At 42.3% G+C, this 144,179-nt stretch overlaps 1 protein-coding gene across 1 annotated transcript; it reads right to left on the bottom strand.

The window, feature by feature from the left end:
- Positions 1–52,493: 52,493 nt before the first annotated feature.
- On the bottom strand, positions 52,494–131,579 carry KBTBD12 (kelch repeat and BTB domain containing 12). The gene is made up of 6 exons (XM_025377054.1): positions 131,197–131,579; positions 122,771–123,952; positions 118,427–118,697; positions 116,161–116,311; positions 85,139–85,336; positions 52,494–56,098 (listed from the first exon to the last, which is right to left on the bottom strand). The coding sequence occupies exons 2-6, from the start codon at positions 123,838–123,840 to the stop codon at positions 55,917–55,919; spliced, it is 1,872 nt and encodes a 623-aa protein (XP_025232839.1). The 5' UTR covers positions 123,841–123,952; positions 131,197–131,579; the 3' UTR covers positions 52,494–55,916.
- Positions 131,580–144,179: the final 12,600 nt, after the last annotated feature.

Raw genomic sequence — 144,179 nt, 5'->3', positions numbered from 1 at the left:
ACACCTCTTTGCTTTCTTTCATATATGGGCTTCCTCCTTGGAGGGACCCTCAGAAGTCCCAGGCATCATAGTTTCAAGTTCAACAGAAAGAGCAGTTTCATCTTTCCACAGTTCTTAGAAAAGTCCTGAGACTGAGTTTTATTGGGTAAGTGTTCACCCCTGAAACATCTCTGTGACTGTGTAAGATAGAATGAACTTGCCAGGCCTGAGACTAGCCTTACCCAAATCACATGGATTGAGAGTGTGGGAGGGGTAGCTCTATCGTGGAAAACTGATGTGCTGTTTCCATAAGAAGGAGGAATACATGCTGGTGATAGCGACAGGAGGCAGCCATATGCCCCGACAGATAGGGATGGGCACCCAGTGAAACCCCACCTCCAAGCCAAAGACAGCTGGAAGACTGAAAGCCAAGTTACAAGTTACATCCTTGGACTGGATTGAGAACTTGTCTTTCTGTTTGGCGTACTTTCCTCTGATTGATCATCATCCTTCACCTATTTTACACATACCTACCCTTTCCTAATTGGTTTTTTACACTGTCATGCCTACATTCGAGTGATGTCTTCGTTTTAACCTTTTTTTGCTTACTCACAAACCAATCAGCCTGCACTTCCCATCTTGTGCCTATAAAGACCTAAGACTCAGTTGGTAGAGATGAGATGGCCTGACTTCAGGGAAGACGACCTGCCCTTCCTGTCCTCTCTCCAGCTCCCCTCTCTGCTGAGAGCCGTTTTCACCGCTCAATTAAATTCTCCATCCTTCAGTTGTCCACCTGACCTCATTCTTCTTGGATGCTGGACAAGAGTTCCGGACTCACCAAATGCCAGTACCCAGAAAAGCTATCATAGCAGCCCTTTGCCCTCACCAGTGGAGGGCAGCTGCTCTACACAATGGGGCAAGGGGCTGAGCTGCTCACACACCCCAGTCAATGGATGGCAAAACTAAAGGAGCACTGTAATGCCCCCTCTGGGGCTTCGGGGTCACAGGCACCCTCACCTGGGCGCTGCCACGTTCCCCTTGAGATGACACGCCTGGTCAGGCTGTGGCCTCACATAGAGCTTGCTCTTGTGTTGGTGCCTGGAGCATCTGCAGGACCTACACTCGCTCACTCACATGGTCCCTCCCACCAGGGGTTGAGTGGGGTCAGCCAATTAGAGGGGGTGCCCCTTCCACAAGTCCAGCAAAGGGGCTGAGAAAAATCCTGCATCACCGGGTGAGCACACATTCCCACCATTGTGGGAACAGCAATGGATTTGGAGTCCAGCTGACTCACAATCCTTTCTGGCTTGAATATTTAATAGTGACATAACTTTACTCATTTAAAATCTCTGAATCTGGCCGGGCGCGGTGGCTCAAGCCTGTAATCCCAGCACTTTGGGAGGCCGAGACGGGCGGATCACGAGGTCAGAAGATCGAGACCATCCTGGCGAATACGGTGAAACCCTGTCTCTACTAAAAAATACAAAAAACTAGCCGGGCGCGGTGGCGGGCGCCTGTAGTCCCAACTACTCGGGAGGCTGAGGCAGGAGAATGGCGTGAACCCGGGAGTCGGAGCTTGTAGTGAGCTGAGATCCGGCCACTGCACTCCAGCCTGGGCGGCAGAGCGAGACTCCGTCTCAAAAAAAAAAAAAAAAAAAAAAAAAAAAAAAAATCTCTGAATCTTAGGCCAAGTACAGTGGCTTATGCCTGTAATCCTAGCTCTTTGGGAAACCAAAGTGGGCGAATCATGAGGTCAGGAGTTCAAGACCAGCTTGGCCAACATGGTGAAACCGTGTTTCTACTAAAAATACAAAAATTAGCCGGGTGTGGTGGCACATGCCTGTAATCCCAGCTACTCAGGAGGCTGAGGCAGGAGAATTGCTTGAACCTGGGAGGTGGAGGTTGCAGTGAGCCGAGATCACACCACTGCACTCCAGTCTGGGCGACAGAGCAAGACTGAGTCTCAAAAAAATAAAAAAATAAAATCTCTGGGTCTCAGTTTTCTAATCTGTCAAAAGGAGGTAATAATATCCTTTTGGGGATATGAAGAGTAAATTAAATAGCACATATAAAAGCACCTAGAGAAATGCCTGGTCCAGAAAGCTCAACTTTGCTAATTTCCTTTATATTGTTAACCCAAGCCTCTTTGTGGCACTCAGAGGGAAGTCCACCTTTCTTGCAAAAAAAAGTGACTACTATACTAACAATAATTATAACAGCTACCACTTGACTGCTGGGTACCATGTGTGTTGTTAGGTTGGAACTTTCTGTGGCCACGCCAGCTGCACAGCTCCAGGGGGCCAGCCACACAGACAGCAATGCACATGGCACACTAGGGAATGTGCCAGCAATCCCACTCCACATGCACTCACTGACTATTCTCACACTGGCACTGTGAAGAAGGTCCTGTAATTTTTTTTTTTTTTTTTTTTTTTTTTAGGTGGAGTCTCACTCTGTTGCCCAGGCTGGAGTGCAGTGGCATGATTTCAGCTCACTGCAACCTCTGCCACCTGGGTTCAAGCAATTCTCCCGTCTCAGCCTCCCAAGCAGCTGGGACTACAGGCGCATGCCACCACACCTGGCTAATCTTTGTATTTTTAATAGAGACGGGGTTTCGTCATGCTGGCCAGGCTGGTCTCAAACACCTAACCTCCAGTGATCCACCCATCTCTGCCTCCCAAAGTGCTGGGATTACAGGTGTGAGCCACTGTGCCTGGCCAGAAGGTCCTGTTATTAACCCCATTCTACAAAGGAACCTTATAATCTAGGTTCAGGAATTTGCCCAAGGTTTTTTAGCCATTAAGTAACATGAACAAATGGGAACCATACCCTTTGGGGATACTTCGCTGTGGCATTTTAAAAGTAACTAGTCGTAGGATACAGAATTACTGTAATCCTGCAATGGCAGAGGGCAGGGAGCTATGAGGGAGGATAGACCATTTCATTTTGAAAAACTGTCTCCAACCACACATCCCCGGCTCCCACCCACCGCCATGTAAAATGCTTACCAGAACCCCAGAGCTGAGAATTTGACCAGCTGTCTCATTTACTATTCTTACCCTCTAGGAAAGGGGCAGAAAAGTAAACAGTCTGGAGTGTATTTTAAGTCCAAATAATTTGAATCAAATATAGCAATTGTGAAATGTGTCCTATTGACAAGCTTTGGAACCACATGGTTTGTTTATTTACGAAGTAGATATGGTCTGAATGTGGTGGCAGAAGTTTCTTCTGGGGACCTGTCAAGGTACAAAGGGACTGTTTCTTGGATTTTTTTTCCTATGAAATTAAATAGTGGTAATACTATGATAAATGCTTATTATTCTGGAAGGACTTCAGGCTCATTTGCTCCAATCGCCTTGGCCTCATAGAGCATTAGTAGTCTGCTGTCTCTTACTGTAGGATGTTTTTGTGACATTGGAACATCTCTCTAAAGGCTAAGAGCCCTCATAAAGTTGTTTGCTTCCAAACTATGAATTTTAGATACTTTAAAAGAAATTTGATAAATCACAAACCCCATTTTCGATAGGCTTTCATGATAGGTTTTGCCAAAACTTGCAGTGGTTGTCTGTGGTCTTGGGCATTTAGATTTGGGGAGGCATTTATTGTCACTATGTCTGAGCCAGGTCACTAGGCTGTGTGTGGTAACTAACATTATTCTCATAAGATATTCAGTACTCCTTGCTCAGCTTAACGGCAACCTCAGCTATCAAGAGTACAGCTGAGAGGAAGTCAGAGGAGATGCTCTGTAGCTTCCCAGGGCTCATACCCTTTACTCTTGAAAAAATTATTTCAGAACCTATTTGCTTCATAGAGGCACAGTTGAATGTATGTATAGACTATTGTCTGAGAAATAATTTGAATACCATCAAATTCACCAAAAGTGCACAATTCAGTGGCTTTTAGTATAGTCACACTTTTTTTTTTTTTTTTTTTTTTTTGGAGACAGAGTCTCGCTCGTCTCCCGGGCTGGAGTGCAGTGGCACGATCTCGGCTCACTGCAAGCTCCTCCTCCCGGGTTCATGCCATTCTCCTGCCTCAGCCTCCTGAGTAGCTGGGACTACAGGCAGCTGCCACCATGCCTGGCTTATTTTTTGTATCTTTATAGAGATGGAGTTTCACCGTGCTAGCCAGGATGGTCTCGATCTCCTGACCTTGTGATCCACCCACCTTGGCCTCCCAAAGTGCTGGGATTACAGGCATGAGCCACCACGCCTGGCTATTCACTCTTTTGTACAAACATCATCACTATCTAATTTCAAAATTTTTTGATCAACCCAAGATAAACCCCATATCCATCAGCAGTCACTATCCATTCTTTCTCCTCCCATCCCAATTTTCTGGCAACCACTAATCTACATTCTCTCTATGCATTTTCATTTTCTGAACGTCCCAGACAAATGGAATCTCATAATATGTGGTTGTTTTTCACTTAGCCATTGGTCAGGCTGGTCTCGAACTCTCGACCTCAGGTGATTTGCCCACCTCGGCCTCCCAAAGTGTTGGGATTACAGGCGTGAGCCACTGCATCTGGCCTAATTCCAGAATTTCTATTTTTAAAATATCTCTTTCTTGATATTCTTTATTTAATAAGATAGTGTTCTCATACTTTCCTTTAATACATAGACATGTTTAACTTTAATGCTTTGTACATATTTAAAATTGATGATTTAAAAATCTTTTCCTAATAAATCCAGCACCTAGGTTTTCTCAGGAATAATTTCTGTTGATTCTGTTGATTTTTTTCTCCTTGCGTATGGGCTGTACTTTTTTGGTTTTTATTTATTTTTTGCATGTTTAATAACTTTTTGCTCAAAACTGGACATTAATAAAATAGTATGTCAACTTTGGAAATCAGATTTCCCCCCATCCCCAGGGTATATTTTTGTTGCTGTTTGTTATTTGTTTGTTTGTTTAGTAACTTACCTGCACAAATTCTGTAAACTCTGTATTCTTTGTTCTGTGTGGCTGCTGAAGTCTCTGTTTTAATAGCTTAATGTCAGCTAATGATTAGACAGATTTCCTGAAACACGTGAAACCAATAGGTCTCAATGTTTGCTGAGAGGCTCTGTGTATGTGTTCAACACTCAGCATGCAGTTGACAACTCTGCCTTAGCCTTCACTTCCTGCTGGTGTAGATCCTCCAGGTCAGCCTGATGTTAGAGTTTAGGGTGTGCTCAGGTTATCCCAACCATGTGCACAGCCATGGGCATAAATATGTGCTCTACCAGTACAAATGGCCTTCTAGATTCACAGGAATATTTTGGAGCTTTTCCAAGCCCCTGTGGATGCCCATTTCCCAGTTTAAAAAAAAAATCCTTTTGGGTAACCTATTAATGGTCCCAAACATTACTCACTGCCTCAGGCAGTTGTGAAATTAAACAATTCCCTCTCAATGTTTTTGAGAAATGTCCCCGGGAAAACGCTTTTTGTGCTGGGTGAGCTCTGAGTTTCAACTCAAGTCAAATAAAGACAGCCTTGCAAGTGGGATCTTCCAGAGAACTTCCAGACAAGTCAAATAATAGGACTTCTGTTGGAATAGAGCATTGAAGGAACTCTGACCCTATTCTGCTTCCTCTAGAGACTGCCAGGCTGCTGGTATTCAAGGTAACTGCAGAACTAGGAAACAGGGAGAGGGAGAGGATAAAGCAGGACAAGGCTCACAGTTTTCATCATGGCTCAAATGATTTTCCAGAATAGATGCTCCTAGACTGCTGCAAGCCTTTGGTTACTTTTCAGAGTTCTGAATATGTGATTTTGACCATTTTTGCTAGTCTTCATGTAGCTTTTTTTTTTTTTGAGACGGAGTCTTGCTCTCTCACCCAGGCTGGAGTGTAGTGGCGCATCTCGGCTCACTGCAAGCTCTGCCTCCTGGGTTCACGCCATTCTCCTGCCTCAGCCTCCAGAGTAGCTGGGACTACAGGCACCCGCCACCACGCCTGGATAATTTTTTATATTTTTAGTAGAGACGGGGTTTCACCATGTTAGCCAGGGTGGTCTTAATCTCCTGACCTCATGATCTGCCTGCCATGGCTTCCCAAAGTGTTCATGTTGCTTTTATGGAGGAGAGAATTATCAGAGGTTATTACTCTGCTAATTTCACTGATGTCACTAAAGTTACAGTTTTAACTTTTGTGGGTATCTATCTTTTCAGGCAATGTCAGTTTAGTAATAGGGACAGGACGTTAGCCGAGGAAGACATTACTAGCAGTAAGAAGTGATAGCTGCCATGGGCTAATGCGGCGAATGCAGAAATAGCCTGGGCTGTTCCGTGCAGGGGTAAATGGTGGCTGTATATGAATTGCTCTTGAGTGTACTCATATTTAACCCAGGTTATATTTGTTTGCTAGGGCTGGGGTATTTTCTTACAGTTCTGGAGGCTCAAAATCTATGATCAAGGTGTCTGTGGGGTTGGTTTCCTCTGAGGCCTGTCTTTGGCTTGCAGATGACCCTCTTGCTACCTTTTCACATGGTCTTCCCTCTGTGCACATGTGCCCCTGGTGCCTCTCTGTGGTGTCCAAATTTACCCTTCTTATAGGGACACTAGTCATATGAAATTAGGACCCACACTAATAGCCTCATTTTAACTTAATCACTCCTTTAAACCCTATCTCCAAAATGCAATCACATTCTGAGATACTAAGGGTTAAGGCTTCAACATATGAATATTATGGGGGCAAAATTCAGCCTGTAATACCAGTATATAATACTTACTCATATTGATGTCCGGGTTTCAGTTTGGTACAGCTTGAAGGGAATTGTAAGGTGTATTTTACACGTATTCCATTCTCATTATACAAAAGTATATAATGATCATGGGGTGGACTCTGGGCTTCTAGAACAGCTAGTCTCAATAGTTTTTTCCTGCAGGGATGTCTGTTATGGGTGACAGTTATATGTGCAAGCAGTCCCTTGGGCCTCTGTACCACCTTCATTCCCTTTTCAGGAAACCACTTTAAAAGGACAAATGAGAGCTCAATCAGATTTCTACAAAAGAAAACCATTACTATGAGCTTACTCACAGTGCACTTGACTATGATCTAGTCACATATATGATTTTATGTATTTTGCAACATATAGTTAAATACTATTGGTTGGCTGGGCATGGTGGCTCATGCCTGTAATCCCAACACTTTGAGAGGCTGAGGTGGACAGACCACTTCAGCCCAAGAGTTCAAGACCAGCCTGGACAACATGGCGAAACCTGTTTCTACTAAAAATACAAAAATTAGCTGGGCATGGTGGCATGCGCCTGTCATCCCAGCTACTTGGGAAGCTGAGGCACAAGAATCACTTGAACCCAGGAGGTGGAGGTTGCAGTGAGCTGAGATTGCACCATTGCACTCCAGCCTGGGCAATAGAGTGAGACTGTGTCTCATAAAAAATAAAATACTGTTGGTTTAGAAATTATACATATTAGAAAATCTTGGCTGGGTGCGGTGGCTCACACCTCTAATGCCAGCACTTTGGGAGGCCAAGGCTGGTGGATCACCTGAGGTCAGGAGTTCGAGACCAGCCTGGCGAAACCTTGGCTCTACTAAAAATACAAAAATTATCCAGGCATGGTGGTGCACGCCTGTAGTCCCAGCTAGTCGGGAGGTTTGAACCTGGGAGGCAGAGGTTGTAGTGAGCTGAGATCGTGCCACTGCACTCCAGCCTGGGCGACAGAGCAAGACTGTATCAAACAAACAAAAAAAAAAAAAAAAGAAAAAGAAAATCTTTATATTCCTATATTGAGAGATAAATGAATGACTCAATGACTTGTACCACCAGAGCTGTTTTTGATAAACCATGGTGTCAACTTGTATCTGCCTTCCAGGAGTTCAGCTCAGGTGGGCAAAACCAGACAACCAGCATGAACAGTGGAACAATCAGTGAATCAGTGCAAGGGTTAAATAAGCTAGCAATTAAAAACTGTATCACTGGTCTAAAGATAGAAGATCAAGTAGAAAATCAGTGTAAGAGGAAAGATATATGGAAACTAATGACCTTCAAGGATTGGTTGAACAGCTGAACCGCAGGATGGATGGGCATGCTGTTGGATCCTTAGGACATCTAGAACCAGAAACTTGGCCATTGCTGAGGTTCACTGCTTCTCATCGCTGCCACTTTATACACACAAACTGCATTCTCTCCCACTGTTTTGTCTTCCTTCATAAAGCAGGAAATATAGGTGCTCATAATTTGTGAGTTTTAAGTCTTACTCTAGAGTTTACAAATGCAAATGCCTCTAGGTGCCAGGAAAGTGACATAAATAAGTGAAGCAAGCTGAATGTGCCAGTTCTGAGTGGTGGGGACTCTGGCAAACTGGAAACCCCATGCCCTGTCTCCAGAGTCAGCCATGACTCACTGCCTGTCTATTGCCAGGTAGGAATGTGGGCTTAGACTTTCAGATTTTTCCAAAGAAACCTGGCATCTAGATTTTTATGTGAATATTCTGATTTCTAATGCTGGCAATGAATTGAAACTAAAAACAAACACTGTGTTGTCCAAACAAAACACATTTGTGGGTTACATTTGATCTCTTGATCATGTGTTACTTTTGGAGTTAAATAACTCGAGGTCTGAAAATTGACCACTGAGTTTGGCCACATCAAGCTTATTAATGACTTTAACAAAGCCAATTTTGGAAGATGATGGGGTGAAGCCTGAGTAGAGAGGGTTCAGTAGAGAACGGGATGAGGAAGCAGCTATGACCTATATGGACAGCTCTTTAAAGGATTTGGCATAGAGAGGAGCAGAGAATTGGGGTAAGAGCTGGAGAGCACAGGAAGTTGCTAGAGGATCTTAAAAGATAGGACAAATGACAGCATGTCTGTCAATGCTGATGGAAATAATCCACTACAGGGTGAAAACTGGTGCAATGAAAGAGGAGGATTATGCTAAGATATGAAGAATTTCATAGGCAGGAAGAAATGGGGACCGGTTTACAAATGGAGAGGTTGGTCCTTGAAGGAGCCCTTGAAGCTCGTGTGTTGGAACAGGGCAGCAGAATATATGGGGGCAGATGCCTGTAGATTTAGTGGCAGCAAGATGAGGGAATTCTCTTCAGATTGCTCTAATTTCTTGTGAAAGAAGAGGCAAGATCACCATCAACTGAGGGTGAAGATGGAACAGGAAGGGACAGGAGAGGGTGTGATTCTGTCATCTTGGAGTAGGCCCACCTCTGGGGGGCTATCTTGGGGTGCTATGCCTTACTCCTCTTTTCTGAACATCATTAAAATAATTTTGTATTTTTGCATTTAATGCTATCCCATAGGCCCTGAAAGATGCCTAAAAGGCAGCCCTACCTCAGGTACCATTGTGCTGAGGTTTGCCACCCGCATCTTCTCGAGACAGCCCCACTAAGACAATAAGAGCGTGTCCTGACCCATAAATGTGCCCAGGTTCCCAAACACCTCTGTCAGCCTGTGGTCTTGACTTTGAAGTAAAACCAGTCACCTGGTTGCTATTTCCCCAGCAACATTAACTGCTGGGGTGCAGAGTGAGGCAGGAGGAGAGTTAGACTTAGCCAGGGTTTGAGTTGTACCAGTCAGGTAGTGTAGAGGAAGGGGGACAAGTCATACTTTCCTACTTGTAGTGTTTACTTTGCAGAGTACCTGTGAAGATTTGTAAATGCACACTTGGCTTCTGGCCTGGCACATAGGTATCCAGTCATTACTTGTTGAAGGACACGAATAATATATGTGAAATATCTGGCCATTAGAAGAAGCTCGGAAGGGCTAACAGGATGTGTGAGAGACTGCTGCTGAGTCTTAATGGCCAGGCATTGTGCTGAGGCTGTGGGCAATGGAGGAGCTCCCGTCTTGGCGCAGGAGAAAAAAATGTGGACACACCGCTACCGTGTAGTGTGATGATTCTAGGAATTAAGATATAGCAGTGGTAATTTAATCTCAAAATAATAGTGTCTTAACAGAAATAAACCCATGCATAAATGGTCAGTTGACTTTGACAAAGTGCCAAGTGCACACAATGGGGAAGGACAAGGGTGCTGGCACAATTGGACATCCACATGTAGAAAAAGGAAGTTGGATCCTATCATACCACATATAAAAATCAACCCAAATGGAGTAAAGCCTTAAATGTAAGACCTGAAACTATAAAACTACTGGAAGAAACATAGTAGAAATGCTTCATGATACTGGTCTAGGCAATGCTTTTTTTAGATTTGATCCCAGAAGCACAGGCAACAAAAGCAAAAATTGACAAATGGGATTATATGAAACTAATAAGCTTCTGCACAGCAAAGGAAACAACAGAGTGAAAACATAGCCTATGGAATGGGAGAAAATATTTGCAAACCATATATCTGATAAGGGTTAATATTCAAAATGTATGAGGAACTCAATAGCAAGAATAAATGACTCTATTAAAAATGAGCAAAGAAGGTGGCTCACACACCTGTAATCTCAGCACTTTGGGAGGCAGAGGAGGGAGGATAACTTGAGTCCAGCAGCTGGAGACCAGCCTAGGTAACATAGCGAGACTCTGTCTCGACAAATAATAAAATGACTAGCCAGACGTGGTGGCATGCACCTGTAGTCCCAGCTACTCGGGAGGCTGAGGCTGGAGGGTTGCTTGGGGAGGTTGAGGCTGCAGTGAACCATGATTGTGCCACTATCCTGCAGCCTGGGTGACAGAGAGAGACCCAGTCTGGAAAAAAAAAAAAAAAAAGACACAGGACATGAATATACATTTCTCAAAAGAAGACATACAAATGGCCAACAGGTATATGAGAAAATGGTCAACATCACTAATCGTCAGGGAAGCGCAAATAAAAACCACAATAGTATATTACCTCACATCTGTTCAAATGATTATTATCAAACAGACAACAAGAGAAAAGGGAACTCTTGTACACTGTTGGTGAGAATGTAAATTAGTATGACCATTACGAAAAACAATATGGCAGGCCAGGCACAGTGGCTCACGCCTGTAATCTCAGCACTTTGGGAGGCCAAGGTGGGTGGATCACCTGAGGTCAGGAGTTCAAGACCAGCCTGACCAATGTGGTGAAACCCTGTCTCTACTAAAAAAACAAAAATTAGCCAGGCGTGGTGGTAGGTGCTGTAATCCCAGCTACTCGGGAGCCTGAAGCAGGAGAATCGCTTGAACCCGGGAGGCAGGGTTGTGGTGAGCCAAGATCATACCATTGCACTCCCACCTGGGCAACAAGAGTGAAACTCTGTCTAAAAAAAAAAAAAAAAAAAAAAAATATGACAGTTCCTCAAAAAACTAAAAATAGAACTCCCTATGACCTACCAATCCTACTGCTGGGTATAGATACAGAGGAAATGAAGTCAGTGTGTGCAAAAGATATATCTGCACTCCCATGTTTATTACAGCACTATTCACAATAGCCATGGCCGGGTGTGGTGGCTGATGTCTGTAATCCCAGCTGTTTGGGAGGCCAAGGTGGGAGGATCACTTGAGGTCAGGAGTTCAAGACCAGCCTAGTTAACATGGTGGAACCCCTTCTTGCACTAAAAATACAAAAAGTAACCAGGTGTGGTGGTGCATGCCTGTAATCCCAGCTACTCGGGAGTCTGAGGCAGGAAGATCGCTTGAACCCAGGAGGCAGAGGTTGCAGTGAGCCGAGATCATGCCACTGCACTCTAGCCTGAGTGACAGAGTGAGACTTCGTCTTAAAAATAAAAAAAGTAAGTTCACAGTTGCCAAGATACTTATATGCAGAATCTAAAAAGTCAAATTCACAGAAGCAGAGAGTAGAAGGTTGGTTGCCAGAGGCTGGGGAAGGAATGGGGAGATGTGGTCAAAGGGTACAAAGTTTCAGTTAGACAGGAAGAATAAGTTTTTGAGATAAATTGCACAGGATGGTGACTATAGTTAATAATAATGTATATTTCAAAATTGCTGAAAGCAAATTTTAATGTATACTCACCACAAAAAATAAGTGAGGTGATGAATATATTAATTAGTTTGATTTAACCATTCCACAATTGTTATCAAAACACCACATTGTACCCTATAAATGTATACAATTAAAATTTGTCAAAAACAAAACAAAATCATAGTATCTTGGACAAGAAAGAAATTTCTTTCTTGGGCATCAGTCTGGATATGAGAAATCTCGGGTTGGTATGGCAGCTCCATGATTATGAAGCAGCTCCTTCTAATGTCGCACCACCATCCCGAAGGTTGCCCTAAGGTGTCCCTGAGGCATCCCTAAAGTGTTACCTTCTTGTGGCCGAAAACAGCTCACCATCACACGTGCATTCCAACCAGCAAAGAGAAGAAAAGGAGACACCTGGCACAGTGGTTCCTCGCACTCTGGACATCACCCACGCACATCTCTTTGGCCAGAACTTAGTCCACTGGGCCATAAGGGAGGTTGAGAAATGTAATCTTTATCCTAGGCAGCCATGTGCCTGTCAAAAAATGGCAGGTTCTAGAACTAGGAGAAACTGGATATTTGGGGACAACCAGCAGTCTCTGGTAAGCTATAACAGTCGTGGGAACAAAGTGATTTGGGAAAGTGGGGAGCAGAACTGTGGAGAGGGTGGAGAGGAAGATTAGGAAGACCTTGGAGAAGAGGGGAGGGTGAGTGCTAGTCAAGCGTAGAGAGCCATGCAGTCTAAGAGAGGAGGTCCAGAAGATTGCAGCGTGTATGGTTCTGTGGTTCTCCCACAATCCCTGAATAGACTTCTGCTCCTTTGCTCCCGGTGCTCCTTCTGTCTGGAATAATTTGTTTCCACACATGGAAATCCTTCAATGCTTAGCTCACAAGCCACCTACTCCATGGAGCCCTTCCTGATCCCTGACCACTGGGATCGCTTTCCCTACTCTGAATTCCTGGCGTTGGGTTTCTTTTACAGTTTTTGTCTGATTTTTGCCATACTGGTCTCTTCATTCATCCATTCACTTATTTATTTATTTATTTAACCTTCCCTCTCTTCAACATTAGATTTACACTCCTTTTTAGATGTCTATAATAAATGATCACAAAGACACTGGGGCATCCCCAACGCAAACAGGGAAGATTCTTTTGGGTCAAGGCCCAACTCTGGTCTGACTTCCCCATGGCTCTTCCGTGAAGCTGTAGCACTTTTTCCCATGGAGAGGTCAGGTCTCGTGTGTAAGTCCATAACTGTGTATTGTCCTGCGTTACTTCCTGTGTCTCGCCTTGTTTGTGAATCTCCCTAGTCGGGTCGTAAGCACCCAGAGGGCGATAGCCACTGCTTTCTTACACTTCTTTTCTACTGCCCCAGCACCCAGGGCACTTCCAGGCAAGCAGCTTTTCTGGAAAAGGGCCTTGGTGAGGGCAGCACGGAAAGGAGGAGAAAGTCCTGACTCAGTAGGTTTAGGGTGACGCCCAGGAGCCTCATTTTATTTTGTTGGTTTTTTCCTCCCTCCAGAGTCTCTGTCTCAATCTCTCCCTTCCTGCCCCGTGTCTAGTTTTTCACTTTCTCCTTTTTTTAGTGATAATATACCCACAACATAAAAATAGACTATTGGGGCTGGGTGCGGTGGCTCACGCCTATAATTCCAGCATTTTGGGAGGCTGAGGCGGGCAGATCAATTTGAGGTCAGGAGTTCAAGACCAGCCTGGCCAATATGGTGAAACCTGATCTCTACTAAAAGTACAAAAATTAGCCAGGCGTGGTGGTGGGCGCCTGTAATCCCAGCTACTTGGGAGGCTGAGGCAGAAGAATCCCTTGAACCCAGGAAGTGGAGGCTACAGTGAACTCAGATCGTGCCACTGCACTGCAGCCTGGGTGACAGAGTGAGACTCTGCCTCAAAAAAGAAAAAAAAAAAAGGGTCTACAGTTCTGTGGCATTAAGTGCATTCACATTGTTGTGCTGCCATCACCACCATCCATCTCCAGAACTGCAGCCTCCAACTCCTGGGCTCAAGCGATCCTCCCACCTCAGCCTCCTGAGTAGCTGGAACTACTGGCATAGGCCACTGAGTCTAGCTAATTTTATTTTTTACTTTTTGTAGAGACAGCGTCTCCCTATGTTGCCCAGGCTGGTCTCAAACTCCTGGCCTCAAGCAATCTTCCTGCCTTGGCCTCTCAAAGTCCTGGAATTGCAGGTATGAGTGCCCAGCTGCTTGTTGTCTTATTATTGAGCTTTAAGAGTTCTTTATATATTCTGGTTACAGATTCTTTATCAGATATATATGTCATTATTTCTCTCAGTCTTGGACTTTTCTTCCATTTTCTAAACAGTGCCTTTTGAAGAGCGCAAGTTTTAACTTTTGATGTCCAATTTGTCCAATTTTTTTCTTATGTGAATTGTGCTTTTGGCATCATATCTAAGAAATCTTTATTTAATGCAAGGTCTCAAAGACTTTTCTTCAATGTTATATTCTAGAACTTGTGTAATTTTAGCTTTCACATTTAGGTCTATGAAAAATCTTGAGTTAGTTTTGGATTATGCTATAAAGTCAGTGATTTTATATTTAATTTAGTTTAATTTTATGCAATTCATACATTTACAAGGCTTGAAAAGTCGATGTGTCCTAAAATGAAAAGCAGCAATCCTGTGCTCTAACTTTACTTCACACCCTCGCTGCTCATATGCAGTCATTATCAACTCACTTATATTTTTTCTTCTGGTATTTACCTCCAAGTAAACTACTGCTGATTGATTTCTAACTTTAGACATTATCTACTGATTTCCTACCATTGAAGAGTAGCTTGGTTTTCTAACACCTTCCCACAGTCTCCCCAACCCTACCATGATCCCAATAGAGATAACTCACAAATCTCAGCTAATTCAGTGTTTAGTGCTTATGTTACTATGATTATGTACAGATTAGCCACAGTGAGGCAAAATAGCACATTATACTGACATTTCCTTCTTTAGAGTTTTTTTTTCTCCTATAGTTAATAATTCGCTTTTCAATTTGCTTGACTTTGTAAGCGCCAGTCACTAAGTTATTCCATGTTCTCTGACAAAACTCTACAGTACCTCCCAACGTAGTGAAAACAATCAGGCTGTCTCTAAGTGTGTCTGTTCTTGTGTGTTTGATTTTTGGATCCTCTCTTGCTTCTTTGGCTCCTGTCTGGACTGGTGCCCTCTATGCCCGCAGCCCACATGCCGTTCTGGTACTGTCTTCACCAGGGATGTTCTTTCTCCCTGTGTGTTGAATCTTGTTTCTTGGACATCATGTCTTCTTTTTTCTCGGTGGATTCCGTGTTTTGGTGGAGAACTTCCCCTATAGGACCCTAAAGCATGGTGCATGGGAGGGGAATTTTCTAAGATCTCGTTGACAGAATTGTCTTTATTCTACTTCCAACCTTGTGTGAGAGTTTGGTCGCATATAAAATCTAGGTTGGAAATCATTCTTCTTCAGAATTTTAAGGTCATCACCCATCATCATACAGTTTTGCTGGTGCTGTTGAGATGTCTGAAGCCATTCTGATCACCAGTTCTAGGCGTGTGTGTCTTCTCTTTTCCTCTGTGGAATCTTCCTCTGTGAAGCTGTGGAGGGTGGTGTGCAGGCCTGGCTACCATGGTCTGGGAGTTGCGTGGGGAAGAGTCTGGGAGTTTCTACTTTCACTCACACCCTCTCCCAAACACTGCCCTGTCTTCAGCTGGGCCTGAGTGCCCCGTACAGCGTCTCCTGGTTCATTTCTCTGGATGTAGGGTTGCCTACTAATAAAACACAGGACCCCTGGTTGAATTTGAATTTCAGATAAGCAACAAAGAAAGTTTCAGAATAAGTGTGTCCCATTGCAACATTTGGGATATACTTCTACTAAAAAAAAAAAAACTGTTGTTTATCTGAAATTCAGATTTAGTTGGGCATCCTGTTTTTTTTTTTTCCAAGACGGAGTCTTGCTCTGTTGCCCAGGCTGGAGGGCAATGGTGCAATCTTGGCTCACTGCAACCTCTACCTCCTGGTTCAAGCAATTCTTCTGCCTCAGCCTCCCAAGTAGCTGGGATTACAGGTGTGTGCCACCATGCCTGGCTAATTTTTTTTTTTTTTTTTTTTTTTTGAGTCAGAGTCTTGCTCTGTTGCCAGGCTGGAGTGCAATGGTACGATCTTGGCTCACTGCAAGCTCCACCTCCCGGGTTCATGCCATTCTCCTGCCTCAGCCTCCCGAGTAGCTGGGACTACAGGCGCCCGCTACCACGCTTGCTAATTTTTTGTATTTTTAGTAGAGACGGGGTTTCACCGTGTTAGCCAGGATGGTCTCGATCTCCTGACCTCGTGATCTGCCTGCCTCGGCCTCCCAAAGTACTGGGATTACAGGCATGAGCCACCACGCCTGGCTAATTTTTGTATTTTTAATGGAAATGGGTTTCACCATGTTGGTCAGGATGGCCTTGATCTCCTGATCTCGTGATCTGCCTGCCTCTGCCTCCCAAAGTGCTGAGATTACAGACGTGAGCGCCTGGCCCCAATGTTAGATTTAACATGCAAAGTTTTCAAAGCAGCCATTGTAAATACGGTCAAAGAACTAAAGGACACCATGCTTACAGAAGCAAAGGAAGGTATTATGATGTTGCCTCAAATAGAGAATACAAATAAAGAGGTAGAAATGATAAAAATAACCAAGTGGAAATTCTGGAGTTGAAAAGTACTGGGAAAGGGGCCATGGGAGTGTTGCTGGGCAGAGTCAGCCCTCCATGGTGATGGGAGAGGTATAGCAATGAGTGAGCTGGCCTTGCTCCCTGGGACTGTGCCCCTAGCCTGCCTTGATCTGACTTGCTTGCCAATCTTTGGGGTGCGGCTGTCTTGGGTATCCAATGGGGACAATAATTCCTTACCTGCCTGAGGGCCAGGGCTGGGGCTGGATCCCCGCACTGGGTCCAAGTCTGCATTCCAAATGGCTGTTGGGTTTTCCTGCTCACGGGGTTACTCTTCATCCTTCCTAATTTGTTTGTTTGTTTGTTTGTTTTTGAGACATGGTCTCACTATGTTGCACAGGCTGGTCTCGAACTCCTGGGCCCAAGCGATCCTCCACTTCAGGCTCCCAAAATGCTGGGATTATAGGCATGGGCCACTGTGCCTGGTTCCCTTCCTCGTTTTAAATGAACCAAAGAGCAACCCTGGCAGCATGACCTGTCTCCCCGAGAGCTCCTGATGTCATTAGAGTTCTTGGCTCTGGAGTTCTAACTCCCCTTGAGTCCCACATCCTGCAGGTGGCTGGCTCTCATCTGACCTACAGCTGCTGCCTGCAGAGCTGGACTGAGGCCAGCACCTGGCACGGGGTAGCCAGGCAAGTCGAAACACCAGACAGTGTGGCCTGGTTGGGAGTGGCTCTGAGCAGACAGCCTGGGGTGGAGGACTGCAAACTCACCAGAAGCCAGCGGGGGCTGCTGCCAGGCCACCCCCTCACTTGGACTCCTAGGTTTTTAGGACAGAGGAGGGCTTGGCCTCGAGGCACATCTGTGTGTGAGCCCCACCCCAGTGTACTTCCACTCTGGTGACCTGGGGCAGGCATCTGGTTTCCTGTCTCTAAGATGGGCGTGATCATAATAGCCTCAATCTCCTCGCAGGGCAGGGCAGGGCAGGCTGTGCCGGGCTATCCCAGGGGCGAAATGACCTCATGGATAGGGAGTATGGGGCACAGTGCTTGGAGCTGGGCTAGTCGCATTCACTGCTGTCATTATTAATGATATAGAGAAAATCCTCCAGCAGGCACTGCAAAGGGATCCGGAATGAAGTCTTTTCTATAAGATGATACAGTCATGTGTCATATCTCCGCTAAAAGAAAAACTTCAGCCGAATTCGGGCAGCCCCCAGAATCACAGCAGGCTCAGAGAGACTCCAGGGGTGCCTCGTGGTCAGAACAAATTTATACGCAAAAAAGTAAAGTGACGTACAGAAATTGCAAGTGAGGTACAGAACAGCTGGATTGGTTACAGCTCGGTGTTTGCCTTATTTGAACGCAGTTTGAACACCGAGTGGTGTATGAGTGGTTAAAGTATGGCCACTGGGATTGGCCAGGACTCAGCGATTGTTACAGGCACATACTCCTAAGTTAGATTTTCGGTCTTGTCTACCTATTAAGTTAGATTGCAGTTCATCCACAAGGACTCAAATATAGAAGTATGGAGTCCTTCTCAGGCCATATTTAGTTCGCTTTAACAATTTCCCCACGTTGGTTCATTTTCTCAATTTTGCGAGAGTGACCAAAATTTTAATTATTGATGTTACTATCACCATTATAAATGTACTTATTTGGTTTTGAAACCCACTGGGAAACAATGGAACAGTGGGTTCTGGAAGGTGGGAAAAAAGACTGAGTAGTGGGTACCGCCTTATGCTGGAATGTCCTGTTTACAGGAGAAAAACAAAACCTGGTCTGTTCTAGGATCTATGTGTTTCCTTAAAGTCTTAGTTTGATTATGTTACATTTTGCATGAGCAATGCCATTTTTGTTTGGTTTGGTCTGTTGTGGCCTACTGCATCAACTCAGTATAAAACAATGGTCTCCCATAATTTCATTTTTAAAAATTCCCCCTTTTGGGCCAGGTTCTCACTTAGCTGAGAGTATGACCAAAACTTAGGGCCTTAGCACCACTCTCAGTTATCATTTTGAGTTTCTGGTCTCAGCACATCATTCATAGGTTACAGTGTCCTCTTGGTTGCACATTTCTTTCAGCTCTTTACGTTCCAGTTGAAAAGAGACCATTTGACATTCTAGAGATGGCTGCTTGCAAACATTTAAAACCTTTGAGAGAATGTAGCACACCAGGGAGACTATTATTATGACTACTGGGAAAATAATACCAGGAGTTCGGAGTATGTGCCTTATCAGGGTCCCCACAAACCAAACTACCTAAAACCAAATAGATCAAAGAATGAGTTAAAGAGTCTACTCACTTAACTAGGCAGTCTCTTCATTAATCCCCTACAACTGAATCTCTATAATACCAGATGTTTTTTCCATAGACCATAAGTGCCAGCAGCTGCACAGATACTTTTCTGTTTAGCCAATTCTATTACCTAGCATAATTTACTTTTTTTTTTTTTGAGACAGAGTCTGGCTCTGTCGCCAGGGCTGGAGTGCAGTGGCATGATCTCAGAGGCTCACTGCAACCTCCGCCTCCCGGGTTCAAGCAATTCTCCTGCCTCAGCCTCCCCAGTAGCTGGGACTACAGGTGCATGCCGCCACACTCAGCTAATTTTTTGTATTTTTAGTAGAGATTGGGTTTTACCATGTTGGTCAGGCTGGTCTTGAACTCCTGACCTCATGATCCACCTGCCTTGGCCTTCCAAAGTGCTGGGATTACAGGCATGAGCCACCACACCAGGCCCTGTAGGGTAACTTTCACAAGAGAATTTAATTGTTGTGTAACCATAGCCTTTACAGTAGAATCTGCTATAGAACCTATTATGAGGGATACATTTCTGATCATTACCTCTTTTATTCTAAACCATGGAAAAAGGACCTAACACAAAATGGCCTTTTATCATAGAAGAGTGAAGGCCTCCTAGCAATGTTCTCTTTAACCCACGATGTGGGTTAAGAGGAGTGAATCAGTGTTCTGTTTCTGACTGATTATGAGGCAACGTATGTACCATTAAAATTTCTCATCTATGTTGGACCTTCATCTTTTACCTGTCAAAGTGTAAGGTTATCCCTGTATAAGGCTGGCTGTAAAATCCTTCACAAATAAGAGTATACCTAATAAGTGCGCACAACAGACCCCCTTTTCTTTTTTTTTTTTTTTTTTTTTTTTTTTTTTTTTTTGAGACGGAGTCTCGCTCTGTCGCCCAGGCTGGAGTGCAGTGGCCGGATCTCAGCTCACTGCAAGCTCCGCCTCCCGGGTTCACGCCATTCTCCTGCCTCAGCCTCCAGAGTAGCTGGGACTACAGGCGCCCGCCACCTCGCCCGGCTAGTTTTTTTTTTTGTATTTTTTAGTAGAGACGGGGTTTCACCGGGTTAGCCAGGATGGTCTCGATCTCCTGACCTTGTGATCCGCCCGTCTCGGCCTCCCAAAGTGCTGGGATTACAGGCTTGAGCCACCGCGCCCGGCCCAGACCCCCTTTTCATTTCTATTGTTCATAAAGGCATAAACAAGAAAAAATATTTAAAGTTAAGAGTCTCATGATACTAGAAGTCTTGATCCCTGATCTTAGGAAAAGCTGTTCACATCAAGGATGCCATCTTCTTCTGGGGAGAGACTTTCCTGGGTAGTTTTACCTTAAGGGTTCCGATGGGCATACAGTTCCAAGAGTATGGAGGGAGGCTTCTCAATTGTGAGATTATGAACCCAAAGTTCAAGGTTCCAAAGTTTTGTTGCAGTGTGGATGGCAAGGACAGTCTTTCTCTGATGTTCTCAGAAGATCCAGTCTTCAGGTTCTAGATTGTGAAGGGGTTGATTGTCCTCAGTGAACATAAAAAGCTTTCTTTGGTGAAAATACACTGTAGCATAATAACTTAGTGTTATAACATCAGCCTTCTTGCATGGGAGAGCTTTTATACAACCAGAAAACATGCATTAAAAATCACAGTGGATGGCTGGGCACAATGGCTCACGCCTGTAATCCCAGCATTTTGGGAAGCCTAGGCGGGTGGATCACCTGAGGTCAGGAGTTTGAGACCAGCCTGGCCAAGATGGTGAAACCTCGTCTCTACTAAAAATACAAAAATTAGCCAGACATGGTGGCAGGAGCATGTAATCCCAGCTACTTGGGAGGCTGAGACAGGAGAATCGCTTGAACCGGGAGGCAGAGGTTGCGGTGAGCCGAGATTGTGCCACCGCACTTCAGCCTGGGTGACAGAGTGAGACTCCACCTCAAAACAAAAAAACAACAAAACAAAAACAAAAACAAAACAAAACAAAAAAACAATGGAATGAAATCCTTTCATAAACTGTTTAAATGGTCCATCATCAGGTAACCAAATGTCCCTGAAGCTTTGATTGTTATCTCAGAAATATGAGACCAAACATTGGTTATAAACTATCTTAGCAATTTATAAGTCACCACACCAATATATTCAACTTGGGTCATTTTATCTTTTCCATGAGGAGTCATGGAATGCAGAACTTTTAATAACAAAAGCTTTAAGGACTCAGGGAGGACAAGGCAGCCGTCCTGGTTCTCCATGAGTCCATGCTTAATTAACGTTCGACTTATATCCTCTTGAATACCAGTTGTTTTTCCAAATTAGGTGCATAGCACTGATAACCAATGGGTTATCATAGGTCATTTGACTTAGACCATGGAGTTCTTTCAAATTGTCTGTCTAAACAATGTCAGTATTAGCTGATTTAGCATGAAAATCTGGCAAAGTATTTTCTTGGTATTTAATTAATTTTTGTTCTACTTGGGTTAGCAGTTTTATAACTCAGTCTTTTCATGAAAGTTCCAGGAATTCTTACCCAGTACAAATGATATGATTCTAAATTTATTAGAAACCTGTATGCAAGAGTATTTTTTAGGGTTTCATGGACGTCCTAAAAGACACCACATTCTAGGATTCTGCAAGCTTGTGAAGTTTTCAGAAACTGCATCAGTATTAACATTAAGCAATTAACTGTGGAAGAGAATTTAAATAGTTACAGTTTTTTGTTTTTTTTTTTTGTTTGTTTTTTGAGACAGAGTCTCACTCTGTTGCCCAGGCTGGAGTACAGTGGCACAATCTTGGCTCACTGCAACCTCCGTCTCCCAGGTTCAAGCAATTTTCCTGGCTCAACCTCCTGAGTAGCTGAGATTACAGGTGCGTGACACCACCACCCGCTAATTTTTGTATTTTTAGTAGAGACGGTTTCACCATATTGGCCAGGCTGGTCTTGAACTCCTGACTTTAGGTGATCTGCCTGCCTCAGTCTCCCAAAATGCTGAGATTACAGGCATGAGTCACCCTGCCCGGCCAAATGGTTATAGTTAAAAACACAATTGACAAGGAAATTTGGATATTTCTGTGGCTTAATAACTTAATATAACCATAATTATTAATGATAACATATACTAAAACATATTAGAATTTTAGAAATCCCATATAATTTTGGAACATATATTAATATCATTCACTAAAATATAAACTGAAGTAGATTAAAGATTTTTTAAAAATTTTTGACAGTGTTTCCCATGTAATGAAACATATCAAATAATCCTGTTTACCTCTCTTTTGGATGCTTCAGGGGCCTTCTATAACCTCTTAAAGCTAGAGGTCAGAAAAGACCATTTTGAAGCTGAAATTTGATTTTGGGAAGGCTATCAAATATGTTAAAGGTTTAAAACACTTGATATTATGAAATAGAATTCCAGGTTTCCATAAGTCATTCATTTAGCCACAATGATGATTCAAATATTTTTTTAAAGGCAAAACCTTTACTCATTGATAGAGGGAAGACTTAGCTTTCCAAACAATCTGTCTCTTGTCTTTCCTTTCTTTTATTCAGTAGTTTAAAGGCAAATAAAAAGCTTTCATTATCTGTTAATATTCATGAAAATCTTGTTCAAGAGAGAAAGCTAAACTTCACTCTTGCATTAGTGTACTATGAATGTTAACCCCATTTTTAAAAATAAAACCTTATAGACAAATCTTTCCAATCTTAATCAGTTTGACCATAAGATGAGATTATCATAAACCTTTTGTAACCCTTTACAAATTTTTGTTAAAGAGCAGATCAGGCAGGGCACTGTGGCTCACGCCTATAATCCCAGCACTTTGGGAGGCTGAGGTGGGCAAATCACCTGAGGTTGGGAGTTCGAGACCCGGTTGACCAACGTGGAGAAACCCCGTCGCTACTAAAAATACAAAATTAGCTGGGTGCGGTGGCACATGCCTGTAATCCCAGCTACTTGGGAGGCTAAAGCAGGACAATTGCTTGAACCCAGGAGGCAGAGGTTGTGGTGAGCCCAGATCTCGGCATTGCACTCCAGCCTCGGCAACAAGAGTAAAACTCTGTCTCAAAAAAAAAAAAAAAAAAAAAAAAAAAGCAGAGCAGATCAGTGATTTAAGGAAACCCTGTTTGTGCCTTTATTTTGATGTTCAATTTATGGAAAATACTCCTTTAAATTTAGTCAATATGTTCATCATTTTTTTAACAACATTAATTTTTACAAACCTTCCACAACTTGTTCAACCTTTAGCTTATTCTTATCTAAAACAATCCTTTAGCTCTCTAAACTACGCAAAAATTTACATTCCATGCCTTCTTAGAATCTTTTACCAAATACACATTTCATTCTCCTCACATACCTTGCATGTAAAACTATTTCTTCAGTAGTCTCAATCACATGTTATAATGGTAACTCTTAGCAACTTTTACTTTTGGTGCATAAATTCCCTTTCACAAATCCTTTCACAATGTACACAAACCATCTACAACATATATGGACCTTCTGACTTGTCTGACTTGTCCTAAATGTTCCTTTTTTTAAACAACAAGTTATTTTACTGGTTGTCCCCAGGCCTTATTTGGAATTTTTTTTTTTTTTTTTTTTTTTTTTTTTTGAGACAAAGTCTCACTCACTCTATCACCCAGGCTAGAGTGCAGTGGTCTGATCTTGGCTCACTGCAACTTCTGTCTCCCAGGTTCAAGTGATTTTTCTGCTTCAGTCTCCTGAGTAGCTGGGATTACAGGTACATGCCACCACACCCAGCTAATTTTTGTATTTTTCATAGAGACGGGGTTTTGCCGTGTTGGCCAGGCTGGTCTTGAACTCCCAGCCTCAAGTGATCCACCTGCCTTGGCTTCCCAAAGTGCTGGGATTACTGGCATGAGCCATGGGCCTGGCCCTTATTTAGAATCTAATGCTCCAAAGTAGGTAAACTGAATAATTTTCAAAAGCCTAAGAAGCAGTTTTTGACCTTAAAGCATTTAGCAAATCAAATATCTAACCTGCCTAATTTAGACCAAATGTCTTTATTTTGCCAATAATCTCTAAAGCTGTTTTTTTTCCCCCAAGATTACTAAAGTTATGTGAACTAAGACATTACAGTTTTTACTTTTCTGCCAAAATATTTAAGTGCTTATTTTTCTTAAAGCCAATTAATTAGAACTCTTTTATATAAACATCACGCACACAGCACATATATAACTACACAGACAAAGTAGTTGTAAGATTTCTCATTTGCCAATTTTTAAGTTGTGTGTGTGTGTGTGTTTTGTCTTGAGACAGAGTCTTGCTCTGTCACCCAGCCTGGAGTGCAATGGCACAATCTTGGCTCACTGCAACCTCTGCCTCCTGGATTCAAGAGATTGTCCTGCCTCAGCCTCCTAAGTAGCTGGGATTACAGGCGTGTACCACCATGCCAGGCTAATTTTTTGTATTTTTAGTAGAGACAGGGTTCCACCATGTTAGCCAGGCTGGTCTCAAACTCCTGACCTTGTGATCCACCTGCCTCAGCCTCCCAAAGTGCTGGGATTACAGGCATAACCCCCCATGCCCGGCCAATTTTTAAGTTTTTGAAGTTGGATTACTGACTTTAGAGTGGAGTCCTAGGATGGAAGAACAGGGCCAGGAAAGCCTGCAATTTCTAGGGCCTAATAAGCAGGCACAGTTGGAAGGGAAAAACAGATTCCATTTTTATACCAGATCCTGGATCCTAAAAAGAACAGAGCCTTAGATTTTGAGGGGGATCGATCCATTTCCAATTCCTGGGGTTCCATGAGGAAAACAGATTTTTTTCCAAAACAGGTCTCTGGAGCCTCCTGTTTTTCCCAAGGAGTCCCAGGCTGTTAGAGCTTTAATATCCAGCTTTAATTAAGCTGACTTTTAACTACAGTGCTCTTTTTAAAAAGTCCTTTTAAATCTTTTATTATGCAACCTTGCCTAGGCCAAATGCATAATATTTCTGTGCTCAGAGAAAGGAAAATTTAAGATCGTTCGTGGAGGGGAAGGGAATCAACAAATGGCAAAGATTACACAGACATCAAACCAGAAAGTACTCATTTCCTAAGGGAATTGAACCCTGAACCTGGGCCTCCATTGCGAAAAGGGAAAGCACGGCCACATGGTATAAGGTCAGGCTCCCAAGGACGTGACTGACCAGTCTTCTGGGCCATCTTGAACAGTGGGTTTATGGGGTCCTAGACACATGCTTTATCCTAAGGTACTCCCTTTCATGACAGAACAATACAGAAAGACACATAAAGCACACCAAAAGCTGGAAAAAATTGAATTAAAAAAAAAAAAAAAGCACACCAGGTTCACTACGGCTTAAGACCACCCTCAGAATTCTTTTTTGTATTAATCAAAACTTTAGAGAGGAGATAAACAGTGATTTTTACCATTTATTTAACCAGTTTTCACAAAGAGAGAAAGGCCAGAGTCCGACTGGTAATAAATTCTTACCCTTTTGCTGGCATGCCAGTCTCCTGAGTTCCCTTTCCCTAAGTGACTCTAGTGATCTGCTTGCCACTATAGCCCTGGGGGCCAAGCCACATCATAAAGGAAAGTCATCTTTTTTTGTTTTATGGAACCACAAGCAAAAGCCTCTCAATTTTGCAAGTTGCTGCTCAAGGGGTTGCATGGAGTAACCCAATTAACATTTTTCATTCTGGCCAGAGGAAAATATGAGTCACAAAACATAGACATTAGCCACTCTGTTTAGCACCCAATATTGAACTGGCAAAGCTTGCCCTCACTTGGACCCTGTCATCTTTAATCCATTTTTAACCAAGAGGGACTTTTACTGAGGAGAGGCCTCTAACCCAATCCCATCCTTTACTCAAGTAAAATGTACCCCATTACTTATCTGAAGTCAGCCAGTTGGTGCTGCAGTGTTATTTCCTTTGGATTGGGATTCCTGTGCCTAATATATAAACTGGAAGGAACTCAGTTTTTTAAAATTAAGAATCCCGGCTGGGCATGGTGGCTCACGCCTGTAATCCCAGCACTTTGAGAGGCTGAGGCGGGTGGATCACCTAAGGTCAGGAGTTCAAGACCAGCCTGGCCAACATGTTCTCTACTAAAAATACAAAAATTAGCCAGGCATGGTGGTGAGTGCCTGTAATCCCAGCTGCTTGGGTGACTGAGGCAGGAGAATCACTTGAACCCAGGAGGTGGAGGTTCCAGTGAGCCGAGATGGTGCCGTTGCATTGTAGCCTGGGTGACAGAGTGAGACTGTCTCAAAAAAAAAAAAAATTGTAAAAAGGTACCCCTGTAAAGGGCACTCACCAGGGATGGAGGTTGTGGGACTAGAAGTTGCTCTGGTGAGTCGGTGAGTGAGTGGTAAGTGAACGTGAAGGCCTAAGGCAGTACTGTGCACTGCTGCAGACTTCATAAATGTGTATACTTAGGCTACACAAATTTATAAAATATATTTTCTTTCTTCAATAACAAATTGTGCTTAGCTTACTGTAACATTTTTACTTCAGAAACTTTTCAAATTTTTTAACTTTCAACTATTTTTTTTTTTTTTTTTGAGGCGGAGTCTTGCTCTGTCGCCCAGGCTGGAGTATAGTGGTGCAATCTCGGCTCACTGCAACCTCCACCTCCAGGGTTCAAGCAATTCTCCTTCCTCAGCCTCCTGACTAGGTGGGATTACAGGTGTGCGCCACTACACCCGGCTAATTTTTGTATTTTTAGTAAAGATGGGGTTTCACCATGTTGTCCAGGCTGGTCTTGAACTCCTGAACCTGTGATCTGCCCGCCTCAGCCTCCCAAAGTGTTGGGATTACAGGCGTGAGCCTACGCGCCCGGCCACTTTCAACTCTTTTGTAATAACACTTAACTTAAAACACAAACACATTGTACAATCGTACACAAGTATTTTTTCCTTATATTCTTATTTTATAAACCTTTTTCTACTAATTTTTTTGTTTGTTTACTTCTTAAACATTTTTGTCAAAAACTAAGACACAAACGCACGCATTAGCTGAGACCTACTACACAGGGTCAGGATCAGTGATATCATTACCTTCCACGTCCAACTCCTGTCCCACTGGAAGGTCTTCAAGGACAGTAACGCCAATGGAGCCATCACCTCCTGTGATGACAATGCCTTCATCTGGAATCCCTTCTGAAGAACCTGCCTGAGGCTGTTTTATCGCTAACTTTTTTTAATAAGTAGAAGGAGTATGCTCTAAAATAACGATTAAAAAGTAAAATATAGTAAATACATAAACCAGTAATGTTACTGGAAAGGGGTCATGATCCAGACGCCAAGTGAGGATTCTTGGATCTCCGGCAAGAAAGAATTCGAGGCGAATCCGTAGAGTAAAGTGAAATCAAGTTTGTCGGAGAAGCGAAGAAATAAAGAATGGCCACTCCGTAGGCAGAGTAGCCCTGAGGGCTGCTAGTTGCCCATTTTTATGGTATTTCTTGATGATATGGTATACAAGGGATGGATTATTCTTGTCTCCCCCTTCAGACCATGTAGGATAACTTCCTGACGTTGCCATGGCATCTGTAAACTGTCATGGCACTGGTGGGAGTGTAGCAGCGAGGACGAACAGAGGTCACTCTCATGACCATCTTGGTTTTGGTGAGTTTTGGCCAACTTCTTTACTGCAACCGGTTTTATCAGCAAGGTTTTTATGACCTGTATCTTGTGCCGACCTCCTAATTTATCCTGTGACTTAGAATGCCTTAACCGTCTGGGAAGGCAGCGCAGTAGGTCTCAGCCTTATTTTACCCAGTCCGTACTCAAGATGGAGTTGCGCTGGTTTGAATGCCTCTGACAGTAACACGGTTGTTTATTAATAGGATCAAGTATTACATTATGTACATGATCGCATGTCCTGGGCTTTCATCCGACTGGCAGTGCAGTGGGTTTGTGTACACCAGCATCGCCACACACAGAGAGGAATGCGTGTGCGATGACGTCATAGCTGATGTGACCTCATTAGGTGAGGGGGATTTTTGGGTCCTTTTTTTTTTTTTTTTTTTGAGACCGAGTCTCACTCTGTTGCCCAGGCTGGAGTGCAGTGGCGCGATCTCGGTTCACTGCGTCCTCCGTTTCCCCGGTTTAAGCGATTCTCCAGCCTCAGTCTCCGAGTAGCTGGGACTATAGACACACGCCACCACACCCAGCTAATTTTTGCATTTTCAGTAGAGACGGGGTTTTGCCATGTTGACCAGGCTGATCTTGAACTCCTGACCTCAGGTGATTCACCCGCCTCAGCCTCCCAAAGTGCTGGGATTACAGGAGTGAGCCACCGCGTCCGATCCCATTATCATCTTATGGGACCACAGTCATAGATGCAGCTCGTTGCTGAGTAAACTGTGATGCAAGGCACACGTACGTGCTTAGTTCTGTTGCTACACAGAGTGTATAGGAAAAAACTGGTTTGTCCCTCCCATCCCCGATTCCAGCTTCAGTTAGTTCCACCAGTCCTAGGGGTGTGCACTGAACCGGCTTTTTAGGATACCCTCCCGCTCCCACTGCCGCCATAGACACATGTTTTAAACACACACACATCATTGGGGAAATGATTAAAAACAAAATCTGTCAACCCAGAAAACCTCTCCACAAAGGTAACAGGAAGTTAGTTTTGCTACAACTAGACTGCAGTGTGCATCACAGACAGTCGGCTAAGGAGATTGCAGAGAAAAAGAGCTTTCATAGCCTGGCAGATACCAGCCACTCCATACGTGCTAACTTCCCAAACGTCTCCTGTCTTTTGACAAGCAAGAAGTTTACCTCCTAGGCCGGGCGCGGTGGCTCAAGCCTGCAATCCCAGCACTTTGGGAGGCCGAGACGGGCGGATCACCAGGTCAGGAGATCGAGACCATCCTGGCTAACACGGTGAAACCCCGTCTCTACTAAAAAATACAAAAAACTAGCTGGGCGAGGTGGCGGGCGCCTGTAGTCCCAGCTACTCGGGAGGCTGAGGCAGGAGAATGGCGTAAACCCGGGAGGCGGAGCTTGCAGTGAGCTGAGATCCGGCCACTGCTCTCCAACCTGGGCGACAGAGCGAGACTCCGTCTCAAAAAAAAAAAAAAAAAAAGAAGTTTACCTCCTGGAGCGAGCACCTGGGCCTCACACTCCTGAGGCTGGGGGAGATCCGGCGCCACCTCCTGGCTGTTTCCACGGCGGAGAGAAGGAGCCCGGGGATGCAAAACGGGTCAGCGGATCCCAGACTGAGGAGGACTCAGGGAGGTTTCCCACGCCTACGATTTCATCCCCAACCAATCAGCGATCTCCACACTTCGGCCTGCTCCAAAACCCTTGAAAGCCCTCCCCCAACTCCTCAGCGAGATTGAGTGACAACCCCATCTCCAGGGTAGCCGGCCTCGGGCCATAAACTATTTCTTTACTGCGATAATAAGAATACAATAAAATAAATTTACATACACCTCGAGGAGACAGAGATAGCATTTACAATTTCAGCTTTATTAAAGGAAGTACGAAGTGGGGAGGGGTGCCTTGTTCCCTTTTTTTGCAGCAGAAAAAAATTCAAAATTTTTTCTCTATAGATTTATATTTACCCTAACAACACACACACAAGCTCATATACACACATATGTACATATACCCCATTCACACACACACACACACACAATATATGCACACGCATGAACACACACACGTGTGCATACCAGTTTGGGCCATAATCCCAAAAGACATAGTCCCAAATTCTATAATCCTGAATGCTGAAATCCTGAAACATCAAAATCCCTGGAGTATAGAATCTTGAAAATCAAAATTTCAAAAGATAAACATCCCCAAAACATAATTCTGGAAAAAATAATTTTAGAATTCTCTAAAACGCGTTTATTTACATTTTTAAAAGGGGGATTTATCTGAGCAATAAATACATGTGCCTGTTTACACTGAAAGCAGATCTTTCCCCTGATCTACTCAAACTCACACACTAGTCTCCCCTGGAAACGCCCTCACAGACACCCCAAAATAATGCTTACCAGGTTTCTCAAGTCTCCAGCAGAGCCAGGTATGTCGACTTGGCACCCAAACACATCTCCTTAAACCACACTGAATTTCCAAACAAAGATAACAAGGTAATAGTTCCACCCAACATGCAACTAACATGATGCAATCATCCTGCCTACAACTGGAAATGCACTAATCCTTTTCCTAGAATCTGACTTTCAGGATTTCAACATCTGGAGTTTTGATCTTTCAGGATTTCAACACTTGAGGTCATGGCATCTGGGATTGTGTCATGGGAGATTATGATTGTCACCGATACATACCCACAACTATACATACACACGTACACACACCTGCCACACACAATGCGCATCTGCCACACACAATGCGCACACACTCATCCATATAGCGCCCCCTCATACATTCACACATGGATGTGTGTGTTCAGGGCCTTGTCCACATCCAACCAGCAGAGCCAGGGTGTGAGCTGAGTTCTTCACATGCCTTTGGCATTGGGCATTGCACCATGGAGGCTGTCTCTCCTCAGCGGAGGGGAGGAGGATGGTAATGAGGTGCTTTATCTGTATTAATGCAGGGGACCCTCACGCAGCCCACAAGCACTAGCACAGCCTCATTTTACAGATGGGGCAACAGGTTCCAAAGGAACTCAGCTAGCTTTGCTTTACTGTCTGTAGGCAGGCACGCATTCCACTGTGTGTGTGCACCAGCGCGTATTTCACCAGTCCCACTCTCTGCTGTGCAAGATTCCGGCACTTACACCTGTAATCCCTGCACTTTGGGAGGCTAAGGTGGGCCGATCACTTGAGTTCAGGAGTTTGAGACCGGCCTGGTCAACATGATGAAACCCTGTCTCTACTAAAAAATACAAAAAATTAGCCAGTGTGATGGTACACGCCTGTAATCCCAGCTACTTAGAAGGCTGAAGCACAAGAACCACTTGAACCCAGGCGGCAGAGGCTGCAGTGAGCTGAGATCATGCCACTGCACTCCAGTGTGGGTGAGGGTGACAGAGTGAGACCCTGTCTCAAAAAAAAAAAAAAAAGATCCTGACACAGAAGGGATATCCTGAGGTCCCCAGCCTCCCTGGCCCTCTGAGCAGGCCGGGGGAAAGAGGACCAGACCTGGAGGCAGGGTGGGTTTGCATCTGGTTCTGCTCCAGCTCCAGGTGTGGTATTGCACAAGCCTTCTTTCTTGGGCCTATGGTATGTGAGGCTGGGCTCCAAGGGCTGCTGGCTCAGATGCCCCTGAACTGGACAGCCGTCAGCACCCAAACAGCGGGCCACCCAGCGTTGCCCTCAGTGGCTCAGGAGGCCAAGAAATGTTCCTGTCACAACTGAGGGAAGCCGCTGGCCTTAGGAGCATGGAGGGCCTCTGCTTCCTGAGGATAGTTTGTTCTTGGCCCTCCCTTGTCCTGGTCCCTCTCTCCTTTTAGTTATTAATTCTGGCTCAGAGTTTATATGATCATAAACCAGTGTAAACACAAGGCACAGCTGCGCCATGTGGTAATCTGTGGTTACTTTCCGTCTCCTATGTAGCATTTTCTTTTCTCTGGGGTTAATAATCATATGATGATGATTATTTTTCTTTGCACTTCACCTCTGTGTTCCGAGAGACTCTGGATCTGTGCCTGGAATTCGGTAGATGCACAGCAAAGGTGTGTGGCAAAGAGGAGCGAGTGCTGGTGTCGGAGCCGAGCTGGGGCACGCAGGTGACTGGATGCTGCTCTCTGTGCATCTCCAAATGCATCTTCTCCACAACAATCTGTGAGACACTCTCCTCATCCCTTTTTTGTTTTGCAGAGGAAGAAACTGAGGCACAGGGAGGACCAAGGTCACACAGTGAGTGCCTGGCAGAGTGGGTGGTACTGGGTGTGGTCCTGCCTTGGTCTCCCAAGTAGCTGGAACTACAGGCACGTGTCACCGTACTGGGCTAGTTTTTGTATTTTTGTAGAGACGAGGTTTCGCCCTTGCCCAGGCTGGTCGTGAACTCCTGGGCTCAAGTCATCTGCCCGTCTTGGCTTCCCAAAGCACTGGGGTTACAGGCGTGAGCCACCGCACCCAGCCTTTTTCCATTCTTTTTAGCAGGTCTACAATAGTCTGTGAAATAGGACAACGTGACTTGTTTAGCTAATCTGTTATTGATGTTCATTTAGGCTGGACAAATTCTTTCAAAGGTAGCTCAGCCCAAACTCATTAGCAATTAGAGAAATGCAAATCAAAATAACAAGGAGGTGTCATTTTACAGCCATCCTATTGACAAACATTAGAAAGGTGGGTAATGCAGAAAGTGGAAGGGTGTGGAGCCAGTGGGACCCATATGTCCTGAGGGCGAGTGTGGCCAGTGCAGCCGTCCTACAGAGGGAGCTGGCAAGCCATGGCCAATTAAGTCTGAGCCAGCCGCCACTGCCCTGGAGACGTACCCAGGAGAGAAACAAATTCACATCCTAGTCTTCCAGGAGGCATGTGTGAACATGTCACTGCTGCATTGTTTAGCGGGGAACTGGGGACAATGTGAGTGTTGGTTCACAGGGGACTGAGCTCTTGAGATGTGGTTTATCTGAAGTGAGATGTGCTGTGAGTGTAAAATACACACTGGATTTCAGGGACTTAGTATGAAAAAGAGAATGCATGATATCCCATCGTATTTATATATTTTATGTATTTATTATATGCTTATATATTTATATTGGTTATGGGTTCAAATGACAATATTTTGGTTATATTGAGTCAGATAAAGTATATTATTTATAAGATATAAGTATGTAAATTAACTATAATTAATATAAATTAATTGCACTCATTTCCTTTTACTTTTAAAAATGTGGCTACTGCATACTTTAAAGTCGCAGACGTGGCTGGGATTCGGCTTTCCTGGACAGCACTGCGTGAGAACTCCGCCCCATGAGGAGCCTGGTGAGACTGATCATAGGATCCGTGGGTGGAGCTTCGACAGGCAGGGAGCAGGGACCCAGCCAGAGGCTGGGCAGGTCTGGGCCCTCCTTCCCCAGGGAAACCGCTAGGAACAGCCTGAAATAGCTACCGGGCACTCTGGAAGGCAGTCACTGTGTGGGCAGGGGATGGACCCTGCTATGGAGAAGAATACACCAGCGGGAGGGAGAGGACCTGCAGCGTTGAATCCTGGGCGCACCCGTGAGGAATGGCCCCGAGAAGGGGGAAGGACTTGGAAGAGGTGCAGGAACTGGCATTGGGATGTCTGGGGGAAGAAGGCTCTAGAGAAAGAACAGCTAAGCCACGCATGGCAGCGGAGGAGCAATGGGAGGAATCCAGAGAGTGGGGTCAGGTGGGGCCAGAGTGCTGAGGGCCTCACACACCTCCTTAGGGACCTCGGCCTCTGGGAGCCGGAGCCCTGGGACCTGCTGCAGCGTCCAAGATTCCTTCTGGCTGCAGTGTGGGAAACCAGGGAAAGTAGGAGGCCCCTGCCATGGCCCAGGCAACAGACAAAGGTAGCCGGGGCCTGGCTTTGAACGGGCCCTGGGGATGCTCCACCTGGCGCCCCCTTCAAGGAAGGTTTGTTGCCCTGCTGTTGGCAGGCTTCCCCCAGAGGTCAGGGCTGGTCCTGGTTCTGGACCCATCCGGAGCTCCCTGAGGGGCCACAACCCCGTTCATTCCTCCCTCAGCCCCTCCCACCTCCTCCCCGGCCCTTCTGCAAGCTCCCTGCCCACCCAGCTCCATCCCAAAGAGGGCTTCCCAACCCCCTCTTCCAAATGCCCAGGGGGCGGGCGGTGGCAGAAAAGGAGGTGGAGTGCCTGGGAAGGAGGGTCTTTGTCCTGAGCTGCCATCAGCTGAACTGCCTGGGGGCCTCTCCACCCGCCTGCCTCCCAGCTGGTGATGAGGTGCCCTCAGCTCCTTTCTTCCACTTGTATTTATCACAGAGGCTCGATGGCCCCAAGGCTGGCATCGTGTGTACAGCAAGGGCTGGGGACTGTGTCTGCCTGAGAGGAGGGCCAGGCATGGCTGGGTTTCTCAGCAGGTGTGTAACACTCCTCAGCAGGCTGGGCTCTGTTTTGTTGTGTTAAAGGGTAAAGCCCCAGTCCCTCTGGTTCCATCATTTGGCCCTTGCAGCAGGCAGCAATTTGGGTGGGCTGCTTCTTAGAGGGTCGCCAAGAGGTGCCCCTCCCCTCAGTGCACCTGGGAATCACAGTGACAGCATCAGTCCTCTGCCCTTCAACCCCAATCCCCATTGCCAGAGGGCAGAAAGCCCAGGCTGTGCCCAGGTGTTTTTTTTTTTTTCTTTTTTCTGGCGTTTGTGATCCTTGTTTCCTGACCCAGTAACAGGGGATGCCTCATTCCTTTCTAGGTTTGCTTAGTGTACAGAAATGCAAACAAATGGGGCGTCCTACCCCTTTTTCTGTGTCCCCCCTCCCTGGGAAGGAGCCTGCACTTCCTTCCTCTCCCTCACTTCATCTTCCAAGGGTTGCAAACTGATGCCCCGTGGGCCAAACGTGGCAAGAGGGCTGTGTAGTATTAAATTTGTAAGAATTAATTGTTAACACTTAAAAATTGGAATGTTTGGCCAGGCAGGGTGGCTCATGCCTGTAATCCCAGCACTTTGGGAGGCTGAGGCAGGCGGATCACTTGAGATTAAAAGTTCGAGATCAGCCTGGCCAACATGGTGAAACCCTGTCTCTATTAAAAATACAAAAATTAGCCGGGCATTGGTGGTGGGCGCCTGTGATCCCAGCTACTCGGGAGGTTGAGGCAGGAGAATCGCTTGAACCCAGGAGGTGGAGGTTGCAGTGAGTGGAGATTGCGCCACTGCACTCCAACCTAGGGGGCAGAGTGAGACTCTGTCTAAAATAATAATAATAATAATAATAATAATAAAAATAGGAATGTTTGCCTTGGGCAATCCCATCTTGGGGTCAGAAACCTGGAAATGGGATCTCCTGGGACAGACCCAGGCATGGTTTCCAATGAACATATGAGCGTGGCATAGCGTGGTGGGTCAGAACTCTGATCCCGGAGTTTGAATCCTGGCTACAGCAATGACTAGCTGTGCATCTTGGGCAAGGGACGTAATCTCTCTGTGCCTCCATCTCCTCACTTGTGACTTGGAACTGTTGTTAGAACGGCCTCTTAGAGTTCTGAAGATCAGATGAAACAACGCCTGCCCCAGGTGTAGAGCAATTGCCGCTGCATGAACCTCAGCCGCAGGCGTGCCAAGGCTGCTCTGAGCATGCAGCACTGCCTTCTCGGCTCGGCCCCTGTGGCACCTGCGTCTCTGACCCCAGGCCTAAGTGTCTCCTAGGCCTATCTCTGTCCATCCGTCGCCACTGCCTGGTTTCGAGGTGGCGCTGGCCCCAGGAGGGGGCTGGATAGAGGGCAGGCTGGCTCTCCGGCAGCAGCCGTGTGTATTCAGTCCTGGCACTCGGGCTCTGGTCCAGCACCTGTTCTTGCCTGCTGTGGGTGCCTAACTGCCCTTTGCTTGAGAAATCCAGTATTTTAGGATTTAGGCTAAGAATAGCATCAGAATTGGAGGCAAAGCTTTAAACGTAAAGAAGTTTGCTGTGGTGTTACTTGCAAGTGCAGGAAACCAGAAAGCAGCGAAACAACAAGCATGAGGATGACCACGACGAGGGCGATGGTGGTGACGATGGCACCGTCAGCTCCCCTCTCCAGGAGCCAGCCCAGGCGCTCTGGTGTAGGACCTTTTGAGTCCTGACAACAACCCTAGGAGGCAGCTCTATGTCACAGATGAGGAAGTCGAGGCACAGAGAGGGTGAGTTGCCTGCCTGAGAACCTCAATCCCCTGCCCCACACCTCTCTGAATGTGGCTGGATTCCAAGAACCCACACGAATCCACGAGGCGGTCTATGCAGCTGTAGAGAGTGCTTATGAGGAGGGGAAGGTGCCCAATGTGATGTGGAGGCTATATTTTATGCTCCTTTTATTCTACTGAAATTTTCAAATGTACATAGAAGTAGAGGGACTGTATAATGCGTGTACCCAGCATCTGGCCCCTAAAGTCATCGTCTTCGGCCAGTACTGTTTTGCCCGCACCCACCCATGTTCAAGCATTCCAGTCCATGAACATGGTGTGTCTCTCTATTTAGGCCCTTAGAAATCACTCTCAGTAATACCTTGCAGTTTTCAGTGAATAGTTCTTACTCTGTTGTTAAATTTATCCCTTATTATTTTTTGTGTTTTTGATTCCACCTAAGGGCTATAAGTTTTAAATTTCATTTACCAATGGGTCATTTCCAGTTTACAAAAATACATTTCTTTGTAGACAGATCTTGTATTTTATGATCTTTCTAAATTTATTAACTGGTTTCACTAATTTCTGACCCTTTTCTAATATAAGCATTTATTTATTTTGAGACGGAATTTGAACTCTGTTGCCCACGCTGGAGTTCAGTGTCATGATCTCAGTTCACTGCAGCCTCTGCCTCCTGGTTTCAAGTGATTCTCCTGCCTTAGCCTCCTGAGTAGCTGGGGTTGCAGGCATGTGCTGCCATGCCCGGCTAATTTTTGTATTTTTAGTAGAGAAGGGGTTTCACCCTGTTGGCCAGGCTGATCTCGAACTCCTGGACTCGTGATCCAACCGCCTCGACCTCCCAAGGTGCTGGGATTATAGGTGTGAGCCACCGCACCCTGCCACGATATAAGTATTTAAACTTGTAAAGTTCACTCTAAATACTGATTTAGCTGCTTCTCATGAATTTGATAGGCTATGTTTTTATTTTCACAGAGTTAAAAACATTTCTAATTTCTCCTATCATCTCTTCTTTGACCCATGGGGAATTAAAAGTGCTTTGTTCAATTTCCAATTGTCAGGGATTTAAAAGATATCTAACTGTTAAATTGATTTCTTTTTAAACTGTGTTTTAGTTAGAGAACATACTCTGCCTGTTTTTTTTTTTTTTTTTTTTTTTTTTTTGAGACGGAGTCTCGCTCTGTCGCCCATGCTGCAGTGCAGTGGCGCAATCTCGGCTCACTGCAAGTTCCACCTCCCGGGTTCACGCCATTCTCCCGCCTCAGCCTCCGAGTAGCTGGGACTACAGGCGCCCGCCACCACGCCCGGCTAGTTTTTTGTATTTTTAGTAGAGACGGGGTTTCACCATGTTAGCCAGGATGGTCTCGATCTCCTGACCTCGTGATCCACCCGCCTTGGCCTCCCAAAGTGCTGGGATTACAGGCTTGAGCCACCGCGCCCGGCCACTCTGCCTGTTTTTAACGTTTAACATTTATGGAACTTGTTTTGTGGTCCAGTGTATGGTTTATTTTGATGGTGGCTGTATGTGCGCTGAGAAGAATGGACATTCTGCCATTGTTAAGCATGAGATGGTTAAATTGGCTGACTGTGTTCAAATCTTCTGTGTCCTTATTGGCAGAGGAGTGTGGGAATCATGCATGAGAATTGTGGATTTGCCTGTTTTTCCTTTAAATTCTGCATGAGGATCACGCATGAGAATTGTGGGTTTGTCAGTTTTTGTTTCATGCATTTTGAAGCTTTGTAGATGCACATTTAGGATTATGATGTCTTTGTGATAAGTTCACACCTTTATCATTATGAAACATCTCTATCCCTGGTAATATTTGCCCTGAAGTCTACTTTGTCTGGTAAGAATATAGGCACTCCAGCTTTTGAAAACATGACTAGTGCTTGCATGATATACCTTTTCTATCTTTTTGTAGTTTATTTGTGTTTTTATATTTAAAGTAAGTTTCTGGTAGAGAGCATACAGGTAAGTCTTGCTTTTTTTGTCCAGTCTGATATCTGATTTTCCAAGTGCCTCAATTATTTATACTGAATGCAGGTATCCTTATGTCTGTATTTACACCTGCCATCCTGCTCTTTTTTGAGACGGGGTCTCACTCTGTCACCCAGGCTGGAGTGCAGTGGCACGATCTCGGTTCACTGCAAACTCCACCTCTCGGGTTCAAGAGATTCTTCTGCCTCAGCCTCCCAAGCAGCTGGGATTACAGGCACGTGCCACCACGCCTGGCTAATTTTTGTATTTTTAGTAGAGATGGGGTTTTACCATGTTGGTCAGGCTAGTCTTGAACTCCTGAACTCTTTGGCCTCCCAAAGTGCTGGGATTACAGGCGTGAGCCACCGCACCTGGCCCCCAACAACAAATTGTTAACAGTTTTACCTTCCATAGCCGATTATGCTCCAAAGAGATTCAAAATGAGAAAAAGGTTTTCATATGAATGATGCATTTTCCATTTCCCAAACTCTTCATTCTCTCCTGTAGTTCCAGGCTTTTCATCCAGTATCATTCACCTTTGGTGTGAAGAACTCCCATCAACATTTCCAGCATTGCAGGTCTGCCACTGGCAAAATCTCTAGCTTTGGTTTGTTTGGAAAAGTCTCTATTTTGTCTTCTGTGGTTGCAGGATATAGATTGGTAGATCCCCGGCTTTTTCTTGCAGATGCTGTTTCATTGTCTCCTGGCCTGCAGAGTTTTTGAGGACATGGCCATTCTTGCTTCTGTTTCCCTTTACCCTGCATTCTCAGCCATTTCATTAGGATGTGCCTTTGCTAGTTGTCTCAGGCTGGCTTCCCTGGAGGCAGATGGAGGAGTGGAGTCTGGGGCACTAGGTGTTTCAAACTTGTGACAGGAGGAGGCAGAAGCAGGCTTGGCAGTGGAGTTCAACCTCAGTCAGGCCTGCCCACCTCTGTCCATCTGGTGCGGACTCCAGAGCAAGGCCTTCCATCAGCGTGTTCTGCGCTGAGCTGAAATGGCCAGATCTTTACATTCCCTGCCTGCTCAGTCATCTGATGCAGGCTGCCTGGGAAGGTGTGGCCTTTAGCCCGTGGCTCTCTCTGCAGATGAGGGACCGGGAGGAGCTGGTGGCTGAGGGCGTTCTGCAGCCTGCGCTCCCCACAACCTCTAGGCAAGTTCTTCCAGGAGGGGATGCTGAGCGGCAAAGCTTCCTGCTTCTCAGACAGGGTCCTTGAGCTCCCTGGAGCTCCGCATCTATGATTTTCATCAAATTTAGAAGATTGTCTTCTAATATGTTTCTTGTCTCCTTCCTGGTACCCTAGTGATACATGTATCGTTTGATAGTATCTCACAGGTAACATTTCCAGTTCTGTTCATTTTATTTCAGCATTTTTCTCCCAGTGCTTCAGTTCAGTTTCTGTTGCATTGTTTTCAGGTTCATTGATCTTTCCTTTGTCAGTGTGTGATATGCTGTTAATCTCAGTCAATACATTTTTTGTTGCAGTTATTATATGTTTCACCTCTAGAAATTCCATTAGGTTCTTGATTATATTTTCCATATTTCTCCTCATTATGTTCATGTTTTTCTTTAAATTCTTGAGCATATTGAGCATATGTATAATAGCTTCTTATTTTATTATTATTATTATTGTTATTTTTTGAGACGGAGTCTCACTCTGTTGCCCAGGCTGGAGTGCAGTGGTACAATCTTGGCTCACTGCAAGCTCCGTCTCCCAGGTTCGTGCCATTCTCCTGCTTCAGCCTCCCGAGGAGGTAGGACTACAGGTGCCCACCAACACGCCTGGCTAATTTTTTGTATTTTTTTAGTAGAGACGGGGTTTCACTGTGTTAGCCAGGATGGTCTTGATCTCCTGACCACGTGATCCACCTGCCTCGGCCTCCCAAGGTGCTGGGATTACAGGTGTGAGCCACCGCACCCGGCTATTATTAGTTTTTGAGACAAGGTATTACTCTGTTACCCAGGTTGGAATGTAGTGGCATGATCATGGCTCACTGCAGCCTCAATCTCCTGGGCAAAAGCAATCCTCCCACCTCAGATCCCCAAGGAGCTGGGACTACAACTATATGCCACCACTCCTGGCTAATTTTTTTTAATTTTTTTTTTTTTTTTTTTGAGACGGAGTCTCGCTCTATCGCCAGGCTGGAGTGCAGTGGTGAGATCTCGGCTCACTGCAACCTCCACCTCCTGGGTTCAAGCAATTCTCCTGCCTCAGCCTCCTGAGTAGCTGGGATTACAGGCACACACCACCATGCCCAGCTAACTTTTGTATTTTTAGTAGAGACGGGGTTTCACCGTGTTGGCCAGGATGGTCTTGATCTCTTGACCTCGTGATCCACCTGCATCAGCCTCTAAAAGTGCTGGGATTACAGGTGTGAGCCACTGCGTCTGGCCAATTTTTAAATTTTTTTTGTAGAGATAGGGTTTTGCTCTGTTGCCCAGGCTGGTCTCAAATTCCTAGCCTCAAGTGATCCTCCTGTTTCAGCCCTCCAAAGTGCTGGGATTATAGGTCTGAGCCACTGCACTTGGCCAATAGCTGTTCTAAAGTCCTTGTTTCCTAATTCCATCATTTGTGCATTCCTGAGTCTTTTTCTACGGACTGATTTTTCTCCTGGTAGTGGCACACACTTTCCTGCTCCTTTGGACATCCGGTTATTTTTGAACGGCCATTGTGGTGAGTGCTACATGCCCTTGTTTTTCTTTACACAGGGCTGGGCTTGGTTCTGGCAGGCATTACATTTCTTGTGAATCGGGTTGGCCCTTTCAAGGCTCTTTTTTTGTCTCCAATACAGTGGGTTGAGAGTGGCCTTTCCTCTCTGGCTTGTCTCCTAACCCTGCACGATCCATGGGAAGTTTTCAGCTTAAGTTCCTAGCAGTTCTTTGTCCAGCTTGGCAGAATTTGCCCTATGCACACACAGCTTAGCATTCAGCAACAGACCCAGGCAGACCACTGTGCAGAACGGGCAGCTCCATGTCTGCCCATTCTGTGTCTTCCCTTCTGTGCTCTGTCCTGCAGACTCCAGCTCGTCACCTTCCCTGGTGCCAGTCCTTGCTGTGCTTGGGCTCCTAGCACCTGCACTGAGGCAGAGAGCTGGGGCGGCCATTGGACCATTCTGTTTGCTTCCCTTCTTTCAGGGATCACAGTCCAGAGACTGTGCCTGTTGTCCAATGTCTAAAAACAATTGTTTCAAATAATTTGTACAGTTTCTAGGTGTTTACAGCAGGAGGGCAAGTCTAGTACAGATATTCTCACATGGCTGGAGGTGGAAGCCCTTTAAATATATGTTTTTAAAATCATGCTAAGGAAGAATCCATGTTTTTCTATTTTATTAAGAGTTTTAAAAATTGAGAATGTATGCTGAATTTCTCAAAATCTCTTTTTGCTATCTATTGAAATGATCATGTTTTTTTCAATCTGTTAATATGATGTTTTACATCATTAAGATTTCCTAAAATGTGAATATTTTACTCCCAATTGTAAGGCATTTCATATACATTTATTTATTTATTTATTTTCTTGAGACAAAGTCTTGCTGTGTCACTCAGGCTGGAGTGCAGTGGTGCAATCTCGGCTCACTGCAACCTCCGCCTCCCAGGTTCAAGTGATTCTCCTGTCTCAGCCTCTGGAATAGCTGGGATTACAGGTGTGTACCACCACGCCTGGCTAATTTTTATATTTTTAGAAGAGATGGGGTTTTGCCATGTTGGCCAGGCTGGTCTTGAACTCCTGACCTCAGGTGATCTGCCTCTCTTGGCCTCCCAAAATGCTGGGATTATAGGCATGAACCCCTGTGCTCAGTCTACATTGCTGTTTTTTTTTTTTTTTTTAATCTACACCATAATCCTTAAAGTGGAGTCATTTTAAGGATGAGATGAGATGTTGCTTTTCTTCATTTAGAGACAAGAAAGTGGCCCAGGAAAGGCCTGCAATGAGGTGGTGGCCGGGACACACAGACAGGTGTCACGGGCAGCCCGCCTTTAGAGCTGCACTCTCCCTCCTGGGCCCCTAGGACAGCTTCCACAGCCAACCTTAGGAATCGGGGTCCTAGAAGGCTCTGCCAGTTCCTGCCCCAGAAGGCTTCCGTTTGGGGACAGCCCCGACTCCTGGCAGATCAACCGCCCATTCACATGGGGTTGGGGGTTGGGTGACCTTTTCTTTGGAGCTTGTTCAAGACCCAGAGAAGGAAGCCTTCTTGGTTCAGTGGTCACCTGCAGGCTGAAACAGGGTTCAAGGACCTCTTCAGTTAAGAAGGGAGATAATGAAAACCACATTTGCAGGTTTCTCTAGCCACTTTTGGCTCAGTAATGCATGTTGGGAAGACATCCAGGTGACTGGGAAGACCGGGATTGTGAAGTCACGGCTGGTGCACTTGGGCAGACAACCTCGTCCTTCTAAACCCTGGTCTCTCCATTTGTAAAATGGGAATAATTACCCCAATCTTACGTGGGCAACTGTGATGGCGGCATGAGCCCACACATGTGGCAACTCCAGAATCCTGCTTAGATAAGAGGCATTTGCCATCTACAGAACAAGGACACCAGATCTCCATCTCTGCCCTCTGCCTGGGCCTCCTCTTCCCTTCTGGATCCCCAGTGGCTGATGAGCAGAAGCTGACATGCACCGATGTGTCGGTTGCCTCTGTTAAGAGTGCTGACTCAGTTGAGTGCAGACACAGCAAGCCCATGGGGTCAGCAGGGAGCCGATGCCTGTCTGGCTCACTGGTCATGGCAGCACTCCTGGGTGCTGAGGGACAGAATAGTGCTCAGCTCTGCAGTTGTACAGGCAGTGGCTTGTCCTCAACAGCTGCTGTCCCTGGCTTGCTTCAGGGACAACAGAGGACTCCACTGCAAATGTGTAAGTGGCCAGGTCTTAGGCCTCACGGAAGGAGCAGCGGCTTTTCTGTGGTGGAAGCTATGGGTTCCCAGAATCATGAGTCTTGGCTTTGAGGGAAGAAGGCAGCCATCCTTCTGCCATGGAGACTGGGCTGCCTCAGGCAGGAGGCTTCCCTGGAGCGGAGCTCCTAGCTGGCCTCCAGAATTGCTCAGGAAATGTATCAGCGAAAGACTTTTTACTGCAGTAAAATACACAAAACATAACATTTACCGTCTTAACCATTTGAAATACATAATTCAGTGGCATTAAATACATTCACATTGTTGTGCAGCCACACCACTGTCTGTCCACAGAAGTCTTTTCATCTTGCAAACCCCATGTCCATTAAACAACAGCTCCCCATTCCTCCTCCCCAGCCCCTGACACCCACCATTTGCTTTCTATCTCTCTGAATTTGACTACTCTGCGTACTTCATACAAGTGGAATCATATAATATCTGTCCTTTTGTATCTGGCTTAAGTTTCATCCATGTTGTAGCATGTGTCAGAATTTCATTCCCTTTTAAGGCTGAATCATATTCCATTGCATGGACAGGCGCATTTTGTTGATTGTTCATCCGTCGGTGGAGGCTTGGTGGCTTCTCCCTTTTGACTGCTGTAAATAATGCAGCTATGAATACTGGTGTACAAATCTGTTTGAGTCTCTGCTTTCAATTCTTTTGGGAATACACCCAAAGTGGAATTGCTGGAACATATGGTAATACTAATTTAAGTTTTTGAGGAACCGCCAAACTAGTTTCCACAGTGGCCGCAGCATTTTACATTCCTACTGGCAGTGCACAAGGGTTCCAATTTCTCCACATCCTCACCAACACTTATTTTTAAAAAATTTTATGTGCACGTTAAAAGGCCAGACAGTTCAAGTGGATGTACACTGAGAAGTAAACCACCTTCCCACCCCTGTCTGTATCTATCAATGTCTTATTTCTTGTGTGTTATTCTAGAAGGTTCTGTGCATACAAAAGCTCATTTGCACATATATCTCCTACCTTTTTACACAAATGGTAGTTTCCTGTACAGACACCTCCTCATCCTGTTTACCAGACTTAACAGCTTATTCTGGAGTGAGTTCCACAGCTCTACCCATCAGCCTTGTCTGTTTTAGTTCCTGCAGGGTATGCATGGCACAGCTATGGCATCATTTGTGGATGGGCACTAAGCTTGTTTCCAGACATTGCTGGCATGTTTTGGTGATGCCTTTGTGTGCCCGTGGGAGTCTGTCTGTAGGATGCTTTTACAGAAACACCTGCTGGGCAAAGGGTATGGGTGTTTAAAATGTATACTGTTGTCAAATTGTCCCCCAGAGGTTTTGCCAATTCCTACTGCACCCATGGCATCTGAGAGGGCCTGTCTCCCACCCCCAGCCCAGCCTCTGCCATTTCAGCCCCTGCCCTTTCAGCTCCTCTATCTCGGGGCAGATAGCAGGGCCTAAATGATCAAGACCATGCCTATTTCCCCAGCTTGGGGGCAATCCTGAGCCCCCCTGGGACCCCTGTGCCAGCCCCGTGCTGAGAAGAGGCAACAAATATTGTCAAATGAACTGGCAGTGACATTTGAAGCTATGGAGGAAAATGGCTTCTGGGGGCCAGGTCAGTTGCAGGCTTTAAATACAAGGGAATGGAGGCTTCACATCTCAGCAGAATAAATCAGGCTTTCTGGGAACAGCCAGCCCTGGGGCCCCAGGACAGATGGGGGTAACTCACACCCACTCCCCGACCAAAAGTGACAGTGAACTGGCCAGGTTATGCAGGCAGCAAAGCCAGGAGAGAAGTGGCCCAAGGCTTAGGGACCAGACTCCTGCTTTCAGAGTGAATGATGGCTCAGCCTGATCTGGCTATCTGTCCCGCAGGCAGCAAGCATCTGATCAATAGGTCACTTCATGGCTAATTAATTACACTCCTTTTTCTCTGACCTCTGGTCTTCCTAGCCATGTGGGGCCATCTGAGCAAACATCAGGGGTTGATCAGGACACACACTGTGGGTTCAGCAGCCATCAGCATTGCAGAGATGGGCTCCTTGTTAGCTCCAGTGGTCTCACGCCGAAGTCCCTGTCCAGTCCCCTGATGCTGGTGAGGCTGGCGACCTCCCAGGAGAGCATCTTTAAGGTCCTGTCTGGCCCAGAGAATCTATTATGCTAAGGAACCAATGAGACCCTTTAGACACCCCTTTATTTTAACACATTTTAAATGTCAAACACTTAGCATTTTACAAATCAGTACATGCGTGCAAAAATTCCAAAAAGCTGATAATTACACAAGGAGCCCCTGCCCCAGCCTCTGTCCAGGCCCGTTCCTCAGAGGCAGCCGAGTGAAATGTTCAGCTGGGTTTGTTGTTGTTGTTGTTTGGTTAACCATGTTTCTAGACAACAGGTTTATGTTGCTCTGTCTTGGTTTGTTGATCTCGGGTATTACAGGTTGGTTGGCTGAAGATTTCTTTCTTTACACCCCTCTCCTCCTCCACCCTCCCCAAAGAGTTAATTTTTTTTAAGAGTTATATGGTGCTTAGATATTATGGCTATGTAAATATTCATTGCAGACCCAAGTGGTGCACTTCCATTTGTTTACCCCCATTTTTTTTTTTGAGGCAAGCTCTCACTCTGTCACCCAGGCTGGATTGCAGTGGTGCAATTATGGCTCACTGCAGCCTTGACTTCCTGGGCTCAAGCGATTCTCCCACTTTAGCCTCCCAAGTTGCTGGCACTATGGGTGTGCACCACCATGCTCAGCTGATTTTTGTATTTTTTGTAGAGACCTGGTTTCCCCACGTTGCCCAGGCTGGTCTCAAATTCCTGAGCTCAAATGATCTGCCCACTTTGGCCTCCCAAACTGCTGGGATTACAGGTATGAGCCACTGTGCCCGACCCTACCCCGTATTTTTTTTTTATTATAGTCATAATTTGCCTCATGTTTTCACTGCAGAATTCTCTCTATTTACATGCTTAATTCCTTTCCCATCTTCTTTCATTTCATCAATAACCCGTCTAGCCTCTAACTGTTTTTGCTTTTGTTTTGTATTGAACTCCTTCTTGGAGCTCTTTCTCTTTCTCCCACCCGGAGTGGGTGCTCTCTGGCCCACAGTGAGTTGGTCAGCCTGGGACTTCCCAAGACTGTCCTAGTAGGATCCACTAGTAGGATCCATGTTTCCTGGTCCATGTCTTCCTTTTCCTTGGTTTACTACCTTATTCTGCTTGAGCACATCCTCAAGGAACCTCTTAAGAAGCACATGAATGGTAGACGTGGCAGGTTTGAAACATGGCTGCACATTTGTGGGTTCTTCTGTCATTGAGAGGTGGGTCTATGTCCTTCCTCTTGAGTCTGAAACTTGTGACTGCTTCAACTAATAAAGTACGGTGGAAGTAACATTAAGAGACTTCTGAGGGTAGGTCATGCAAGGCCATGCTGCTTCTGCCTTTCTTGCTGGAACACTTACTCTTGGAGCTGTGTATCTGCCATATTGGAGGGCCACACAGGGACCCAGTTGAGCTCACCAGGTTAAAGAGCCATGAGGTGGCAGTTAAGCCCACCATGTTGGAAAGCCAGGGGTTCCAGCTGAGCTCACCATGGTGGAGAGACTTTGGAGTTCCAGTTAAGCTTGTAATGTTGGAGAGGCCATGGGGTCCCAGTTGAAACACCATAATGGAGAGGCCATACGGTCCCAGCTGAGCCTGCATTGTTGAAGAGGCCATGGAGTCCCAGTTGACCCTGCCATGTTAGAGAGGCCATGGGGTCCCAGTTGAGCCAGCCATGCAGGAGAACCATAGAGTTCCAGGTGAACCTGCCGTATTGGAGAGGTCATAGTGTCCCAGCTGGGTCCAGCCTTCTAGCTATCCTCCCAACTTCCCAGGCCTGTGAGGGATGCTAGGCCTGAAAGCCACCGAGGACCTCCGTCGATGCCATATAGAACAGATAAATCACCAGGATGAGCCATATCAGGGTTCCTGGCTCACGAAATCATAAGATGTGATAAAAGGGTTGCTGCTAAGTTTGGGTGTAGTTTGTTACACAACAATAGACAACTGGAACAAAATGTTTTCTAATTTTTGCATGTCTAAAAATGACTTTGCTATGCTCTCTTTCTTGTTGAATGGTAAGACTGGGAATAAGAATATAGTTGGAAAATGAATTTCCCACAGAATTTTAAAGGATTTGCTCCTTTAATCTCCAGGATGTGTTAGCTTTTTTTTTTTTTTTTTTTTAATAGAGTCAGGATCTTGCTTTTTCACCCAGGTGCTGGAGTGCAGGGGTGTGATCACAGCTCACTGCAGCCTCAAACTCCTAGGCTCAGGGGATACTCCTACCTTAGCCTCCCAGGTAGCTGGGACTACAGGCACATGTGCCACTGTTCCTGGCTAATTTTGTTTTTCTTTTTAGAGTTGGAGTTTTTGTCATCTTGCCCAGGCTGGTCTTGAACTCCTGGGCTCAACCATTTCTCCTGCCTCTACCTTCGGAAGTGCTGGGAGTGTTAGCTTTTGAGCACCTGATGCCACTCCAGTTCTCATCACTTAATTTAATTTGTTAATTAAATTAACTTTATTTTGACAAGGTCTAGCTCTGTTGTTCAGGCTGGAGTGCAGTGGCATGATCATAGTGCACTATAATCTCAAAGTCCTGGGCTTAAGCGATCCTCCTGCCTCAGCCTCCTGAGAAGCTGGGATTGCAGACATGTGACACCACAGCTGGTTAATTTTTAATTTTTTGGTGGAGATGGGGTCTCACTATATTGCCCAGGCTTGTCTCAAACTCCTGGCCTCAAGTGATCCTCCCACGATGGCCTCCCAAAGTGCTGGGATTACAGGCATGAGTCACTGCACCACGGTCCAGTTCTCATCCCTTTAAACGTTACCCACTCCACCTACCCAACAGTATTAGGGTTTTCACTTCATCTGGAAGTTCTGAAATTTCCCATGAGGAGCCGCGTGTGGGCTACTGCACACTTGCTGTGAGAGGTGAGTCCTGCGGAGAGCCTGCCTTCTCCTGGGCCTTTTCCTTTCTTTTGGTCTCTGTCCTCTTTTCAGACTCCCAACTGCTGGCTCTTGGTCTCCTGGGTTGATTCTCTAGGTCTTTTCTCTCTCTCTGGTCTTGTCTTTTCACTTTCTGGGCCATTTTCTTGCACTTTATTTTCCTATTCTTCCATTGAAACTTTTATTGTGGCTGTCATGTTAAAACATTTCTAGTAGTTATTTTTCTCTATTCTTTTTCGTAATTCATTTTTGTTTGTTTTAGGGAGGAAATATCTTCTTGGAGGGTAAGACTTATCTGGGGCTGCAATATTATCTCCTGTGGAGCCCCCCCCATTTTTGTTTCTACTTTTCCAGACCTTTGAATTATGATGGCCACTATCGTGACCTGACATTTTGGGGCACTTACTATGCTAAGCACTGTTTTAAGATGTAACATGTATTATCTCATTTAATTATCATAATAACCCTATTAGGTAGTACCATCATTATTCCCTTTTTGTAGATGGGAAAAGTGAGCAGCAGGGTGTCTAAGTTCCCCAAGGTCACATAAGGAAAGAGTGGAGCCAGGTTAGGAACCCAAGGGCCCAGGCTACGTGATCTTACTTCACACGTTCCTGCCAGAATCCCAAAGGGGTCAAGGGTCTGTTTTTACTATAGTCTGTAGGTAGAAGGGGCCGGGAGCTGTTTTACTATAGTCTGTAGGTAGAAGGGGCATCTCTCACTCTCCTTCTAAAAATTAATTTTTTTAAAAAAATTAAGATAGTTGTAGATTCTCATGCAGTTATCAAAAATAATACCAGAGAGATCCTGGGTAGCCTTTACCCAGTTTCCCAGGAAGGGCATCTCCTAATAAGCATATTTTTTTTTCCTTCCTGTTTTCTAATGGACCACTTTCAAAGTAGCTTCTTTCTGCTCCATAGGGCCTTATTGGAGGCCCCGTGAGACAGACAATAAGGCCCCATGAGGCAGCCTCACGCTCCAACATCAGGAGTCTTTCTCAACAGGCCCTTTTGAATGTTAAGCCTCCATCTGCAGTGGGCCTCATCCCAGGTGCAATGAACACAGCTCAGCCCATGACAGCACAGTCACAGAGCCTGGATGCCAGCTTCTCAGCCTGGAGTGTGGCCTTGGGGCACCCTCCACCCTGCTCCCTGCATCCTGCCGATAACATCCCACTTTTTGCACCATCCTCAAGATATCTTGGGATGTAAGAAACAACAAACCTACCCACAAGGGAATGTGATGTGTTGGCTCGAAACCTGGGAGGGCCAGAGGTACAGCAGGCTTCGGGCCTGGTTTCATTCAGGGGCACAGTGATATCGTCAGTGGCCTGAGTTCCTCTTGCTCTGCTATTTTCCTTCCATGTTGTGAGCTTCATCTGCGGCTGGAAGAGGGCCGCCGCCAGCCACAGGCCTGCGTGCTTCCTCCAGCTCCTCCACGGAGCAGAGGATCTCCCAAAACCTCTCAGCATGCCCTTGCCGGTCACGGAGGTCCCAGGGCAGTGTGCTCTAAGGACCAGGCATCTGTGTGTGTGCTCCTCTTTCCCTCCTCGCTGGGTTCCCAAACTTGGTGTGTATGTGAACTCCTATAGACGCTGCATGTGCACATCTGTGATGACCACACTTTATGGGGATTTGGGGGTTGTGGTAGGCAAAATAATGTTTCCCCTAAAAGGTCCACAGAAGCCAGAACCTCCCAAGTGGGTGGCATCACACAGCAGGGGGGCTGGGGCTGCCGATCAGAGAGAGCATCCCGGGCTGTCCAGACAGGCCCAGTGTAACCCCAGGGTCCTGAAAAGTGGAAGAGGGGTCAGAGAAGAAGGTGTGATGAAAAAGCAAAGCTGGGTGGCTCAGCTGCTGGCCTGGAAGGTGGAGGACAGGCCACAGGCCATGAAATGGCGGCGGATTCCAGTGGTTGAAAAAGGCAAGGAAGTGGATTCTTTTTAGAGCTTCCAGAGGGAACGCGGCCCTGTGGACACCTTGATTTTGACTCACGGAGATCTATTTTGGGCTTCTGAACTACAGAACTGCAAGAACATAAATTTGTTTTAAGCCACTAAATTTGTGGTCATGTATTCTGGTGGTGGCAGGAAGTGAACACAAGTGGGGACAGTGTGGCCTTCTGCCTGCTGTGTAACCTCTGCGTCTGCACATTCCCTCTCCTCCAGAAAGCGAGCAGGATCAGAGCAGGGCCTTGTGTCTCATCTTTCACCTCCCTGCCCAGTGCGGTGCTGGTGCTGAAAAGGGCTCAGAAAATGCTGAGTGTGTGACCAGTGCCTTGAGGTCATCGCCATGACTGTCCTCCCCCAGACCATCCTCCATGGCGAGGTGGCCTCCTGCTTTGTTCCGGGAGTCCTGATCAGCACCAGCACATGCTCCGCAGAGCTGGAGAAGGGGGAAGGAGAGGCCTGCCCCTGGAGCTGGGCCTGCTGGTTCCCAGCCTTGGGGACACTTTGCTCCCTGCCATTCCGCGGCCACCCTCATCATGGCTCAGCCCTCAGACGCTTCATCCTGAGGATGTCGGGCGCCCTGCAGGCCGGTGGCCGAAAGAGGGCGGACACGAGGCTGCAGGCACACTGCGGGGTGGCTGTGGGTCTTCCCTCTGCCTCCACCCATGTCTGGCCATGGAGCTGGAGGCTTCGGTTGCGTTTCGGGCTGTGAGATTCTCAGCTGCTTCACGGCTGGTAGAGGATCATGGGCTCCTGAGTGTCTCAGTGCTGCAGGGCGAGTGTGGCTTCCAAGCTCTCCTCTCCAGGCTGGCCGTCCACTCCCTACCTGGGCTCCTCTCTGCAGTGGAGACCAGGCTTCGTGTGAGGCTGGCCTGCCTCCTCACTTGGCTACCACCTGCCACATCTCTCAATAAGCCCAAGTGCCTCCAAGTGGCTTGAAGCCACTCACAGCACAACGGGAGCCTCCCAGGGCTGTCTCTGGTGCTCCTGAGCACCCACAGAAAACCTAAGTACACTGTAAAGGTCACCTTCTAAACAACTGCCAACCCCTAGCAAAAGAGGGGATGGTCAGACACCCCTACGCCTGTGGCCCACCAAAGCAACAGCTATGGGAAACAACAAGAATTTCCAGCTCTGGGTGACTTGTTAACAAAATTCTGCTACACCCATGATGGACTACTGTGCAGGTGTTAGAAACTGGCAGATCCACACGCTCCCATATGGAGCACTGTCTTTAAGAGATATTGTTGGTGAAAGAATAAGTTAGAACCATGTCTTTTGTGTGTGTGTGTGTGTGTGTGTGTGTGTGTGTGTACATATATGCATGTGTAATTATCATAAAGGAATATGCATATATATTCCTTTATAGTACATATACTCCCTTAATACAGTATTTTTCTTCCATCAAAAGAAAATTTGATGGAATACACCAGAAGTTGGCAAGCTTTCTCTGCAAATGGCCATAGACAATACAGAAAGCAGCCACGGATGATGCAGAAATGAATGAGCATGGCTGTGTTCCAATAAGACGTTTACCAAAATGAGTGTCGGGTGGGACTTGTAGTAAACAAACAAATATGTTGAAGATCTGAGAGAAAAAGCAATACTGGATAAATAGCTAAGAAGTGACTCAGGTTCATAAACCATCAGCTTTCAGTAGCCCTGAAGAAGCTACCCTACTGCAGTGAATGACAACCTTGTCACCTGACATCCCAGGGACCAGGGACTGTCTGAGTCCTCCTCTTTGGCAGGGGTAACAAATGCCATCCTAAGAGAAGGTGGCATTGTCAGGGAAGGTTGGAGTACTACTTAGGAAATGCTGGGCTACAAGTAACTCCAGGTGGCCTGAACAATAAGAAGCATTTATTGTAACAATTAGCACCTGGCAAAAAGCCTCCCACCTGGTTGGTTTAGTGGTTCAATTACATCACCAAGGTCCCGGATGCTGCAGGGCCCGTCCCCCTCTGTGGATCACCTGCAGCCGTCTCCAGCCACCTCTGTTACTACTGCAGGGCGGTGGCTGCAGGTGCAGGGGGTAGGCTGACTTGCTAAGCAGCAAATAGCCCATCTCTTCCTCAACATCGCTTTCAAAGGTGAGAGAAACTTTCCCTAGCCCCTCTGCAAACTTGCCTTTATGTCTCTTTGGCCGGGATTGTGCCACATGGCCATGTCTAACTAACCCCTGGTAAAGGAATGGGATTGTTACGTTTATTGTTATGCCTGGGTTGTGCTGGGCATGTAAGCTGGGTCAGGGTCCTTGTGTCTGTAAATGAGGAAGAACAGGGACACACTCGACTGTCTGCTAGGTAGACAAAGTGGGTGACAGGACTCTACACCCCAGGGCCTCCTCTCCTGTCTCTTGGTGCCCCGGGTGGGCCAAGGCTGAACAGCCGAAGCCACTGGGTAGTGGCTCTGTTTTAGGAACACTGATGGAGAGGCAGGTCCCCTTGTCAATAGGGTACTCCCTGAAAGATTTTCTGGTCTTTGATTTTGGCTGACTGGCCATTCTTTTCTGAACAAAATTCTGGCCTGTCCCTGCTCTCTGAATCTGACAGCAAACACAGACATCCTCCATCCTGGGCTACACCCAACCCACACTGTTGTTCTGATCTCACTGCTCAGGTTTGCCCAGCCTCCCCCTACCTTGGCCCCCAGGGCCTGCTCCACCCTGCTCAGTGGCTCTGGGCTGTGGATGATGTTCTTAGAAGACTTCCTTGCCTGAGACCGTGTTGCTGGGGTGTAAAGACCCAACTCTTGGTGTGGCCTCCAGGTCTTTTGTGAATGGTGTCTACCTTTTTGATTTTTTTTTTTTAGATGGAGTTTTTATTCCTGTTGCTGGAGTGCAATGGTGGGGTCTCAGCTCACTGCAACCTCTGCCTCCTGGGTTCAAGTGATTCTTCTGCCTCAGCCTTCCAAGTAGCTGGGATTACAGGTGTGCACCACCACACCCGGCTAATTTTTGTATTTTTACTAGAGACAGGGTTTCATCATGTTGGTCAGGCTGGTCTCGAACTCCTGACCTCAGGTGATCCGTCTGCCTAGGCGTCCCAAAGTGTTGGGATTACAGGCGTGAGCCACCGTGCCCAGCCTCTCCCCAGTTTCCTGGCTGCCCTCTTGTGCAGCACCCTGGGGATGCCCCTGCTGCCCCAGCCATCTCACGGCCCTGCCCCAGGCCTGCTGCTGCTTGTCCCCTGGCTGCCACTCCCCAACTCAAGGGACCCTCAACATCTCCTGGACTGCAATGTGAAAAACAAAATGAAAGTGATCTTTTATTAGTAAAAATTTATTCTGTAAGTTCAAATGTGAAGCATTTGCTCATTATGAAGTCAGGGAGAACAATGCCACCGTGTTGAACACACTGGGTTGACAGCTGCAGGCTTCTGCCAGCCTAGCATCTCAATTACTTCCTTATTGTGTTTCCTTGCTCAGTGTCAAACAATCCTGTCACAAAGATAAGAATTAGCAGATAGTAGAAGTTTTATAAGAGCCCATCGTGCAGTACTGCAACAGCCTTCTATTAAAGTGAAAACAGGAGTGATGGGAATATATTTCAAAGTTGAATTTCTAACGGTATCTGGCTGCAGGTGTGGAGGGTCATGTTGTTTTTAACTGCAAATACAGAAGTCAGACAAGAAGCACCAAGAACTTAAAATAGGCACTAACCCAGGCAAGCAATCTGTTGTATGGAATCAAAGAAAAATCAAGATGAGACATCTGAAATCTGTGAAGCACCAGTTTCAACCTCAGGGATTCCTCAGAAGAAGTTTGAGAAATCCTGCCCTGGATGTCTGCCTCCCTTCAGTGCTAAGCCAGCTCCTGGTCACTGCGATCCTGGCTCCAGCAGAGGTCATGCCCCTTCTCGGTCCTCCCTCAGCACTCTCTGGAAAGCTCCACTGGGACACTGCCCAGACCTCGCATTCGACAGGAATGGTGTTTACCCATTTATCTTGCCTCCCACAGGCGGGTGATGGTCTCACCCAGTGTGACCCTCAGGTGTCTCTGCTAAGCTGCCGCAGGGCTCTGAATGTGTCCATTGAGGACATTAGGGGCCTCAGATCTGAGTAAACCCTTGCTTGACTCTCAGCTGCCAACTGGAGGGGCCAAGCAACAGGGTATGGGAAATTAAGAACCATCTCAGCCGGGCACAGGGGCTCACACCTGTAATCCCAGCACTTTGGGAGGTCGAGGCAGGCAGATCACGAGGTCAAGAGATCGAGACCATCCTGCTCAACATGGTGAAACCCTGTCTCTACTAAAAATATAAAAATTAGCTGGGCATGGTGGTGGGTGCCCGTAGTCCCAGCTACTTTGGAGGTTGAGGCAGGAGAATCACTTGAACCCAGCAGGTGGAAGTTGCAGTGGGCCGAGATCGTGCTACTGCACTCCAGCCTGGCAACAGAGAGAGACTCCATCAAAAAAAAAAAAAAAAAAAGAAAGAAAGAAAGAAAAAAAGAACCATCTCAAGCCATATGCACATCTGCCCCTAAATCCCAAGGGACTGCACTAAAGCACTGAGTCTGTTTTGGGCACCTTACTTTGGGAAGTGCTGACTGCAATGATAATGACAGTGATGATAATAATAGCAGCTAAAACATGCTTATTATTTCAGGATTTCACAGACACTTTGCTCAGCACTTACTCAATCCTCACACCAACCCTATAAAGTATGTATTAATATTTTCCTTCAACTCTGCATATGAGGGAAACGAGGCTTTAGAAAGGTCATCTTGCCCGAGTTCACATGGTTAGCTAACTAGCAGAGCTGGGGCTGGAGCCCAGATCTTGAACATCTAGGAGATGTGCCATGACGTGCCAACAAGGCCTCCTCGAGCCAGGGAGATGCGGCAGCTTTCTGGACTGTTCTAGCAGGTGGAGTAGGCCCAGTGACTCTATGAAGAGGAATGCAGGGAAGTGGAGGCCCTGCGGAGGCCGTCCTCAACCCTGGGCGCCAACAGCCAACACAGCAGCTAGGAGGAACATCTTTGTATCAAGAAAAAGAACGCACAGATCAATCATGACCATCCACTGGGGAAAGAGTAAGCTCACTTTAACTCAGATTCCTGGACATGCTCGGGGCCCAGGCCCTCTGGCTGAGAAACACTGCCCCATGCTGGCCATCCAAAATGTCACCCACATGCCAGGTACTGTGAGTGCACTTGGGGCACAAGTGTGAAGAGAAAGGCGGGGCCCCCACCCTCCCAGAGTCGAGCCTACTTGGGGCCAACCTACGCTGGGTCTCCTGGTCCCTCTCCTTGGTGGCAGAAATAGGTTTCCAACAGCCTCCAGTTTTGGCAAGACCTGCTTGTCCTGCCTGGTGGGCAGCTGGAACCTGGGGGCACAGGCTAGCGGTCATCACAGTCACACAGCTCAGCACCAAACAAAGCTGTCTCTACTTAGGGTTTGTCTCTCTCTGAATTTACTGACCACTCCTGCTTCCAAAAGAGCCTTGTACAATGTGAAACTTTTTGGAGAAGTTGCTGAAGAACAGCTATGAAGATGCACTCATTGACTCCACTGTGCTTCCAGAATTAGAGATGGGAAGTAAGATAGACGGACTTCCCATGTGTCATTTAAATGTTGTTTCTAACATATATTTTGGGAGTGACTGTCTTCTGATTATGCTCAATTGTGGGCTGAAGTGGGTGGCTCCATCTTTATTGCACAAGCCGGGCCACAGGGGTGGCAGCAGCTGGAGGAGATGCTACTTCCCCTGTCCTCAGCCAGAGCCTGCTGTGTCCCTGGCTTGGGTGGCTTGGGCCAGTCCTGTTCAGCCAGGACTACCCTACAGAAGGTCGTATGTGTCTGAGAGGTGGACAAAGGCAGCCTGGGTAAGCCCACTCCAGGACACCCCCTGCCAGCCCCGGAGTGGACCAGGCTCCACCTGGAGTGGACAGAAAACCCCACATTCCCGTCCCGGACAGAGTCAGCCCAGGGCAGGATTCTCTGGCCACTGTGGTCTGGCTTGAGTGTCTCGGCTGTTAGGGGCTGGTAGCACAGCTAGCGCTGGGCTGGGTGGCATTGCTTCAGTAGAAGGAGATTCTGAAGGAGAATGGCCAGTGTTTATAAGACTGAAGCTGGAACAGAGCACAGAGAGAAGTCTCCCTTAACTCCCTATTTTGAGACAGCTCCCTGGCTTACAGACCAGGTCCAACTCCTCATTCTTTCAGGCATTGGTCATCTAGCTACAACCTATTTTTCCAGCCTTGACCGCAAACCCTGTGTCCCAGGCAATCTGGCCCAGCCAGGGTGCTGCAGACAGGTACGAGCTTTCCATATCTGGGCCCTTGCTCGGCTGTTGCCATGAACTCATCATCGACTGCCCCCATGGGACCTCTTCCTCCTCATCCTTTTGGGGCCCCAGTCAAAGGTCTGCTCCTTGGCAATGCTGTTTGTGAGTCCCCAGCAGAGTGAGAGCCTCCATCTGTTGCCCTCCTGTGGCCCTGTGCCCCTCCTGTGGCCATCATCACCTCTTCCTTGTAGTGTCTCATTTACCCTATCAGACTGGGAAGTCCCTGAAGGGAGACTCCCCATGCTCCCTGCCCAGTGCCCAGCACACACTGCGTCTTCACACACAGGCCACTACGCATGCAGTGCATATGACTGGCATGACAGAGATGCTGTGGGCCCTCTCCGTTCTGAAGGCCTTGTTTGCAGACACAGCGGGAGGTCCTCCAGCAAGGTCACCTCAGTGCTCATTGCCTTCTTCCACCAAATCTGAAGGCGGGGGGATGAGGTCTCGGGGATTCATCCTGGCCACCAGGCAGACATCATAGCTGTCATGCATGAGGACGTTGATGGCTACAACATTCCACTGGTTTTCCCATGGGTCCAGTTCCAATATTTCTTTGGAGATAACCTCATGGCGATCTGAAAAACAGCAAAGTGGGAAGACAAAAATCTTATGTGGGTATTAAATTCAGAGGCCATCAGCACCATACTGAGTAACTTCCTCCAAAAGGCAATGTCTTACTCCACTTGCTGTTACTGTAACAGAATACCTAGGACTGGGTAGTTTATCAAGAAAAGACATTTATTTGGCTCACAATTCTGGTGGCAGGAAAGTTCAAGACTGGGGATCTGCATCTGGTGGGTGCCTTGGCTGTTTCAACTCATGGCAGAAAATGGAAGGGGAGTGGGTGTTTGCAAAGAGGTCACTGGGACAGGGAAGGAGTAAAAGAGAGAAACCAAGAAAGCCAGACTGTTTTTTTTTTTTGAGATGGAGTCTTGTTCTGTCACTCAGGCTAGAGTGCACTGGCACAATCTTGCTCACTGCAACCTCTGCCTCCTGGGTTCAAGCAATTCTCTTGCCTCAGCCTCCTGAGTAGCTGGGATTATAGGCACGTGCCACCATGCCTGGCTAATTTTTGTAGTTTTAGTAGAGGCGGGGTTTCATGATGTTGATCAGGCTGGTCTCGAACTCTTGACCTTGTGATCTGCCTGCCTTGGCCTCCCAAAGTGCTGGGATTACAGGCGTGAGCCACCTCGCCCGGCCGCCAGACTGTTTTTAACAGCCCCCTCTCCCAGGAACTAATCCATTCTTATGAGAGCCCAAGTTCACCCCCAAGGGAGGGCATTAATCTATTCGTGAGGGATCCATGACCAGACACCTCCCACTGCCACACCGGGGACCAAATTTCAACATGAGTTTCGGAGAGAACAAACTCAAATCACAGCAGGACTTAAGCACCAAAAATTAATTAACAACTGAATAAAGATACTTTAAATGGAAGACAGTGTTCCTGACTTCTAAGAAATGAAGGAAGGCCACGTTCACAATTCAGTCAAAAAGTATTCAAGAAGTTCTGATGGGGCATGCTGTTGTCTCCAGATGAAAAAGTGTTCCAATGCCATACAAATGATTAGCAATGATGCGAACAAGGGTTGAAACTGCCCTATTTCCACCCCCATAGAGGAGGCGTGGCTGGAGTCATGTGGTCCTGGGCTAGCGCTGCCCTCTGAGCTTGTGTTTGAGATAGGGACGCTGTCAGCTGGGGTCCTGTGGAAACACAGCACACTCCACCTGGGCAACATGAACGGTTCAGTCAAGGGACCTTTAGAACACTGTGAGCAGGGCTTAGGAAGGCCCATGGGGGATGGCACAGTACCCAGGACTAATCACAGCAAGGAGCTGTCACTGTCCCTAGACCTGGAAGGCGAGGGAGGGAGTAGCACTGGAGCTGCAACAGGGGACCTGTCTGGGGAGCAGCACCTGGCTTGGGCAGAGAAAGACGGACATAGCCATCCTCAGCAGGGAGGCAGCAGGGAGGGCAAATACCCTGCATTTTTTCTCTTTTTATGTGAAAGTCAGGTGCAGGCAAGGGAGAGGCTCAGGAAGGCAAGGTTTCTCATCCTCACAGATCCCAGAGGCAGGAGGCAGAAGACAGGAGTGAGGGGAAGGTGAGAGTCCAGGCAGGGGAGAGTGGACACCTTAGGACTGGCTCATTTGAATAATTTCAGTGGGTGTGGGACAGGAGTGGTCTGGAACAGGAGTGGTCTCTGGTTACCTGGTGCCTGGCCCTGGGATGACTAAGGCAGAGGCACACTGTCTCTCAGGGTGTTGGGGCCAGACAGAGGAGGTGTGGCTCTGGGCTGGCTCATGTGCACAGCAAAGACGTGCTCTAGGCAGAGCCCTTTCTTGTCCTTAAGGACTGTCCAGCCTGGGGAGGGCAATCATTCCCCAAGCAGAAAGGTCTCTTAAGATGTCAAAGCATCACAATCTACATAAAATTTTAAATGTTTACAATATACCCTGACTCTCCTTTCTTTTCACCTGATAATTTCCTGCTCTTTCCTCCTGCTAACTGAACCAACCGGAAGCCAGAGAGGAAAGGAACCGTTAATGCTGTCTGTAGAGGCCATCCTGGAAGGACACAGCGAGAGGTGGGGAAGGGTAGTGGGTGAGTGTGGAGGGACAAACGGAAGGTTCCCAGCTTGGATGCCTATTTAACAATTTTATGATAACTAAAGAACATAATGTGTGTAAAGTGCCCAGCCTGGTTTCAGCATGTGGAAGTCAATTTTTGAAAATGGTCTGCGTGTGCTCATAAAGGATGCATATCCTGTAGCTGTTAGCTGTGGTGTTCCACGTGTTCATTAGGCCTTGTTATTCAACCCTTTCACATATTTGCAGGCACCTGCCAGCACTCCCAGCTCATTTTTGTATTTTTATTACAGACGGGGTTTCACCATGTTGGCCAGGATGGTCTCAATCTCCTGACCTTGTGAACCGCCTGCCTCAGCCTCCCAAAGTGCTGGGATTACAAGCGTGAGCCACCGTGCCTGGCCAAAAAGACGATCTTTCTCACACCTGGGTATGTATCACAAACATGCTGGAGAAAAAGTGGGAACTTTTGAGGAAAACTGGCAGGACACTGGATTACAGAATTTGTTTCCTCCAAAACCTAATGAAATAAATCCCCAATCCCCAAATATACTTGAACCCACTAACCAATCTCAGCAACATCAAAAGTGGGATAAATTGTTTTTAGAAGTAATTCTATTTATATCAGAATCTGTTATGTTAATAATAATGACTATTTTATTGGATAGTATTAGGTGCTTTAAATGTATGATCTCATTTAGTCTTTTGAACAATCATCTGCAAAGGATTTATTATTTTCTCCATTTTGTAGAAAAGGTAACAGGTCCAGAAAAGCCAGTTAACTTGCCTCAGGATTGACAACTGATACGTGGCAGAAGCAGGCTCTGAAGAAGCACATGGAACAAGCTGTCTTAGAAAGTCTAGAATCTGGGATGTATATCAGACAATAGTAAGGGATTATGTGCATAGGTGTGAATTTCGCACAGTAGATATATTAAAATATCCATCCAGTTAGAGATGGATATTAATGTATTTTTTGATAAAATGACCTGATTATTAGATTTTTTTTTTAAAGTACTCCAGTAAAGAAAAGTAAAAAGAAGGAAAAAAAAGTACGTTTGGAAATAAGAACAGCAAAATTGTTGAAATTGGTGTGGTCAGATTGGCTTAATTGTATTATTCTTTCTAATTTGGTATATAATGTGAAATTTCTAAAAGTAAAAACCAACCAAAAATCTAAAACAGAATTTGTATGATTTTGATTGGATTTTTATTAAATTTATAAATCAGATTGGGAAAGGTAACATCTTAACAGTTTTCTAATCATGCAGCATGATATATTTCTCAATTTTGGGAGTGGGAGAAATGTTTTATGTCTTTCAGTGTAATTTATTTAAAATAACCCATTGGCTGACTCAGAGTACTGCATTCCTCCTGGCCACAGAGGGGTAGTTTATGGATGGAATTATAATCCAATCAAAGACAACTACACTTGGCCGGGCATGGTGGCTCACGCTTCTAATCCCAGCACTTTGGGAGGCCAAGGTGGGCGGATCACTTGAGGTCAGGAGCGTCAAGACCAGCCTGGCCAACATGGTGAAACCCCGCCTCTACTAAAAATACAAAAATTAGCTGGGCGTGGGGGCGCCAAACTGTAGTCCCAGCTACTTGGGAGGCTGAGGCAGGAGAATTACTTGAACCCAGGAGGTAGAGGTTGCAATGAGCTGAGATTGCACCACTGCATTCCAGCCTGTGCGACAGAGCGAGACTCCGTCTCAAAAAAATAAAAAATAAATAAAATAAAGTAACCCAATGATTACACTAGCAATGCCAAAACTAGGGAATTCTGTTAGACCTCTTACCTCAAACCAAAAACTTTGAAATGTGCTAGAGACCGATTAATTTGAACCAAGCTTGTTTTATCTTCTCTTGTTCTATCTTCTTGAAATGGATGCTTAGTTCCTTTTTTTTCATATTTCAATGTCTTCTAACATGTGCACTTAAGGCTATAAATTTCTCCTAAAAAAGAGTGCCTCTTTTTAGAAGATTTCTGGTGCAGTTCAAATTTCTCCATAGTTTGCAATCTCAGGCCTAAGTTCTGCTTTAACCCAAGACTTATTTAGGAAAATGTTTTAACCTCTCCAGCTGCGTGTATGTGTTAGTACACGCATGTGCACTTGACTACCCTTTCACTGAATGCTTCTAATTTAACTGCATTATGGACAGCACATATTGCTTCTATAACTTCTATTTTGGGAAATATATTGAGATTTTCCTTTGTCCTAATTTTTTGTTGTTGTTTTTTGAGACGGAGTTTCGCTCTTGTTGCCCAGGCTGGAGTACAATGGTTCGATCTCGGCTCACTGCAACCTCCGCCTCCCAGGTTCAAGCAATTCTCCTGCCTCAGCCTCCCTAGTAGTTGGGATTACAGGCACGTGCCACCACACCCGGCTAATTTTGTATTTTTAGTAGAGACGGGGTTTCTCCATGTTGGTCAGGCTGGTCTCGAACTCCTGACCTCAGGCGATTCGCCCGCCTCAGCCACCCAAAGTGCTGGGATTACAGGCGTGAGCCACCATGCCTGGCCTCTTTGCTGTAATTTATGGTTAGTCAATGTATGTGTTCTATAAGTATTTAAAAGGAAGGTATAGGTTTTGTTTGCTTGGCATAAGTTTCTATATTTCTATGACATTTAAGTTGCTAATTATGCTATTTAAATCCTTGATACCAGTGCTGTCCAAGAGAACTCACTGTGATGAGGGAAATGTTCTGTAATCTGTGCTGTCCAATAGAGTAACCACTGCCCATATGTGGTGTGGAGTAATTTGAAATGTGGCTAGTGAGACTGAGAAGTGATTTTTCCATCTTATTTAATTTGAATTAGCTTAAGTTGAAATTCAGATAGATGTAAGTGGCTGCTGACCATTGTGCTGTGTTGGGCAGCTTAGTTCTGGATCTCTTTTTGCTTTAGCTTTAAAAAGTCAATTAGATCCATGGATTTCTGAAAAAGTCCATGCAAATTTTGTGGATTTATCCATTTACGTGACTGTTTCCAATAGTTTCTGCTTTATATGTTTTAAAGTTGTGTGTTAAATGCACAAGGGGTCATGCCTGTTATTTCAGAGTTCTTGGTAGCAACAACAGAAACCAATGTTGGCCGGCTTTAGCAAAATGGGGATTTGTTGGAAAGAATGCAGTTCTCCAGACTGAGGAGAGCTAGAGGCCCAATCTGGCCAGAGAGCCACCACTGTTCCTTCACACTGCCTGCTGCAGCTGGTGGGCACAACTGCAGGACACACTGCTGACCCCTCTGGCTCCTGGAGTGAGAAGCTGCTTGGCACAACACTGGTACTGTCTGTCAGAGGGTAGCTGAGGAAGGCCCCGCTCCTGGCCTTCCAGTGGGAGCAGGGCACTGCATCCACTGTGAAGGGAGAGGGCTTGGACAATGGATGGCCCAAACAATGACAGGTGTCTGGTACAATTGTGACATCTTCTCAATTATCTTCCCACCCAGGTGAAGTAGCCTTTCCCATCTCATTCACTGCACGTCTTGGAGTGCATCTTTTACCATTGCCATGGCTGGGTTTTGCTTTGTTTTGTTTTAGTTGGATGAAGGCTTTCAGTGTCCTTATTCAAATTAATGCAGGCTGGACCTTTTAAATTTTCAGAATAGATGGATTTTCTGCATTAATTTGTTTGTTTCAGTGTTTATTAGGGAGGCTTTTTTTTTTTTTTTTTTTTTTTTTGAGACGGAGTCTTGCTCTGTCCCCCTGGCTGGAGTGCAGTGGCGCGATCTCGGCTCACTGCAAGCTCCGCCTCCCGGGTTCCTGCCATTCTCCTGCCTCAGCCTCCCAAGTAGCTGGGACTACAGGCACCTGCCACCGCGCCCGGCTAATTTTTTGTATTTTTAGTAGAGACGGGGTTTCACCATGGTCTCGATCTCCTGACCTTGTGATCCGCCCGCCTCGGCCTCCCAAAGTGCTGGGATTACAGGCGTGAGCCACCGCGCCCGGCCGGAGGCTTTTTTTTAAAAACCATGTATACATATCACATCTTTCTTAGAAATCTCTTATTTACAGGGATGAAAATCATCACATTAATGCAAAGTAAAGAAGCTCATCAGTGAGTTTTCTGAACTGTGAATGAGATTGTGCTAGTTGGCAGATCTCTCCTATGGCCCCAGAGGTGAACTCTCAGGAAGAACACACATGTCAACATTTCACCCTGAAGACTTTGTGCATCTTCTTGGGGTCATTCTTGGTGCTCTCCTAAGTTTTCACTCTAGCAGAGTTCCTAAAGCTCTGCTTTAGGAGAGGAGGCCAACTTTATCCCTGTCTTGCTTAACTTATTTTTCTGTGTTTATTTTCCTTTCATCTTGTTTCCTGATTGACTTTCATTTCTATCTGGCTGTGTTTGATGCTATATGTGTTGTATTTGACCTTACTATGTTGATGATGTGATGGCCCATGATAAGCCATCTTGAATCTCATTCTGTCTTGCATGAGTGGGTGTAAGAATAAATCACTTTAGGAGAAAGCGATTGGTATTTGTAGCCACCTATTTATGTGGGTTTGGGTTCTTGAGGTATCATCCACTAACAAGGAAGAAGAAACAGGAGGATGAACCCGTGTTAGCGCCACTCAATTCAGTTAACTTTCCAGAAACAGGCACACTTAAAGCACTCATTAAGGCAGTCAGGAAACTCTCCTGCACCTTGCCACCCCAAGAGTAAGCAACTTAAAACACTGTTTTACAGGAAAACAGGCACAGATACATTATGGAATAAATAAGAAATTGACATGTTTTCTTAAGGTAAATAATAAGGCGTCATAGAAATTCCCTGTGTATGGTAGGCTGCCGTGGGCCGCACCTCATGCTTTTTAGGGGGTGCTCTCTGTTGCTGGAGGTACTTCAGTGGGGAAGTTTGAGAAACAACGCTTTAGTTTAAATTTCATCCTTGAACTCAGACTATCAGAAAACTGAAGCCATCGGGTGCTTTTTCATCCCATGTAGATTTCCTCTGACTTGCTCTTTGGTGAAATACTAGCTTGCTATTTTATTTATTTTAGGAATATTATTGAGGACATTTCCCACTACCCTATGTGAGGCTATGGGGAGAAGTTTCTCTCATGTTTAAAAGATGTGTGTCCTCTAACAAGGGATTTGTTCTTCCCTGGAGGATACTGCAAATCTGTAACAGAACATTCTTTTCCTTTTTGCTCTGGGCTCTCGTGAGATCAGAGATAAACTAGTGGTCTGTATATGGCCAGTGCATAAGAGCTTTAGGGCATACTTGCATACCAACTTTACCTCTGTCTTGCTTAACTTTTTTTTCTGTCTTTATTTTCCCTTCATCATTTCTATCTGGCTGTGTTTGATGCTATGTGTGTTGTATTTGATCTTATTGTGTTGATGATTTGATGGCCTATGATAAGCCATCTTGAATCTCATTCTGTCTTGCATGAGTGGGTGTATGAATAAATAATAAATAATAAACCATACAGTGAGTAACTGATCCCAGGCTAACTTGGCTAGCCCAGCTGGTTGGTTTGTCTTTGAGTAAGGGGTGGTACCTACCCTCTCTAGTGGTGAAGGAGCTACCTGTCAGTGAAAGAGGCAATTTAACAGCCCCTGACTCAAACAAAAAAGGGAGCATCATGACTGTCACAAATGGGCATGACCAGCAGATGGCCCTGGTCAGTGGAGGAGGCTGATCATCCGCCAAGTGGGCAAAAAAAGAAACAAATGAATGTCTGTATGTATGTAGTTGCTTACCTGCAAAAGAAGTGGAACAGAGGAGCAGAGTTCTTTATTGTTCTCTAGCGTATACAAGCATAATTATAAAAGGCTGCATAGCAACATTCTCTGTGTATGAATTTAATTAATCACAGATTTTATATTTCTATCAAATTAAAAAAATGGATATGTAAAGTCACTTTTTATTAAGGGATAATTGATATTCCATGTAATAGATTATAAATGAACTCTAACTATTCTGGGTTTATTTATAAGACATATAGAGTGTTTTATGCATCAAGTCACATGTAAGAGTTAAAACAGGAAATGGTTCTTAGACATTTTCAGAAAATGCATTAAGTTTTCTTTAACCACAAGTGGAAGGCCTATGCGATGAAATTATCTGACAAAGGGTTAGGCCCTTGATCAGCAAGTTTGGAAGAGTGTGGTAGTCTACCAGTGTGGTTCAAAAGCTCAGCCTACACATATGTATGTAGACACAAATTCCGGAACTGCCATTCTAAGTACCTAGGAGGGTATGTCCACTCAGCTTTTTATTATTTTAAAAATTCACATACAGTAAAACTAACTTTTTGGGGAGTCTAGAGTTGCCAGAGTTTAACACATGTGTAGATTTCTGTAGCCACTATCACAATCAGTTTCATTCCTCCAAGAAACTCTATTCTCTGTCCCTGTAGTTTTGCCTTTTCTAGAAAGCCATATAAACAGAATACCGTATGTAAACTTTTGAGCCTGGCTTCTTCGACTCAGCAGTGTCTCTGATATTCATCCACATGGTGGATGTTTTATTAGTCTGTCCCTTTTTACTGCTGAGTAGTATTCCATTGTATGGTTGTACCACAGTTTGTTTATCCATTTATCTGTTTAAGGACATTTGGATTGTTTTCAATATTGGCAATTATAAATAGAGCTATTGTAAATATTCATGTATCAGTTTTCATGTTAATACAAGTTTTTTTTCTTGGGTAAATACTAATACCATGTGCTGGGTCATGTGGTAAATATATTTTAACTTCATAAGAAATTGGAAACTTTTTCAGGGTGGCTGTACCATTTCACATTCCCACTGGTAATAACTGAGAGTTTTTGTTGCTCCACACTCTCATCAGCTCTTCATGTTGTATTAAAAACAGCCGTTTCAATAGTTGTGTAGTGATATGTCATTGGATTTTAATTTGCATTTCTCTAATGACTAATGTTGTTGAACATCTTATTTCACATCTATATATCTTCTTTAGTGAACCGTCTGCTCAAATCTTTTGCCCATTTATTCATTCCTGTGTTTGTTTCCTTACTGCTGAGTTTTGAGAATTCTTTCTATGTTCTGGATAGAAGTTTGTTGGACGTGTGGTTTGCAAATAGTTTTTCAGAGTCTGCAGTTATTCTTTTCATTCTCAACTGTCTTTTGCACAGCAAAAACTTTTCATTTTGATGAAGTTCAATCTATCCATTTTCCTTTATGGATCATGCTTTCAGTGTCACATGTTAGAACAATTTGCCTAATCTAAGGTCATGAAGATTTTCTTCTGTGTTATCTTCTAGAACTTTTAAAGTTTTATGTTATATTTAGATCCATTACAAGTTAGTTTTTGTGAGGTATGGGCTATGGTTCTTTTTTTGCATATGGAGGTCCAAATGTTTCAACATCATTTGTTCTTCATAGGTGAGTTTTGGTACTTCATGGCTTTGAGGAATTTGTCCATTTTATCTTAGCTGTGAAATTTATCTATAGAGTTGTTTGTAGGATTCCCCCTATTAGCCTGCTGATGTCTGTGAGGTCTGTAATAATATTATTTCTTTCATTCCTGATTATTGGCAATTTGTGTCTTTTCTACTTTTGTCATTTTCAGTTTGGCTAGAGGTTTATTTTTTTTATTTTTATTTTTTAGGAAAAACAGTTTCTGGCTCATTCATGTTCTCAATTGTTCCTTTGTTTTTAATTTCTGCTGTTATCTTTATTATATCCTTTCTTCACTTGCTTTGGATCTTTGTTTCTCTTTTTTATCGAGTTTTTTATGGTAGAAGCTCAGATTGTTGACTTGAGACCTTTATTCTATTTTTGTTTTTGCTTAGTTCAAAATATTTTCTAATTTCCCTTGAAGCTTCCTCTTTGGCACGTACATTATTGGAAATGTGTTGTTTAATTTCTGAGTATCTTCCTGTTATCATTCTGTATTTGATTTCAAGTTTAATGCCATTATGGTCAGGGGGCATTTTTTTTTGTGGTTTTAATTCTTTTAATAATTTAAGATTTGGTTTATAACTAAGATATGGTCTATCTTGATGACTATTCTGTGTGCCATTGAAAAGAATATGTATTCTGCTGTTGCTGGATGAAGTATTCTATGAATGTCAATAAGATCCAGTTGGTTGGTGGTGGTGTTCAGTTCTTCTATGTCCTTGTTGGTTTTCTGGCTACTTATTCTATTGTTTAATGAAAGAAGAACATTGAAGTCTCCAACTATATATATGAGTTTGTTCATTTCTTCTCCTTTCCATTCTATCAGTTTTAGTTTCATGTATATTGAGGCTTTTGGTTAGGTGCAGATATATTTAGCATGGCTATATCTTCTAAGCAAATTAATCATTTTATCACCATGGAATGTTCCTTCTTACCCCTGGTAACTTACTTTGCCTGATATTAATACAGCCACTCCATTGTTCTTTTGATTAGTTTATGCATGGTATGTCTTTTCCCCTACTTCTACTTTTAACTTACTTATGGCATTCTATTTAAATTTGATTTCTTGTAGACAGTATACAGTTGGGTCTGGTTTCTTTATGCATTGTAACAATCTTTGTCTTTTAATTAATTTGTTTAGACTCCAGATGCAAGTGAATGGGTGTAGGTGTTTTCCAATAAAATTTTATTTATAAAAATATTTATTTTAAATAATATTTTATTTTATTTATATATTTTATATATATTATGTATTTATATGTTATATATTTATATATCATATAATATATTATATATTTTATATATAATATATTTTATATATTTTATATATAATATATATTTATATATTTTATTTATAAAAATTCACCTGTGAGCTATTATTTGCCAATCCTTGGGTTAGACCATTATATTTAATAAATATTAATAAATTTGGACTTAGGTCTACTATTTTATTATTCAAAAAATTTTTCCCAGCTGGACACGGTAGTTCATGCCTGTAATCCCTGCACTTTGGGAGGCCAAGGTGGGTGGATCACGAGGTCAGAAGTTCGAGACCAGACTGGCCAACATGGTGAAACCCTGTCTCTACTAAAAATACAAAAATTAACCGGGGGTGGTGGCACAGTAATCCCAGCTACTTGGGAAGTTGAGACAGGAGAATTGCTTGAACCTGGAGGCAGAGGTTGCAGTGAGCCGAGATTGCACCACTGCACTCCAGCTTGGACGACAGAGCAAGACTCCATTTAAAAAAAAAAATTTTTTTTCCCTTTGTTTTCTCTTTCCTGTCTTCTTTTTGGATTATTTGAGTATTTTAAATATTCCATTTTAATTTGAGTTTGTATAGTAGTTGTTCAAAGCATAATATACATACTTAACTTTTAACAGACTACTTTGGTATAACATTTTATCACGTCAAGTGGAACGTGTGACTCTTTCCACCACGTAAGTCCCTTACCCTCCCCCTATACGTTGTAATTGTTGTCACAAACATGGTCCAAGGAAATGACCCTTGCTATGTAACATAAACATGCATTAAAAATATCACTAGAAAATGTGAACATTTTTGCTATCAACAGTTACACGTATTCTAGAGAATTGAAGACAAGAAAAACAGTCCCTTATATTTACCCAGGTATTTGTCTTTTCTGTTTCTTTCCCTTGACTCCTGAGGTTCCAGGTTTCTCTATGGTATCATTTGCCTTCCATCTGAAGAATTTCTTTAGCTTTCTCTTTATGAGTAGTTCTGCTGAGAATAAATTATCTTAGTTTTTCTTCACCTAGGAATATCTTATCTTAATTTTGCCCTCATTCTGAAGGATATTTTTGCTGGATATAGAATCTAGACAGTTCTTTTAATTAATGCTTTAAAAATTCTGTTCCACAGCCTTCGGGCCTGCATGGTTTGAGAAATTCAGTCATTCTAATAATTGTTCCCTCATTGTTATCTTTTGTTTTTCTCTGGCTTCTTTCAAAAATTGTTTTCTTTATCTTTGGTTGATTATAATGTATTTGTATGTGGGTTTTTCCAAGTTTATTCTGTTTTTAGTTTTGTGGGCTTTTAAAATCTATAAATGTATGTCTTTCGTCAAATTTGGCAAGTTTCAGCCGTTATTTCTTCAAATATTTTTATGCACCCACACCCTTTCTCCTCTCCTTCTGGGATATGATGACATTAATATTAGACTTTTTGGTATTGTCGCTGAGGTATGTTCACTTTTTAAATTTTTTTCTCTTTGTTATTTAGATTGGGTAATTTTCATTTGTCTGTCTTCAAATGCGCTTGCTTTTCCCTGCCATCTCCATTGTGCTATTGAGTCCATTCAACCATTTAAAAATCTCAGTTATTTTCTTTTTCAGTTCTAAAATTTCCATTTGGTTTTTTTCTTTTTTAAAAACATAACTTCTATTTCCTGCTGAGACTCATTTTTCTGTTGAAACTGAGACTTTATATACCTTTTTTTTTTTTTTTTTTTTTTTTTGTTGGGGTTTTTTTTTTTTGCCCAAGCTGGGGTGCAATGGCGTGATCTCGGCTCACTGCAATCTCCACCTCCCGGGTTCAAGCGATTATCCTGCCTCAGTCTCCTGAGTAGCTGGGACTATAGGTGTGCACCACCATGCCTGGCTAATTTTTGTTTTTAGTAGAGACGGGGTTTCACCATGTTGGCCTAGGGTAGTCTCGAACTCCTGACCTCAGGTGATCTGCCCATCTCGGCCTCCCAAAGTGCTGGGATTAAAGGCGTGAGCCACCGCGCCTGGCCTATATCCCTTTCAAAAGTGGTCACTCTTAATCCCTGGAGCACTAAGTCTTAGAGATTTCTTTAAAGTCTCTGCCTAGTTATTTCAAAATCTGTGCCATCTTGGAGTTGGTATCTGTTGATTGTCTTCTCTCTTGTATGATCTGATTTTTTTTGGTTCCTGGTAAGTCAAGTAATTTTGGATTATATGCTAGGCATTTTGAATATTATATCATATGATTCTAGGTCTTGTTTAAATCCTACGGAAAATGTTGATTTTTTTGTTTATTTGTATTAGCAAAAAATCAAAAACTGACCCCGTTGGGTAGGCCACAAGTTCCTGGCTACCTTCTGTGTGCTGTGTTTCCCATGTCAGCTCAGTTTTCAAAGGCTTTGGTAGACAGTTTAGGGCTAAATCATGTGTGTGTGGCCCAGGAGCTCACATCCAACTTTATGAGATCACTTTCTTGAGCTCCCTCCTGTCTGCAATCTTCCTCACATTTTCCTGATTCCAGGAACATCCTTATGCCCCTTCCTGGCCTTCTAGCTAAAGAGCTGGAGCTTTGGATTCTTTCTTCTGCTGCACACTTTCCATGAATATGCATGGCTCCAAGGTGACGTGGCCAGTGGTCCAAGATGGAAAAGCAATGGGGACTCTACTCAGACTCTTGGGATCAAAGTTTCCCTGGTCAGGGAAAAGGGGGCCAGCCCAGCCCCTGTTGCTGCTACCACCTGGGAATGCCTGGGGGCTTGGGAAGGGGGTGGGGTAAAGAATGCAAAAAAGAAAAAAGGAAAAAAACCTCCCCCACTCTGTCTGACCCATGGGAGCCCTCTTTCTTCCTCCTTGGAACAGAAAAGGAGGGGTTTTCTTAGAGTTTCTGTCCATACTTGGTCTGAAGTTCCAGGCTTCAGGCTGTCTTTGAGTTCAGGCCAGGAGATATCAAGGAAAAAAATGAGACAATGATTGTTGATTTGGTGGTATTTCAAGTTCTGACTTCCTTCCCCAATCTGCCCACTAACATTTACTTTTCAGAGTTCTCAGATTGCTGCTCGATGCATCTGGCCAGGAGGTTTAGTTGCCTTTAGTGGGACAGACAGGGTGGAGTGTGCTGACTAGAACCCAGTATTCCAGTCTGTTGTTACAATCAGGGAATGGCCTTAGTTTTTGACCCAAAGAGATGTTGGGATGTTGTCTCAGCAAAAGGTAAAGAACAGAAGTTGTAATGGAACAGAACAGAGAACTCAGAAATAATGCTGCACACCTACAACCATCTGATCTTCAACAAGGTTGACAAAAAGAAGCAATGGGGAAAGGACTCTCTATTCAATAAATTGTGCTGGGATAGCTGGCTAGCCATATGCAGAATATTGAAACTGGACCTCTTCCTTACAGCGTATACAAAAATCAACTCAAGATGGATTAAAGACTTAAATGTATAGCCTAAAACTATAAAAACTCTGGATGATAACCTAGGAAATACCATTCTGAACATAGACTCCAGCAAAAATTTCATGACAAAGATGCCAAAAGCAATTGCAACTAAAATAAAAATTGACAAATGGGACATAATTAAACTAAAGAGCTTCTGCACAGCAAAAGAAACTATCAACAGAGTTAACAAACGACCTACAGAATGGGAGAAAATATTTGCAAAGTAGGCATTGACAGAGGTCTAATATCCAGAATCTATAAGGAACTTAAGCAAATTAACAAGCAAAAACCAAAACAACCCCATTAAAAAGTAGGCAAAGGACACAAACAGACACTTTTCAAAAGAAGACATACGCACAGCCAACAAGCATATTAAAAATGCTTAATATCACTAATCATTAGAGAAAGACAAGTTAAAACCACAATGAGATACCATCTACCATCTCACACCAGTCATAATGGCTATTATTAAAAAGTGAAAAATAACAGATGCTGGCAGATTTGCAGAGAAAAAGGAATGCTTATACACTGCCGGTGGGAATATAAACTAGTTCAGCCATTGTGGAAAGCAGTTTGGCACTTTCTCAAAGAACTTAAAACAGAACTATCATTCGACCCAGCAATCCCATTATTGGGGATATACCCAAAGGAACATAAATCGTTCTACCATAAAGACACATGCACGTATATTCTCACTACAGAACTATTCACAGCAGCAAAGACCTGGAATCAACCTAAATGCTATCAATGGTAGACCAGATAAAGAAACTGTGGTAGACACCATGGAATACTATGCTGTCATAAAAAGGAACAACATCATGTCATTTGCAGCAACATGGTTGGAGTTGGAGGTCATTATCCTAAGTGAACTAACACAGGAACAGAAAACCAAATACTGCATATTCTCACTTATAAGTGGGAGCTAAATACTGAGTACACATGGACACAAAGAAGGGAACTATAGACACTGGGGTCTACTTAAGGGTGGAGTGTGGGAGGAGGGTGAGGAGGGTGAGGATCAAGAAACTGGATGATGAAATAATCTGTACACCAAACTCCTGTGACACACAATTTGCCTAGATAACGAACCTGCACATGTACTCCTGAAACTAAAAGTTAAAAAAATAACTTAATTAAAAGTGTAACGAACTAACACACACAAAAAGAACAGAGGTCCTGTTATACATACGCACAATGGAACAGCATCCACCCATAAAAATGAATAAGGACAGCCTCTACTACTTAACATGGAAAAGATTTCTGGGAGACAACTTAAGTGCAGAAAGTAAACTGCATAGTTTTACGGGATCTCTTCCACATTTTCTACTATTTGCAAAGGAAAAACAGTAACTATACAATGATGAAATTAGATCATATCTTGACTAGGTAATTAAAATGAACTTTGCCAGCAAGGAGCAGAAAGACACAGTCTGCCTCCAGATGTGATGTCCTGAGATGGACATATATCAGTTAAGTAATATTGCAGCCAGGAATGTATAAACTGAATTTAATCACCAGAAACATCGGATAGATCTCAAGAGAGGAAGATTTTATTCTAAAAGGGGGAAATTGTGCTAATTAAACATGTTAATGTTGTAAAAAGCAAAAAAAAAAAAAAAAAAAAAAAAAAAAAAAAAAAAAAGGTGTGTTAAACTGTTCCAGATTTAAGAAAACTGAGAAGACATGTCAACAAACACAATACTTAGACTGGCATGGAGAGAAAAGGTGCTATAAAAAGAACATTACTAGGTCAACTGAAAAAAATCAGAAGACTAAGAGTAGAATAAATAAAAATATGGAATCAATGTTAAAATTCCTAAAATTGTTAGCTATCTGTGTTTATGTAAGAAAATATTCAGATTCTATACACTGGGTAATTAGGTGTAAATTACCTGATGTATGCAACTTACTCGCATATGGTCAGAACAAAATTATGTATCTGTCTATATGTATGGGTATTTTATGATTGAGCAAATGTTAAATAATACAAATGAGGAAAAACTTTAGCAATAGATGAATCTGTGTATTCATTATACCATCTTCTTTTTTGTAACTTTTCTGTAAGTTTAAAATTATTTCAAATAAAAAGTTTAAACAAGAAAAGAGTTCATCAAGATTCTATTCTGTCATGGTCGCTGTAATGTCAATGTTGCAAACAGCAGTAACCAGTGCCAGGCTTAAAGTCCAATGCTGCCTAAAGTCCAAAGCCAAGAGCAGACCTCTTTAGCCTTTTCTAGCTTGCTAGAGTTCAGAGAGAAAATTCTATCTCACGCTAACAAATCACTGTCAATTTTTCAAATTTGCAAAAACTTATAAAACATAGAAAACTTTAGGGATCTACAGATCTGCATGTCAGCTTAGCACAGAGCACACAGACTGAGTTCCTATTCTTGGATGCATTCTAGGAAAAGGAGAACCAATGACTACGTGGTAAGAAGCAGCTGGTGCAAGGTGAGACAATGACAGCCTGCTATCACTGCAAGCTGAAGTTGTCTTTGCTGACCCATACAGTGCTCCTGATGTCATATGTATCTTCTTGGTTAAAAGCAATAAGTCTTCTTTGTTTAAAGGCGGGTGGTTAGGATGCCATAGAAGAGACTGTCAGAAGTATCAGCTGACATACCAGATGTCAGCCATATCTCCTCTGTGATCCCTGTTCCAGAACAGGCTGACTACATCCATCTGCTACTCTTTGCCTGAGGATTTTCTCTTAGCTCCAGGGGGTCAGATAGGAAGTTAGTCTGAGGATGAACACCTCCAGATCCTTCACACTTTGGGTGAGACAGCTGCGAGGTGTGTTCTACACTGCCCCCCAGAGTTTCTCAGTGGGACTGACCCCCAGTGGCCCACAGTGGTAACCTGTCAGGTCACTCTGCTCTCCTGGTGCCCCTCCTTTCCCATCTTACTCTTCTCCCCTCTTAGTAGCCTCCTGGCAGCACCTCCCCATCAAAAAAACTGTTTGCACCCAGAGCCTTGTTTCAAGGTAGGCTTTGGGGAAACTCAAACTAATTAAGACAGACGATTATTTTTATACTTGGAAACTGGATTGGAAAATAAAGCCGAGTGGTCTGGAGGGGAAAGAACAGGTCAGATGTATGGAACAGGGAACTTGGCCCTCAGCAGTCAGGTGGTGAATGAATGTGGTGAGGCTCCAGGATTTGGGGACGGGATCTTAGCTTCTCACTCTTAAGGGACAGGAGGTTCCTGTCAGTTGAAGGACATTCCCTTCCTGATGGCCCATACAAAAATCTGTCCACAGTCTGCTGCTCTGGCATCAAAGAGAGTAGTGCTGTCAGGCTGGAGGGACAGTGCAGGATGAAACTGATGGCTGTGGAGCCCTCTTTCCGTATCATGGAAGCCCCTGGGAAGGACCCAGTCAGAAGACAAAGGAAAGCATGAGGCAGACTTAGGAGGGGAAAGCAGCAGAAGCAGAGAGTCAGATGCCTCCCACAAAAGCTTCAAAACCCATCATTTTTCTTTCTTCGCTTTGGCGACTAGGAAGCTGGGCCAAATTCTGGAAATGTTTCTTAGCTTACGTTTGCTAATATAATTGCTCTCTGCACTTACTGCTAAGCATATTTTTAGTTTTATTCTGTCTATGCCTGTTTTGTAAATTGTCTCCATTCCTTGTGGAAATAGAGGGTTTTATATATATATGATATAGACAGTGTATGTATGTATGGATATATGGTATATATTGTAGGACGGATATGAAGTTGAAAATGAAAATAGTAACTCTCCTCCAGGATATCATAAGTTCAATACAATTTCTCCAGGATGGGGCTGGGGGACACAGGGATGCCAAAGGTAAAACAAAGTACTTCCATCATACCATCTTTTTCTCTGTAGACGTTGGTACTAGGATAAAACAGACTTGTAGTATAGTGGCCACCATAGCTAGTGTCTACCAAAGCTTTGTTCCTTTAGCAGTTTTTTATTTTGAGAAATTTCAAACACACAGAAAAGGTGAAAGGATAGTACAATGAATACCGGTGTATTCTGCATCTAGAGTCAATAATAGCTAGCATATTGCCTTATTAGCTGTACATCCCCACCCCGTACACACACGTCTTTTTTTTTTTTTTTCTGAAACCTTGAAAAATCAATTACAGACACTCCTAAATACTCAGCATACTTCTAAGGATGAGGAAATTCTTTTATATAATCACAAACCATTATCATACCTAAGAAAAAAATAACATTAATTCTATAAAATTGAATAAAATCCTGTTCATATTCTAATTTCCCCAGTTGCCCCCAGAATAACTAAATAGCTGTTATTTTCAAACCGTCATCCAACCACCCTTCACACATTATATTTTGTCATTATGTCTCTCTGGTCTCGTTTCATTTAGGAAGGCCCCCATCTTGAGGTTCCCCCCCGTGACATTAATTTTTTTGAGTCAGGGTCAGTTTTCTCATACAATGTCCCACGTGCTGAATTCACCTATCTCCTCATAGGGTCGTCTACTTTGTTCTTCCTCTATTTCCTATCAACTGGAGGTAAAATGTAGAGGTTTGATTAGACACAAGTTAAGTATTTTGGTGGTGGTGGGGACATGAGAAGACTCTATACTGAATGACATAGGAAGCAAATAGTACAAAATTGTATCATTATTAGTGATGATTATTTGGTTACAGCAGTGGCCATCCAGTTTCTCCATTGTAAAAGTACATATTTTTTCGTGTTGTAATTAGTCTGTGATTTATCAGGTAATACATCTTCAGTGCCATGTGACTATCCTGTTCTTTATAACCTTTCAACCGATGCTTTTAGCATCCGCTGCTGATTTCTGACTGAACCAACTATTATACAAATTAGGATCTTGGCTATCCTTCTGTCATGACTTCTACATTTATTACCTGGCTTTTGATTCAATGTGTTTCAGTCAATTATAGTCAATTATGATTTTTGATGTTTGAATTATTTTACATCTGGCCACTGACTGCCCTTTGAGGCTGGCTTCTCTGTCTTTTCATGACTCCCTTAAGTCTTTGACAACGTACCTGCTTTCTGATATAACAGGATATCCCAACCTACCTTGCAATTTCTGTGCTCCAAACCTAGAATCAGCTATTTCTTGAAGAAGCACAACTACATTCTAAGCAGCTAGCTGAGTCCATCATCCCACCAATACAGCAGCTTCCTTATTTTGCCCTCACTTAGCTCTGTTAGGGCTGGAAGCAAACATGTTTGTATGTGTATCTTTGGGGTTTAGCATGGGCTTACTACCTAGAAAGGCATTCAATACAAGTTTGTTGAATGAAAACCCAACAGACATCAGCCAGTGCAGTGGCTCTTAACCTGACTGCATGTTAGAATAACCTGAAGACTTAAAAAAAATATTGATGCCCAGCCTCCATAACCAAATATTCTGATTTGATTTGTCTGGTATGGAGAGACAGTTTAGCCTACTTCTAAAAATACAGACTTTGGGGCCAGACTATCTAACTTTGAATCCCAAATTCAACATTTACCCTCTGTTTGACTTCTTTATATGGCTTCAGTTTCTGCACCTTTAAAATAAGGGAAATAATAGCTGCAGGTTGTTGAGAGAATCAAATAAATTAACACGTGCAAAGTGCTTAGAATTTTCCTTAGCACAGGGTAACCAGGTAACTGTCAGCTGTGAATTTTAATCTGCATTGGTTACTAAAAGAATTCATTTTTGAAGTACTTCCCAATGTGCATTTTCTCTTTCTGATAATTCACATTTGTCCTAGAGAGGCTTTTCACCATTAAGACTGTGCCACAGGCCGGGCGCGGTGGCTCAAGCCTGTAATCCCAGCACTTTGGGAGGCCGAGACGGGTGGATCACGAGGTCAGGAGATCGAGACCATCCTGGCTAACACGGTGAAACCCCGTCTCTACTAAGAAATACAAAAAACTAGCCGGGCAAGGTGGCGGGCGCCTGTAGTCCCAGCTACTCGGGAGGCTGAGGCAGGAGAATGGTGTGAACCCAGGAGGCGGAGCTTGCAGTGAGCTGAGATCCGGCCACTGCACTCCAGCCTGGGCAAAAGAGCGAGACTCCGTCTCAAAAAAAAAAAAAAAAAAAAGACTGTGCCACAGTGCTAAACTAGAGGAGGCAGAGGGGTGATTTGAGGGAAGTTCTTGCTGGACAGATAGGGGAGGCAGAGAGCCTTTCCAGTCCTGGGTGAAGGAAGGAAGACTTGGAGGGGCTGATACCGAGGTGAAAACGTTGCTTGGGTCCCCTAGAAGTTAGCCAAACAAGATGATGAAAATGGCTCAGATGGGTTGAAGGCAGAAGGGACTTAGCCTGGACTCTGGGAAGAAATCCCCCTGCCCAGAGCGGGTCCCACTGGCAGCCAGTGTAGAGTTGAAGTGGAGAAACAGGAGACCTCCCTGCTCCCTCAGCCTGCTCTCTGAGCTCCCCTGCCATCCTGGCGGAAGGGAAGACAGCCGCAGGTGGCAAACAAGTGTGCCTGCCGATGGGCTGCCATAGCAGGGAATGCGGGGACCCTGCACCAGAGTTCGGGGAAACAGACAGAAACCAGAGCCTGGAAGGAAGATGCAGTTGAGTCTCAAAGGGCCAACAGCTGGAACAAGAGCCAAAGTAGGGGCTTTGTCAGCAGGGACAAGGCTGAGCCCTCTGGGAGCAACTCCTCTTTGTGAGATATACAAGAATCCTGAGGGTACACTTGAGCTAGAAAACATGAGAGTGGCTCTTCAGTATTCAGTTCATTGTGGTTATCACCAAGATGCCCTCTGTCCAAGCCCACGGGGTCCCTTAAAAGGCAGGATTTCTGTGTGCCAACCACAGGAATCTTTTGCAGGTACCTAAGGCCACAGTGCTGTTATCCCTTGGATGTTCTTATAGCAGTGAATAGTTTCCTGCCACTAGGTGTCATCTGCCACCACTGTCTTCTCTGTCTCAGGAAGCCTAACTGTCTCCGGAATGGGCCATTTCTGCCTCTTTCACTCAAGGAACCTGCCTCCAAGCACCCTCCCCATGGGCAGTTCAGCTTAATTCTCCTCGTTAGTGTCAAACACCAAGCTGATTACTGTGAGAGAAATAAGAGAAAGAGTTCTGACTTTCTCACTTTAACAACAGGTTTATTGAGGTATAGTTCATATATTATAAAATTCACCCCTTGAAAATGTATAATAAAATGGTTTTTAGTATATTCACAGAGCTGTGCAACCATCACCACTATCTAATTTCAGTCCATTTTCATCACTCCCAAAATAAATCCTCTGCACATTAGCAGTCTCTACCCATTCACCCTTTCTCCAGTTTCTGGCAATCACAAATCTACTTTCTGTCTCTATCCATCTGCCTTTTCTGGACATTTCATATAAATGGAATCATGTGATATGTGGTCTTTTGTGATTGCCTTTCAGTTAGCATAATGCTTTCAAGGTTCATCTATGTTGTAGCATCTATTAGTATCTCATTCGTTTTTATTGCCAAATGATCTTCCACTGTTAGAACAGACGGTATTTTACTTATCCATTCATCTGTGGACGGACACTTGGGTTGTTTCCACTTTTTGGCTGAGACGAATGCTGCTGCTGTGAACATTCATGTACAAGGGCGGGCATACATTTTCAATTCTCTTGACTGTATACCTAGGAGTGGGATTGCTGCATCGTATGGCAACTCTGTGGTAACCTCTTGAGGAACTGCCAGACTTTTCCAGAGCAGCTGCATCATTTTATATTATCACCAGCAATGTATGGTGGTTTTGATTTCTCCAAACTTTGTCAACACTTGTTATTATTTATCTTTTTTTCATCATAGTCACCCTTGAGGGTATGAAGTGTATCTCATCATGGTTTAGATTTGCATTTTCTTCATGGCTAATGATGTTGAGCACTAGGTCATCTGTTTATATTCACTGGACAAATGTCTATTTAGGTCCTTTTTCCATTAAAAATATGTTATCTTTTTATTATTGAGTTATAAGATTTCTTAATGTATTTCAGATACAAGTCTCTTACCAGATATGATTTGCAATTAGTTTCTGTCATCCTGTGGATTGTCTTTTCATGTTCTTGTTGTTGCTCTTTGAAGCACAAACATTTTAATTTTTGATGTACAACTTATCTACTTTTTTTTTGGTATGTGTGCTTTTGATATTTCTAAGAAACCATCACCTAATTCAAGACTTCAAGATTTATGCCTACATTTTCTTCTAAGAGTTTTAGGTTGTATGTTTAGGTTTTTAATCTACTTTGGGTTCCTTTTTGTACATGGTGTGAGGTAGGATTCCAACTTCATTATTTTGCATGTGGATATCCAATTATTCCTGCACCATTTGTTGAAAAAAGGATCCTTTCCTCACTGACTTGTCTTGGCAGCCTTGTTGAAAATCAGTTGACCAAAATGGAGGGATTATTTCTGAACTTTGAAGTCTATTCTACTGATCAATATGTTTTGTCTCATTATGCCAGTACCACACCATCTTGACTACTATAGCTTTGAAGTAAGCTTTGGAGTTAGGAAGTGTGGGTCTTTCATCTTTGTTCTTTCACAAGATCGTTTTGGCTTTTCTGGGTCTCTAACATTTCCATATAGATTTTAGGATCATCCTATCAATTTTCGTATGTAGTATCTTACCATTTACATAGAATTTTAATTCCTTTTAATGATGTCTTGCAGTTTTCAGTGTACAAATCCTATACTTTTTTGTTAAATTTACTCCTAAGTATTTTATTCTTTTTGATGATATTGTAAATAGAATTGTTTTCTTAATTTCAGTTTTTAATTATTCATTAAGAGTATATAGAAACACAACTTTTTGGCATATGATCTCATGTCCTGCACTCTTGTTGAACCTATTAGCTCTAGTAGCTTTTTCAAATAATTCCTTAAGATTTTCTAAAAAAAATTATGTCTTATGCAATTAGTTATTACTTTCCAATATGGATGCTTTATATTTCTTTTTCTTTCCTAATTTTACTGATTAGAACCTCCAGTATAATGCTGAAGAGAAGTGGCAAGAGTAGGCATTCATGTCTTCTTCCTGATTTTAGGGGAAACCCTTTCAGTCTTTTACCATTAAGTATGATGTTAGCTGTAGATTTTTCATAAATACCCTTTATCAGACTGAGGAAGTTACTTTCTATTTCTAGTTTGTTAAGTATCTATATCATGAAAGGGTACATCTATTTTTTTTCTTTGAATCTATTGAGATAATAATCCTGTTTTTCCCCTTTATTCTACTAATATAGTGTATTACATTGATTTGTTTTCTTTTTTTTCCTTCAACTTTTCTTTTAAGTTCCGAGGTATATGTGCAGGATGTGCAAGTTTGTTACATAGGTAAATGTGTGCCATGGTGGTTTGCTGCACAGATCAACCCATCACCAAGGTATTAAGCCCAGCATCCATTAGCTATTCTTCCTGATGCTCTCCCTCCTCCCACACATTGATTCATTTTCAAATGGTAAACCAACTTTTCATTTCTGGGATAAATCCTTCTTGGTCATGGTGTATAACTCTTTTTGCATGTTGCTGGATTCAGTTTGCTAGTATTCTGTTGTAGATTTTTGCATCTATATTCATAAAGGTTACTAACCTATAGTTTTCTTGCAGTCTCTGCCTAGTTTTGGTATCAGAATTCCACTGGTTTCAAAGAATGAGTTTGGAATTGTTTCCTCTTGTATATTTTGTAAGAGTTTGTGAAGGATTGGTGTTATGAGTTCTGACCTTTTTGAAACACAATATTGGCTCCCTCATTCTGTGTTGGAGGTGGAGAACAGAGCCTCCTGGTGAGTGCCAGGACTCTGTCAAGAACTGCAAAGAGTCGGGGATTTTGTAAGTAAGCTTGCTACAGTTTCATGGATGCTAATAGAAGACATCAGATTTCTGGGTCAGAGATGAAAGACAGTGTTACAGCAATAGTGGCAACTAGTATATCAGCATTTTTATGCCAGTTATTATGCCAGTTTTTTGACCTATTCTCACAGGACAATATGCAGAGTGCCAGCTGACACCTGTACAATCAATGGGTTGCATTACTGGAAAGAAATGCTGAGCTTAGGGAACCTGAATTTTTCATAATGACCGGTGAGCATGCCTGCTCTTTGCTATGGAGATACTATATCTTCTAAGGCTATATGCTATCAAAGATGCTTGAAGAAATAGTCCAGAACAAAAGCAGTCAGTACCTCTGCTCATAAGACATGCATAAACACTTGAGACCCATGGAAAATTATCTCCCAAAAGACTCACTTGTTCATATTTTTCTTAATACTCTTGTTATTCTTCTATTATATGCACTATATTTACATATTTTAAATTTAGGTTTTGTTTTATTAGTTACACATTTGCATGATTTAAAGATCCGCTTTACAAGTCTTATTCCTTAAAAACAGTTGTTCCCTGACCTGCTCCCCATTCACTGCTTCTCTTTCCACTCCGGCTGATTCTGCTGACACTGACCATGGTCTCTATAAATAACACTTTTTATATTACTTCCGCCTCTTGCTTTGTCAGATGAAGGCATTAACTCTTGACTTCCACTGTGAAGAATGTGGACTTGGCTTCCTCTCACATTCCTACCCTATCTACCTATGGTCTGTTTCCACATTTTCCAGTACAGTTAAGGCATAGTTTTGGTCAGCTCAGTATCGAGTATTTTTGTTACGATATTGTTATAAATGCTATTCACAAATGGACTGTGTGGCATACTTTTCCTTTTCTGCACAACTTACTGTTTTGTCTCATTTTGTTTTTGCTGGTTTTCATTGCTCTTCTCCAAATGTTGGAATCTTGAAGGCATGTCTCACAGAGCCCTTTGACCAGCTCCATTCCATTCCGGCCACTCTTTCGGCCTGCTGTGCAGCTTCTTGAATCTCCCCTCAATATCCTCCACTGATTTCCTTTTCTGTCTATTATGTTTAATTCTGTTTTTGGGTTCCATGTCTATCTTTCTTGGTTTACATGTTCGTTTTTGGTGAAGCATGTCCTGATAAAAGGGCACAAAGGAGAAAAAATTTTGGAGGCACTGTGTGTCTGAAAATGTACTCTCACACTTAATAGTTCAGCAGGCATAGAATCGTAGGTGGAAAGTAATTTTCTCCATAGAAATTTAGACAGCATTTGCTTCGTTTTCTTCTAGCTCCCAATGTCGTCATTCAGAAGTCTGATTCTTGGCACTTGGTGTAAAACTATTGTTTTTTTCTCTTTAGGAACTTTTACGACCTTTTATTTTTTCCCCAGTGTTCTGTAATGTCACAATGATGTGCCTTAGTTTGGGTCCATTTTCATCCTTTGTCCTTGGCATTTGTATATCCTTTCAATCTGATGACTTCAGTTTGGGGAAAATTTTTTAATTTACTTCATGGATAATTTATTTCCCTCTGTTTTCTCTGTTTAGCCATTAACCAACTCCTGTTGGACCTCTTGGCTTCAATTTCTCTTTCTCTAATTTTCCATACAATTGCTTTTTGTTCTGCTTTGTGAGAAGTTTCCTCTACTATACTTTCCAAATTTTCCATTGGATTTAATTTCTGCTATATTTTCTAATCTCCAAGAAATGTTTTAAATATCCTTTTCCTGTTCTATTGATGCAATATTTTCTCTCATCTCTCTGAGGACAACTCTCCTGGCATAGCCTCTGTTTCCTCCAGTTTGCCTTCTATCTTTCATCTACGCACTTCCTCAAATGTTTGGTGATCCCTTAGTTGTTTGTTCATCTTTTAAGAGTGGAATGCCATAAAATACTTTTTCTGTGAGATTCTCTACAGGGTAATCTGGTTTTGCCTTAGCTGGGGGCTGGTCAGACCCCCAAAGAAGAACCTCCCAATCTCTTGCCAAGAGGGTGTGGCTGTGCATATTATGGGAGCCAGAGAAGGAAGGAGGCTGAGGACCTCATTATTCAATATATAACCTTCCACTCTATCTCTTTTTAAATTACTGGATGCCTGACCTTAACTCCTGTCCTCAACCTTAGCCTTTGTTTAGGGTGAAAAGTCTTTGTCTCACTATCAAGAGTAGGGCAGGATATTAGGGGTCTTCCTGCCTTTCAACTAATATTCATGTTTTCAGTACCATTTTCATTTCAATGTCCAGAGTTACCTTTTGTTGCCAACTTCTGAGATTATCTGGGGTTCCAGGTTACAAATCAGGGGTTTTATTTGTTTTTTGTTTTTTCTGTTGCCAGTTAACGATTACAATTTCTCAGGTCTACTTAATTACTACTCATACATCATATATCTACTTTTTAGCTTCCAATTTGTTGTTGCTATTTTCCTGTCTCTTCTCTTTGTCTGTGTTTATTCCACTTACTATCATTTTAGTGGGGCCTGAAGATAAAATAGAGGTGTTCAACCTACCTTTTAACCAAAAACAAATTACTATGTTTATTACATGTTTATCCATCTGTCTTTCCCACCAAATGTTGAAAATCTTGTTCTATTTTGTATAAAATCCCAGTGATAATTCATTCAGCGAATCCCAATCTACCATCTTAGAAACAAACAATTAAAATGGACTTTCAGAGCTCATATAGTAAGTCCCTTTGACTGAAAGTATTACCAGGCCATTAATTAATAGTACCAAGAAGAGAGGTTAGCTCATAGTATGAGTTTTTTGACATGTTTGAAAAACTGGAGAATATCAATTCTCTAATTCAATATTATACAAAGAAAGATAAAGAAGCAAGACAAAACAGAATGTCTTCTAGATCCTTAGACGTGAATAACCGCCTATCCTTCTGGAGGCTAACCCTCGGATTCTCTGTCCTTCTTTTCTTGTTAAGAGAAAGTCAAAGGTCAGAAGATGGGAGGTGCTCATGTAAGCAAGCTGGAGGACAGCACTGCCACATGAGTGGGCACAGCACCAGGGCTCTCCCTCCTGGCTCCTCAGCTCCCTTCTTACATGCAGGGCTTCAGCAAGGGGCCCCTATTAGGATTCCTTGCTGGGCCAGGTTTCTTACTACTATGATAGATTACAATCTTTACCCAAGCATGGCACGTAATGTTTAATGTAAAAGAGAGTAAAACAATTTTTTAAAAACCTCTTTGAAAAATGTTTTGAAGAACAAATAGAGAAAGAAAAAGTAAAGTTTTTATTATGGCAACTTTCAATGTATTCCTGCCACCTCTTGCCATTAAAAACAATATTTGCTGGAATAGATTAAAACAAATTTCAGACAGTATATCATTTTCATCCACAAATTATTTTTTCTTTTTCTTTCTTTCTCTTTTTTTTTTTCCAATGGAGTCTCGCTCTGTTGCCAGGCTGGAGTGTAGTGGCACGATCTTGGCTCACTGCAACCTCTGACTCCCTGGTTCAAGCAATTCTCCTGCCTCAGTCTCCTGAGTAGCTGGGATTACAGGCATGCACCACCACACCCAGCTAATTTTCGTATATATATATATATTTTTAGTAGAGATGGGGTTTCACCATGCTGGCCAGGATGGTCTCGATCTTCTCACCTCGTGATCCTCCTCACCTCGTGATCCACCTGCCTCAACCTCCCAAAGTGCTGGGATTACAGGCGTGAGCCACTGTGCTCGGCCTTCACCCACAAATTCTTCGAAACAATCTCTATTATTCAGGCTTTTTCTTTATCTTTTATATAAAACTACAATGCAACTATTATTCCCAACAAAACTAATAATTCTACAATGTCATCTAATACCCTGGTCCACATTCAAATTTCCTAGATTATCTGTTTGAATCGCACCACTGCATTTGGTTCCTCTATCTCCTGAGTCTGTTTTAATTTGTAATAACTGACTTATTCTTTTTTTTAATTTTTCTGGAGTCTCGCTCTGTTGCCAGGCTGGAGTGCAGTGGCGCAATCTCCGCTCACTGCAAGCTCCGCATCCTGGGTTCATGCCGTTCTCCATTCTCCTGCCTCAGCCTCCCAGGTAGCTGGGACTACAGGTGCCCGCCACCACACCCGGCTAATTTTTGGGTATTTTTAGTAGAGACGGGGTTTCACCGTGTTAGCCAGGATGGTCTCAGTCTCCTGACCTCGTGATCCACCCGCCTCGGCCTCCCTAAGTGCCAGGATTACAGGCGTGAGCCACCGTGCCCAGCAACCATCTTATTCTTTAACATATCATGTGCTTAAAGAGTGAAGGCAGGCTTGCAAAAGGCTCTGCTTTGCTGCAGTATCAGCTTTACTTTAACCTGGCATTCTTCCAAAATTCTAAGTGCTCTTGAGGCACATGTTTCATAGGTATGTACTGGCCTTGTGCTTCTGTTAGTGAGAATGTAATTCAACAGTTAGTCATTTTTAATGTAACTGCATTCTGCCTTATTTACTTGTGCCACTAATCAAACTTTGGAGGCATGTGCCTACTAGATTTATGCATAGTTTGGAATCTCATTGTTACATTAAAAAATTATGAATCCATACTGTAGAAGGCAGTGATGGTAAAATTAGATATATGGAAAACAAGTTTAGTAATAAATACATGCATTAGGTATTATTTTAGAAATGCTTTCAAGCCATTTATTTCAAGTGGTAGTCATGGGGTAGGAATAAGAGAGTTTTCTGAGTCTTGATCAGCTAAAACACTTCTGGTCACTACTCCACTTTCATCTACTCTTCCCATTTTAAAATCTCTCCTTTAGTCTCACCATAAGCATTAGGCTACCTCTCCCATTTCTCTTCTCTTCACACTCAGCTATTATATAGTGAGTGTCTGCTATGTGCTAGATGCTGTACAAACTGGATTCCCTTTTAATTCTCCTACCCAAGTACTAACCAGGCCCGACCCTGCTTAGTTTCCAAGATCAGGCGAGATCGGGTGTGTTCAGGATGGTATAGCTGTAAACTAGATTCCATTTAATTCTTACAACAGCCTATGGATGTGCCAGCTTCACTTTGTCCATGTGAAACCCAGGCCCAGAGATTTTGCACAGGGTCCCTGACTTTAAAAGCCATGCTTTTGCAGTGCTCACGTTGCTCTCAGGAGTATTAGTGATGACTGGATCAGTTAAAGAAGGTCAAATCAACACCAAAGGAGGTAACAAAATGTTTAAAACTGGACCAATACCTGCTCCATGGAATCCCCCGCAGACGTAGAGTTTCCCATCCACTGCCCCTGCATTGGTGGAATTGGTGCGGAGTGAGAGGAGGGGACTTGGCATGGGAGGGCCCTCTCGCCAAAAGTCCCCATCTGGGTTGTAGATCTCCACCACGTCAAGGCATTTTCGAACCTGGCCCTTGTCTCGACCTACACAGCCAATGCCCCCTGCAGAGAATGATGTGGAGAAATGAGAGGATCAGGAACTGAAACTCAATTGTGGACAGCACCGCCCCCTGCAATGGTTTGTATCAAAGGTTTATGGGACTGTAACTTTACTCTTTCATGCCAGGTGCTACCTTGAAGACAACTTCTAAGCAGTAGTGATGTCTACTATGTACTCCATAGCCACATTTAATGTCATTTTTATTCATAGTGTTCCCCTTGTTTGTGATCATGCATGAGACTGAGTCCACCACTGGATTATATTCTACAATATCCAATGCTGGTTCACATCATGAGCATCTCCTTTATAATAAGAATTTCAGGGTTGACTGTAAAGGTAATCTGACTTTGACATCTGCCTTGCTGTTGATGGTTAGCAATGCTTTTGCTGATGGGGCTAGCTTGGAACATGTTCTTCCCATCACTTATCATTGCAAGCTGGTTTCTCCCTCTCTTCTTAAGTTGCATGATCTTTCCCAACTAGGGAAGGACTATTTTTCGGTAAATTTCAGGAAAGGCCCTAAACCCAAATGCCCCATACATCTTCCAGTTTTGGATGATACAGTTCATTCATCAGATAATTATTAAGTGCCTATTATATGTAAGGCAATGTGCTAAGTTATAATAAGGAGTTCTGAAAGATGCATAAAGCATATTTCTTGCTCTTAAGAAATTAATGGGATGGAAAGGGCCATGTTTGCAAATAAACAAAATAGAGGACATCAAGACAGGTGTCTTAAAAGAGATAAAAATGAGATTTAGAAGTCCAGGGACTGTAACAAGGAATATAAATAACACTTAGAGAATCATGACTTTAAGTACAACTCTCCATTGGAAAAGTAATTGCATACAAATTTCCTATCCACTGTTATAAGAAGCACATTTCTATGCACTGTTTTTGTTTTCCCCTCCCAAGTCCACAGTGAAAGGTCATCAAGGTCAGGGCCATATTTCCTGATCTGAAGGATGGCTCCGGAGACTGAGGTAAACCCCCCCGGAAGGAGGGACATGCCTTATTTGCAGACACGCCTCTCATCAATGACCTCATTCTATCCAGACTCACAGCCTGGTCTGTGTGACTAATCAAAAAGCCTGTAAAGCACTGGCCTCAGGTAAACCAGCTCTCCTTCACATAGAGAAGGTCCTGGAAGAGTCACTGCACAAACTGCATATGTGGAGTGGTGACTGATACTGGAGTATATTGTTGACAGCGATCTCAAAACCAAAATTAAGAACTCTGCTTTGATCTCATGGCTTTTACTATGTGTATCACTTACTGAGAAATTAATCTCATGTGTCTCCTGGCCCGTCTTATCTCAGTGTCACTTTACACCCTTTGCCCATCACTGCATCAGTCAGGTGTTATTTTCACCATCACCTGCTTTCCTATCTTGCTCACTGGCCTGTAGTTTTCCATATTGCATCCCCGGTACCTAGCCCAGTGCCTGACATGTTGTGTGTATGGAAATGAAGAATGAGAAGCTTAATTTTGCATATGCTTTCCCTGCCTGTCCAAGTGATTGTGCTACTGGGAGCAAAGGCCACTATTCTGCATCTTTTATATTACAGGGCCTGCCACACAGTACTCAATGAATCCTAGAAGATTGATGGGAACAGCTTATTTTCACCATGGATGGGGCTTATGCCAGGCATAAAAGCTGATGGAAGAGCACTTTGAAGGAAAAGTCTTTTTTTCTCTTTGCTGATGTAAACTGGCCTGTTTCCTGTCTCAGTTTGAATCCAGGGACTGAGGCTATAAACTAACTCAGGAGGCTCTTAGTGGCCTTCTCTCTTATCCGACTGGATAAATAATTTAGCCCATTACAGTGCCAAGTCTGAGCTGCAGCGTTTCCAAGGAGGGGACACCCTGGCCTCGGTTAACAGCACAGCTCTGCTGTTCCTGGGCCCTCTTTCAATGTGGCACTGTGGTAGCGAGAGCTTTCTCAGCCTAACAAAAAGTGGAGTTTCCTATTTGTAGGGCAAGAAGGACTTAAAGAAGAGGATTTATCCATAGGAGTTGAACCGAGCAACCACCCATAAGGTAAGAATAAGATGATCTAGTTGTCTGTTTTTGTGAGATCCAGGAGAAATGTTACTAGGCTGGTTTGTATTACAACTCCTCCAGAAGACCAGCAAGTGGAAGCAAAGAGGTCAAATGCAAGTCACTGGAGTTGGGTTAGGGCACACGGAGCAACCAGCATCCTGAATCCAGCTCACAAGTTTCACATAAAAGCCCATTAGAAGACTTCCAAAACATGATGCATATACACAATGGGTATTATTCTCTTGATTTTTGCAATAATTAGTGTGTCGTCACTTTTGTTGCTCTGTTACCAAGTGTATTTAATTATAATGTTCAGCCCTTACTCTACAAAACTAGCCGTTTCTATTTGGTGGGCAGGCAGTTCACATGCTCCACTCAAGGGGTGACATGAGCTTACAGGGTGCTCTGTCTTTGTTTCTGACCATTAATGCCTGAACACATTTCTGTCTCGCGTGGATGTACTTCCACCATCAAGTACACTCTATCAGCAGCAGACTTAATGAGCTTAAGCTGAAGGTGAATCCTGATTAGGTAGATAATCAAATGAAAGCATGATCTTTATTAATAAGTTAGCACCAGCACTACAAGAGAAATCTTTTGATGAGAGGTGTCCTGGGGTAGGATCAGCACATCAGTAGAATTTCAATGAGATACTTCCATATCTTTAATTTATACGAACCTCTGAGCATGACTTTCCTTTATTCAAAAACAGACAGACGAATAGAAATTACCTTTGCAAATCATATCCAAATGGACCTAAATGCAAAATATATACCCTGGTTTTTATTTATATTTTTTGGTGTGTGTGAGGTGGAAAGGGGGAAATTATAGAAGAGGACAATGCCTCCCTCTCTTCTTCATCATTTCTATAAAGACTCCCTCCTTCTTGTGGGTGTGGCTATTTTAGATTCTTTCCCTTCTGGGGGAGTGCAGGAGTGAACCTCTCCTCCCACACAAAGCCTGGCAGGGAGCTGGCTGAGGCAGAGGGGAGTGGTACTCGCTGCCCAAGGTGCCCTTGAATGCAGCAATGCTGGCTCCTAATGCCCTCTGCCTACAGGGTCACCTCAAGGTGGCAGGCGTATTCTATTTTCCTCTGGGTTTGATCCAGAACAGGAAGGGGATTTTGTAATCCTTCGGATAAGCTCCCAAAGTTACCTGTCTTGCTAAACCAGACTTAGGGGAAAAATATACATATATTTATATTTACTATTGTCAGCACCCATATGCCCTGGAAAAAGTATGTGGACCTTGGAAACACACAGACCCTGGTCCCTATCTGTGTCACCATTTGCTAGCTAGACAAAGTTGGTCAATTTAATTTATCTCAGCCTTTTCTCATCAGTAAATTAAGGATAATGACAGCAATTCCATAACCTGTTGCAAAGATGAACTTATTAGGCAACCAGGTAAAGGCGGAGAAGGGTAAGGAAGAACTCACATTTGTTGTATACCTATTCACAAGTATTGCCACAGGAATTTTCTTTTAATATCTATTCTCACGCACGGTGTGTAAACAAAATGGCTAGCATGCAGGAAGCTCCCAAATGTTAATTCTCATCCTCTTTCATGTTCTAGGATGTTGCATGAGTAACCGGTGTTTATTAAAGTTGCTGAAATCCTACCTTTGATTACTCTCAATTTAATTATTTGCTATGTCTATAACTGATAGTTTACTGACTGTATGGTCAAATTGACCTTAATAGTTTCTTTTGGGGTTGGATAGAGAGATTCAGAAGGCCAAAGGGCTGAGGAATGGGCAGAGCCTTCCTCTCAGCCTTCAGGCGGAGGGAAAGCTCCCTGACATGACTTAGAGTAACTCATTTGGTCATAAACGTTTGAGAGAGGTAGGAGCTGTTGGTGGACATAACAATAGAAAAGGATTTTGCAATCCATAGGCTTCTAGGAGTTAAACTGGCCCATATATTTGAGTGGATGGGCTACTTTCTGACTCACATGTCAAACATGATCTATTCACTGCTAATATAATGCTTGTGACGATTTGTTTCATTCTCACACAAGTTGTCAGCTCTCTGATTTTTTTCCAAACCTCGTATCAGAATTCTAGCTTTGGTGCTAAAACCCTAGAAAACATGAACCTAGCTTCTTGCCACATTCTAAAGTCTGACACAGGAGACTCTTGTGTATTTTCAGAATGAAGCCCTTCAGTACAAGGCTGACAGCTGCTTACCTGCCTTCTACGGGATTCCGGTTGATACTGTGCAGTGCTCGTCAACAGGGTGCCTGGGCTCACAGAACGGGGCTGCTGGGCCCCCCGTACTGTGGCCATTCTCCATTCTCTCTATCTGCTGGCCTTCATGGCCCTTGACCAGCTTGTTCTTGTCAGGCCAGGAAAACACGATCATCTGTCTGCTTTTTGTCTGCTACCCCACACAAATGACTATGAAAATCAAATAAAAGAGCTTCAAGGGGAAGACCAAGTTCCATTTGTTACAGCTTGATTTTGCTTCATTTTGGAGGGAAAAATCAAGTGTTGGGATTGTCTGATAACTTCCAAGTGGACATATAGATGGTTTAATAGAACGTTCTGGAGCTGGGCCCTGAGTGCCAAATAAGCTGCAATTACACAATGTTGTCCCACCTGATCCTGAGTGATCCCTGGGCTTTTGTGTCAACACAGCACTGTGTCTTAGTGGATTTTCAGTCGGTCTGGGCCTTTCAAACCCTGGGCCCATCTTTTCCCTGCCTCTTCTCCATCCCATTACCAGTTTGTCCTGCAGGGGTCCCAGCAGGTCTAAAGCCTGGGCCTGTAAGGGGAAAAAGCACAGAGGGGAGAACCTGGACATGGTGGGTGGGAGTGAGCTTAGGGGATGGCCTGTAGATGCCACAACAGGCTAGAGGTGCCAGTTGCAGATGAATGTCACCACAGCCCTCCTCTCAGCAGTCACCGACTCTGCTGACTACCTCCTCAGTGCCTCCCATACCCATCCCCTCCCCTACAGACACCAAGTCTTGGTGACCCAGCTACTCCTAACTCCTCATATGTCAGGTCTGCCCTTTTCCCTCCTGCACCGCCCCTGCACCTGAGGCTCCAGAACACTCAACCATTCCCCAAATAAGGGAGGCTGTTTTTCTCTAGGCCTAGGCTTGGGCTGATCTCTCTGCCTAGAATGGCCTCTTCTCCTCCTCAACTTGGCAAACCCCTACTCCTCTTTCAAGGTTCAGCTCCACCTTCAACCTCTCACAAAGCCTATTATATCTCTACACAGAATTGGCCATTCCCTCTGTCCTGAACAGAAATCAAGGTTTCTATGAAAATACATTGCTCTGATTTATCTTCCTATATGCCTCCTTGTTAGATGAGACTGTAAGTCTCTTGAGGGTAGATGTCTAATCTGCTTTTCAGAACATGGCAAGTCCTAAATCCAAAGAGCTAAAAGTTGGCTGATTATAAAAGTCATCTTCCTAAGAATATAGGAATCTAATCTCAGATACAGAGAAAAATGACTGCTGTCTGTTATTGGGCTGATCTTTTCCCCCAGATTTGCCTGCCTAATACTAATACTTCCATGAAATGGTCCTGCAAAGAGCTATTAGTCAAACCTATTCTGCAGCTTAGAAGTGAAAGAGACACAAAATGTAAGTCCTTGAAGGCAAGGTCTACATCTTTATATTCCCTGAGGTGCCAAGCATAATATCTTCTAAAGGATGCTTGACAGTATTTGTGAAATAAATATTAAAGACAGAAAGATCGTAATAAGTCTTTGGCATATTTATCTTGTGTCTAAGTGAAATGTTTTACAGAAAATGATAGTTTGTGCTCATTTCCATATTTAAGCAAGAAATGGCAGAGGAAGGGAGTGATAAAAATATTGATCACATGTATGAATTAGGATAAAGGAAGAAAGATAGTACATTTTACTCCAAATGACAGTTTTTTGGTAATCGATACTTTCCTCTTTAAAGCACAAAAATTTTCCATTTCAACTCTTTATACTGTTTTAAAATATGTATTACGTTCTTCTCTGCCTTAGTGAACTGAAGACACCAAATATAGTGGAATATTTTCTTAAGGACTCAGGAGTAACAAAATGATCTGCTGTGTATAATATGCCATGGATATAGATGGTTCTACATATTAAGCTGCACAAAGACATGCCTAAGATTTGCTTTCTTAAACAAATCCTTGTTATTGGCATGGTTTTTTTTCTTTAACAATTTACCTCTTTTTCATAAAAGCAAAGCACAGATTGTGTAGTTGTACAACTCTTTGCCTGTGTAACATTAAGCTTTCCTGCAGACATACACTGGTAGATCAGAACCTGAGACAGCATTCTCCTAGGATATTTCTCATCCACCCGCAGTAACATGAGCACTGTCCTATGGGGCTTTCACACTGTAGAAGCTTCTAAATATTCTAATTTCAGAATCAAACACATTTTAAACTTGTAGTTAATTTAAGCAATCTTTTTTTTTTTTTTTTTTTTTTTTTTTTTTTGAGACGGAGTCTCGCTCTGTCGCCCAGGCTGGAGTGCAGTGGCGCGATCTCGGCTCACTGCAAGCTCCGCCTCCCGGGTTCCCGCCATTCTCCTGCCTCAGCCTCCCGAGTAGCTGGGACTACAGGCGCCCACAACCGCACCCGGCTAATTTTTTGTATTTTTAGTAGAGACGGGGTTTCACCGTGGTCTTGATCTCCTGACCTTGTGATCCGCCCGCCTCGGCCTCCCAAAGTGCTGGGATTACAGGCGTGAGCCACCGCGCCCGGCCTAATTTAAGCAATCTAAAAGTATATTTTGGATACCCACTCATGTTTGTACTAGGTGTCACAGAATAACAAGTTTGAGGATTTTTTTTTTTTTTTTTTTTTTTTGTCCATAAGACACTCAGAGTCTGCTGGGAAATAAAGGACAAATATGAAAACATATATAATACAGGATTATAATTACACATGGATGGAATAAAGTGTAATTTCTAACTCACTGTCCCAATAATACATAGACTGCTAACTCTCTGTGAACTTGTGGGATATCAATGATAAAAATTACTATAGCTAAGTTGCAATTTGGGAGCCACAGGTAAACTGTTGTCTTTTAGAATACTTATTTCTGAGTTACTCATTGAGGGTGCCAGATAATAAAAGTTTAAAACCCCTCAGGTGCTTAACTGGAAATATATTTTATAGATACTTATAGCGAAAACATAATGAACCATTCACTCCAGCTCAGAGCTACTGAATCTCTAAATCCAAGTCTTTTTTCAGAACAAGGAGGCATGAGGAATATCCTGTCTGACTTCTTTGGCCATGGTAAAGCATTCCTTTCCTTGTTCATCATGAATGTATGAAATGTGTATCTAAGCCCAGAACACTCTTGCAATTAGAGCAGAACATAACTGACAGCCTATTTTGGCTTATCAGTGCCAGGACACTTCGACCAAGTAACTTTATCCAACTTCCTAGAATATTCAAGTACACAATGATGCTGTCTAGAGGAAGAGATATTGCCTTATTCAGCTGTATCTCTTCTAAAAGCCAGCCCAGGGCCTGGCTTGTGTAACACATGCTTAGCAAATATTTTGAGCATATAATATGTCCATTAATATGATATTACCTTTCCACTTTCCTCAGAACATCTGGGTTTTTCAAAGTGCAATCCTGTGATTTTTTTCACACCAGAATTGCCTTTGTATTTCCTACAATTCAGATTCCCAGGTTTCATTTTAGACTTACTGACTCTGAATTTGCCAATAGTGAGGGCCAGGGATCTGCCATTTTGGTAGGCAACCTAGGTAACTTGAGACTTACACTTTATAAAAATTGCTTAGAATTTTATCAAAAGAAAAGGGTAAAATCTTACCACAATGAAGCTTGATCCTCTCATTTCATAAACTAATTCACCATTAGAATGATCTTTGAAATGCATTTACTGTAATAATTTGAACCTTTTATGTAACTTTTCCCTTCATTACTCTTTAATGGCATTCAAGCTGAGAATCAGACTTGGGCAGTGCTGTTATGTTTTCAGTAAACCAATGAGGCACAAAATGGTTTCCTGGAGAAAACATTTATAGTTTGGGACATTAGCTATGGGGGAAAACTCCATTAGCTGTCTCCCTAGAGAGGGAAATAAAAAGTCCCCATTTCAAAACATTCTCCATAAGACCTGTAAAACTCTGATAATTTCTGTGGCATTTCATATGATAGAAGAATAGGACAGGTTACAGAGATGTGAAAATGCAATTCAGTAAACAAATACTTACTGAGCATCTATAACATAAAGCCAGGTCCTGGGCTGGCTTTCAGAGGAGACACAGAGATGAGTAAAACAATGTCTCGTCCCTTAGACAGTCTGAGTACAGAGTGACAAGGGCAGCGACTGGCAAAGCAGCATGCGGTTCACTCCGGCCAAAGGGTTACATAAACCACTACAAGGAGATGGGATTTTTGCCAGATTTTGAGGATGTTGAGTTAGGCCCTACATGCAAAGGGAACAGGGTAAACAAAGGCACAGGAGGAAAGCATGTTCAGGAAGTGACCCCGAGTCCCTGTGGCTGGCACTAGGCTTTGCGGAGTGGAGGAGTAGCAGGAGGAGCTGGGGCTGCAGGGGCAGGCTGGGGTCATGTGTGAAAGGTCTACTGCCTCCATAAATAGATTCTGGCCTCACTTTCTATATTTGATTTTGCCTGACCCATCAAGCTGAAGCAACTTTTGAATGCAATTTGACATTTTAAGAACACTTGATGGAAATCCAAAGCATATTCATGAATATACATTTTCATTTCAGAAGGAAGCATAATTTATTCAAAAGCATAACTAATAGTATGATATCTAAAATGCTTGCCAGTTTATCTTACATGCAAACTTCTTTTCAAAGAGAGAGTCCCGGTACCATATTTAAATCAGTATTTTATAACAGAAGCATTCACCAAGGACTCATAATGAGATTTCAATGAGGTTGAACCCAGAATGTTCTACCTTCCCCAAAATTTTACTAACAGGAGTCTGTACTTGATTCATTTTCTACTTTATTATTCATAAAATGGATATAAAACCTTGAAAACAATGCATTAATATTTTCTATAGCAATATGATATATTAACCTAAATTTTCAGGACTACCTTTTTAGGAAATTAGGATGTACTTTGGATTAAAGAAGCTTAAATAGCTCTTATAATAAGCTTTCATTGTACAAATAGCAAAAGATTTTTCTTTAGAACTAAGGCACCTTAAAGTGCATAGCCTTAGACGGCACCCTTCCCTTTGGTCTCCTCCTGCATGGCAGCGGTTCTGTCACGAAACAACAGACCACTCCTTTCTGTACTTCCTAACAAAAATAGTTACGTTCCTGAGAAGGGCCTCAGGAAAAAACAGTCAAAAGGAAAGCTGGCTGGTTTTAAATACCTGTGTTTCCACTTAGGGTATCATTGACTCATAAGGCTTACATAGACTAAATTATTTTAGACTTTCTAGGAAGTTATCCAACAGAAAAGCCAATTACAGTGTGGCAAAGCTGACAAAATGCACATGTAACCACATGAGCCATGGAGTCGCTTGAGCAATCTGGCCATATCTATTCCTTTATTTTTAAGTTAAGAAGGCAATTTATAGATTTCCAGGAAAAACTATCCAGTATATGACTAATATGCCCCTTGGCTAGTTCGCCATAATTCCAGAAGCTGTTTTCATCTAAATCCAAATTATTCATGGTATCTGTGACAACACACTTTTTAAAGACAAACATTTACACAAGAAAAATTCAGCACAGGTTTTAGCTGAAGCCCATATTCTAAAATCTTTACAACTCAAAGCAAACCTCCAGGGTCAGTGCTAGCCACAATGCCCAGTAGTATAATGTTTTCATCTTTAATTCCTATTAGAAGAATACATTCTGGACAATATTTTCAAAGAGTTCCTTACATGAAAATGTGTACCTGGCTCCATACAGAAAAGCAGGCTGTGTGAATGTACAGTAAGTATGTTATCAGCACATATTTACAATGGGAGGAAACGAAGAAAGTAGAAAGACTCAGTCCTTTGACTCCCAATGCATGAGGACAGAACGACCTCATCTCAGTATGCCTCCTCATTTGGGCCTGGCAGGGCACTAACAATAAGATGACAAGCTGAGCATTATTAGGACACTAAAGCATAGTGGACTCCTTGCCACTTATTATAAGCAATAACGATTGTTATAACTACCATCTATTGAGCATTTTTCGTATGCCAAGCACAGTGTTCAGCATTTGACATAATACTCTCTTAAGCTTTGCAACAACTGCATGAGTTAATAATGTATTATTATCTTCCTTATTTTATGAATAAAGAAAACAGATTTAGCAAAATTCAGCAACTTGCTCAAAATCACATGGTGCTATTAAGTTGCAGAGATAAGATTTGTCTGCAGAAGGACCTTTCCTTTCTATGACTTATTTCAGTTAGAGAAGATACCCGGGAAACCTTTGTACACATGAGATTTACTCAGAAAATTTATAAAACACGTAATCAGGTAAAGGCAAGGGCCATTAACCAAATGATTCCGATTATCCCTCTTGCCTAAATCTTTCCCTGTGGTGGTTAGATGCTGCCTGTTACAGTAACTCCTCATTTAACAGGAAGTCAGACAATTGCCAGTGCCCAGAACACAAGTGAAAACCCTGAGCAATGTAAAACAAGTGTCTGAGTATTGGTGCTGTGATAAGAGACCTTGAATTTTATTCTGAAAAAACTGGAGACATTGTTAATGACGCAAGGTCTAATGGCCTAACTGTATGTATAATCTACACCTATGTATGATTGCCTGCATATATAGTCTTGTATATAAAATCTATTTATATGTATGATTGATGTATAATCTTGTATGTACAATCTGGTAACATAAGAGGGAGAGAGCAACAAGAAAAGAAATGGGAAGGAGCAGTGGGAAGGAGAGGAAAAATCCCATGAAACCCTGTAATTTGTGGCCTTCTAGTTTAGGGAGCAAATACAGTAGTACTACATTACTCAATGGCCAATGGACATCACTCACATAGAGAGAAGCACAATTTTTGATGCTCTTAATGATTGAGATATTTTAAAAATTTATTTTAACTTTAAAATTGGACAGATTTGGGTTTGAACCCTGGTTTTATCACAGTATTTGTGTAATAAAAATAAAGAATTTACCTTTGTAGGATATTGTGAGAATTGAGACAATACATGAAATCACCTAGAATGTAGTAGTTCTTCAAAAAAATATGATTTTCCTTCAAAGAACTCTTTCAGAAGGCAAAGAAGAGTGTGATAACTTGGGATACGTTCTTCCTTGTTAAAAATGTAATCATATTTAGCCACTTAAAGGGGCTGGCATGAATTGTTGGGAAAATGTAACTATATAGAATCTTTCATTTTCCAACAAAGCCAGGAAGACAGTGTTTGTACTACTCAGAACTCAAACTGTCAAGGTAGCTTATCTACTTAAGAGTATGTCAGACCTTGGAAAATCTAGATCATGCCTTTAGATTGCCCTCTAATCCCTTCTTGCAATACCTTTGTTATACTTTGTTGCACAGTCTGATATGTTTATCCAGAGTCTTAAATCCACAGAGCCACTGTCCTAAGAAATGTTTCAACGAACAATTTAAAGACAAAATTAACAATGATGGTGAATACGGGGACAATCCCTGATGGTCTGTCTTGCTGCTTTGGCTGATTGAAGATGAGAAAGGGAGGGGTGTGGGATACAGAAAAGTCCCATGCTCCTGGGAAAAGACTAATTGTTCCCGAGCCATGACAAGTCAACATTAGAAGTGGTTTTCAACCTGATTAATCAATCAATGACAACTTGCTTCAGTGACCATGACTCTGGAATCAACCAGTCAGAGACAGACTCACACTCTGGAAGGCAGTCAATCAGAGGCTGACTCACTCCACTGAGTCCTCTTCTAAGGCTGACCTGACCCCCTCCTGCCTCAGTAACGAACAAACATAATCCGCACTTCTGAGGAACAGCAATCTACTCTTGCCTTTGTAACCAACACTAAATCAGACTCAACTCCTGCCCACAATCCTATATAAAATCATCAGTTTGCTTTGTTCAATGAGAATATCTCTCACCAAGTAACCATTCCTACACTAAGTAATCAATAAATTCAGCTTTCGTGGTTTCATATACTGAGTGTGGTCTTATCTCTTAACAATAATTGACATTTAATAAAAAAATATACTAAAGATTCATTCATGAATACTAGAGAATGAAGACATTAAAACATTAAAGTAACTCAACCTAATCTTTCTCTACCATACTTTGATATATATTGTTCCTGGTGTAAAGTACAAGCAACTTTCTCATTTTTTTTTCTTTTTTCTTTTTTTTTTTTTTTTTTTTGGAGACGGAGTTTCGCTCTTGTTGCCCAGGCTGGAGTGCATGGGGTGATCTCGGCTCACTGCAACCTCTGCCTCCCAGGTTCAAGTGATTCTCCTGCCTCAGCCTCCTGAGTAGCTGGGACTATAGGCACCTGCCACCACGCCTGGTTTTTCGTATTTTTAGTAGAGACAGGGTTTCACCATGTTGGCCAGGCTGGTCTCGAATTCCTGACCTCAGGTAATCCACCCACCTCAGCCTTCCAAAGTGCTGGGATTACAGGAGTAAGCCACCGTGCCCGGCCTCATTTTTCTTTATTTGACTAATTCCTCCCTGTGGAGTGAGTTAGCTGATCCTCTGTTACATGCACTTAACTATATGCACAGTTGATCTGTCTTGCCCTAGTCTCTGAGTTCCTTCTGGGCATACAGTGTGTCTTTCATCTCTGGGTCCTTAGCACCCAGCCTAATGTCTGACGTATTCTTTGCTGCAACAAGTATTAGTTGAGTCAAATCACGGTGTGATAAAAAAAAATCCAGTATCTCTTCAAAGGACATTATTAGTCTATTTGACATCAAAGTTACTCAATTGAATTTTACCTGTTATTAAAAAGGCTTACTTTCCACTGAATTATTTCTCCCTTCAATTCTGAGAGGCCAAACTTTGCTTGTTTTCACTCATCTAGTTCCTAAGAACTACTTTTGTCTATAAATCTCTGGATGTTTGTTCCTCTCCGTTAGCCTAGGGCCCTTCTACCTCCTTCTTCCCACTTCCCTCCCTGTGATAATTCTGAATTTCTATACTATATCTTCTTTCCCCTGCATGTGTGTTCTCTTCCTCCCTTTACATCTTTTATAGCTCAATGGCATGTTTTGTAATTTTAATTTTTAGGTGCATTGCAAATATTACTATGTCAAGTTCAATTACTCAAGAGCAAAATTCAAAAACTGAAAAAGTAATAGGAGTCACATTACATTCTTATTCAAACCCAGTGGGTCAAACTATAAAGCCAACTCTTAAATTCTCATATTCTAAGAGGGAACAAAGAAAATGTAGACAAGAATGTACCCTTCATCTAAGCAATAATTTAGTGATTACCCTATAAACTATTTATAAATGCTATTAAGTCAGAGGTCAAAATCAGTTAATTTGATTTCCAGCTCCTTCCCCTTTGATTTCCAGCTCCTTCCCCTTCTCTGGCTCATCACCTGGCTTACACAGCCGCAAAACGGGGACTAAATGTAGAAATAGAGAAGAGCAGCAGCCTCATCTCCTTCAGTCTCTAGAGACCAGGAATTTCAAGACCCAGCTACTTCAGCTTCAAAATTTCATCCATTCTGTTTCGCAACTTGGATTTTGTGAAAGGGCCTTACAGAGTCTGTTAATTCAGGATACCAGAGATGGAGTTCTTGCCCATCTGTCCACTCAAGAGCTATATTTAGGGCAAATACCTGGGGCAGTGAGTGAACTCTAGGACAATCATAGTCCCCACACTTAATAATTCTGAATAGGCAATCCCTTTTACTCTCTTGAATCTGTGTGTAGGTAGAATTGAGGTGTCTGGTCCTTTTAATAAGCACTAATTTGTCATTACTTTACTGTTGAAATCCTTCAATGGCTCACCATCATTTAGAGATAAATTATGAATTCCAAAGCATGGTATTTGAAGCGCTCTGTGGGCTGGCTCTTGTCTAGCTCTCCAGGTTCACCTCCTGCTACTGCTTCATTGTGCAGCTGATGTTCCTGACACTCAAAACTACCGTCAGGTAACATGACATGCAATTGGTATGTTAACGACCAAGAATTCTCTCCTTGTGCTATTCTGTTGGGCAAATCCCAGCTTCTTGAAGTAAGCCCAGGGTCAATCTCTCTGTGACATCTTTTCCGAATCCCTAGATTTGTATAGGCCTCTGTAAGTAGCAGTCATCGCATGTAATTATTTCTGTTTGGTGTGTCTTCCCTGCCAGCTTTCTTGAGGTTAATCTGTGCAGCAACTGTGTCCATTATATCCATGTAATAATGGTTGTGGGCAGGGAAGGGAAAATTTACCCCTACTAGTGTTCTGTCAGAAATGTTTATTGAGTACTTTTTATATGCCAGACAGGTATTAAGCTAGAGTGGTTGAATGTAGGAAAATTTCTAATCAGTTTTGCAGCTGATGTTAGTTCCCTCTTTCCTCCCCTTTCACTGTCTTTGCTTGTTTTGTGATGATTTTGCTATTAAATCCTAATTTGAGTACAAACTATTTCATAAGATAATCTTAGGTAAATGGATCTAACAAACGTGACTGAATGTCCACCTGCTTGCTGGGAGGAAGAAGACACTTTGTAGATGGGCTCAGGAGCCTAGCCCAGAGCTGGAGGCTTACCTAGTACACCAGGGATTCTCACTGCTGCCATGAGGGCCATCTGTACTTTGAAAACCACCTTTGCAAAATGAGCATTTACAGAGGAGGTGCTGATCTTGACTAGGGTTTGTCTGTGCTTTATCCCACTCTTCCAGTTATGGAAAAACTTCACAGAATGATATGCTTACATAATGTGAACCAGTTTCCCTAAGCCACCCCATGGGGGAGGGTCTAGTTTATGATCTTTGGCAAGATATAAGGAAATACTGTAATTCTGAAGTCCAAATCCTGAAAGCAAGAGTACCAGAGAGTACGGGGCCAGCATCAACCAATACGTAACTCATCAGGGCTACTGGCTCCACCCTCAGCTGCCTCAAGACAAAACTAGGGGCTCCCCAAGGCCTCTGCTAACTGCTTAGGATGGCACTGAAGTGGCCTCAGTGGAACAGCAGGACAAAAGTCCATGATCTTGAGGTCAGGAAGGAATGCATGGTAAAGGTTTTGTTGTCAGATAACCGGCTTTGATTACTGCTCTGCTACTTAGTAACCATCAGTTTGAATAAGGTTCTTAACCTCTTTGAGGTCCCATTCTTTTCCTTTTTCCCTTTATAAAATTATAAAACAAATATACAAAAAGAAATGTGTCTAAAACTTAACAAGTATGATAACCATTCTTCCACTTCTTTATAAGATGGCATGGCAGGTCAGTGATCGTAATGCAGTGATCATTACGATCATGGATGTATGGAAAAGTCATATGTTGAAAGGCATCAGAGAGGTGCGGAAACAGTAAGAACTAGATGAGTTAACATTCCAGAGAGGGAAGAGCTTCTTCTAGGCTGTTTTCTGCCCTTGAGGGATTTTGCTGATTCTGGACCAAGGCTAAGAACTGGATTTAGCACAGACGGAGGAACGCTGGTGAAGGAAAGTGAGACCAGGGAAGTTTTTGGCAGTTGTGTGGGGCTGTTGTGACAGAATGGTAGCTAGAGGATCTGCACAGAGGAACCTCAAACACGTTGCCAACTTTCTCCTCAAAAGCACTGAATCCTGGGGCAATCTGGATTCTGGACCAAATGCTTTTAATGGTCAGAGAGAAATCTCTCGCAGCTGCATGGTATATAGGTGATCAAGTCTGGCTTAAGTGAGTGGCTTGCCACAAACACACATGTGGTCTCCATCTCTAGATATTTGTCGGTTTTGAAGTTGTTCAGGGAGGCTAAAAAGCTAAGCTAAACAACTCTGAAGGAAAGAACAGAATCCCCACAGCCTTCCAGGATAGAGGAGACAAATCCTTCCAGTTCACCATCCAAAGTCAGGAGTGGCGGGGAAGAGTGGCCCATGCCCAAGGAACAGGGCCGAATCACAGAACACTGAGCCTTATTAAGGCTGCAACTTACCCTGGCCCGGTCCAGGCCCTGATTGGACTGAGGGAATCAGTCCCTTGCTCTGACTTAGCAAGGAAGGCAGAATCCTCTCAGGGAGGAGATCATCAGGAGCCTCTGGTTCTTTTCCACAGTTCAGTATACAAGAAAAAAATCACCAGACATGGGCATAGGCAGGGAAATATGGCTGATCAAAGACAAAAATGTAACAGAAGCTGACTTGTGAACTATCTAAATATTGAAATAACTGATTAATAATAAGATAAATAAAATAGAAAAAAGCATAGACAAAATGGATGAGAAAAGTAGAGAAATTCACAAAATAAGTGGAATCTATGAAAGAGAATAAGGTGGACATTCTAGAATTAAAAAATACAGTATCTGAAAAGAAGAAGAAAATGGCTGGGTTAACAGCAGTCTGAATACAATGGAAGACAGGGTAAGTGAACCTGAAAATACTTCAATAAAAAATATTCAAACTGAAGTATGGGAAGATAAAAGTACGGAAGAATTCAAGTAAGACCCCAAGAGACACAGAGCACATAAATAAAGGTCTAGTGTACAGGAAATGAGCATCTCACAAGGAAAGAAGAGAGAACAAAATAGAAACAATATTTAAAAAGACAAAAGCTGAGAATTTCCCCAAAACTGATGAAAACATCAGTCTATAAATTCCAAAAGCACAGTGAACCCCAAGTAGAAAAAAAACAAAGAACCTACACGTAGGCAGATCATAGTCAAATTGCTGAAAACAACAGTGAAAAGAAAAATCTTATATGATGTCAGAGAAAAAAGGACACATTACCTTCAAAGGAACCACAATGAGACTGACATTTGCTTTTTAAATAAAAACTATGAAAGCCAGATGAAATAGATTGACATATTAAAGTATTGACATATATTGCCAATATAAAATTCTATAACCAGCAAAAAATATACCTCGAAAATGAAGACAAATGAAGACATTTACAATCAAAAGCCAAGAGAATTAATTACCAGAAGACTTGCACTACCGTAAGTATTAAAGAAAAATATTAAAGCTAGAGACATTTCATTGAAACGTTGGAAGCCTGTAACTTTAGGAAGGAATGAAGAATGCTGAAAATGGCAATTTTGTGAATAAACATAACAGGTTGTTTAAAGAACCACAACCACAATATAAGGGTATATAAAATATATGACAACAAAAGTACGATGGGTAGAAGGAATGAAATTAAACTATTGTCAGGTTCTTACACTGTTTGAGAAGAGGTAAAAGTAAATTAACTTAAGGTAGACTGTAATAAGTCAAGACTTCATATTGAAATCTCTGGGGCAACTAATACAAAATAATATAAATGGGCCAGGCGTGGTGACTCACGCCTATAATCCCAACACTGTGGGAGGCCAAGACAGGCAGGTCACTTGAGGCCAGGAGCTTGAGACCAGCCTGGCCAACATGGTGAAACCCCATCTCTCCTAAAAATACAAAAATTATCCGGGCATGGTGGCACATGCCTGTAGTCTTAGCTACTCGGGAAACTGAGGCAGGAAAATCGCTTGAACCTGGGAAGCAGAGGTTGCAGTGAGCCAAGGTCGCACCACTGCACTCCAGCCTGGGCGACAGAGCAAGACTCTGTGTCCAAAAAAAAAGTAAAAATAAAAAGACCAGTTCAGACTCAATAAAAACATAACCCAAATGAAAACTAGGGTAAGGACTTAAACAGACCTTTCTCAAAATAAATACAAATAACCAACAAGCATATGAAAAGATTCTCATCATCCCTAGCCATTATGGAAATGCAAATCAAAACCACAGAGATATCACCATTAAGATAGCTACTATTAAAAAAACACACACACAGAAAACAACAAGTATTGGGCTAGCCTGGGCAACATGGCGAAACTCCATCTCTACAAAAAAAACAAACAAAAACAAAGAAACAAACAAAACAAATACCAAAATTAGCTCGGTGGGTTGGCATGAGTCTGTGGTGCCAGCTACTTAGGAGGCTGAGGTGGGAAGAGCACCTGAGCCTGCCTGGGAAACAGAGCAAGAACCTCTCTCAAAAAATAAAATAAAATAAATAACAAAAATTAAAGTAAAATAGAATAAAATGTAGAGAAGACCATTTCCCCAACACAGTAAAAGCCAAGTAGTGAGTTCTCTCTCTGGGCAGACTGGATTAGTTCTCATGAGAATAAATTAGTTCATGCAAGAGTCTGTTGTTATAAAGCCAGGATGCCCCTGGGTTCTGTCACACAGGTCAGCTTCCTCTTTGACCTTCTTTGCCATGTTATGGTACAGCAAGAAAGCCCTTGCCAGAAGCCAAGGTCATGTCCTTGAACTTCCTGGTCTGCAGAACCATGAGCTACATAAACCGCTTTTCCTCGTATATTACCCAGTCTCTGGTATTCTGTTACAGCAACACAAGATGGACTAAGAGATATATGCACTCTCATCTTTGTTGCAACATTCAGAATAGTCAAGATACAGAAACAATCTAAATGTCCATTAATGGATGACTGAATAAAGAAATGGAATATTATTCAGCCTTAAAAAATGAGAGCATGCTATTTGTAACAACATGGATAAACTACACATTACACTAAGTGAAATAAGCCAGACACAGAAAACTATTGCATGAGCTCAGCTATACGTGGAATATATGTAGAATTAATAAGCCTAGAGATCCATAGTACAGCATGATGTGATGACTACAGTTAATACTGTACCATATTCTGAAAATTTGCTAAGAGTAGATATCAGGTACTCCCACATACACATAAAAGGTAACTATGTGAGGAGACGGATATGTTAATTAGCTTGATTATAGTAATCTTTTCACTATGTATATCAAAATATGTTGTATGCCTTAAATATATACATTTTTAAAAAGTAAATGATTGACCTTTTGTATCTGCTGACTACACTAAGCCCCTTTATTAGTTCTAGAAATTTAAAAAATAGGCCCTTTGAGATTTTCTACATAGATGATCATGTCATTTGGAAATAGGGACAAGTTCATTTCTTCCCTTCTGCACAGCTTTATCTTTCTTTATTGTACTAAGACTTCCACTATGATGTTGAATAATAGTCATAAGTGTATTCTTGCCTTTTTCATGAACTTAGGGGGAAAGCATATAAATTTGCCATTAAGAATGATATTGGCCGGGCATGATGGCCTGTAATCTCAGTACTTTGGGAGGTTGAGGTGGTTGGATCACTTCAGATCAGGAGTTCAAGACCAGCCTGGCCAACATGGTGAAACCCCGTCTCTACTAAGAATACAAAAATGAGCTGGGTGTGATGGCAGGTGACTGTAACCCCAGCTACTTGGGAGGCTGAGGAGGAGAATTGCTTGAATCTGAAAGATTCCATCTGGGAGATGGAGGTTGCAGTGAGCTGAGATCACACCACTGCACACCAGCCCGGACAACAGAGTGAGACTCCATCTCAAAAAATAAAAATAATAAAAAATTAGAATGATGTTACCTGTAGATTTTTCATAGGTGTCCTTTATCAGATTGAGAGGTTGAGGAAATTCTCTTCTCAGTTTGCTGAGAATTTTTCATCATGAACAAATGTTATACTCTTTCAAACGATTTTTAGGCATCAATTGATATGATTACGTGGCTTTTCTTCTGCAGACTATAATATGGTAGATCATACTGATCGATTTCTGAATATTGAACTAATCTTGCATTCTCAGGAAAAAACCCATTTGGCACAGTGTGTTCTTTACATATATTGCTGTGTTGAACTTACTAATATTTTGTTGAGGATTTGTGTGTTTGTGTTTATGAGAGATATTGATCTGTAGTTTTCTTTTTATGTACTGTGTTGTCTGGTTTGGTATCAGGTAATGCTGGCCTATAAAATGAGGTGGGAAGTGTTCCCTCTTCTATGTTCTAGAAGAGGTAGCAGAATTGCTGTTATTTTTAAATGCTTGGTTAAATTCACCAGTGAAACCATTTGGACCTAGGTATTTATTTTTTTGAAATGTTTCAAACTAAGAATTCAATGTATTTAATCATTTTGGGGTTATCTCTTTTATCTTGGGTGGCTTTTAGTAGTTTGTGGTTGTCAAAGAATTGATCCATTTCATCTAAGTTGTCAAATGTATTTCTGTAGAGTTGTTTGTAGCACTGCCCTATTATCCTTTTAATAATTACAGAGACTGTAGTAATACCTCCTTCTTCATTTCTAATATTGGTAATCTGTACCTTGTTCCTCTTTTTATTAGTTAGTCTTGCTAGGGTTTACCAACCCTATTGGCTTTTTCAAAGAAACAGCTTGGTTTCATTGATTTTCCTTATTTTTTCAGCCTCTAATTGCCCTGTTTTCTGCTCCTATCTTTATTTACTTTCTTCACTTGATTTTTGTGGTTCTTTTTCTAGTTTTTAAAAGCAGGGGCTTAGACTATAGATGTGAGAACTTTCTTCTTATCTAATACAAACACTTAATGCTATAAATTCCTTCTAAACACTGCTTTAGCAGCACTCTTCGAACTTTGATATGTTGTGTTTCCATTTTCATTCAGCTTAACATATTTTTGAATTTCTCTTGAGATTTCCTCTATGATCCATGGATTATTTAGAAATGTGTTGCTCAGTTTTCAAGTGTTTGAAGACTATTCAGTTATCCTTATGTTCCACTGTGGTCAGAGGATATGCTTTGTATGATTTTACTTCCTTAAATTTTGTTAAGGTTTGTTTTATGTCTCAGGATATGATCTATCTTGGTGAACATTCCATGTGCTCTTTCTGGGTGGAGTGGGCAATAAATGTCAGTTAGATCCAGTTGGTTGATGGTGTTATTGAGCTCTTTCTATATACAGGTACTTGTTGTTTTTCTATCTACTGGTTCTATTTATTACTGAGAGAGGAGTGTTGAAATCTTCAATTATAATTGTGGAGTTGTCTATTCCTCCTTTCAGATTTCACTGCATATAATTTGAGGTTCTGTTGTTAGGTACATACACATTTAGTATTGTTGTGTCTTCTTAGTGAATCAATCATTTTATCATTATGTAATGTCCTTCTGTATCTCTGGTAGCTTTCTTTCTGCTGAAGTCTACTTGATTTGATCTTCACAAAGCCACCTCAGCTTTCTTTTGATCAGTGTTTGCATGGCATACATTTTCCAGCCTTTTACTCTTAAACTACCTATATCATTATAGTTGAAGTATGTTTCACGTACACAGAATATTTTTAGGTCATTCTATTTGTAAGCCATTCTGACCATTTCTGTCTTCTAATTGATGTCATTAGAACATCTGCATTTAAGGTAATTATTTTTGTGGCTAGATTTAGATCTACTGATTTATTGCTTGTTTTGTTTGTTCTCTCTGTGGTATTTTTTTCACCTTGTCTGATCTCTTTTAAATTATTTAAACATTTTTCAGTCTTCTATCTCAATGCATTTATTGTGATTTTTACTGTATCTCCTTGAGTGGTGTTTCTTTTGGGATTACAAAATATGTACTTATTTCATAGTCTACTTAGTATCAGTGTTTTATCACAGTAACTGGAATGTTGGAATCTTCACCTTATAGTTCCACTTACCCTCCCTCTTTCACGCTATGTAAACATATGTCTCATAGATTACACCTAAATACATTGAAAAACCCTCCCTGAGATCTCCCTGGTACTTTTAGTTCCCAAATGTTCCCTTTTTTGGTTCTCTGGCTAGAAACTTGAGGCTCTAGTTACCCCTCTCTGCCACACATTTCTGTATTTGAACTCTTGTTGGGCTCAAGTGACAGGACAAGGGAGAAAGGAAAAGGGGAAAGCAATGTGGGTTGACCACACCCTCTTGGAACTGCAGCTTGACTAAATGGAGAGGAAGTTTCTTCTCCCTTTGAGTTTTGGCTCTTGCTGGTCATCATTGTCATGGGATTGTCTAGGTATTGAGATGTAAGAGTACAGAGAGAAAAAAGTGAGGGGATATCTACATTCTGATAATTATAACCTCTCTTTTCAGTAACTCATGCCAAAACTAGACAGATTTTCTTGGTGCTCTCTCTATGAATAATGCCCACTTCTGGGTTTCTAGCTGCATTGACTTCAGGCTAGGGGCTATCAGAGGAGAGAACATAGTAAGTCATATGGTGGTGGTACTTAAAATTCTGGTGTTCTTTCTTGATGCACCTACTTCTGTTTACAGAGTCTTCAAATACCTTTTCCATGCATTCTGTCCATGTTTTATAGTTGTATTCAGTGGGAGAGAACGTGAAGTGTGCTTACTCCATTTTACATGGAGCCAGAAACTCTATTAATTGATTTTGCTTTAAAGTATATTTTGGCTAATATTAACAAACAGCTATACCAGCTTTTTTTTTTAGTTAAAATTTACCCAAAATGTATTTTTCAATCAAGTCATGTTTTAAACAGAATATGGTTGGTTTTCTTTCCAACAGACTGATAATCTTTGTCTTTTAACTGAAGCATTTAGTGCATTTTCATTTAATATAATTGTTGATACATTTCATCTAATATCCAGCTTTTTATTTCATATTAGCAGTTGTCTTGTTTATTCTATTTCTTCTTTCTTATTTATTGCATTCTTTTGCACTGATTTTTAATTCTATTTTTCCCATTTGTAAGTTTAAAATTTGTATACTCTGTATTCTCTTAGTGGTAAGCCTAGAAATTTAACATGCATACTTAATGTCTGCATCAAATGTTGCAAATTTAATCCCTTCCTTGGTCCTCCTCCTGGATAATAAGGGGATCTTAGGACACTTTCACTCCACTCACATCTGTCCCAACTTGTTATTATAATTTTGATTTCATTTATTTTACTACTATTTTATCACTGTTTAAAAACTATTATTATTTTTTATAAGTCAATTTAATATTTATAACTGATATTAAAAGTCTATCTTAAATATTTAAGTGTGAAATGTTTCCATTTACCCATCTGTTTACCACATTCTTTGCTCTTCATTTCATCTTGCATTTTAGACCTTCAATCTGGGATCACAATTTTTGCTTAAAAACATACTTTAAAATTCCTTTATGGTGGTCTGCTTTCAGTTTTACCTGCTTATGATGGTCTGCTGGTGGTGTGCTTTCAGTTTTACCTCATCTGAAAATGTCTTTCTTTCATCCGTGTTCTTGAAAGACCGTCTCATTAGGTATAGAATTCCACTTTAGCATTTATTTTCTGCTAGCACATTAAACATGTAATTTGACTGTCTTTTGGATTCCATTATTCTGTTGATAAGTCAGATGTCAATCTGTCACTTCTTAAAAGTAATCGGTCTGTTTTCTTAATCTGCTTTTAAGATATTCTCTTTTCATTGGTGTTTTTCAGTTTCATGATAACTACAAATGTATGTATACATTTCTTGTTTGTTGTGCTTGGCATTCATTATTTTTGTTTGTTTGTGTGCATTAGTGCCTTTCACTGGTTTTAGAAAATCCTCACCCATTTTTCTTCAAATATTGCCTTTGTCCTGTTTTCTTTTTCCTCTCCTTATAGAACTTTGTTAAACATTATTAATCCTCTCACTCTATTACCCATCTGTCTTAACTTTTCTTCTATTTAAAAAAAATCTTTGTGATATACTCTGGGCAAATTCTTCAGAACTCTCTTCTATTAACTAATTTTCAGAACTCTCTTCTATTCACTAATTTTCTCTTTATATTTGTGTGATCTGCTCTCAAATGTACCCATTGGGTTTTAATATTGTTATATATTTTTACATTCCTTGCAGTTATAAAGTCACTTCTTACCCAAACATTTTTTATCATTCTCTATCATTTTCTATTTCCTGATGATATTGTAAATTTTATCTTTCATTTCTTTAAACAGAGTAAGCACACTATTTGTCTGATACTTCCAGTATGTGAGGTCTCCACTGGTTTTTTGTTGTTGTTGCTTGTTTTTTCTACTGGCCATTATTTCCATGGGTTCTTGCTCAAGTTGTCTTGCTTCATTAACTGTGGAATGCTTGTTTTCCTTGGAAAATTATTTGTGGCGGATTTTTGAGGTCTAGGATACGGATACATTTCTTGAGAGAATGTGAATTTGTTTTTTCCAGGTACCTGAGCACACTATCAGTCTGAGCCATCTTAAACTAAATTCATGATTCAAGCTTTGTCTTTTCTTTTTTCCCACTTGGGTATGCGAATTTGGGTTGAAATTCCACTCAAGAGCTTATTTATGATTATTACTTCTCAGGGATGTATGAGCCTTTCGTCAGTAAGTTTCTCAGTGCCAAGATGTTTCTTTGAAGTCCTCTGAGATGAGAGATGTAAGGCAGGTTTACTTCTAGAATATGGTTACACAGAGGCTGTAGCTCTTTGAAGTACCAGCTTTATGTGCATAGTAACTCTAATTAGATTTCCCACCTGGAGTAATTTTGGTAAGCTGCAAGACTGGGAAACTAAAGCTTACAATTTTCCAGGCTTGATAAGTGATTGGGTGCCCTGCACATTTACTTATTGAGACAACTTAGACACCACATTATACACCCATTATGTGTACAATTTAGTGATTTTTAGTATATTTACAAAGCTATGCAGCCCGTCAGCACAAGCCAGTTAAGGTAAGTAAAGTTGGTTGATAGTGCTGTTTAAATCTTCTGAAACCTTGCTAATACTCTGTCTAATCCTATCAATTCTTGATAATAAATCTCCATTGATGATTGTTTGATTATTTCTCATCTCATTTTTTTTTTTTTTCCTGGACTCCTGGGCAGAGTCTTGCTCTGTTGCTCAGGCTGGAGTGCAGTGGCATGATCTCAGCTCACTGCAACTTCTGCCTCCCGGGTTCAAGTGATTCTCCTGCCTCAGCCTCCCAAGTGGCTGGGACTATAGGCATATGCCACCATACCCGGCTAATTTTTGCATTTTTCATAGAGACAGGGTTTCACCACGTTGGCCAGGCTGGTCTTGAACTTCTGACGTCAAGTGATCCGCCTACGTCGGCCTCCCAAAGTGCTGAGATTACAGGCATGAGCCACCGTGCACAGCTTCATCACTTCATCTCAGATTTTGCTTCATGTATTTTAGGTCTCTCTTTTTGGGTATGACACATTTATAATTGATATATTTTCCTGATATTATTGACAATTTTATTATCATGAAATTTTTCTGTTTATCTGTAGTAAAAGTTCTACTCTATTTTGTCTGATGATATAGTCACTGCACCTCTCTTAATATTACTTTTTGCATTTTATGTCTTTCTCTATTGTAAAATGATAGTAAATATTTGTGTATTTGAATGCAAAATGTGTCTCTTATAGAGAGCATATATTTGGTCTTAATTTCTTATTCAGTATGAAAATCTCTGCCTTTTGATTAGGGTGTTTGGTCCATTCCCATTTCATGTAATTTTTGATAGTGACTGGCTATATATCTGCCATTTTGCTATTTATTTTCTACTTCTTGAAAGTCTTTTTCTCTGTTCCTCCTTTGCTGCCTTCTCTTGTATTTAACACATTTTTAAGTGTACCATTTTCTTTTGCAGCTTTCTTTGAGCAGGGGGCTTACTATATGGCCCAGGCTGGTCTTGAACTCTTGGGCTCAAGTGATCCTCCCACCTCAGCCTTCCAAGTAGCTGGGATTACATGTGCATGCCACTGTGCCTGGCTTCTTTAGTTGACTTTTAAACTACTTTTTAAAATTTCAGTGGTTGCTCTAGAAAGTCTAATGTGTGTTTTGCTTTATCATCCTCTATTTTAGGTTAATACTGAGTTGGTTTCATTACAAACAGCAACTTTATTCCAAAGTAACCCCATTTTCTCCTCCTCTACTCTCTGATATTGTCATATATATATTACAGCTGCATATGTGAAAAAACCAACTATATAGTATCACAATTGCTGCTTTACAGATGGTCCCCAACTTATGATGGTTTGACTTAAGATTTTTCAACTTCATGATGGGCTTATCAGGGCATAAAACACATTTTTTACTTTCTATATTTTCAACCTATGATGGGTTTATTGGAATGTAATGCCTCTGTAAGTTGAGGAGCATCTGTATTCTTTTATATCTTTTAAAGAAACTAAGAGAAGAAAAAAGAAAAACACGTATTATGCAGTCCTTTATATTTCCTTATATATTTACCATTTCTTGTGCTATTCATTTCTTCCTGTGGACACAGGTTACTGTCTAGCATCACCTCCTTTCAGTCTGAAGGATTTTAGTGTTCCTTTAGTATTTCTTGTAAGTCTGCTAGCCACATATTATCTCCATCTTTATTCATCTGGGGATGTCTGTTTCACCTTAAGTTTTGAAGCACAGTTTCGCTGGATACAGAATTCTTGATTGATCATTTTTTTCTTGTAACACTTTGAATATAATATTCCACTGTCTACTTGCCTCTAAGCTTCTGGTAAGTCTCATCTGTTAAGTATACTCTTGTTTCCTTCTACATGATATGGCATTTTTATCTTGCTGCTTTTAAGAATTTTCTGTCTTTAGTAGTTCTTCTATTATGTATTTACGTGAGGATCTCTGGGAATTTATCCTATATGAGGTCTGATAAACTTCTTGGATCTGTAGATTAATGTTTTCCCATCAAATTTCAGAAATTTTTGACCATTACTTCTCTCTCTCATTTCCTTTTGGGATTCCCATTAAACATCTGTTCATAGGTTTGATATTATTCCACCTGACTCTGAGCCCTGCTAATTTTTCTCCAATTTTTTCTCTCTTCTTCAGATTATATAATATCTATAGATTTCAAGTTCATTGATTCTTTTTTCTAACATCTCAGATGTGCTACTGAGCCCCTTCAGTGCACTTTTATTTGGTTTATTGTACTTTACAAGTTTAAAATTTTCATTGGTTCTTTTAGATAATTTCTATTCTTTATCAATATCATAGTGGACTCATTGTCATATTTTCCTGTAATTCTTTAAAATTGGTTTCCATTAATTCTTTGAACATATATTTGATAGTCACTTTGAAGACTTTGTCTCCCAAATTCAACATCCAGGCTCACTCAGAGACAACTTTTATTGAATACTTCTGCACCACCCCCACCCCCAAATGGGTTATGCTTTTCTGTTTCTTTTCCTTTGCATGTGTTGTAATTTTTTGTTGGTACTGGACATTATGGATAATATATTGTAGCAACTTTTTATCCTGATTTTCTTTGTTTTTCCTTGAGGGTTTCTTTCTTTTCTGTTTTTTTGACTGCCTTTTGTTGTTGTTTTTAAGTAATTTACCTAAACTGAATATGCCTCTTCTACTGTTTGCTGCGGTTTCCCCTCTGTTTTCAGAGGGGAAATCTTATACATTTTTATATTTTAGCCTATGAGTTACCCTTATTTCTGCATAGCTTAGTCTCTGTCAATGACTGGTGGTTGTAGTCAAACACCAGTAAGGCTTCCACTTTCTCCTGGTGGATCTGCATGGGAGTACCTTAAAAGTTCAGATAGTTTCCAAGTCTACTATGACTTTCACTTTCTGCCTGGTCCTCTTGGATCTGCTTTGTACATGTGCTCAACCTACCAGTCATCTAGGAATGTGTGGAGAGCTTGGGCTCTCTATGGGGCTGCATGTTTATGCAGCTTTCTTGGCCTCTAGGGGATGAGTTTATCAAGTCTCTCTGTGACTTTCTGATTTCCAGGATCTTCCTGTTAAATTTCTGGCCAGTTCTTTTGTCTGCTGTTGTACCAGCCAGGACTAAGACCTCAGCCTAGAACTGTAGGCTTTTCCTATTTTCCACTGTGAGTGTGCGTTTTCCACCCTCTACTCACAAACATGTCAGCTCCCTTTGGCAAAAAAAAGCTGCTAGTTTTTGTAGCCAGCCCCACTCTAGCAGTATTATCATGTTGAATGACCTGGGGTAAGGAATAGAGCCTCACAAGAGAATGCTGCAGACTGCCTGAAGTCTTACTTCAAGCTCAGTATTGTTTTTAAACAAAGAAACTATTCTCAATTTGTTACTTATGATTGATTTCTAGAGATCTAAAATGGTTGTTTTTGACAAATATGTCTGGTTTTATTTTATTTTTAAGTATAGAATGTTGACTTTTTCAGTTTTTCATAGTTGGAAATCTGCTTTCGTTTGGCTTTTGGTCTGCTAAATTCTTACTGGCACGTCAGCTCTTAAAAGGTTTCTAAAGATATGCTTTACAACGTTTTTAGGTTTTTTTCAGTCGGAGAATGAGTCTAGATATCTAGCCAGCTATACAGATCAGTTAATAATTTATCTGCTTTTATGACCATTAAGTGAAACTTTAAGCAAAGAATTTAGCAAAGTGTCTGTAACAAAGGGGCTCAATAAACAGAAGTTACAATATCTGAACACTTATATTGTAGGAATTATACATATATTATCTTAATATCTCGAAAGAGGTAGGCATTCCCATTTTAATATTAGCAACAACAACATAAAAATATTTACCAGACCAAGAATATATAGGTGGCACATCAGGATTTCAATCCAAACACACTCAACTCCAAAGCTAGTGCCTTCCCTACTTTACCATGCTGCCTTCCTGGTGAAGGAGGTTTCAGTGGCTGCTTTTTGGAAGATACCCTGTAGACTATCTAGGACATAGTAAGAAATTAAATCCATTATAGGGATTAGAAAGAGGGCTCATTGTTATACTAATTGACAGTGACCCAAAACACAGTGGGGGTACATATAGATTCCTAAAAGCAGACAGAGCTTTTGCTAAGATAATGTGAGTCACTGAAACTAATAAGGTTTTAGGATTCTATATGATAATTGCCCAAATTCCAATTATATATACAGTGAACAATTAAATATGAACTAAGACTACTACAAAAATACCTAAACAACTGAACTACATTCCATTTCAAAGTTTATAAATATATTTGGGAATTAAGTAGCAAATGTTGAGGAAGTTGACTCTTTTGGGCTGAATCTTACAGGGTGGTAAAGCTTACTGGGGTGATCATGAATCTGTTCTCCAGTTCTGAATATTCAGAAACTACAGCGTAAGCTACTGTAAAAACCTTGCTAATTAGTCTCTCCACTTCCAGTTTCTTTTTGCCTTTGCTGTGTTCTTTATATGCTTATCTCACCAGTTTTTCTAAAACATTTTAATCATGTTGCTTCTGTGTGGTTTCTTACTGCTCACTAGTATTTCCTGAATTCTTCATCCAAGGGCCTCTATAATCTGCTTCTCAGTTTACTACTCAGCTCTTTCTCTCACAACTCCCTGTCCCTGGTGGACTCATTTACGCTCTTTTTATCCTCTACTCTCACCACTTTCATCCTCACCTCCAAACCACTGCTTATTTCATTCTCCTTATTTGTTCTTTTTTGCCCCCTCTCATTGCACCCTTTCCTGCAACATACTCTTTTCTAGATTTCATCCACTCAAATCTTACATGTTCTTTTAAATCTGCCTCCTTTCATTCATTCAATGGACAGTGTCCATGCCATGAAGTGTAAGCTCCCACAAGTGCCTTTCCCATGTAGTTTATCAAACAATATACTATCATTTAAATTCTACATCTAGCATAGTTGTGGCTCCACATTAGGGGGAAATCTTATTCTGGTCCAACTGATATATCACTTTTATCCCACTTTTGGCTGCCCCCAACTTTAATATGTTTAGTAGAAAGGCCCTTCATCCCCTTGAGTGATACACCTATCCCAGGTGATCTATCATAGGTTAGGGATTGTCTCTTCTGGGCCTGTGACATAGTATATGGTTATAACAAAGAAATACATATCAAGAGAAAAAACTTAATTATAAGTGAATCTCATAACTGAGGTAGTCATAAATTATGTTGCATAATGTTCTTGTTCTTAAAATCATAAAATAACTACTAATGCTTGAGTGCATTAATTATTTTGCTTCATGCTGTGCAAACAGCTAAGAGATAATGGCCTCCCTCTAGTAAAAAAAATCATCATCATAATACTTTCTATTTAAATGCTTAGTTTGCTTCCATCCCCTATGTCATATTTCTTCCTTGCCATTTCTTTGCTATCCATCATCTTTTCCATGTTTTTCCCATTAGCCATCAATGCCGATTGGATGAAATAAAGAATTGGCATAGGTATAATTTCATCAGTCCAGTCAACCTCCCTGCCTCAGTGTTTCTTTCCCATACTTATGGAAGGTGAGGGAAGATGATAGAGGATAATGCTAGGTAGATGGGATGTCCTTAAAAGAGCTAGGGACTTAACAGGAAAAATCAAGGAGTGGAGAAGGATAGCGGATACATAGGGGATGTTGTGGAATTGTTTTTATTGTACCCACCTTAGTGCGACTGAAGTCTTTTACCAATTCTTGCTAGTTATAGTTAGTGCAAGACCATACATATAAGAAGTACAAGACACACATAAGAAAAAAGTGCATTCAAATGAAAATTGCTTGATAACACCTGTCTAGAAATTTAGTGGGTTAGGCAAAATGAGGATTGGCACAATCTGTGGCACAGTCTTACCTATGGTGGCTTTCTCTTCTAATGGCACAGATCCATCACAGTTGGTGCAAAGCCCACATTTCATTGACTAAAAGTGGCCAAAGGCTTATTCCTATTTCAAAGTATATTACTTGGTAGTATATATAAGGATATATCATTACTGTTTTTACATTCCAAGGCACTTATAAATGCCATAAAAATAGTTTTGCTCTCAATGTCAATGGACTTCCTTTAATCTTATTTGACCCTGCTCTAGAAAACAAGAAATAAAAGACAAAGTTCAGCTAGTTGTATATAAATTTGAACTGGGATACAAGTGCAAAGGAGAACATTTCATTTTTGCTGAGGCAAACTGCTGAGGAAAATAAAAGTAGTTATACTGTTAGCAATCTGCTTCTTCTTACCCAAAACATAAATCTCACTGTTGACTACAGCTGTACTGAATCGGTATTTAGAGTACTTCATGGATGCCCGCACACTCCATTGATCTTGGCTGGGGTCATACTGCAACAGTTTGTTGCTTAATCGATCAGGTTCTTCATCAGGAAGATCCATCTGTATGAAATATGACAGCCAATATAACAACATACCATTTAGCGATCTTTGTGAGTACATGAATGCAATTAATCAAAGCAGACAGCCAAAGAGATAAATAGAGGTTAACTGCAGTGACTCATACTCACAAACCCACCAAACCCCATGACGGGGGTTATAAGTGTACTGTCATTATCAGAGGAATTTATATTCTGAAATAATGGGCCAAAGGTGTTCGGGTATAGCAAACAATCTGTGATCTTAGCAGTGAGACATTTATTACAGCTTTTTTTTTTTTTTTTAAAGAAGCAACTGCAAAGCCTTAAAAAAAAAAAAAAAAAACCAACCTCTCTTGAATAGTATTTAAAGTGTAATTCTATTTTACCAAACTTCATAGTTGTTGATTTTAATATTTGTGAGAAACTAATTTTAATAATATAGAAGGCATTTTGTTTATATTTTTCTAATCCATATGAAACAAAGTTGCCAAAACATTTTAGTGTCTTCATAATTATTTTTACACCATAATTATGGCCTATATAGGAATGATGTGAATTCAGTTTTCAAGACTTATGGACTAATCTAAATTATTTGCAGTTATTTTAACACACTTATTTTATATTTTTTTAATGACTAGAGAAGGTACAAATTAAACAATTTTACTCTTACACAGAAGTGGCTTTTCCTATTCATAAATGTTAGGTGAAATGATGTCTTTTGTATACATGTATGTGGAACTTTATATGACTTCAAGCTAAGGATTCATGAGTGTCATTTTTTTGGGTGATACAAGTATTCAACAAAGAAATAACTGGCATACTTATGAAAGCTTATGCAATTAATTTTAGTTAACTACTTTAAATATACCAAGAGTTATGCTCACCATGACACACGCACAACCCTGTGTGATCTTGCAATTGTTATACAAGTACTCAATTGGGTAGCAAAGCCTTTCCTCTATGAGGTAAACGTTCATGTTATCTGTTCAGAAACTTTATAAATTAACAATCGTTGACTTTATGGTTTTAATTTTCCTTCTAATTTAAGTATTTAATCTCTATTTTAGTGAAAGAAATGCAAAGAAAAGCTTCTAAGTTGTTTTTGGAGCTTATGCATGCAAAATTAACTATGTAAATGGATAATTTTGAAAAAGTTTAATTACAAATAATCTGTCAGGTTTCTCCTGCTAGCTGTGATGAAATCTGTACTACTTTCTGACATATAGCAGAAAAAATTAAATGTGTTAAATGTGAGGTTTAAGTTTATAAAACAGGTATGATATACTATAAATAAATGGCAAATTCCAAGCTTCTGAAATGAATGCAAATAGCATCAGTTTTATCCTGAAGCAAATTTGGAGAAACAAAAAATAATACAGGCAAAAATAAATTTACTGTATGCCATGAGGATGACCAATGAGCTAGTGAGATTAATTTTTATTAGAAAGTCCGGTTGGTCAGGGCATGAGGCAGCTGAAGTGATCCTAAGAAGAGTGCGCCAAGGCACCAGGAGAGGACATCCAGCAGGGAGGGAGAAGGCCACTATGGCCACACACCCCTGACTTTTCATTCTGGTTTGCCATCACTTCACTGGACTTCAATAGAAACAGCATTCTGGGTTCTCTGCCTGCTGATGCCCAATAAAAATATCAAGTGTTACAATCACAATATGCTTTCATAGAAATGATTGTGCCATCACAGATCGGTATTTTGGTGTCTCCCTTAGGGTAAGAATTTTGAAAAATGGAAAAGGCCTATGAGTTACTTGCCTCAGGTCACAAAGCTATTAGACACACAGAACTGGATGAGGATCCAGCTTCTCTTACCCCTAGTTAGATGCTCCCTACAGATAATCCCTCAGCACAAATATTTTTCATAATTAGCAAGAATGGGAGGATTATGAAGAGCACAGCATGAATACTGAATCAAGTCACGTCTATGAAAACACACTTTAAAAATCTATTCTCCTAAATTGCTTTAACACTTTAAAACCTTGAGTTATATTCTATAAAACAGAAAGCACTTTACCAAAATGTAAGTCACACTCTTTTAGTATTCAACAACTACAACAATTTTTTAACATAGCAGCCAGACTCAGTATTGCCATGCCAATTATGTATACAGGAAATTTCTTAACCTGAGGGGTCCAGCCTCCAATCACATAAAGTTTATTATTCAATGTCACTACAGCATGACATGCCAATTGCAGTGGAAGGGGAGACATCCTTTTCCAGTTGTCCCGTTCTACAGAGTACTTATCCACACAGTTTGTAATAAGATACTGGTTTTTAATTTTCATCTGTCCTCCTATAACATAAAGGTCATTATGAATACTGCCCAGAGCATAGAGTTCTCGAAATTCAGCTGTGCATAACTTTTCCCAAAACTGGTTCCCTCTATCATGATACCTGCAAAAGAGAGAAAGAGTATCCAGGATTAGAGGTAACATGAAAGCAATTTACCCAAGAAATACACTTATTTATTATCTGACCAAAAATAATGAGATATGATTCTTCCAATTGGAAGACAAAAAACATTAATACAAGAAAGTGATACAGGTTTGCTTTTTTTTTTTTTTAAAGGAATGATGAACAAAATATAATGTGCTTTAAAATAATTAACCACATATACCTGAAGAGTTTTAGGAAAAATATAGAGAAAAAGTATAGACTATCCAGGAGTAGCCTTCATTTTATAATTCTGGGAAAGAAAATCAAGAATGAATAGTAAGTTTTTTGGCAAATCATTTCTAATTTTACCATAAAAGTAAGCAAAAATACAAGAATGCCTTATTCTGTGGACAAGAAATATCACTTTAACACAAACATTAAAGAAATCACAGTTTTAGGGCAGATAATCCAAAAACATCTCAATTCATATATTTCTCTCAGGATGATTTAGAATATGTAGAATTTTAAGAACTGTTGTAGTTCCAGCTGGCTTACAATTGGGTTAAGAGCACTGTATAAAAACCTACCTGTAGATGTCTGCTGGGCACTTAACATCTATTTTAATCTACTAGATGTGGCAATTTCAGTAATTTCTTCCAGAGTATCACTCTAAGAAGAGTCTTAAGAGCTATGGACAATAGTATATATGGTCTCTCAATGCCTTCCAGAATCCAACACATTAACTGATTATGTGTGTGATGGGGCATTGTATGGTCACTGGGTAGATGAGTTTGTAGCTATCCTTTGTGTTGCATCATGATAATGGTAAATCTTTATCTCCAATCATGATTGAAGATACACAGTCTGAGAAGGACAAAAGTACTTCATGGGGACAGAGGGATAAAATATGTGAAAGTAAACGTCCCAGAAAATCTAGAAAGTATATCTGGAATTCAAAATTACACACACACAAATTAGGAACTTATGTGTGTTTTATACAGAGTACAATTTTTAAGTATAGACTACTTATTTTGCATTTAACACCTGCCAGTTAATTCTATGATAGGAATTTTTCCCAGTTGTCCAGGCCAACTCTTAATGTTCTTTCCCAAAGAGACATCTTTACTTGAGGCTTGACAGGGAAGTTAGAAGGCATGCTCCTTTCTAAGAGGGTATGTCTGGCTTGTCACAGCTGAATGCAGAAATTTATCAAACCTTATGATGGCTGTCTTCTTTTTTTTTTTTTTTTTTTTTTTTGAGACGGAGTCTTGCTCTGTCACCCAGGCTGGAGTGCAGTGGCCAGATCTCGGCTCACTGCAAGCTCCGCCTCCCGGGTTCACGCCATTCTCCTGCCTCAGCCTCCCGAGTAGCTGGGACTACAGGCACCCGCCACCTCGCCCGGCTAGTTTTTTTGTAATTTTTAGTAGAGACGGGGTTTCACCGTGTTCGCCAGGATGGTCTTGATCTCCTGACCTTGTGATCCGCCCGTCTCGGCCTCCCAAAGTGCTGGGATTACAGGCTTGGGCCACCGCGCCCGGCCATGATGGCTGTCTTCTATGTAATTCTAGGCAGAGAACCAAAGTCTCTGGAATCACAGGCGATATTTTCATCACTATTTTTAATTGTTTGAATTTTAGAAGAGACAGGAGGAATAGGTATCTGTAATATATGTGGGGGCTGCCAAAGTAAAGCCAACTGAATGAATATATAAATGAACTTTAAAAAATGGGTTTGGGTTTTCTGAGACATAGTTTAAGAAAATAGGCTAGGAATGAAGTACATCCCGTAAAGGTTAGGAAGTAGATGTTTGCTGGGTGACTTCCTAATCTGATTTTTGTTTTCACATTTAGAACTGAAAACAGGGAGAGAAAATGCTCAGATAAAACTCTAAAATTTACTATTAAGTGGATATGACATAAAAAAGAAAACAATAGCGACAAAGGCCTTCATTGCTAATAGAGATTGATAGTTTAAAGGCAAATGGAGATAAGTGAAGGAGATGGAAAGGTACATCTTTTTTACAAAGAAATAATCTTCCAGAGGACTAGTCTACTTCCTCTTTTAAGTCAAGGAGAAATATATCTGCATGGAAATCTATGAGTAGAGGCAAGCTGAAGAACATCTGGACGAAGATAAAAAGAATAAGATACACAAATAATATAACAGGGATGTAGCACAGGATGATAAATTTCATATGCATATCACAAAACTGGCACTACAGTAACCTCCAGTAATGCTAGGAGATTTTAACTACACAGAACATCAGCTGGAAGTCTCATTTAAGCCTAAAGCAACGCTTCTGACAATTTCATTATTGGAGGAAATGATGGGAGTAACTAATAACTTTAACTCTGACCAATGTGGAGGAAACAGTTGGTGGTGAGAACCTCGTTGAGTTCAAGATAAATAGGAAGGAAAACATGGGGTATAGTTAGACATTTGCTGTTGGAAAGGGAAATGGGCTTTCTTTTTTTTTTTTTTTTTTTGAGACGGAGTCTCACTCTGTAGCCCAGGCTGGAGTGCAGTGGCCGGATCTCAGCTCACTGCAAGCTCCGCCTCCCGGGTTTACGCCATTCTCCTGCCTCAGCTTCCCGAGTAGCTGGGACTACAGGCGCCGGCCACCGGGCCCGGCCGGAAATGGGCTTTCAACAAGTTAAAAGGAAAGATGTCTGAGGCCCAAAACTGAAAGACAGTTTGACAGGGTTGGAGGTTTATTAAAAATAAGATATGATGGCAGAATTGTAGACTATCTTGAGGAGGAAGAAAAAAATAATGTAAAGATCCTGAAGTACGGGGTCAAGAGGTTCTAAGGTGGAAAGAAGGGCACCCAACCAGGAGCAAGTGTAAAACGGGTGGCATGGACCCGTGAGAACCACGTCGGGAAGCCAAGGCTTCCTCTTCCTGTGGGGATCTGCTCTCCTGGCTCGGTAGTCTCTCCCTGATAATTCTGAAGAAGGCTGCTCCTGTGGCTCAGGGACATGCTTGCTCACCATGGGCATGGGTCTAGGTCACTCAGCCAGGGCTCTGCATTCTCTCTCCTACTAGGGGAGATTAGACATGTCTTCAAAGTATGAATGTGGAAAAGGGACAGGTCTATGACTTGAGACAGATAATGTAATGCTAGGAGATGACAGAAAAATAGTAGACCTCTTCATTCCCTCTTTTGTTCCATCTTCACTGCTAAGAATTACTTTCTGACTGAAAAGTCTGAACAAACCCTGGTAAAAGAGAACTGAGAGGAGAAAAATATTGGGAGAAAGTTTTACTATCTAGAATGTATTCCATGTGCATATTTCTAGCTTTCTCACTTACATTTAATTGCTAAATACTCATTTAATACTGGCTGAATAAATAGTAAATAAATGTATGTGTTCTCATAAGCAAAACCTAGATGATATGCTACTTCTTAGCAGGCATTCTTTCCTCTTACTACAATTGTAGGATTAAAGCATTCTTTGGCTACAAACATTTTACAATGTTGGAGATTTAAGCAAAATCCACAAATTAAGGATGCAGAATGAAAGCTGACAGATTATTAGTAATTTATGGTTAAGGAAAAAATTACTAATTACTCTAAACTATGAACTAAAAAATACATTCAAAGGAGTCTGTGTTAATAAACTTTCCTTCTTGTTATATTAAGATCTTTAAAAACAAAGCAGTATATTAAACCCTATTATGGATAAATAAAGCTAAGAGTGAAAACTAAAATGGGATCATAACAAACACATTTAACTTATGCAAATTCAACTATATGTTAACAAAGGAACAGAAAAAATAATTTTAAAGTGTTGGTGATTTAATTATGAAAGTTATATGTGCTACATTTATATTTTTATATAATATACATGATATATTTATAAATTTTTATATATACTATATTTATATTTAGAGTCATAGATTATATATATATAAATGTATACACACACAGACACGCAAAAGCATATTCTGTATACTATTCCTTATGGGAGATGTATATGGTAATTTTGACTACAAATAATTTAAGATGTGATGACTTTTCGCAGTTCTTTCTTCTACTGCTGCTAGTATCAAAACAACATAATTAAGCAAATTTGCTGCTAGATACAAACCTATAAATTTCAACATTCTTGTTCTTTTGTCTAGAGAGCTTAGAGGCACTTGCTTCTCCAGCCACAATTATAGTATTATTTTCCATGACAACACCAGTACACACAGTTCCTAAACCCTCTCCATACTTGGGAGATGAGATGAAATAGGTTTTCCGTGATACAGGATCATAACAAAAACTGGCATCCCCATAGCTCCTATGTCTTGATCTGATTCCTGAAGAATTGTTGCCAATGCAAAGCAGAAGACTGGTAGTCTCCATGCCATAGCGCAGATTTAGAGAGTGCTGTTGGGGTGTCTTGATGGCTTTGAATGCATTTTGAATTATGTCAACACAATCTGCATCACACAGAAGCATTGTGTTCCTTCTTAGGGCTTGTCTTAAAAAAGAAGGATTTACAAGTTCCAATCTGACTTGCTTCAAAAGCTCAACAAGATGATCTGCACGCAATTCTTTGTTATGATTTACCCATCTCAGAACTAAGTCCAGAATGCTCTCTTCTCTGGATATGTTAAGATCATCTGATTTAATAAGTGTCAAAAATTGGTGCACTTCGATTTCTAGTATTTCTTCATGTAAGCTGACCTCGGCAAAGTGCTGATATAAATATTTCTTCGATTGATCAGATAAATCTTCAGCTCCAATCTGCTTTGCAAAATAATAGATACCTAAACAGTTGGAGGCATCCATGTGGTCCATCATATATTTTTGACACACACTGAAGACTTCTTCCATCTGCATAAAATAGGCAGCCATAGCTACAGTCTGTACATTGGCATTATTGATCTCCAAGGCTGCATTGTACATGTAATTTAATAACACTGACACACTTTCTGCTGTGATGTCATAAAGTACGACTTCCCTTTGATTACATTCAAGTAGTCCACAGGTGAACATAGCTTTGAAATAAGGGCTAAAGGCAGCCAGGACCAGTCTGTGGCAAGGAAATTTCTCTCCTTCTGCTATGAGTACCACGTCAATCATTTCTGCTAATTCTTTCATGTTCTTAATTTTGTTCAGTAAATGCAAGCTATGTTGGTATTTTTCTTTTCCCTCAATCTTGCACTCCATGATCTACTCTCCAAAGTTTCCAACTAAGTCTTCTTTAAGTGTAGCTTGATTCCTGAGGGGCTATTTGCATGTCTGATTACTCACGAAGCTACAGAGATGTCAGGAAACATTTCTAAGGGAAAGAAAAAAGGCAGTTTTCTTCTAAGAAAAAATTCTCTATAATTTAGATATGCAGCGTTAGTTCTAAAAAGTATTTATAAACAAGTATTATTCACTCCAAGCAGAGCAGTTTAAGACAACTACTTTTGTATCTAAAAATATTAATTATGATTATGTAAACAGTAACAAATTAACTGCTGTCACAAATTCTCCTAATCGGTGGCAGAGATTTTTCTAGGACTGCAAAGACTTCCCTCCCAACATGTATGGAAAGAGAAGTGATAAACTGGGCACATTTGCAATTCCATTTCCAGTTACCAAATGCAGTTGACCTGCAGGCAGAAGATATAGGGGCACCAGTTAATATTCTCTCCGAGGAGATGCAAAATCACCCCAAAGGTTATATGCATCCCCTCCAAAAAACACACCCAACTGTTATAATGGTCAGTCCATAAATTCATGACTGGGGCCTTGTACAATATACCCCAGAAGAGGAAAAATGGAAAAAAAAAGTCCACTAAAATTCTGCTCAAACTTTAATGTGGGGCATGTAATTCAAAGCAGTAGATAACACAGAGATCATATCTACTGGGCTTTGGAAGGCAAATGTCAGCTGATCTGAAAATCACAATATTTAAAACACACAACTATATCACCCTCAGCTGCCTAAAATCATATGATTTCTCTATCCTCTCTCCTTGCTCAGCTTTTATTATTTCCCCAGTTCATAGTGGCAGAGACTGAATCTCTCTTCACCTTAACAAGCACTGGTCTGTTTTTTAAAGCTAGCTGTCTCATCTTCACTTTCCCTGGATACATGGAAATGGGATGTTTCAAGGAAGTTAATTTAAATTAGCTTTTGTTTTAAAGAAGGACATTCCTAGAGTCAGAAACCTTAATGTTAGAAGAGGATCTCAAGTCTCTACCACCTTTTCCAGTTCTAACTTGGCTGTAAGTTGCAAGCAGCAAGAATAACATTGATGGGAAAAGTCAAGAGTTAATACATTTCTAGATTACGAGTAAGATAATATCCTTTTGGGGTGACTATTCTCTACTTCTCTGCTTAAATCCAGCAGAAGAGTTTTGAGAAGTGAAATATCCATTTTAAAAAGAACATCTGGATATCCCCAGATTCCCAAACATAAATCAACTTCTTGAATAAATATTTTGCTTGGATGCAGTTTCTCTGTCTCAAAAACATTGGTTTTGACAACAATCACAAAAAACAATTTATTTTAAAATGGAAATAACTGGCCTATATATATTTGTTGTATCCCTTCCTTCCAACTGCAATTTATACAACTCCTGAAAGTTACTCTAATTGTTAGGGGTTTACAGACCAAATGAATTTACTGATGGAAATCCAGAAAAATACCTGGGCAGTGATATTAGCCACTACACCTCAAAAAACATTCTCAGCACTGTTTCTTGTACATATAAGGTACACAGAAGACACTGGCATGGCACATGGGGGCTTTAAAGTGAGAGAGCCCTGGTTTGGATCCCAGTTTAGCCTCAACCTCGGCTTCTTCATCTTAAAATGGGAATAATGTACATAAATAAAGTAGCTAAGTTAGTCTTTGGCATCCAAATGATCAATAAATGGACATTATTATTAGTTTCCAGTGATATAGCATAGTAAACTCAAAGGTTAGGAACACAGATTCTGGCTTGGGTGACCGAGGCATGGGTTTGAATCCTTACTCCATTATCTAGCAATATGAACACGTTCCTTTGCCTCTTTATGTTCTAGTTTTCTCACCTGAAGTTCATTTTGAGAATTCCATAAGAATATTTGGGAGAATTAAGTAAGGCCATGCATGTACAATATACAATTTTCTTGGTAAAACTTGCTTGGTAAAACTTGCTTGGGTACAGACACAGCTCCTAAGTGAAGAGAGCTGACAGTAACTTTCCCTTGTAATGAGGGCAGAGTACATTCTCCTTTCATCAGCAAAACAAAACTGTATAAATGTTCTCGGTGATATAAATGGGAAGTTACTCACTGCTTCAATTTATAGAAGACTGAACTGGTGCATTCATAATAATAGTACCCATAGTAATAGAGAAAATGGAGTAGCAAAGATGCATATAAATCACAAGAATAAACTCTAATTACTTTGCAAGTCCAAAAAGCAGTTATACTCCTGTCCACTATATTTCGTTTTGAGAAATGGACCACTGTAAATGTTAGTGTGGTACAAAAATGTCAATTTCTTTAAGCCACGAATGTTTGACAGTGTTTAATTTTATAATCTTTACATTATCTTTACTATATTATTTTTACTGCTTAAGTTGCTACTTTCTCTAAATAATGGTTGATATATGACTATACCTTCTTTTCTAGGAAACTCTCCATGTTCTGCTGAAGTTTCACTAGTTTAAATTCACAGCAGCACAGTTTGAAATAGCAAAAATTTGGAAATAACTTAAACATTCATTAATAGGAGATCAGATTGTAGTATATTCACTAGAGAATACAGTACAGCAAAAAAAAAAAAAAAATGAACTAGATCTACATGTGTCAACATGGCTGTATCTCACAAACATAATAATGTGTGAAAAGGACTGTAGAATATACATGCCACTTACCATTGATGTGTTTCTAATATGCAAAACAATATTAAATACTCTAGTAGAGTGAATACTGATGATCGATTCCGACAAAGTAAGTATGAATATTTGGTGAATCTGGCATGGGTCCTATAGGAGTTTTTTCTACCATTCTTGGAACTTTTCTGTAAGTTTGGAATTATAAATTCTTTAAGGATCTGTACAACTGTAGTGAAATATAAAAACGTAAAGGGTAATTATAAACCCCAATTTCAAGACAGTGTTTCCCTTCAGGAGTTGCAGAAAAAGAAGGATGCAAGCAGGGAAGGATGACAAGGAGTTTCAACTGTATAAATGTTTAATTTATGCAGCTGTTTGGTGGGTATCCAAGACACACTTTATTATTCTTAATGCTTCTTCGTATATCTTAAATATTGTATAAGTTAAAAAAATTTTAAAACTGCATTAGAGTCACTTACAGCTTTTGAAAAACCTAAATGTTGTAAACCATGTAAACCATGTGTGCATTATCAGATTTATATATATATATATGTATATATATGAATGAGAGAGATAATAGATACATCATGAATTTTCTTTTTAATGTGTCAGGGTGTAGGTAGCCCAATTTATGAGTGATTGGAAAAAACAAAAAATTATGACCTCCTTATCCAGTCTGAATGAGAACTGCTTTGAAAACTGTGGTTATAGCCCTCCCTCCACCTCAATATCCCTGGCATCAGCCTGCACGAGAGAGAAGGGCAAATACAATTCCTAATCCTCCTTCAGTGGGAAAAGAAGTTACTGCATTCCTAAACTGGCATGTATTTTTTCCCATAAAAATGTTCAGTATACACTTTGGGAGGCTGAGGTGAGTGGATCACGAGGTCAGGAGTTCAAGACCAGCCTGACCAACATGGTGAAACCCCGTCTCTACTGAAAATACAAAAACTAGCTGGGCGTAGGGCGTGCGCCTGTAGTCTCAGCTACTCAGGAGGCTGAGGCAGGAGAATCACTTGAACCTGGGAGGTGGAGGTTGCAGTGAGCTGAGATCGCGCCACTGCACTCCAGCCTGGGCAACAGAGCAAGACCCTGTCTCGAAAAAAAAAGTTCAGTATGGTGAGTAGCTTATAATCATGATAGAGTTGATCAACATGAAACCCGTGATTTTTATGGAGGAAAAACTGAAGACAAGAGAAATGATTTGGACAGGGCTAAATTCCACAGTCTGTTTAAAACTTCCAACAGACTTTGGTTGGCAAACCAAGGAACATCGACATTATGATGTCAGAAAATGATGTCCCAGTTTCAATGTTTAAAACAAAACCATTTTTAAGGGTGGGACCCTTTTGTACATTGGCCACCACCATGTATAAAGTTATTACCCCATATTAAAAAAATATCCCAGGCTGATTTTCACCAACACTACCCCTCATTCAGGCATTCTGGCACTTCCCAACCTTTCCTGCCTCATCTCCTGACTTTCCTTCCTTATATTTTTCAATCTTTGAGTAGTACCAAACTACTACAGTTCTAATGCATATGGGCCTTTAACATGCTGTTCTGTCTTTACACGTGTAAACCTGTGTCAGAAATATCTCCCCCATCCACCTGAAAAAATATAACCGGGTCTTCAAAATTCAACTCAGATAGCACTTCCTCACTGACACATCCCTTTGCCTGTGTTGTGTATACGCTGTGGTTGCTGCACTGCTATTGCCATTCACTTTTGCAGATGCTTGCCTCTCCTGTCTATGATGAGCACACTGCAGGTAAGGGATTTGTCTGCATCACTTCTGTATTCTTTAAAATGGTCGGCCGGGCGCGGTGGCTCAAGCCTGTAATCCCAGCACTTTGGGAGGCCGAGATGGGCGGATCACGAGGTCAGGAGATCGAGACCATCCTGGCTAACACGGTGAAACTCCGTCTCTACTAAACATACAAAAAATTAGCCGGGCGTGGTGGCGGGCGCCTGTAGTCCCAGCTACTCGGGAGGCTGAGGCTGGAGAATGGCGTGAACCCGGGAGGCGGAGCTTGCAGTGAGCTGAGATCCGGCCACTGCACTCCAGCCTGGGCTACAGAGCGAGACTCCGTCTCAAAAAAAAAAAAAAAAAAAAAAAGTTATTTATTTTAGAGACAGGGTCTTGCTCTGTTGCCCAGGCTGGGACCTCAGCCTCCCCTGTAGCTGCACCACTACATGCACCACTACACTTAATTTTTTTTTTTTTTTTGTAGAGACAGGGTCTTACTGTGTTGCCCAGGTTCATCTCAAACTCCTGGCCTCAAGCAATCCTCCTGACCTGGCCTCCCAAAGTGCTAGGATTATATGCTTGAGCCACCATACCTGGCCACTTCTGTATTCTTGTCTGTGATGACACCTGGCACACAGGAGTTGCTCGATATGGTTTGTTCAATTAAACTAATGTGTTGTTTAGTGCTAAATTACAAGTTAATGATAACCTTTTTTTTCTAGGTTTTATACATGTTAATAAAACATCATATTCAAGATTTTTTTCTACATATAAAATGTATTATGATACTATAAAATATTTATTTGGTGTTTGACCTTTTCCTGACATACAACTCCTAAAATCCTTGGAATCTCCAAAGTGATAAATACCTTTCTGTACACTAATGAGTTGACTGAGGACTGGCAGCCTCTAGAGCTTCAGGATAGGAGCTGGTCACCAGAAAGAATAAGGCAGGATTAGAGCACTGGGACTTTCAGTTCCATCACCTGACCTCCAGGAAGAGGGGCAGAAAGTTAAGTTGATCACCAATCAAGCATGCCTATGTAATGAAGCCTTGATAAAAACTCCAAAAGGACAGGGTTTGGAGAGCTTCCAGGATAGCTGAACATGTGGTGGGTTCCTGAAGAGTGGTGCCCCTGGCTGTACCTCTTCCCCCATATCTCATCCTATATATCTCTTCATCTGTATCCATGTTAATATCCTTTACAGTAAACTGGAAAACTTAAGCGTTCTTCTGAATTCTGTGAGCTGCCCTAGCAAATTAAACCCAAAGAAGGAACCCCAACTTGAGGTGGGTCAGTCAGAAGCTCTGGATGCTGGGACTAGTGCCTGAAGACAGTGGTGGCCCTGTGGAACTGAGCCCTTAACCTGTGGGATCTGACGCTGTCTCCAGGTAGATGGTGTCAGAATGGCACTGAGTTAGCGGACACCCAGCTGGTGTCTGCTGCAGAACTAAGTGATTGCTTGCTGTTGGGGAGAAATCCCCACATACCTCTTGGTTAGCAGAGGTCACAGACATTTTCTGTGTTGATTGTTGTGTGACAGCAGTGGAAAAACAGTTCTGTGTTTTTTCCTACTCATCAATGCCTAATGCTTCAAGTTACTATCCTCTTGTCCCAGTCAAATAAATCATTCAGAATCGTGAAGTGAAGTGACTCCCTTGCTTACAGCTTGCACTATGACACCCACTTTTCACTTGCACCCTCAAAATTAATTCCCAGTCATCATCTGCTTTCTGGGATTTGGCCCCATTCTTAAGGAACAACTGAAGCCATGTATTGGCTTCACTTACGCCTGAGATTACAAATTGGCTGCTCAGTTTTTTTTTGTTTTTGCATTTTGTTTTGTTTTGTTTTTGGTAAATTAGTTGTCAACATGCTAAGCTGAAATATTCCAGCATCTACTGAAAAAAATAAAAGCTATGGCAACACTGAGTACTTAATTCCCAAGCGGCAACAATGTGCAGGACCTGAGTACCCAGCTGCCACCTCTCAGCTGGCACATCTACTGGGCCCCATTATCCCCTTTGAGACCTGAGTGACGGTCACTATTTGTAATTCTTACGCTGTTGCTTTTCTCTTTCCTGTCCATTTACATTATCCTACAGCCATTTAAGTTTGTGACTCCCAGTTTATACGATTACGTCTCCACACCCTATTTTGCTTCAGCAACACCATCTTGCTCAAATCCTACACTTGGAGAGGCTGGTAGGAAATGGCTCAGAACACACGCACCACCCTAAATGTACTCTGTGTTTCTCACTAGCGGGGAAAAAGACCTGATTCATTTCATAACAACCCATCCTACACACCGGGCATCCAGTAACAGCCAGGCACATGGATGATAAAGACAAATAAGACTACTTTTCTTTTCTTTGCTGAGTTCACACTGTTTTGCATTCTCACAGTGTTTTTATACTTTTCAAAGTGCTTTAATCTGCATTATAGCTCATTAGTTCCTTTTAAGAAGCATTTGGGGGAAAATGTAGGGCAATTATTCTCCTGGCTTTAAAGTTAAGAGAGTTGCTCAGGGATACATTCAGCATTTACTAAACTTAAACGAACCCTTCTAAGTGCCCGGCACTATCCTAGGTTCCGGGAAGACAAACAGGAACAGAGAAGTGCCCCTACCTTTGTTGTGCTTACAGTCTAGTGAGGGAAGGCACAATAACACATTGGTCAGGTAATTCAGAGGATGATACTACTATGAAGACTACGAGCCTGAACAACCCGAAGGGGAAGGGCGGAGACCCCTGGCCGGGCGGAGATGGCCTGGAGGGGAAGCTCCTGCTGAGCCCGACCTGACGCCAGGCGCCGGCCCACGAGGAAAGTCACTTAGAGAAGAGGCTGCAAGTGCCGGTGGCCCCAAGCCGGCGCCCTGGTTCAGCCTCGCCCGGAGCTGAGGCAGGACTTGTGACTGGGGCCGCGTTCCCTGGGACGTTACCCCTACTTACGAAAGTACTGCCTGGTTCGGGGCGCGTCCCCACTCGCTCCACAGGGGCCCCGCGATGGGCCACGACCTGGCCTGGACGCTACCGGGTGGCAGGGCGGCCAGCGGGCCTGACTGACGCCACTGCCCAATATGGGGCTGTGCCGGCTGAACGATATAAATAGAGGTCCCGCGCCCTGCGGAGGAGCAGGGAGGGGGCTGACAGCGCCTCCGAGGCGACAGGTGCTGCCCTCGGCTTGGAGGTGGCCGGAGACCACGCCGCCGCTGCCCAGCCAGCCACTCTGCGCCTGCGCACCTATTCCCGCGCTGGTTCCAGACGGCGACTACAGCCCCGGTGTTGGCTTTATGCATGCACAGGGTCTCCCCGCGCGCGTCCCAGACCCTACTGAGCGGCCCCCTGCGGAACGCTGTGCGCCTGCGCAGGGTGTTCCCGCGCTGGCCCGCGTGCCAGAGCTACTGAAGGCCTGCGGGGAGGGGACGGGGACAAGTGTTTAAAGAGGGTTTGGAAATCGAGCTTTGAAAAATGCTGGTGTTCCCTTTAGTCTTTTAAACTTGCAAAATGACCAAAAGACCCCATGTGTAGTCTCACTGTGACCTGGGGGTAGGGTTGCCAGGTGAAATACAGGGGCCCAGTTAAAGGTAAATTTCAGATGTACAACCAGTAATTTTTAGTGTTAAGTTTGTCCCAAATATCGCACGGTCAATTCACGTTTAACTCGGTGTTCCGGTTGGGTTTCATTTTGGTCTTGTATTTTTATTTGCTACATCCTGAGCCATCGGCTTGTGATTTTTTGCCCTACACCTCTCTGAGTGGGAGGTTTCCAGGACTCCTGAGAAAAGACTGGTTAGCCCGGAGCGGTGCAGGTATGGGAAGCCTTCCTTAGGCAAGTGTCACAAAATATGGCAGCTGTATTGGCTCAGTTAGCTTAAACCAAAGCAAAATAAAATTGTTTTCAGTGGTGGCAACATAACTTTATTATCTTACTAGTATTTTAGCTCTATAGGTCAGAAGTCCAAAATATGTCTCACTGGGTTGAAATCAAGGTGTCAGCTGGGCTGTGTTTGTTTCTGGGGCTTCCGGGAGCGAATCTGTCCCTCCCCTTTTGCAGCTTCCGGAAACTGTCTTCATTCTTTAGCTCCTGGCTCCTTCCTCCAGCTTCAAAGTCAGAAAATAGGGCTGAGTCTTTCTCACATGCATTGTGTCTGGAGTTGGTTCCTTTCAGTGGGTTCGTGGTCTCCGTCTTGCTGACTTCAAGAATGAAGCCATGGACTTTCACAGTGTTAAAGCTCTTAAAGGTGGCACGGACCCAAACAGTGAGCAGCAACAAGATTTATTGTGAAGAGCAAAAGAACAAAGCTTCCACAGCCTGGAAAGGGACCCAAGCGGGTTCCCTCTGCTGGCTGGGTGGCCAGCTTTTATTCCTTTATTTGTCCCGGCCCGTGTCCTGCTGATTGTTCCATTTTACAGAGTGCTGATTGGTGCATTTTACAAACCTCTAGCTAGCCACAGAGTGCTGATTGGTGCATTTGCAATCCTAGCTACAGAGTGCTGATTGGTGCATTTTACAATCCTCTTGTAAGACAAAAAAGTTCTCCAAGTCCCCACCCAACCCAGAAGTCCAGCTGGCTTCACCTCTCAGCATCCCTTTGACACTAACTCTTCTGCCCACCTCTTCCTTTTTTTTTTTTTTTTATTGTGGTAAAATATACATAACATAACATTTACCATTTTAATCATTTTTAAGTGTAGTCAGTGGCATTATGTTAATAATGTACAACCATAACCAGTACCCATTTCCAGAATTTTTTCATCATCTCAAAAGAAACTTGGTACTCCTTAAACAGTAACTTATTTCTCCCTCCCCTCTAGCACCTGCTAATCTCTAATCTACTTTTTGCCTCTATGAATTTGCCTATTCTAGGTGCCTTATATGAGCAGAATCATACAGAATTAGTCATTTTTGGGGGGAGGGGGGCAGGGACGGAGTCTCGCTCTGTCGCCCAGGCTGGTGTTCAGTGGTGTGATCTCAGCTTATTGCAACCTCTGCCTTCCCCGTTCAAGCGATTCTCCTACCTCAGCCTCCCTAGCAGCTGGGATTACAGCTGTGCTCCACCACGCCCAGCTAATTTTTGTATTTTTAGTAGAGATGAGGTTTCACCATGTTGCTCAGGCTGGTCTCAAACTCCTGACCTCAAGTGATCCACTTGCCTCAGCCTCCCAAAGTGCTGGGATTACAGGGGTAACCCACCACGCCTGGCCAGAATTTCTCCTTTTGTAATTGGCTTATTTAACTAAGTACAATGTCCTTTCTTTTCTAAAGGATGAATAATATTTCTCTGTATATATGTGTGCATTTATATGCCACATTGAAAACAAAACAGATTTTATATTGGTAAGTAAAGTCCCTTTAAACATTTTAGAAGGTATTCATGTCAATGAAGAATGCTTGCATGCATTTGTATTTACACTTTTTTTTTTTTTTTCCTTTTTTAGTGACAGGGTCTCATTTTGTCACCTAGGCTTGAGTGCAGTAGTGCAATCATAGCTCACTGCAGCCTCAAACTCCTGGGCTCAAGTGAACCTTCCACTTCAGCCTCCCCAATAGCTGGGATTACAGGTGCGTGCCACCATGCCTGGCTAATTTTTAATTTATTTTTAGAGAGATAGGATCTCACTATGTTGCCCAGGATGGTCTCAAACTCCTGGGGTCAAGCCATCCTCCCGCCTCAGCCTGTCAAGCATACACATACATACTTACAGTTATTTGAGGAAATTCCTGTGTCCTTTCTCCACAAATATCCCTTGATCCAGTTAGTCCTGGTTAGATCCTTCTGCAACTATTTCCTTTCCTGCTTCTGGTTTTGTTTACGAGATGTTTGTGTGAACCTAATGAATATTTCTCAGCTTGATTTGAAGGCCCCGTTCAATTTCCTATTGGGCTACTTTATTTTACCTTTTTCATTTGTTTCAGGAAGAAGTGGAATATGCTATGAAGAGTCAGGGCTTGGGGTCTGGAGGCTAATTTAGATGCTGGGCTGTATCACTAAGTGACTATAATTGATTCTCAAAACATCCATTTGCCAAATGATTAATGAAGTATTAATATTTACCAAATCTACTGATTTATCAATAACTTGATTTAAGGAATATGCATCTGGAATATATCATATATGAATATGTACTTCTTTACCCAGCAGTAACTTACTATTCTTTTTCTATTTACTGCTCCTTCCTACTGGGTGTCTCTCTCTCGCTGTCTCTCTTTCGCTCTCACTCTTGCTCTCTGTCTCTCTCTTCTTGAGGCATTTTCCCTCCTCTTTCTATTCAAAGCTTTATTTTCAGTCTTTGCTTTCTTACAGTGTTGAGTTGTTTATCTGTATTCCTGTGTACAGATTTTGTTATTTTTATATAATTTATTCCTTTATTCTGGTCCTTTGTAGCTGGTCTACCTGTGTCTGGCTCCCTTTTATTTTGACTAGACCCCGGGCAGCTTTTTCTTGACACAGAAACCATTTTCTTTCCACACACCCACTCCCACCCCATATCATTCCTACATTTTGAAGGAGGAATACACGTGTCTGAAATAGTACTTCTCACACAGTGCAGCCTGGTTCTTGTCTTGAGCCAAGTCTGTAACTTGGCTTAAGCAGTTTCCTCATTAGGTAAACCTGGCTCTTAAATGACAAACAAGCAACTTCATTCAATCCCCCAAACAGCCTGCCGCAGCACAAGCAGCGGTCACAACCCAGTGGTGCCAGCTTTCTTCTCTTTTTTTTTCCATGTCTGCCCTCTTACTAGCTTGCACCAGTTCTGCTGCTGCATCATATTGTCTGTGGAGCCATTTTTTAAAAAGTATCGGCTGCTTCTTTCCATCCTCATTCATCATGTATTTCCTTAGGAGACTTTGATCCTCTAATCCGTTCCAAAAAGTGAAACTATTCCAGGCTCATTGCCTCAGGGGGAGAGTCAGGACAGTGAAAAACAGGGAGAGAATGGAGGAAATGGTCTGCTCATGACACTTTCCATTCCAGAAGTCCAGGCCCTTTCAGGAAAGCCATGCATTACTGGCATGCATGAAACATTTGGGAGACAACCTAAATTTGAGCAGTGCATCCTCCTGCCATATCCCCTTCCCCAGCTGAGGAGAGGAGTGGGTCTCTGAAGGGCAAGGAAGGAGAGCATAGGTTTTCCTAGGCTTTGAGGAAGAAGACCTGCGTCCTGTTTGGCTGGACTAATTGTAGGGAGGCTTGTGGGATCTGAGGAGAGAAGGAATGGCTGTCTCTCTTGCTGAGAAGGGTCACAGGGAGGCAGCCAGAACCCAGTGGGCAGCAACGACTTCATAGTGTGACTGAACAGCAAGGGCTGCAGATAACCCTTCCAGAGGCCTTGGTGTCCCCAAGGCTCTGATACAGTAGAGAGAGCCACTGAACCAAGGGGGCCCATGCAGACAGGCACGTGGGGAGCCCTCACACAACCAAGAACCAAGGACAGTGGACCTCTCTGTGGATGTCAGTGCAGACAGATGGCAGACGTCGAGTTCCAGAAGGACGTCCCTTCCCCTGACTCTGGTGTCTTGGTAAGAGCACCCCCCTGCCGCCCAAACTTAGAGGTGACCCTGGGAAAGCGGAAGGATTGGGCATCCTGGTGGCCTGGGGGCTTCAACTAGAACTTGTTAGCATAATCAGGTTCTATCTCACACATACATTAGCTTGTGGACTGTCAAGATGGAAGGCTTGACATAATACAAGGTCTGGCCTGGAGAATGAACCCTCGCAGAAGTGGGGAATGGTACTTTTTCTTTCAACCTTAGTTTCAGCATGCTACAAAGAGCACCTTGAAAGAGAGAGAAGAAACAGGAGCTGAGCTAATTACCACTATATCATTTGTTGATTCCTTTCGTCTTGTCTATTCACTCTCATGCCCAAATGTGAGCTCCCTGAGGACAGGGATTACATCTGTCTTGTTCACTGCTATATCCCCAACCCCTGGGAAAGTGCCTGGCACAAAGTAGGTACTCAGCAAATGTCAGCACAGTGAATGAACAAGTGAGTGGGTCAGAGTCTCAGTTACAGAGTGGAATTCATTCTGGCTTGTCTGGGAACACCACACAATCGGGCTCAGATGTTACAGCCCTGGGAGCGATGGCTCTTCTTCGGCCAAAAGAAATGCCCCTGCCCCATGCTGCTCTGCCCCTGTTCCAAGACGGAACTCCAGAAGCTTCCACAGCTGCATTAGACTCTCCCCTCGTAGTGCCTGCCAGATGACTGTCTCTCTCAGGCTCCCGCCTCCCTTCCACCTCCAGGTCTCCTGGGAGGGCCTCTGATGACAGAGGCAGGTCACAAGTCTGCACCCTGACTTTGGGATGGTCCAGGAAATGTAGCTTAATCATTTCTTTGATCTGTTTCAGCTTCCCTAGTTGGAGGGTTGGAAGGTGTATTGCCCCTTGCCCCCTCAGCCTGAGGTTCGTGACCTGTGAGAAGCTAAATCACCACCACTGGAGAGGGCCAAAGGTGAGCGGCATCCTAAAGAGAGCTGGGGTGGCCACATAAGGGACAGTCCGGAGAGCACAGAGGAAGGGCTCAGAGAAAAGGAGGAGTGGAGAACAGGACTAAAAGCAGCACGTAAAAAACACTAGATGGTGACGACGTGGTGGAGAGCAGAGGCCAGAGAGCCTGAGCTTGAGTGCTGACTTCCAAGAACAGGCTGGCAGGCCTGATGTGTTTAGTCTCACCCACCGCAGTGTGTGTGTGTGTGTGTGTGTGTGTGTGTGTATGTGTGTGCATCAGTGCCTACAGCTTCAGGGTCAGCACCTGTGGGAGGGTGGGGCTTCCAGCAGTCACAGTTCCTTCATTTTTTGTCCTTCCTAACTGTCCTGGTTTGAAGCACTTGGAGCTCGGAGCATTGTTGCCAGTGCCCATTACATGATGCTCTCCCTACAGAGCTTCACACAGTGGCCATGTGGACGTACCTGTCCTGTTTCCCTGTCCAACCCCATGAGCTCCTGTAGGCCAAGAACTCTGTCCTGTTCACCTTTATGGTTGACTCACCTGCCTAGCTCAGGCCTTCAAGAGAACAGAAGATCAGGAAATGTTCACTGATTTGAGGTTACTGAGAGGAAAAGCAGGTAAGCAAAGAGGAAGGTGGACCTGGGGATGAGACCCCTGGGGCCCTGGCCCAGCTCTGCTCCCTAAGACTTCTTGGCCTATGGAAGTCACTCAGATTTTTGAAGTATGATAGGCAAATGATAATGGGTCTGTCTCTCATCCATGTTATTAGGAGGATGAAATAGGAGAGCTAATGGGTGTGGAAGTGCTTTGATAAACTGTATAGTAATACGAAGTCATTTTCCCTGATAAGGCATGTGTTATTAATAGAAACTCCTTTCCTAAAGATCTTTAAAATGGGACGTAAAGCTTTCTCTTATTGCAGATCTTGATTTCATCCTGTCTTGAGGCAAGAGATGGACTATATTTCTTTTGGAGACTCTTCCGCTTTAAGAGTGCATCTCAGGGAAGCATGGGGAATGGAGTTACTATCTGTCTCCTCAGCCACATTCTTCCATGCCCATGATGATAAGTCATGCTCAGACTTTCCATCCTTGGGGTATTTGAGGTTGCACACAACTTAATCTAGTAGATATCGGGTTTTTAAAAGATCATGAAACCCTCTGGAAGCCAACATTCTCTCCATATTTCAAGATAATTTCATTTCCACTCACAATTAAATCCTCGAATCCTGAATATATAAATATGCAACTTCTGTTTTAGACAGGATCCAAGTAGTTTCTTAACACAGGCAGGACTAATTGTTATTGTTTGTTACATTATTAAGCAATGACCAGTGATCTTGTATACTGTATGAATTAAGATATATAGGCTTGGCTACTCTAACAAAGAATTAGAATGAGGGTTCCCTAAACCGGAGAGAGGTGAATTCTCGTTCACACAACTGCTAAGGTGGGAGCATTCCAAGGCTCTAAGGTGGCTCCAGGATGTCACTGACTGCTCCGCGAGGTTCCTACTCTCTTCTTGTTCCACCTTCCCAAAAGTATTGTTCTCATCCACATGCTCCAAGATGGCTTACCCTACCTCCAATGGGAGAAGAGAGAGGAGGGGGAAGTTAAAACAGGAAGGAGAAGATAAACCCTTCCCTTTAAGGGCACACCCGGAAATCACACATGTCACTTCTGCTCATACCATTGGCCCTAACTGAATCACGTGGCAAACCAAGGGAGTTGGGGCTGGGAAATGTAGTCTTCCTGGGTGGCCAGCAGTTCTTTTATTCAGAAGAAGGAGAGGACATTAAGATATAGGGAGCACTCTTTGCCATGCACACTTTCTATAAATGCACTGGTTTCTATAGATTCTACGGATTCACGCAAACCTCCTTGTCACCTCTGGTAAAGCCTTGTGCCTCTCCTTTCCATCACTTGTCTCAGGTTTACTTTTGCCTTGGCACATGTTACTGTGTGATTAATGACTCTTCTCCCAACTAAGCTGTAAATGCTGTGAGGGCAGGGATGGTATCTGTCTCTGCTCATTCATCTGTCCCCAGAGCCTAGCACAGTGCCTGGCACAGATTAGGAGCTCAATAAATAGTTGCTGAGTAAATTAATAAATATAGTTAGGAAACTTCTCACTATCTCCCAAGCTAGAACATTACCTCTTCTTGTATCTTTCCTGGAACACATCACTGTGGAGTTACTGATGCCGTCATCCGTGTTCCCAGAGCACTCTGTCTTGCCCTGGTAGATGGCCTTTGCCCCGTGGCATCACAGTAGTTTAGGGTCTTGTGCCCTGTTTACTGCTGAGCTTCTCCAGGGCAGAGAGTGGTCGCATCATCTCTGCATCCCAGGGCTCAGCACACGGCTAGCACATAGGAGGCCCACAAGGTGAATTGATTTGTGTTTGAAAATGAACAGCTTCTATGTAGAGAAAATATAAGTTTTTGTTTTCCAGTCATGTGCTTTCACCTACTGTTGTTGTTACAGCTCCTCTCCCAAATAATTCTTCTTTAATAATGTTCCAGCCCTTTCCTTCCACCTGCTAATGCAGAGAAGCACGGGAGAAGTGTAGGAGCAGAGAACCTCACACCATGTTGCATAAGAAAGGTTGGGACCATGCAGCGTATGATCCACCAATGTGACCTGTGGGACCCCAGCCTCTCTCTAAACTCTCACCTGAACTATGGATGTTGTATTTTCCTGTTATCAGAGTAACTTGGCATTAATGTTGAGAGGGTAATACCTCCCTCTCCATCTGTCTACCCTCTAGTCATTTAATAGATATTTATTGAGCACTTATTTTGTGCCACATATAGGTAGGTACTATGTCTAGATATAGTAGTGCCTGTGTTTATTTTTTTAATGTTTATATCTTTTTTATTATACCTTAAGTTCTAAGATACATATGCAGAACGTGCAGGTTTGTTACATAGGTATATATGTGCCATGGTGGTTTACTGCACCCATCTACATTAGGTATTTCTCCTAATGCTATCCCTCCCCTAGCCCCCAACCCTCTGACAGGCCCTGGTGTGTGATGTTCCCCTTCCTGTGTCCATGTGTGCTCACTGTTCAGTTCCCACTTATGAGTGAGAACATGCAGCGTTTGGTTTTCTGTTCCTGTGTTAGTTTGCTGAGAATGATGGTTTCCAGCTTCATCCATGTCCCTGCAAAGGACATGAACTCATCCTTTTTTATGGCTGCATAGTATTCCATGATATATATGTGCCACATTTTCTTTATCCAGTCTGTTATTGATGGACATTTGGGTTGGTTCCAAGTCATTGCTATTGTGAACAGTGCTGCAATAAACATACGTGTGCATGTGTCTTTAAAGTAAAATGATTTATAATCCTTTGGGTATAAACCTAGCAATGGGATTGCTGGGTCAAATGGTATTTCTTGTTCTAGATCCTTGAGGAATCACCACATTGTCTTCCACAATGGTTGAACTAATTTACACTCCCATCAACAGTGTAAAAGCGTTCCTATTTCTCCACATCCTCTCCAGCACCTGTTGTTTCCTGACTTTTTAATGATCGCCATTCTAACTGGCATGAGATGGTATCTCATTGTGGTTTTGACTTGCATTTCTCTAATGACCAGTGATGATGAGCATTTTTTCATATGTCTGTTGGCTGCATAAATGTCTTCTTTTGAGAAGTGTCTGTTCATATCCTTCACCACTTTTTGATGGGTTTGTTTGTTTGTTTGTTTCTTGTAAATTTGTTTAAATTCTTTGTAGATTCTGGATATTAGCCCTTTGTCTAATATAGATTGCAGTGTCAGATGGATAGATTGAAAAATTTTCTCCCATTCTGTAGGTTTCCTGTTCACTCTGATGGTAGTTTCTTTTGCTGTGCAGAAGCTCTTTAGTTTAATTAGGTCCCATTTGTCAATTTTAGCTTTTGTTGCCATTGCTTCTGGTGTTTTAGTCATGAAGTCTTTGCCTATGCCTATGTCCTGAATGGCATTGCCTAGGTTTCCTTCTAGGGTTTTTTATGGATTTAGGTCTTATGTTTAAGTCTTTAATCCATCTTGAGTTAATTTTTGTATCAGGTGTAAGGAAGGGGTCCAGTTTCAGTTTTCTGCACATGGCTAGCCAATTTTCCCAACACCATTTATTAAATAGGGAATCCTTTCCCCATTGCTTGTTTTGTCAGGTTTGTCAAAGATCAGATGGTTGCAGATGTGTGGTGCGATTTCTGAGGCCTCTGTTCTATTCCATTGGTCTATCTATCCCGTGTCTTATAGCTAGATCCAGCTGTGTGAGTAAGACAGACATGGTCCCTTAGAGAATACAATCTGGTGAGGTGCCGGGTAATCAGTCTCTCACATATTAATTCTCCCTTTCTTTTGTTTTCAAACATAGAAACGATTTCTTAATCTTAAAAAAAAATTCCATAAACCTCTTAGCTACTTTTGCTACCCTTCCTAGCAACTTTCTCTCATCTTTCCTTTTCACTGGCAAAGTGTAAAATGTGTAGCATGAACTGGTGCTGTTGATTTCCTTGCTACTCATTACCTCCCTGCTTCTGCACTCACCACTGTGCTGAAATTGCTCTCTTCATGGGCACAAAAGGTCCAAGAAACCAATGCCCTGTTCTCAGGCTCATTAGCAATAGATTCTCCCTTCCTTCTTGGAACTATTACATTCTTTATCCGACAGTGATTTCATGTTATAGCTTTAGCCTGGGCAATTTAAGAGATTTATCTTCCCCTCGAAGGAGTTGAGCCTCAAAATAAATCCGGACATAAAACATAATATTTTAAAACTCTTTTTTACTGCAAAATACATAAGGCAAGTAGCAAAGATTCATGCCATTCAAAAGCATATGCAATAAAAAATGTACCCCAGATCCCCCAAATCCTAGTTTCTCATCTCCAAAGGGACTACTATCAGTTTCTTGGATGTCCCTCCAGAATTATTCTAGGAACTTAATATTTAGAGGTCACCAAGATACTTTCTATGGAACTGAGGATGGAAGCAGGAAGATAACAAAAATTTATTTTGGGAGTCTAAGGTGAAGTGTTGGAATAGAGGCAAAGATAAGCAAAGAGATTCTACTTAGATGATAAGGAGGATGAAGAGTCAAAGACAGCTACAGGTTTAGCAGCCTTTAATGTGGGAGACTGGAAGAATAAAGGATCAGTGATAGAAATGGGATCAGCAAATGGTGATAGACAGTGCTCCTTTTTAGAAATTGTGAGTTTGAAGTGATTTAAGATGATCAGGCAATGGAAAGTGCGCAGGATAGGGGTCAGAAGAACTGAGTGAAGTCTAAACGCTACAACTAACTATAAGACTTTGAGCAGAAGAACCTTTGAGACTAAGTTCCTTCAACAAGGTTTTATTGAATACCTGCTAGTGTCAGGCACTGTTTTAAACACCAATAATACAGCAAAAAATGAAAGCCCCTGCCCTACAGAGCTTACATTCTAGTGGGAGAGACAGACCACAAACAAGATTGGAATATATTTCCATGCAGTGATAAGTGGTGTGAGGAAAAATAAATCAGGATAAGGGGCTAGAAAAGGTGAGGGTGATACCATATATAAGTCAATCAGAGAAGGCCTCTCTGAGGAGGTAATCTGAAGGACAGAAGTGAATTTCAGGGAATTCAGTGGACCGTCTCCATGGTCACTTCCACTGTATGGTCTGTGATTCTAAGTGAAGACATCCTATAATAACTTAGAAATTAGGAACTGGGGCATAGCTGTCAGGTTAGGGAGAGAGATATGGATCTGATGAGCTGCCTCAGCCTTGAGCCCTGAATGACTGCATGGATGAGATGATAGAAGCCATGAGATCAGAGATGAAACTGTGTTAGAAAAGCAAGACCAAAGACAATGAGCAGAGGCACAGCGAAAGCTGGGGAAAGAGTGGGGGAGAAGATAATGAAGGAGATAAAAAGATTAAATATTCTACAGCCGAAGAACAACAGACAGAGACAACGTGGTTGCAGATACCCAGCAAGGAGGAAGTGGTGGTGAAGAGGGTCAGATTATGTAAAGAGGTAAAGAACTGGGACAAGGCCTCAGGATTTGGCTAAAAATTCACTGACAATGTTCCTAGGCTGTGTCAGTGGCAAGACAGAGAGCAGAGGGTAAATTACGTGGAGTAAAGGAGAAAGCAGGCAGTGTAGAGTGAGGCTGAGGAATCACCGGCCTCAGCATGCTGTGGCTTACCACACTAGAAGCTTATCTTTTGCCCAGGCAGCAGCCTCAGGCAGGTGTCAGCTATCAAGGCAGCTTCCTCCGTGACCGCTGGGGCCCTGGCTGTTGGTGGCTCTGCCATGACCTCCTGCTCACTCAGAAGGGAAAGGGTGTGGAAAAGACCATGTGGGAGATTTGTGTGGGTCAGGCCTACAGGAGGCACGTCTCATCTTGCTCACATTCCACTGGGAAGAACTAGGTTACATGATCACATCGAGCTGCAAGGAAGTTTGGGAAACTAGTCTGACTCTGGGTCCAAGAAGAAGGGCAGAAAGGATTTTTGGTGAACAGTTAGCCATCTCTTTCACAGAACAACAGGAAGTGGGGACGCTGGGTCCAGATCAGCACTTGTGATAATGGGACATCAGTCCCTCAGGATATTCAGGAGGACAGAGTTCTAAGAACAGTTTGGAAAATGCCAAGTTCTACGTCCCTTTTTGGAGAATTAGAATGCAGTCTTAAAGATGCTAGTGATCCTGTGGTTAAGAGACAAAGCATTTCCTAAATGTCCTTGACTTAGGGACCTCTGGATTTCTGATGTGACTGTGGGTCTGGGTATGATGCAGACTAAGATCATGTGAGACAAACCTGGGAAACACCATTGAGGCCTGAGAGGACCTCATGCTAAGGAAGGACGTGTTAAGATAGAAGGGCAAAATCTTGTATAAAGGTGAACACCAAGACCCCTTGGTGAGGGGGATATTCTAAACCTTAGAGGAGGAAGGAGATTGTGGGGTTAAGACAGGGTGAGCAGAAGGAATGGCAGCCGAAGCAGAGGCAGGAACATCAGCCGTCTCCATGGCAGTGTGGAGAAATAGACTTTTACTGTAAAAGTCAGACTGGAAGAAATAAGGGGGCTCTGGATGGCCCCTTAGGGTGATTGGGAGGGGAGATGGCATGAGAAGTCTGAGAAGAAGGCGTCTAGAGGGAAGCTGTGAAGAATCAAAGGACTGAATGTTTAAACTCTTCTGAAGAATAGAGATGAATGGAAGTCTGAATATGTTTTATGAAAATGCACACAATTGGATTTGAAAATTAGTAAATCCCTGTCTTCCAAGTCCACTCAAGACAGTTGTAGAGGCAGTGACTGTTGGATCCAGCTGACCAGTTGTCGTCTCAGCAGCTCCTAGTAAAGCCTCCCAGCAGGCGGCAGTGCCTGTGATTAGTGGGTTATTTGGGCTCACAGTTTGCATAATGCCTTTTGCTCCTTCTCTCCTGTAATCCCCATGCCACCCAGGAAGATGTGAGTCTCAGGATGGAAAACAGT

Source organism: Theropithecus gelada, chromosome 2, assembly GCF_003255815.1.
Source record: "Theropithecus gelada isolate Dixy chromosome 2, Tgel_1.0, whole genome shotgun sequence".
In the NCBI taxonomy this organism is placed as follows: Eukaryota; Metazoa; Chordata; class Mammalia; order Primates; family Cercopithecidae; genus Theropithecus; species Theropithecus gelada.
This window is presented reverse-complemented; position numbering and strand designations above follow the sequence as displayed.

Bases quoted from the DNA above. Each gene is read 5' to 3' on its own strand.
- KBTBD12 (XM_025377054.1), bottom strand. From the start codon at position 123,840: ATGGAGTGCAAGATTGAGGGAAAAGAAAAATACCAACATAGCTTGCAT. The intron at 116,312-118,426 runs GTTAAGAAATTT...TATTTCATACAG, and splicing joins TTGGAGGCTGGACCCCTCAG to ATGGATCTTCCTGATGAAGA. The intron at 85,337-116,160 runs GTAAGAAGAAGC...CATTCTCTGCAG, and splicing joins CAGTGAGATTTATGTTTTGG to GGGGCATTGGCTGTGTAGGT.